Consider the following 119,023-nt stretch of genomic DNA (forward strand, 5'->3'; position numbering starts at 1 on the left):
GGGATTTTTTTTTTTGGTGGGAGAAGGGGTAGTACTTCAGAATAACTTAGGATATACTTTCCTGAAGATTCTGTAGCTACTTGTGTGAATTTAAGTGTAAGCTTACCTTTGACAATAAGGTGGTTATTTGATATTTTTGGTCTTTAATCAGGAAAGGTGGTAATAAAATCCATAATAACAGTGACAGATTGGCCAGTGACATCTCTTTGAAGCCAAATGTGACCATGATTTAAGAGGGATGTGCCTGTCATGGCCATTGGGAACCTTTCATTTGCTGTGTCCTCAGGGCTCAGGGGTCCTTGTGAACAAGGGTGTTTGCTGTGCTATTTCTGTGCTGTGGGGTTTTAGTGTTGGAAGGGAAATCCAGAATCAGTTCTCTAACCCCCTGCACAACAGTGAGGAAGCTGCAGCCCCTGACCCACATCAGGAAGGGAGCAGCAGGATTGCCCTCAGAGTGCTGTCACACTCGTGCAGATCTTACTCTTCTTATAGTCGTGAACACCTTTGAGAGTCTGATGAAAACTGTGATCCTCTCCTTAGAAAAAGGCCATGAGCACAAAATTTTGCCAAACTTTCTGAGGAATCCTGAACCCTGGTGGATACCATGTTAAGAGCCCCTTTCTAGAAGCAGCTTCTAGATGCTTTGTGGTCTTAGAGGGAAGCAGAGCCTGAAGGAGAGTTCTGCTGGCCTTTTCTGCTCTTAGTGGTTCTGACACTTTTACATACAGATCTTGGGTATAAATAGGGACATTTTTACTCTGAGCCCCAGCACAAGTCAGTGTTCTTGTTCTGTGTCAAAAAGAGCATATAGAGTCTCAGTTCAGTGAAATGGATCATTTACAGTATTCCTTCCACATGGAACTTAGGTGCAGGGTAGGAACTATAGGCTTATAATACAGACTTCATAGAAACACAGATGTGATTAAATGAATCTCTTCATTTTAAAGAAGTAGTTCTGTGCTGAGCTTTGAAATAAATTCTTGGCTTTATTTTGTCTACACACTTAGATTTCATAGAGAGTGGGAATGGATGAAGAGGTTCTCTAGTTCATACTGCCATTCAGGGTAGGAATCAACCTGAAGAGGTTATCCAGCCTCTGCTCAGATGGTTTTAGTGAAGAGAATGCTCCTCCCACTGAATTTTTTGTAGTTTTGACTGTTAGAAAGTTCTTTCTTTAACTGAACCAAAACCTGGTTCCCACAACTTCCACCCATTGGTCCCACGTCTTTCCTTCTGGTGAAATAGAGTGAGTCTGATCCACCTTTATGAGACAGGCTTTAATACATTAGTTGGAAAAGTGAGCTCCAAGACTTCCCTTCTCTAGCTTAAACTCAAAGTTCTCCCAACCCTCTTTCATATGAAAAAGCCCCCAGAGCATCACCACCTCAGTGCACCCTAAGAACATGGGCCCAGAAGTGAACGTAGTATTTCAGATGCAGCCTGAGCACACGCCCTCCAAACAAGGCCCCACTAATGAACACCGTCTCAGGTGGCCTTAGCTTTAACAGCCACATCACACTCACAGCCTGTAATCCAGCAAAATTACTGGATTTTGTGATGTTGCAGTTAATCCTGATTCTGTCATTCTTCATAAGCATTCTGTCTGCCAGCTTGTGACATCCGTCAGTTTTATGAGCATGAACAGGCCTTCTGAAAATTTATCCACAAGGTGACTAATAACCTTGAGCGGCAGGATGGAGCCTTTAGGCAGACCCAGCAGTCACAGTGACAGGAGCCATGTGGCCAGCACTTTGCCAGCCTCCTCTGTAGGGTTCTCAGCCCAATGGCTTGTCATTCAGCTCATGTGGAGTGTTACCTTGCCATGAGGTCAGGAAGAAGAATCTTAATGGACACCTCAAAGAAATCATGAAGACACTTCAGCAGGTGTCTCTGATGTACTTACTTCAAGAAAAGAAATGAGTTTGGCACCGGGCACTGGTTCTCAGAGTTCATTCTTTTATTTTCTCTTGGGAGGAGAAGGTGGTGAGCTCCATCTTCCCCTTCATGTCTACACCTTTGAGATCTTGTGGCCACTTAGAAATGCGACCAGTTGCTGTCTCAGTGTCCACAAGTGAGTGAGTGGGCAGGGGAGCAGGGTAGAAACAAGTGTTGGCCTTATTTTCTTTCCACGTGAATAAAGAAGTGATGTTTTGAAGTGCACGCAACTGTGATTCCACAAGGGGCCAAGCTGCCCTCCAGTAGCCTGTTGATTACAGAATTGTGTCCATCCAGCACAGTTTATCACCTTGAACATACCTTGCCTTTTTTCAGCTAATAGCAGTCAGGCTACTTTGTTTTTATTTTTGATTTTAATCTGGGCTAGAGTTGCATACAGAATTTCACTAATAGTTAAGTTTGTCCACCTCTCCACATTAAAGTTGATTTCTTGGGTGTTTTTAAGCAGCAAATTATCATACTAAAGATGCTATTTAAAAAAATAACTACTTGACCAGAACACTCAGCTGTACGTGTTTGTTCTCAGATATTCTCAAAGATGGCTCCCTAACGGTACTTGACAAAGGAATAGAATGCAGCAAGTGAAGGCCTGCCTCTTCCTCCCCTCACCCACCCTCCCTGCTCCCACAGGAGCTGACCCCCAGCCCCTTTCAGGAACTTCACTCCTACAATCATCTCTGTCCTGTGTCGTCACTCTCCCCACCTCTGCTCCATCACTTCCTACCTTTATGTCACCTGTGTTAAAAAGAAAACGCTGCTTAACTTGAGTTGCTCCCCTTCACAACAGAAATGAAGAGCAGTCTATACTCATTCTCTTCACCTCCTCTCATCCCATCTGCTCCCTTTTTTAAATAAAAAAAGATATCTGTGAAAACACAATCAAGAATGAGAAACTAAACACAACATATTCCCCCATCCAGAGATGACCACTTGATACTTTATTGTATATCTGTCAGATAGTTTTCTATGGACACATACATATCTAGATGATTTTTTGTTTTGCTTTTTGCCCAAATGAGGTCACACTGTACATGCATTTTATAACCTACATTTTTCAGTTAATGGTCTCCAGCTGTCCATGTCGGTAAGTTTTCATCTGGTTTAATACCCAGGGCCTTGGGATTTCCCTAGTGTCCCCAAAGTCCTTTTACTAGTGTGTCCTGCCAGGATCTAGTTGAAACTCTTGCATTCCTGGTATCTGGTTTCTGGTTGTCATGTTCTTAAGAATCTTTTAATCCTCCGTGACACCAGGATTGTCAGGCAGGTTGGCCTGCAGGATGTGTACTCTCTAGCTCTGTGTGGCTGCTTCCATGGGGTTGCATTGACCATGCTGTCCATCTCCAGTATTTCTTGGATCTGGAATGCATATCCAAAGGTTTGATAGATACACCCACATCTTTTGGTTATAATACATTTAAGTGATAGTGTGTTCTTTATATGAACTCACACCAGAAGACATTTCATATCTTTTTGACCCGCTGTCACCGATGCTAAAATTGACCTCTGGTTCGGATGATGCCAGTCCAATCCTCTGTCACACAGTCGTGTTTTTCTCATGACTAGAAAGTCATCCACGTGGGCTTACTTTGGCAGGGGCCCCATCCACCATATATCTCGTGCAGTTAACCCCAGATGATAATCCTTGCCATGAGCAGGAATTTTACAAGGGCTTAGTTCAGCCATCCCACTGACATCATTCGCTGTCACTCTGCTCTCAGGGAGAGCTTCCCAGATCAGCTCTGGCTGAAAGGCAGGCTCCACGTGTTGTTCCTTACCTTCAGCAACCATGCTCAGAGTAAGGTGTGGGTTCAATCCCTACCTCAAATGGTATCACAAGAAGGTTTATATTTCTGACTTTCTCTTTCTTTGAGTATTTCCAGTCATTCTTTTGGAGACTTAAATTGCTGTAACTGTGGCCAGGGAAGTTCCTTAAAGCTGATTCCTTCCAGTCCTTTCTACTGACTTCATTAAGTTTTTAACTTTTTATTTTGAAATAATTTCAGACTGACAGAAAAGTTGCAAAAATAGTCCAAAGGGTTCTTGTATACCTTTCCTCACCCCAGTTCCCCAAAGGTTAACATCTCACCACATGTGCTTGAACCTTCTCTGCATACATACAGCTATACATGCATGCATGCACATTTGCTTATATAGATGCATATGTTCCTGTATACACACATTTATGCTGGCATATAGTCACTAATTTCCCCCCATTGATTGTTTTTACATGCAACCAGATTTTTTTTTTTAACAAATTTATTTATTTATTTATTTATGGCTGCATTGGGTCTTTGTTGCTGTGCGTGGCCTTTCCCTAGTTGCGGTGAGTAGAGGCTACTCTTCATTGCAGTGCAGTCTGCTCACTGCGGTGGCTTCTCTTGTTGCAGAGCACGGGCTCTAGGCGCATGGGCTCAGTAGTTGTGGCTCGTGGCTCTAGAGCACATGCTCAGTAGTTGTGGCGCATGGGCTTAGTGGCTTCACAGCATGTGGGATCTTCCCAGACCAGGGCTCAAACCTGTGTGCCCTGCATTGGCAGGCAGATTCTTAACCACTGCGCCACGAGGGAAGTCCCCTAGACTTTTTTAGTGTCTGTAAACTCGTGTATAATGAGGTATATGCATGTACTTTAAAGACAAAGAAGTATACATAGACATATACATAAATACTTTATTAAATGTGGATATGTTAGTAGTGTTTATAATAGGCAGCATTCGTGTGGATAAATGTGTCCACATGACATCAGAGAAACCTACTAAAGAATCTCTGTGTGTGTGTGTGTGTGTGTGTGTGTGTGTAATGATTGACAGTACCCTGGGGAGAAATAACTTATAAAATGTAGTGGAAATTTGAATGCACTCCTCTCAGAAATTGACAGGTCAAGTAAGTGAAAAATTAGCAGAGATCTAGAAGACTGGAATGCCACAGTTATTAAACTTGGACTCATAGGGAATATTATACCCAATAGGCAAATTCCTTTTGATCACACATAGAATTTAAAGGAAATTGACTATATACCAGGCGACAGAGGACGCCTCAATAAATTCCAAAGTTAAAAATACACAACTTTTTCTGTGATAGTGCAATAAATTTCAAAATAAATTTGAAAAGATCTCACATATCTGGGAACTAAACAATACTCTAAAAGCAATCTAGGTGAAAGAGGAAATCATAAGAAAAATTATGAAATTCCTAAAAGTGCATGACCTCAGAAAAACACTGCATGCCAAATTTGACCCAGCTAAGGCTTAAATACATTTATGAAAAACAGGACAGTTTTTTTTTAATGAGTTCAATGTTCAAGTCAGGAGATTGACAAAAGAGCAACAGAGCAAGCCTAAAGACGGAAAAGGAGTAATAATAAAGATAAGGACAGGGACAAGAAACTAGAAAATAAAAATGAGAGAAAAAAATCAGCAAATCTGAAAGATTAATAAGCTAGATAAACTTCTAGAAATATGATCAAGAAATAATATGCAAGTGACAAAGTGGAAAAGGGAAGTTATTATAGACAGAAAATATACAGTATTCTAATAAATGTGATCATCTACAAGAAGTAGACAAATTTCTATAGATATATAAAGCACTGAAATTGTCTCAAGGAATGATGGTACTATGCACATCACACATACGAGCTTATTTAATCTTCTCAACAGTTCCATGAGGTCAGTATCATCTCCATCTTAAAGTCAGGGAAATGGAGGCAGGAAGAAAACATAAGCTCCCACAGCCAGAGAGCATGCAAAAATGGGGTCTGAGGCCAGAGGAGCGGGTGTGCTCTGGGTGGCCTCCAGAAAACTTGAGTGGATCAGTGGCTGTCAGAGAAAGTGAAATGGTAATCAAAGGGTACCCTCCCACCCCCAAGTACTCTCCAGAAAAAATTAATCTTACAGATCAATTTTTACTCATTTTCAAGAAACAAACTAACTTATCCAAGATTTTCAAAGCCACCCAACTCAGTTTAGGAGGCTGGATTAATCTTGATTCCAAAATTGAATAAAGACAGATCAAGATTATGCCCTTTTCATAGATGCTAACTGAATCCAAGATTGTATTGTTTATTCACGAATGCAAGGGTGTTTATTGAAACTGTTTCAATAAATAACATATTTTTGTTTTGGTTTTAGACTCTCAGAAAACTAAATAGAAAAGAGCTTCCTTTGGGTAGTGGCAGGGCTTATTCTGGGAAGAGCAGGAGGCAGCAAATTTCAAACGCATGAGGGTGAGCTAGCAGAGAAGTGCAGGGTGTGACAGCCGTGAGGGGCCACCTTGGACCCATCAGACCAGGAAAGACTAAGGCAGTGTGGTGGTGGCAGTGAGAGGACTTGGGGCTTGTGTTTGCTGTGGGCCTGTGGAATGAGGCTGAGCCCTGCTGAGCATAGGCAGACAGCCTGGCCGAGGCTCTTCCCAAACCCACTGGTCTAGAAACAGCCCAGCAGCCTAGCTGGAGGCAGAAAGCCCCACTCCCCATGGACACACTGCTGCCTCTGCACAAAATCAAAATGCATCCTTCTACAGGACTATGTCGGGACTCCTCAGCTGGGCCAGGATGCTTCCCAGGGGTCCCCACTTCCAGGACCCCTCCTGTCCCCTCTTCCCCTCATGCAACTCCTTCATTTTCAGCAAACGCCTGCTGAGAGGCTCCCGTGTCCCATTAATAAGACACAAATACTTAATCCAGCTGAGCTGACAACTAAGGACAAGAAGTTGCCTGGGTAAAGGAGGCTCCAATCCTTTTGGCTCCATCTCCAACAGATAGCTCAGCAGTGGCTGTGATGGCCTAGAGGGGCTCCTGGCTTCCACTCTTGTCCAGCCACAGCCCGGCCTTTACCCCACACTGGAGTGAGCCTGCTACAATGCAGCTGTAACCACACGTCACTGCCTCTGTGGCAGCCTCTGTGGGTCCCACTTGACCAGATGGGTGTTAAACCTGGGCTCCACTGCCACACTGCTCACACACACTTTTACATGATCAAGGTTGCCAGCGTCACATTTGGGATATTTGGATGTCCTAAAACCACCTTCTGTGCTTTTTCTGCTGATAAATTCTAAACAATTGAAGGTCGGTAAACCATTTTGATGCTGTGATGCAGATTCCTGGGCCCCACACAGATCCTCTGAGTCCAAGGTCTTGGGCATCTGTGTTGTAAATGAGCTCCCAGGGAGGGTCCATAACACATCCACTCTGCCCAGTTGTGGGCCCTTCGGCGGGCAGCAGCTTGATCCTGACCTGCCTGCCTCCCACCCCGCCCCCAGGGCAGTTAATGGGAAGCATGCAGGGTTTGGGCCCCCGCCCTGTTGTGCCACCTGCATAAGTTGCCTGCCTTCTCCATGCCTCTCTTGCGGAATGGTGTCCGAGTTTCCCCTTACCACTATTGCAAATTACCACAAACAGTGGCTCAAAACAGTGCAGGTCTATTTTCTTACGGTTCTGTAGATCAGAAGTCTCACATGGGTCTCACTGAGCTTAAAGCAGGTGTCAGAAAGGCTGGTTCCTCCTACAGGTTCTAGGGGAGAATTCGTTTCCTTGCCTTTTCCAGCCTCTAGAGGCCACCCACATTCCTTGGCTCTTGGCCCCTTGCTCCATCTTCAAAACCAGCAGAGTAGCATCTGACCCTGCTTCCATACTCACATCTTTCTCTGACTCTTCTTCTGTCTCCCTCTTCTGCCTTTAAGCACCCATTGATTATATGGGGCTCACCCTGATAATCCAAGGTAACGTCCCCATCTCAAAGTCCTAACTAAGTCACACCTGCAAAGTTCCTTTTACCGTGTAAGGTCACACATTCACTGGTTCTGGGGATTAGGACTTGGGCATCTGTGGGGGCCATTATTCTGCCCACCAAAAATGGGAGGGATCATCCTGTACCCTTTGGTTTTTTTTTTTTTTTTTTTTGCGGTACGCGGGCCTCTCACTGTTGTGGCCTCTCCCGCCGCGGAGCACAGGCTCCGGACGCGCAGGCCCAGCGGCCATGGCCCACGGGCCCAGCCGCTCCGCGGCACGTGGGATCCTCCCGGACCGGGGCACGAACCCGCGTTCCCTGCATCGGCAGGCGGACCCCCAACCACTGCGCCACCAGGGAAGCCCCATAGTAGATTTTTTAATTGAAGTATAGTTGATGTACAATATTATATAAGTTGCAGGTGTACAATATAGAGATTCACAATCAACATATGAATTTGAGTGGGACACGTTCAGTCCATAACGGTTACCCCCCACCAGTGGCTGGCCATGTGATGACTTTCCCCTGGAGATTTGCCCTCATAGTAAGTTTGCAGAGTTTTCACCAGAGCCAGCTCGGCTCAAGGAGCTGCTGGGAGGTGATGACTGCAGCACATGCTGTACCCTCAACACAGATCTGACCTCCGGGGCAGCGAGAGAGGATGAGTTTTCACCAGATCCAAGAATGGATGAGTTGTGGGTTTCACTAATAAAATGCACTGCCCAGAGGCCAAAATTGTCCTCACTGTTCTCTGATTATTGGTGCCGGTGCTTGGCAGCCCGCTTGGTGTCAGGCTCGTTCCTGAGTCACCTGCTCCAGCTGGGCCAAGAGTTGGGGCCGACATGTTGCAGAGGCCCTCACAGGCTCTGGCTACTGCCTGAGTGTCTACAGCAGCTGGGACCACAGGATCTCCTTCCTTCACCTATGAGGGCCTACCTCAGACTGCACCCACAGATCCAGCTGCCTCCAGATGTCCCCTAATAGCTCCCTGGCCCCGTAGTCTCAGCAAATCCCCCATCCACCCTGGCCAGACCCCAGCTGCCTCTGATTTCTCACACTTTCTCCTCATCTTCCCATCACCCAGTCCCCCAGCCCCCTGCCCCTGCCCCGGGTCTGTGCTTCTCAGATGTCCCCTGCCTGCCTCCCTCCCTCATGTGTACTTCAGTGCAGCAGCTCCAGCAGTGGCCTCCTCAGTGGACAAGGACCCCAGCCCCGCCATCCCAGTGTTGGGCTGGTGGGACAAATTCAGGTGGTCCCAGAGCCGTATGTGGGTGGGAGGTGCCATCTGGACCATGGGCAACCAAGGCAGTGACTGGGGCTGCTGGGAAAGGTCTCATGGGCGTCACGACCAGTACACCTCCAGCTAGAGGGGCTGCTGACAGATTTGAGGTGGAGCCCGCCCCTGGGCCACACGCAAAGAACAGAGTCCCAGCTCCTTACCCCCAGGAGGCCCCGACCTGACCCTGGCCCCTTCCGCCTGGGCTTCTGTACTCTCCCGCACCCTCTCCTACTCTCCAGGCACAACTGCCTCCTGTCTTTCTCACAAAAGAGGAGTGTAAGCTGGCCACAGGGTCTTTGCTCCTGCTATCCTCTCTGCTAAGAACAATGTTCCCACAGACCTTGTAGGGCTGACTCCTCCTTAGGGTCTCAGCCCAAACCCCATGTGTCAAGAGGGACCTTACCTGAGCCCTTCCATGTAAAGTAGCCCCGGACACACTCAAAGACCTCACCCTGTATTGGTGACTTCATGGCACTTAGGATTCTCTGAAATTATCATTTTTATTATTCTTTTGTTTGTGTGGTTAGTTTTCAGTCTCCTCTCCCTAAACTGTGGGCTCTGAAGTGGCAAGAACCCCATGTCCTGCTCGCTGTGGTATCCTAGTGTCCGGCATGGTGCAGAGCACACATAGGCCCTCAGGAAATATCCACCAGAGGTGTGTCCCAGGCGGGGCTGGGGCAGAGTAGACTGAGATGATAGCTCTCGGGATTGCTCACCCTCTGTCCCAACACCGGACACTCCGGGGACTAGTCCCTGGGCATATTCTGGAGTGGGAAGGTAGGCTGGGGCAGCACAGGCCAAAGGGACTTGATGGATGCAGGTAGGCTGGGGAGGGGCCCGGGAAAATGTGGTGCCTGCATGGGGCCAGACCTCTCCCAGGGTCTAGCCACGGCACCTGCAGCCAGTGTCCACCAAGCTGGGGACAGCTCAGAGCAGAACTCCCTGCTGGCCTCGAGGCTCGGCTGAAGGAGCTGCTGGGAGGTGGTGACTGCAGCACATTGCTGTACTCTCAACACATACCTGACCTCCGGAGCAGCGAGACAGGATGCAGGAGACCTCAGGAGACATGGCCTTCTTCCCTGTCCCAGGCATAGCCCTGCCTCACTCAGGCAGTTGGAACATGTGCTGTGGCCACAAGCAAGTTCACAGGTTTCAGTTCCTCCACCACACCAAGCACTGCCCCGACTCCAAGCAGCCCCAACCCTGCACCCAGCATGACAGCAGTGCCTCAGTGGTCCCCAAGCCTTTGCTCACAGAGAGGGGTGGGGTGGGATAGGGAGAGACTGGCCCTCCTCCTCTGAGCTACAGTCTGTGAGGGGGCCCTGAAGTGCTGCTCGGGCCTCAGCGTGTCACGGGTGAGTGGGCCAGCTCTTCTGAGTCCTCTCATGCAGCCCTCTCTCCCTAGAACCCCAGCATGTCTCTGAGGCCTGACCTGAGGGTTTGGGGCATGGGGTGAGAATCAGAGAAGACCCACTGGCCTCAGGACTGGCCTTAGCGCCTAAGCCCTGAGGTGAATCTTTGTGCTGGGAACCTCCCCCAACCTGCCTCTGTTTCTTCTTCCCCTGCACCACAGCCTGGTCATCAGCACTGGTTTCAGGCATGACCCTCACTGGGACCAGCCTCTGGCCCTAGCCTTGTCACAAGGCCCTGCTGCTTCCCTGCCCAGCCCAACCAACCCACCTGCCCTAATACATCTATGAGCCCCAGGCAGATGCCTGCTGTCTCCAGGCCTCAGTTTTGCCAACTGTGCAAGATACTGGCTGGACTCTGTTGTTTTCATTTGTCCAGTCTCCTGGAAACAGCCCTTGGGGCATGCTAGAGCAGAGCCCTGCTCCATCATCAGGCTTAGCACAAGGGCTACTTCACCCTCAGCTCCAGGGAAGCAACACCCAGGCCTGTAACCCTCATTCTTCAGGTCTTTGGAAATAGCCAGAAATGGCCTCCTCAGAGCCCGTGCGGCAGCTCTGGGCTCTCTTGGGAATATCAGGCACGTGTGCTCTTTCTGAGGGTGTCAACCCAGGGCTGCTAGGGGCCATTCTGCCATAGAAGCTCTGGGAGATGGGAGAGGTGGATTCCTATTCATAATGTTTAAGCGTCTGCATCTAACTATTCCTGAAAGCAGAATACCTGGACTTTTAATGCTTCATGAGCCAATAAATTATTTTTGCTAAAGCTAGTTGGGTTGGGTGACCTGCCACATCTCCTCAGGCAGGTCCTGACTAAAGCAGAAGACAGCTATCCTGACCTCTACACTGGGGCAAACCAGGACACATTTAATGTCCAGGTGGAGCCAGCTGAGAAAGGTCACTGGATCTTGTTCAGGCGCCCTCCTCCATTCTAAAAGTGAAATAGCACACCGTTTATCCTCTTAGTTATCCTCTTAGTAGCCCAGTGTCTTCACAGTGGTGACCCACCCTCCCAGTGGGCCAGTTCCCGGGACCACCTCCCCTACAGAAGCCGCTTGGGGGTTGATGAGCACTCTTCCCCACCCTTTGATGCCCACCCTGTGCCCACCAGACACAGGGGCACAGACAAACCACAGTTCAGTAGCCACCTCAGGAGCAGAGTCCAGAGGGGTGGCCAGAGCCTAGCCTTGAGGAAAAGAGATGAACCAGATTTTAGGGTGTCAGGGGTTTTCCAGGTGAGGGAGTCGGTGGGGGGGGCAGTTCAGGTGCAGAGTCCAGCAGGAGCCATGCTGTGGCAGAGGGGGTTGTCATCTGATGCTTGTAGTGGGTCCCCCTCCACGGGGGTGGGAGGCGAGTCACAGCTGAGGGTTCTGAATGCAAGTCTGGACGTGTTGCCTTGACCCTGAGGCCTGCAGCAGAGGAGAGGCCTGGTGAGCAGGGACACCTCGGGTATGGGAGGCCTCAGGAGGGAATGGGAATGGGACCGCCCGGCAGGGGCTCCCGCAGCCCCTCCCCTCGCCCTGCCCGCCCTGCGCTTCCCCTTGCTGCCGCGAGGGGCCGCCGCGCCGCGCTGCTACAGGGCCGGCCGCCAGCGCAAGGCGGGCTGCGCCCAGGAGCCGCGCGGGCGGCAGGCAGCGGGCAGCGGCCCGGGTGCGCAGCGCCGCGGCTGGCAGCGGGCGCGGCGGGCGCTGCCCATGGGTCGGGCTCCGGGGTTGGGCGCACCGGGAGCCGGTGAGTTGGGGCACGGCCGGGCGGGACACGGGCGCTGCGGGCAGGGGCTCTGGGAGGGGCTGCGGCGGCGGCGGGGCGCGAGTGCCTGGTAGGTCGCGACGCGGAGGTGCGGGGCTGCGAGCCTGACGGGACGGCGGGTGTCCGGGCCGCTGCGCGGGGACGCGCAGGGTTGACCTGGGGCACAAGTGGACGCGCGGGTGACAGTGCGCGTGGCCAGCCGGCCGGCCGGCCGTGAAGCCACGGCGCGCGGGAGTGTGCAGCCCTCGCGGCAGTGGTGGTGGAAGATGGGAGGGGCTGCGAGGCGCGCGGGGAGTGTGCCCCGAGGGGCGCGGGTGCGTGGGCAGGGGTGGCGACCGGGAGGGGACCGGCGGAGGGCACACCCCCAGCCGCCGTGGCTAGAGACCCGGCTGTGCCGCGCGCGCCCCTCCACTAGACTCGGCGCGAGCAGCAAGCTTCCTCAGTTGTTCGGGTGGCAGGAAAGAAAAGCCAGCCTGGACCCAAGGCCTCCCCAACACTAGACCTCAGTTTCCCGAGCTGCGAAATAGGAACAGTAAGGCTGACCTGCCGAGTGGTTGCGAAGAAGGGAAAGGGCCTTGTCTGTGGGAGAAGAGGGTGGTGGTGTCTCTGAAGCTGGGATCGGATTGAGGAAAGGATCAATGCTGCCGCCAGAGAGCCTGCAGGGACAGTGGGGTCAGCTCCGGGTTCTGGGTGTGTCCCTCACTCAGTGACGGCAGGCAGGGCCAGGGAACCCGTAGTCCACTCCTCTCTGTGTTCAGGTGGGGAAAGGGAGGCGGGGAGGGGAAGAGGCAAGGGGAGGCTCCCGACCCTGCCCCAGGCTCAGCGTGGGGAGAAATGTTGAAAAGACAGACAAGCCAGCTTGGGGTGGTGGAGAGGCTCACCCCTGCTCCCCCGCCCCTGCCTCCTGGGCCCCTGAGGCAGGTGTTCTGCTGAGCCTTAGGAGTCAGAGAAGTGTCCTGGGAAGATTTTCCTGCAGGGCAGGTGCTGTGTCCCCATCTTAGAGTTGAAGTAACCGAGGCTTAGAGAGGTGACAGGACTTATTCAAGGTCTCAGGACCATGAAGTGGCAAAGCGGGGGTTTCAACGGTGGTAGGACTGGTTCCAAAAGCCATACTCCAGCCACTGAGTCAGGGGAGTGGCTGGGGTTGTTGGCTCACTCGCCTAGAGCATCCGTGGAGCTCCTACTGTATGGTATCTGCTCCTGGCCCCAGTGAGTGCTTACAAGCAGGTGTGGGAGAAGGAAGCTGAACAAGTAATCAAGGGAAAAACCAAGGTCATGGCAGAAGGTAAGTGGTAGGAAGAAAATAAAACCGGGTAATTAGGGTAGGGACTGGGGGAGGGGGGTGGGGAGCCTTATCCTGGTCAGGGACTGTGTCTCTGAGCAGTGACCACTGACTGTGATGTGAACTCCCACAAAAAGATCTGAGGGTGCAAGGCCCCTGAAGCAGGCACAGGTGGTGGGTGGGAGGAGCTGGAACAGAGCCAGTTATGTGAGCTGTGGAGTTTGAATTTTCCTCTGGGTGCAGTGGGCAGACCCTGGAGGGTTTAGAGTTGTGAGTATTGAAAGGACTTCCCTGAGGTGGGTGGAGAGGACTGCAGGGGGCAGGAGAGGGAGCAGGGGTTTTCAAGGATGAGACAACTGGCTGCTGGATGTGGAGTCTGCCATCCTGGCAAGGCCAGGGGCATGAGAAGGGCAGGGTCTTCGGCAGGTGGTAGAGTTGTTAGCTGCGGTGGACAAGAGAGCCTGGTTTGGTCTCAAGCACTGCCCCACTTCCTGCATCCTTCTGGGCGCCAATCTCAGATCTCCCTGCACCCGGCAGGGGAAGGAGTACCTGCCTGCCCCGAATTTGTAGAGAAGAGATGCTGGCTGTTTGGGCTGGGTGTTCAGGTTGGTCTCTGCATCCTTTGACATGTTCCCATAAGTTTTTGAATATTATTCCAGCTCTCACTTGTACTTTGACTCAGACCTAGAGTCAGCCATTTCTCAAGAAGCCTTGGTGTCTTTCAGTGGGGCTTGGGAGTGGGGTTAGAAACCAGTATCTGGGCATTAGATGTGCTCATTGCTACCTTGGCGTCATTGGCTCTAGGCCTTCTCAGTGGACTGAGCCAAGAGCTCTTTTTTTAAAACTAAAAGTTAATGTTTCCATGTCCTTTCTCCCACAGTAAGAACCTGGTTCCCACAGAATATAAATATATGTAATAATTTGCTTAATCCTAGAATACACCCAGAATAGTTTCAGAATCACTACATCCAAACCACTACCAATCAGAATCTACCAGGTCAAGTTCAGGATTTCTTTGGCTGTTAAAGTCATCGCTATGTGAGTATGTTCTCAATTTGATATACCATTAGTTTCATCTGTTTGTGTTTGCACACAGTTTGGTGGGTTTTTTTCCCTTTAGTCTTTATGATATACTTTTATTTTTTGAATATGTAAAACATTTGTTTTACATGGTCCAAAGGTCAAAACTAAAAAAAAGAAAAAGAAAAGAAGAAAAGCTGTACTTAGAAGTCTCAATCCCATCCCTGTTTCTTCCTTCTTGTTCCCATACCATGGGTAATCATTTGAAATCATTTCTGGTTTATTCTTGCTGGGTCTCTTTTGCAAAATAAGCCACTCATGCATTATTACAAAAGTTAGCATGTACATCTTTTTTGTGCCTTGGTTTTTTCAGTTAAAAATATCTTTTTACCAGTTCACAGAGACTTCCCTCATTCTTTTGTAGAGCCACATAGTACTCCATTCTGAGGCTGTTCCCTACTTATTCAACTGTCTTATGGATGGGCATTTGGTTTTTTTCAGGCCTTTGCTATTAAAAATAGTGGAGTAATGGATAACCTTGCCTATAGGTTGCTTGTGTTTGTGGAAGCATATTATTAATTCCAAGAAGGAAGAGTAAATAAATATTTATTTTGTTAACTATTCTCGATTCCCCTCTTCCCAAATTTTGCACTCCTACCAGCAAGGTATCACAGTGTCTATTTCTCCCACACCCTTGTGGATCTAAGAGCCAGTAAATAGTATTTCAGTGCATCTTAATTTACATTCCTATTATTATGAGTGAAATTAGACAGCTTTTCATTTGTTTACGAGTCATCTGAGTACCTTTTTCTGCGAATTGCCTGTCCATATATTTTGTCCATTTCCTTTTGCATTTGGGGAGATTCTTTAACTTGGATTTAAAAATTTGTTCAAAATACATATTAGAGATATTTATTTAGTGCTTTATCTTTGTTATATTGCAACTATTTCTCCCAGGTTTTTTTTAACTTGTTTATGGTGGGTTTTGCCATTAAAAGCTTTCTATTTTTAGATAGTTGATTTAATCATCCTTCATTTATTGCATCTAGATTTTGAATCCTAGTTAGAAAGGCTTTTCTCACACTCAGTTGTAATGGAATTCACCTATGTTTTCCAATACTCGTTTGGTTTTGTACTTAGTTTACAGATCCAATGTAATCTTTTTCCAAATGTCTATCCCTCTATCGCAACACGATTTATTTAAAAGGCCATCTTTTCTCCAAGTGATCTGAAATACACCTGTATCATATACTAAACATCCAAATGCAGTTGGACCTATTTCTGGGCTTTCTAGTCTGTCTCACACCTCTGTCCCATCATATGCTGGTCTCACACGTAGGAATTACAGTGTGTGTGTGTGTGTGTGTGTGTGTGTGTGTGTGTGTATGAACAGCAAGGAAGACTATCTACAACTATTGCAACAGAGGAAAGAGATTGAACTCAATACCCATTATTGTGTTTTGATATCTGGTAGGGCTAATCCTCCTTCCACTGCTTTTAATTTCAGGGATTTCCTAGCTATTCCAACATGTTGCTGGTATCTCTTGTTAGGATCGTATTAAATTTATGTATAACTTCAGGATAATTGATGTTTTTATGAAGTTGAGTCATCTTATCCAAAAACAAGGAATGTCTTCCTTTGTGTTCAAGACTATTTAACCTTTTACTTGTTCAAGACCACTTTCAGGAGCATTTAGAAGTTTTCTTCACATTCTTTGTCAGGTTTATTCATGAGTATTTTACCTTGTTTGTTGCTATTATAAAAGGTTTTTTTCCATTATATCTTGTAACTTCTTATTGTCTACGTGTATATTATTTTATATCTATCTACCTCATTAAATTTATTTTGTTGTTAGACTCTGTTAGATAGTTCATATATTCTGTCATGTGAAAATTGAAATAGTTTTACTTCTTTACTGATTTTTATGCATCTAATTGCTTTCTCTTATCTAATTAAATTAGCTAAAAACCTCTAATTCAGTATTAAATATTGGATATAATAGGCACTCTTACCTTGCTCTTGACCTTAGTAAAAAGACCTCTAATACTTATTCCACTAAGAAGGATGCTGACTTTAGGGTACGAATATATATATATACACACACATATATATATATATGGAGTATCCATTAATTTCTATTTTATTGGGTGGTTTCTTAAAGTAAGGAATGGGTATAGATTTTTGTTGAAGACATCTGTGGAGACAATTATGATATTTCTCCTTAGCATAATTAATAAGATGAATGATATTAATGGATTTCCTAATATCAGGTCTGGGATGAGAGTGAGGCAAACAATAAGACACAAAATTTATTAATATGAATATTAAGCCATCTTTGCATTCATGGAATAGAAACCACTAGGCATGATATATTTTGATATGGTTGGATTAGCTATCTATTGCTCTATGGCTGTGTAATGCATTACCATAAATGTAGTGGCTTAAAACAACACACATATATCATCTCATAGTTTCTGTAGATTTGAAGTCCAGGCGTGGCTTAGCTGGGTTCCTGCTGGTGTTAGCCAGGACTGGGTTTTCATCCAGAGGCTTAACTAGGAATGGATTAGCTTTTCCACTCATATGGTTGTTAGCCAACTTCAGTTCTTTGTGGTTGCAGGACTGACAGCTTAAGTGTTTGCTGGTGGTTGGAGTCTGCTCTCAGCTTCTGGAGGCCACCCACAGTTCCTGGGGACCACCTGTGGTTCTTGCCACATGGGCTTCCCCAGCATGGCCTCTTTATCAGGCCAGCAAAGAGAGCCTCTAGAGTAAATTTGCTAGACAGAGTCCTGTGCAGGGGAATCAGGAGGTGATATCCCATCACTTTTTCTATATTCTGTTGGCTAGAGGAATGTCAAAGGTTCCATCCGCACCCAAGGCATGAATACCAGGAGATATAGGGATCATGGTCACCCTAGAGTCTGTCCACCACAATGGTGTTGGATTCTGTTTGCTAATATTTCTTTTTGCTAAAGTTTCCCCAGTCATCTCTTGGTTTGATAAAGCTTAGCTTCCAATGGGTTTTCCAGGAAGGGCTCATGAGTTCAATAGTCCCTGATTTCTTTCATGTTCAATATGTTTTCTGTAACCCTGATACTTGAAGGATAGCTTGGCTGGTTATAGGATCCTGACCTACACTTTCTTTCCTTGAGTTTGTTAAAATGCTGCTCTGGATGGTATTTCTTACATGTTGTTGAGAAGAAGTCTGCAATAAACATGCCTTCCTTCCCTTTGTGAGTGATTTGATCATTTTTCTTAGAGCTCCAAAGGATTATTTTTTTCTTTACCTTTAACGTCTAATCATTTTACTAGGAAAAGTCTTGGAGTTAAGCATTTGAGATGTTTTCTCAAGTATAAGTGGGGGCTTTGACTATGCAGAGTCAAGTCTTCTTTCATTTCCAGAAAGTTTTCTTGGATAACAATTTTAAATGTTAAAATTTTTTTCTTCCAGTAATATGTCTGTATGCTAGATCTTTTTTTTTTTTTTGCCTGTCTTCTATATCTATCACTTTCTTTATGGTTCTCTTCACTGCTGTTTTGTGGTTGTTTTCATTCATTTCCTCAATGAGCATTTAAAAAATTTTCAGTCAAACCTATTCTCCCTAAGAGAGCTTCTAATTTAGTGTTCAGTTCTGAGTTGATTTTGTCTTTCATTTTCTTTCCTGAGTTTGGGAAACTCTAGTTTCACGTTTACCTATTTTTTGGTCCGTATCAAATTTATACTTCAGATGTTATTTTTCATATATGAATCTTTTCTTAAGGCAGTTCAAGTTGGGGCATTATTAAATTGTTCCCCTGTGAATTGATTTGTGGGGAGAATGATTGTCATTCTTAAATGGTTGTCAACCTTAAATTGGTTTGTATGGGTATTGTCTGTTACCTTCTGTTAACTTAGAAATGTCTTTAGGTTAGCTGGGACTGGTAATAATAAAATGAATGTAGGCAGGAGTTGGTCATATGGATAACATCAGGTTTCTTAGTTCAAGAATTCCCTCTTCTGTTGGTTTAGAGAAGCGCAGTATCCCTACTTGGTGTCTTTAAGGCTTTGGGATGGTTATGTGTCTTCTGTGTTTACTTTTGCTTCTGTAAGTCCTTGAATTTCCATGCTACTTCTTCCTATCTACTATCACCAAACCTCCAAGGGCCTCTACTTCAGAGCCACATCTCCTAGAAGCAGGACAGTTCCAAGACAGCCGCCTCGGGTCCCACACCCTTTGTCCCCTTTCAATTCCCTAGTATTCAGTGCCTTGATCCCCCCTGGTCTCAGACCTGCTCTCAGAATTTCCCCATGCAGGTGGGACTTTCTCCTTCTGGTGTTATTTTTTCTAAGGTCTTGGACCTAGCTCCCTGCTCCTCTTTCCCACGTGGTCTCTGCCTGACCCTCAATACCAGCGGGCTCTGGAGCAGGCTCTGCAAGTTGGGTCTCTTTCATCCAATTTCAGGTAGGCAGCAGCCTGCCTCCTGATCATGTTCCAGGCCTGGGTGTGGGTGCTTTTATTTGCTCTTTTGGTTCATCTTTATGGAGAGGTTTGGATTTAGCTGATTGCTGTTAACTATGGGGGCCCAGAGATGTCCCCAAACTTTTTACTTGGAAAGCTTCATAAAGAATGATGTACTCTTCACCTAAATACCTCATTTGTTAATATCTTGGAGCATGTGCTTTATCTCATTGCTCATTACTTTTGCTGAACCGTTGAAGAGTTAGTTACTGGAATCATGCCCTTTGCCTAAAGACATCAGCATCCCCTTAGAACAAGGATGTTCTCCTACAAAACCTCTATTCAGGTATCATACTCAAGAAACTTAACATTAACACGTTTCTCGTAAACAGTCCATAGTCAGCTTTCAACAGTTGCCCCAGTGATGTTTTGTGGGTCTTATTTTTATATCCAAGATCCAATCAGTGATCAGGTATTGCCCTTGTTTGTCGTGTCTGTTAGAGTCTGTTTAATCCACAATGGTTTCTTCATATTTTTTGGTTGATATTTCCTGTGTTGTTTTGAAGGATCTACATGAATTTTCTCTGATAACCTGGGTTTATTGGACTCCTTTCTCAAAACTTGATTCAGGTTAACTGTTTTGGGTTGAAATTGCTTTAAAATTACCAACTGTGATGCATGTCACCTTCGGACTGTGTGTCCTGTGCCCTCCTGGAGGCCAGGGCATCTGCCAGGAGCATGAGGGGAGGGGTTTTGCGGGGAGAGGCTGAGGAACCTGGGGCTGAAGGCTTTCGTCAGGCATCCTCTGGAAATTTTAGGCTCTGGCCTCCATTTCCCTTCCCATCCTTCAGGCATCATTCCCAGTCTCCTTCCTGTTACTGTCAATACACCCTTGGCCTTTGGGCCTGGCCCTGTGGGCCTGGCTCTACCTCAGAGGGTTCTCTTTTTCTGCAAAGGTGCCCCACCATGCCCCTTTCATGCAGGGCCCCCAAAGATTCCCGAGGGAACCAGAGATAGCACAAGGCACCCAGGTCACAGAGACTGGGGTTTGAACCCACTGCTTCCTCACTGGGTGACTGCTCTTACACTCCGAGGATCACTTTGGATTTCAAACACCAAAATGGGGCCCATAATGCCGGTGCCTGGTGCAAAAGAGGCATCCACTCCGTGCTTATTCCCTTCCGTTCCTGGTGACCCAGCATGCATCCCTCACTTTTGGTAATGATGACGAAAAGTGGCCTGACCCTCCTTTGCCCTGCAGAGCTCCCTGGGGCCGGGGCCTGTAGAAAGGAGCCCTCTCGTGTGTGTCATGTCATCTCCGTGATTTCCTTAGGGTCATACTACCCCAGGCACCACCAGGTATACCCCAAACTGCCAAACCACATAAACTTAGCCAGGAAGAGTCTTATGGACTAACCTGTGAAAGGTCCATGAACTTGGGGTGGGGGGGTGTCACCTTCATTTTATTATTTTTGAGTAAAGCTAACACAGGCTCCAGTGTTGTCAGTTAAAGGCCTTTCAGTCCTGGCACCAGGGATCATCCTAATCCTGCCTTATAAACAAGGGATCTCGCCAAGGACTGGAAGGAATGCGGCCTCTTGGAATCAGCTAAATATTGCCCCTGCAGAGTCATTATGTACTTGGTTAATTTGGTCAGTAAATTGTTCATTTTTTGTTTTTAAATCCAGGCAACATTCAAAAGTACATGAGTCTGGCTAAAAAATAGTAATTAAATGGCTACTTCTGTCTTTGATGGTTGAAGCACCTGCACAGTGCCAGCAGCTGTGTACCTGTGGCCTCATAGCAACTTCCGTCTACTTTCCTTTCCTCTGAGGAAACAGAGGCTCAGGGATGTAAGTGGACTTTGCAGGGTAATCTAGCCAGTGTGGGCCTTGGCACTTGGTCTATGCTGTTTATGGTCTGAGATGTTTACAGCCTGGGCTATTCTTAAGCAGTGTGGCCTGCCCTCTTTTCTGTCTTTATGAGGCCTCTACTCTCTGCTCAGCCACCTGTCTGTCCATTCATTTGACCACTCACATGCTAAGCAGCTGCCCAGTTTCATGGCTGAGCTGGGCTCAACCAGGAGTGCCTCTCTGAGTGCTTACTATCTATCAGGCAAGGTGTGTCAGGTTGTTTATAAACATTCTCATTAGAATGGAAATAAGTGAAATAGAAAACTAACAGTAGAGAAAAAAACCTTTTGAAAAGGTTAATAAAATTGATAAATTCTAAGACTAACTAGGCGAAAATACAATTTATTAATATTCTACAGACATTAAAAGGATAACAAGGGATTTTTATGAAGTACTTTATATCAATACATTTGATAAAAGGAACAAATGCCTTGAAAGACAAAACCAAAATTGACACAAGAAGAAGTAGAAAATCTGAACAATTCTACTTCTGTTAAAGAAATTGAATTTATAATTAAAAACTTTCCCAGAAAGAAAATGTCACGTGGCTTTCCCAGTGAATTCTATCAAATATTTAAGAAAGAAACACTATTGCACACTCATTCAATAAGCAAATTTAATATGTGGGGTAATAAATGCTGGAGACATTGTGGATCAGTAGAAACCCTTCTGATCTATGTGTGGGAGTGTAAATTGGTATGACCAGTTTGCAAAACAGCTGAGAATTATCCAGTGAGCTTGAATATATATACTTGTAGCATATCCTGCAAAGGAGCAGTTCCACTGCTGATGTGTCCCCAAGAGAATTGTGTGTGCATGTACTCCTAGACCCCTGCTCTAAGCAGCAATAACTGGAACCAACCTATGTTCCATTGGCAGGAAAATGGAAAAAGAAATTATGGAACACTCACATATGAACAGTCAGAGAGCAGACTCTTAGAAGCATTGTATGGATGTAATCTTCATCCATCATGGTAAGTGCAAAAAATCAAGTCACTAGTACTGTGTACAGAACGACGCCGTTTTTAAAAATTTTTTTTTATTTTTTGTTGGCTGTGTTGGGTCTTCATTGCTGCCCACAGGCTTTCTCTAGTTGCAGCGAGCAGGGGCTACTGTTTTTTGCGGTGCACGGGCTTCTCAATGTGGTGGCTTCTCTTGTTGCGGAGCACGGGCTCTAGGCGCACGGGCTTCAGTAGTGGCTCGTGACTCTAGAGCACAGGCTCAGTAGTTGTGGCGCACAGGCTTAGTTGCTCTGTGGCATGTGGGATCTTCCCAGACCAGGGCTCGAACCCGTGTCCCCCTGCATTGGCAGGCGGATTCTTAACCACTGCGCCACCAGGGAAGTCCACACACCAGTTTTTTATAAAACTTAAAAGCAATTAAACCATACAGTATATTGTTTAGGGATACGTATTTCTGGGATAAATTTTTTTCTTGTAAGATATATACTCTTAGCAACTTGCAAATATACAATACAGTTTTGTTAACTATAGTCGGCATGCCGTACATTACATGCCCAGGACTTATTTATTTTATAACTGGAAGTTTGTCCCTTTGACCCCCTTCACCCATTTCACTCACCCCCACCCCCACCTTGACAACCACCAATCTGTTCTCTGTATCTATGAGCTCAACTTTTTTGTTCTGTTTTGTTTTAGATTCCACATATAAGTGAGATCATACAGTATTTGTCTTTCTCTGTCTGATTTATTTCACTTAACATAATGCCCTCAAGGTCCATCCATGTTGTCACAAATGGTAGGATTTTATTCTTTTTTTATGTCTGCATAATATTCCATTGTATATATATAAATATACCACATTTTCTTTATCCATTAACCCATTGATGGACACTTAGGTTGTTTCCATGTCTTGGCTATTGTGAATAATTCTGCAATGAACGGGAGGGGGCAGATATCTTTTTAAGTCAGTGTTTTTGTTTCCTTCGGGTGGAATTTCTGGATCATATGGTAGTTCTATTTTTAATTTTTTAGGAACGTCCATGCTGTTTTTTAAAGTGGCTGCACCAATTTAAATTCCCACCAATAGTGCACAAGGGTTCCCTTTTCTCCACCTCCTCACCAACACTTGTTATTTCTTGTCTTTTTTATAGTAGCCACCCTAACACTTGTGAGGTGATATCTCATTGTGAATTTGATTTGCATTTCCCTGATGATTAGCTATGTTGAACATCTTTTCATATAACTATTGACCATCTGTATGTCTTCTTTAGAAGAATATCTATTCAGATATTCTGCCCATTTTTAAATCAAATTGTTTAAAAAAAAATTGTTTTTTGCTGTTAAGTTATATGAGTTGATAAAAAAAAAATTCCAGATAGTGGGAATGATGAAAGTAGGGTGGGTTGGGAGGATAGCACAGGAGGGGTTGACAACATTCCACCGCCCGATTGTGTGGAGGGCCTCCAGGCATCTAACTTTGTTATTATGCTTCATAACTTATATGTTACAGATAATCTTTTTATGTAACAAACATTTCATAACAAAATCACTTTAAGTGAATGCTAAAATGTTAAAAGGAGTTCTCACATTTTCTTCCCAAGTTCCTCATGTTGGTCTTTACTCTGGGGACACACTTCCTACTTTGGAGACCACTAAGTTAATCAAACCACCAGATCACCGGAGTACTGCTCTGTAGCAGGCCCTGGTGCAGGTGCAGGGCGGCAGTGTCCCCTACCTCATGTGTGGGTGAGAGAGGGCCATAGTCAGGGTCAACTCAAGAGAGCCTTCCAGGAGGAGGCTATACCTCAGCTGCTATGGAAGCTCAAACAGCAGTTAGGCAAAATGTGGTGGTCAGGTAAGCAAGGAATAAGGAGCAAGGGTCCAGGCCCCTGGCACGAGAGACCCTGGCAGCTCAGTGCCTGCTCTCTGCATCTTGGCTGTGAGCAGCTTGAGGACAGGCACTGGGCCACTCTGTCACTGCCATCCTGCACAAGGCTGGGAGCACAGCTCAGGAGGGCTCTCTGGGCCTTCTGAACCAGCCACTGCCCAGTTTCCCTGCCAATCTTCAGCAGAACAAAAACACTAGAGAGCAAGGCACAGGAGCCAAGAGGGAGGACCCCAGGCTCCGAGGGGCAGGGCAGGTCACCCTGCACACTCACACACCTAGACACCACCTGGGCAGGCGGATTTGGATATGTGCCTGGCTCTGATCCTCAGAGTTATCCATGATCTGGAGCCCTGATCGGGAGGTGCAATCCACTTGTGACATATTTCCATGAGGATGGTTGAACTCTCCGCTTCCTTCACGTTTAATGGCAGTATCCATCAGTCATGTGGGAAGGCTCCCCAGCTCAGGAGTTCTGACAACCGGCTGCTCTGACAAACCCCTTAAGAATAAAACATTGCACACTTGGTGGTTTGTGTATACGTGTGCAAGGGGGATTGTCAAAAGGGTTAAGGAGGCTGAGACGACAGTGTGTGTGACAGCTGCTCCCCTGATGTCAATTGCAGGCCCCCAGTGGCCTATGCTTTGAGAACAGATGTTTCTGCATAAATGCAGCTAAATTCTTTTAGCACTTTGGATGAAGAAAAGGACTTTAGGTGTCTGCATGTTGCAATTCTGAAATGTTTGCCAGGGAAAATGTACTTATATTTTGCAAATAGTGTGTAAGAAGAAGGAACAAGTTAGGTTATTGCACCATATATAACCAATTTCATGAGCAGAGTCATTAACAGCACATTGCATATAATAAATATGATCAGTGGCTACTCACCTTAATGAGGAATGCCCTCATTCCTTCCTGTGGCCATTTTCACCCCTGGCTCAGACAGGGAGGGCAGCCCAAGGTCACATGGCACCCAGACCCCCTGCGACTTTCAGGGAGAAAGTCACAGACTTTTTTTTTTTTAATTTTTATTGGAGTATAGTTGGTTTACAATGTTGTGTTACTTTCAGGTGTTCAGCAAAGTGAATCAGTTATACATATACATGTGTCCATTCTTTTCCCATGTAGGCCATTAGAGTACTGAGTAGAGTTCCCTGTGCTATACAGTAGGTCAGTTATCTATTTTATACATAGTATTGAGTATATGTCAATTCCAGTCTCCCAACTTATCCCTCCCCCCCGCTTACCCTCTAGTAACCATAAGTCTGTTTTCTACATCTGTAACTCTATTTCTGTTTTGTAAATAAGTTCATTTGTACCCTTTTTTTAGATTCCACATATAAGCGATATCATATGATATTTGTCTTTCTCTGTCTGACCTCCTTCAGTCAGTATGATAATCTCTAGGTCCATCCATGTTGCTACAAATGGCATTATTTCATTCTTTTTATGGCTGAGTAATATTCCATTGTATATATGTACCACATCTTCTTTATCCATTGCTCTGTCGATGGATATCTGGGTTGCTTCCATGTCCTGGCTATTGTATAGTGCTGCAATGAACATTGGGGTTCATGTATCTTTTCAAATTATGCTTTTCTCTGGATATTTGCCCAGGATTTGGATTGCTGGATCATATGGTAGCTCTATTTTTAGTTTTTTAAGGAACCTCCGTACTATTCTCCATAGTGGCTACACCAATTTAAATTTCCACCAACAGTGTAGGAGGGTTCCTTTTCTCCACACCCTCTCCAGCATTTGTTGTTTGCAGATTTTTATGGTGATGGTCATTCTGACCGGTGTGAGGTGACCTCATTGTAGTTTTGATTTGCATTTCTCTAATAATTAGTGATGTTGAGCATCTTTTCTTGTGCTTTCTTGGCTATCTGTATGTCTTCTTTGGAGAAATGTCTGTTTAGATCTTCTGCCCATTTTTTGATTGGATTGTTTGTTTTTTTGACATAGAGCTGCATGAGCTGTTTGTATATTTTGGAGATTAATCCTTTGTCGGTTGCTTCATTTGAAAATATTTTATCCCATTCTGTGGGTTGTCTTTTCATTTTGTTTATGGTTTCCTTTGCTGTGCAAAAGCTTTTAAGTTTAACTAGGTCCTATTTATTTATTTTTGTTTTTATTTGCATTACTGTAGGAGGTGGCTCCAAAAAGATCTTGCTGCGATTTATGTCAAAGAGTGTTCTGCCTATGTTTTATTCTAAGAGTTTTATAGTATCCAGCCTTATATTTAGATGTTTAATCCATTTGGAGTTTATTATAGTGTATGGTGTTAGGGAGTGTTCTAATTTCATTCTTTTACATGTAGCTGTCTAGTGTTCCCAGCACCACTTATTGAAGAGACTGTCTTTTCTCCATTGTGTATTCTTGCTCCTTTGTCATAGATTAGGTGACCATAGGTGTGTGGGTTTATCTCTGGACTTTCTATTCTGTTCCATTGACCTATATTTCTGTTTTTGTGCCAGTACCATAATGTTTTGATTACTGTAGGTTTGTAGTAAAACTTTTTTTTTTATGGAAATTCTCAAAAACTTAAACATGTAAAGAATAGGATAAACATGAACCCCATGCATTCATCTCCCGGATCCCACACTGTTAGCTCACAGCCCATCTTCCTTTACTTGTACTCTGTCCTGTTAGGTGTTTAAAGCAAATCCAAGACACCCTATCATTTCCCCTGTCATAACTATGATATGCATCAAGGAACTGATAGGGATTTTATTTATTAGCATCATGCCATTGACACACCTAATGAAATTAATAATAATTTCTGATTATTATCTAATAGCCAGTCTATAATCAGATGCCCCAATTAATTCAGAAATATTTTTTATAGTTGGTTTGTTCAAATCAGGATCCTAGCAAGTTTCACACATTGCACTTGATTTTTATAACTCTTAAGTCTCTTTTATTCTATAAATAGTCCTCCCCCCCCACCTTTTGGGTTTTTTTAGGGGTTTTTTGGTCTTCATTCCATTGATTTCTTAGAGAAAAGGGGACATTTGTCCTGTAGAGTGTCCCATGTTCTGAATTTGGTCTCCTTCTGATGTCAGTGAACTTGTTTGCTATCCCCCGTACTTCCCTAACCAAGCAGTTTGATCTAGAGCAGCACTGTCCAGTAGAAATATCATGGAGCCCTATGGGTAATTTGAAATTTTCTTGTAGCCACATTAAAAAAGGTGAAATTAAGATTAGTAACACAACTAACAACTATGTTTATTTAACCAAACATATCCAAAGTATTATCATTCCAACATGTAATCAATATAAAAGTTACCAATGATATATTTTACATTCCTTTTTCATATGGTCTTTAAAATCAGATATGCATTTGTGCTTATAGCACACCTCAGTTTGAATATTGTGTCATCATAAATAACTAATCTGTATTTCAATTTCATAAAAATTAGTTGAAAAGTTGAAAAACATACTTAAATGTTTTCTAATAACTATTGAATATCACATTTTATAAACTTCTTTTTTAAACATGTGTATAACTGACATACAGTAGACACTCATGACACATGTAAACATGTAAACACTCATGAATCCATCACCGCAATCAAAATATCCATCTAACTACTTTCACTCATCAAAATGATTTTAAAGTATATCTATGTTGTTGTGTGTATCAACAGTTTCTTCCCTTTCATTGCTGAGCAGGATTCCTGTTGGTTGGATGTGCCACAACTTGTTTATGTGGTAGACAGCATTCTAAGATGACCCCCAGGATTCCCACTCCTTGGGGTACATGTGCTGGATAATCCCCTCCCCTCTAGTGAGAGGGACTTGTGAATATGAGATTTTAGGCTATTAGGTTACATTATATGCCAGAAGGGATTTTGCAGAAGTAATTAAGGTCACTGGCTAGTTGACTGTGAGTTAATGAAAAGGGAGATTATTCTGTGTGGACCTGACCTAATTGGGTTCTTCTGGAAGTCAGACAGGTTTAAAGCCTCTCCTTTTGGCCATGAAGGTGCAAACTGCCATGTTGTACAGAAGGTGGGTGGCCTCTTAGAGCTGAGGGCCTCAGTCCTGCAACTGCAAGGGACTGAATTCTGCCAGCCAGCAGTGAAGTAGGAAGAGGAACCTAAGGCCTAGATGAGATGGCAGCCCTGCTGGCACCCTGATTTCAACCTGGTGAGTCCTTGAGCGGAGTACCCAACCAAAATGTTCCAGGATCATGACCCAAAGAAACTGAGAGATAATTAATTTGTTTAAGTTTTCGGTAATTGTATTCTAAGTTTATGGTATTTGTTACAAAGTAATAAAAATCAAATACATGTATCCATTGCATCTGCTGATGGACATATAGGTTCTTTATGCTTTGGGACTATTATAAATAAAGCTGCTATGAACACTTACATGCAAATCTTTGTATGGATACCTGCTTTCATTTTTCTTAGATAAATACGTGGGAGTGGAATGGCTAGGTAATATGGCAAGTTCATGTTTAACTTTTAAAGAAACTGCCAAATTCTTTTCCAAAATGGTTGAACCCCATAGCAATGTATGGAAGTTCCACTTGCTCGACATCCTTGCTACACTTGGTATTGTCAGTCTTTTTCATTTTATCTGTTCTAATAGTTGTGGAGAGGGATCTCATTGTGGTTTCAATTTTCATTCCCCTAATGGCTAATTATTTGGACATCTTTTCTTATGTCTATTTGCCGTCTGTGTATCTTCTTTGATGAAATGTCTGTTCAGATATTTTGCATATTTAAAAATCAGGTTTGTTTCTTATTACTTTTTGAGAGTTCCTTACATATTCTGGATACAAGTTCTTTATAAATCTTATTATTTATTTTTATTTTTGGCTGTGTTGGGTCTTCATTGCTGTGTGCAGGCTTTCTCTAGTTGCAGCGAGTGAAGGATACTCTTCGTTGCAGAGCATGGGCTCTAGGCCCGCGGGCTTCAGTAGTTGTGGCGCGCGGGCTTAGTTGCTCTGTAGCATGTGAGATCTTCCTGGACCAGGGCTCGAACCCGTGTTCCTTGCATTGGTAGGAGGATTCTTAACCACTGCGCAACCAGGGAAGCCCTGGATACAAGTTCTTTATCAGTAAGTGATTTATAAATTTTCCCCTTATTATGTGACTGTCATTTATTCTTTTCACAGTGTCTTTTGAAGAACAGAGTGTTTAATTTTGATGAAGTCCACTTTATCAATTTTTTCTTTTCAATTATGTTTTGGTGCTTAAGGAATTTTTACCTAACCCAAGGTTACAAAGATTTTTCTCCCATATTTTCTTCTAGAAACTTTATAGGTCTTAATCTGTGATCCATTTTGAGTTAATTTTTGCTTACAATGGGAAGAAGGTATCAATATCAGTTTTTTTGCATCAGATAACCAATTGTTCAACACCATTTATTGAAATGACCATCTTTCTTAACTGAATTGCATTTACATTTTCTTAAAAAATCAATTGACCATAAACTTGTGGCTCTGTTTCTGGCCTCTCTATTGTATTCCAGTGATCGCTTGGTCTATCTTGATTTCAGCACCCCACTCTCTTGATTACTATAGCTTTAAAATAAGTCTTGAAGACAGGAAGTGTAAGTACTCCAACTTTGTTCTACTTTTCCAAAGTAGTTTTGGATGTTCTCATTCCCTTGCATTTTGAAATAAATTTGAGAATCAGCTTGCCAATTTCTACCATCTATAGATCAATTTGGGAGAATTGACAAGAATATTGAATTTTCTGATGTATTAACAGCCATTTATTTAGATCCTTAATTTCTCTCAGAAATGTTTTATACTTTTCCAGGTACTCTTGCACATCTTTTCTCAACTTTAGCCTTCAGTACTTTTTTATCTATTGTAAATCATATTTTTAAATTTCCATTTTCAATGTCTTGTTGCTGGTAAATAGAAATGCAGTTGATATTTGTATATCGATCTTGTACACAGCATCCTTGCCAAACTCATTTATTAGTTACAGTGCTTTTAAAGGAATTTCAACATAGATGATCACATCATTTACAAATAAAAATAGTTTTATTTCTTCCTTTTCAATCTGGGTGCCTTTTATTTCTTTTTCTTACCTCATTGCACTAGTGAAACCTCCAGTACAGTGTTGAATAGAAGTAATAAGAGTGGACATCCTTGCCTTTTCCTGATCTTAGGGGGAACACATTCAGTTTTTCACTATTTGGTATGATATGAGCTGTAGGTTTCTCACAGATGCACTTTATCAAGTTGGGAAACTTCCTTTCTATTCCTAGATGGCTGAGCGTTTTTAATCAGGAATGGATTTTGAACTTTGTCCAATACTTTTTGGCATCCTTGAGATGATCATATGGTTTTTCTTTTTTAGTCTGTTAATATGGTAAATTACAAAGGTTGTGTAACCACAACCTCTATCTAGTTCCAAAACATTTTTATTACCACAAAATAAAACCCCATACCCCTTAAGCAGTTGCTCCCAACTCTGCCCTCCCCCAGCCCCTAGCAGCCACTAATCTGTTTCTAGCTCTACAGATGTACCTATCCTGGATATTTCATATAAATGGAATCATATAGTATGTGACCTTTTGTGTCTGGCTTCTTTCACTTAACGTTTTTGAGGTTCATCCATGTTGTAGCATATATCAGTACTTCATTGCTTTTTATGGGTGAATAATATTCCATTGTATGTATATACCACAATTATTTATCCATTCATCTGTTGATGGACTTTTAGGATGTTTCCACCTTTTGGCTATTGTGAATAGTTCTGCTGTGATCATTCATGTACAAGTATTTGTTTGAGTACCTGTTTTCACTTCTTTTAGGTATATAACTAGGAGTAGAACTGCTGGGTCTATGATTAACTTACTGAGGAAGCACCAAACTGTTTTCCATAGCAGCTGACCATTTTACATCCCCACTAGCAATGAACAAGGGTTCCAGTTTCTTCACATCCTCACCAACACTCATTACTTTCCGTTTGTTGATTATGGCCATCCTTGTGGATGTGAAGTGGTATCTCATTGTGGTTTTGATTTGTATTTCCCTAATGACTAATGATGTTAACCACCTTTTCATGTGCTTGTTGGCCATTTGCAGATCTTCCTTGGGGAAATGTCTGTTCAAGTAATTTGCCTGTTTAGTTTTTAAATTGGGTTGTTTGTCTTTTTGTTGTTGAATTGTAGGAGTTCTTTATATATTCAGGATACTAGACCTATATCAGACACATGATTTGCAAATATTTTCTACCATTCTGTAATTTGTCTTTTTAGTATTCTTTATTTTATTATTATTATTTTTTTGGCTGCATTGGTTCTTTGTTGCTGTGTGTGGACTTTCTCTGGTTGCAGCAAGCAGGGGCTACTCTTCGTTGCAGTGTGTGGGCTTCTCATCACAGTGGCTTCTTTTGTTGTGGAGCACAGGCTCTAGGCACACAGGCTTCAGTAGTTGTGGCTCGTGGGCTCTAGAGCACAGGCTCAGTAGTTGTGGCACACAGGCTTAGTTGCTCCGCGGCATGTGGGATCTTCCCAGACCAGGCATCAAACCCGTGTCCCCTGCACTGGCAAGTGGATTCTTAACCACTGTACCACCAGGGAAGCCCTCATATTCTTTATAATGCCATTTGCTGCACACAAGTTTTTAATTTTGGTGAACTCCAGTTTTATCCATTTGTTCTTTTGTTGCTCACACTTTTGGTGTCATATTTACAAATCCACTGCCAAATCTAATGTCATGAAGCTTTCCCCTTATGTTTTCTCCTAAGAGTTTCTTACTTTTAGCTTTTATATACAGGTCTCTGATCCATTTTGAGTTAATTTTTGCATATGGTGCAAGGTAAGGGGTCCAACTTCTTTTGCATTTGGATATCCAGTTATTCCAGCACCATTTGCTGAAGAGACTGTTTTTGCCCATTGAATGATCTCAGCACCCTTTTCAAAAATCAACTGGCCATACATCTATGGGTTTATTTCTGGACCCTTGATTCTGTTTCATTGATCTGTATGTCTGTCCTTATGCCAATACTGCACTGTTTTGATTACTGTAGCTTATAGTAAGTTTTGAAATCAGGAAGTGTGAGTTCTCCAGTTTTGTTTTCACAATTCCATATGAATTTTAAGATGGGTTTTTGATATCTGCAAAAACGGCCATTGGAATTTTGGTTAGGATCGCATTAAATATATAGATCACTTTGAGTAGTATTGCCACTTTTATGATATTAAATCTTTTAATCTATGAACATAAAATATCATTCATTTTATTTAGGTTTTCTTTCATTTCTTTTCAACAATATTTTATAGTTTGCAGTGTACAAGTCTTTTACCTTCTTGGTTAAATTTATTCTCAGATATTTTCTTCTTTTGGAGGCTATTATAAATTGTATTCCCTTACCATCACATCAAAAAGAATAAAATACCTAGGAATAAACCTACCTAAGGAGACAAACACCAGTACTCTGAAAACTATAAGACGTTGATGAAAGAAATAGAAGACGACACAAACAAATGGAAAGATACACCATGTTCTTGGATTGGAAGAATCAATATGGTCAAAATGACTATAATACCCAAGGCAATCTACAGATTCAATGCAATCCCTATCAAATTACCAGTGACATTTTTCACAGAACTAGAACAAAAAGATTTTAAATCTATATGGAAACACAAAAGACCTCAAATAGCCAAAGCAATACTGAGAAAGAAAAACGGAGCTGGAGGAATCAGATTCCCTGATTTCAGACTATACTACAAAGCTACAGTAATCAAAGAGTATGGTACTGGCACAAAAACAGAAATATAGGTCAATGGAACAGAATAGAAAGTTCAGAGATAAACCCACGCACCTGTGGTCAATTAATCTACAACAAAGGAGGCAAGAATATACAATGGAGAAAAGACAGTCTCTTCAATAAGTTGTGCTGGGAACACTAGACAGCTACATGTAAAAGAATGAAATTAGAACATTCTCTAACACGATCCACAAAAATAAAATCAAAATGGAATAAAGACCTAAATATAAGACCTGATACTATAAAATTCTTAGAGGAAAACTTAGGCAAAACACTCTTTGACATAAATCACAGCAAGATCTTTTTGGAGCCACCTCCTAGAGTAATGAAAATAAAAACAAAAATAAATAAATGGGACCTAGTTAAACTTAAAAGCTTTTGCACAGCAAAGGAAACCATAAGTGAAATGAAAAGACAACCCACAGAATGCGATAAAATATTTTCAAATGAAGCAACTGACAAAGGATTAATCTCCAAAATATACAAACAGCTCATGCAGCTCTATGTCAAAAAAACAAACCACCCAATCAAAAAATGGGCAGAAGATCTAAACAGACATTTCTCCAAAGAAGACATACAGATGGCCAAAAAAGCACATGGAAAGATGCTCAACATCACTATTATTAGAGAAATGCAAATCAAAACTGCAATAAGGTATCACCACACACCGGTCAGAATGACCATCATCAAAAAAATCTGCAAACAATAAATGCTGCAGAGGGTGTGGAGAAAAGGGAACCCTCCTACACTGTCGGTGGGAATGTAAATTGGTACAACCACTATGAAGAACAGTAGGGAGATTCCTTAAAAAACTAAAAATAGAGCTACCATATGATCCAGCAATCCCACTCCTGGACCTATATCAGAGAAAACCATAATTCGAAAAGATACATGAACCCCAATGTTCATTGCAGCACTATACAATAGCCAGGACATGGAAGCAACCTCTGTCCATTGACAGGAATGGATAAAGAAGATGTCGTACATATATACAATGGAATATTACTCAGCCATAAAAAAGTATGAAATAATGCCATTTGTAGCAACATGGATGGACCTAGAGATTATCATACTGAGTAAAGTAAGTCAGACAAAGAAAGACAAATATCATAGGATACCACTCATATTTGGAATCTAATTTTTAAAAATGATACAAATGAGTTTATTTACAAAACAGAAATAGAGTTACAGATACCGAAAACAAACTTATGTATACTAAAGGGGAAACATGGTGGGGGGAGGGATAAATCAGGAGTTGGGGTGAATATACACACACTACTATATATAACATAGATAACCAACAAGGGCCTACTGTATAGCACAGGGAACTCTACTCAATATTCTGTGATAACCTATATGAGAAAAGAATCTAAAACATATATGTACATGTATAACTGAATCACTTTGCTGTACACCTGAAACAAACACAATGTTGTAAATCTACTATACTCCAAGAAAATTTTTTTTAATTTAAAAAATAAATAGGGACGTCCCTGATGGTCCAGTGGTAAAGAATCCACCTTCCAATGCAGGGGATGCAGGTTCGATCCCTGGTCGGGGAACTAGGTTCCCACATGCCGCAGGTCAGCTAAGCCTGCATACCACAACTGCTGAGCTCACATGCCTCAATGTGAGAGCCCACGTGCCGCAAACTACAGAGCCCACGCATTCTGGAACCCACGCACCACAACTACAGAGCCCACATGCCCTGGAGCCTGCACGCCACAACTAGAGAAGGGAAAACCCACACGCCACAGCTAGAGAGAAGCCCACATACTGCAACAAAGAGCCCGCGCACTGCAACGAAAGATCCCACATACCTCAACGAAGATCCCGCATGCTGCAACTAAGACCTGATGCAGCCAAAATAAATAAATAAAAATAAAAGAATAAATGTAAAAAATAAATTGTATTTTCTTAATTTCTTTTTCAGAGTGTTAATTGCTAACATATAGAAAAACAACTGATTTTTGTGTCTTGAGCTTGTATTTTTGCACCTTTACTGAAAATTTGTTTAATAGCTCTAGTAGTTTATTTGTGGATTCTTTAGGATTTTGTATATAGGGGGTCATGTCATCTCTGAATAAAGATGGTTCTACTGTTTCCTTTTAATTTAATGCCTTTTATTTCTTTCCCTTGCCTCATTGCAGTGTCTAGCATTTCCAGTACAATATTAAATAGCAATGGTGAAAGCAGACATCCTTGTCTTACGCCTGATGGGAAGGCTTTTAACAACAGTTTCAATTTCTTTGATAGATATTGGGCTATTCGGGTTATCTGTTTCTACTTTCATGAGATTTGGTAGTTTGTATATATTAAGAAAATTTTCCATGTTATCTATTGTCAATTGTCAATTGATTGGCATAAAGTTGTCCATGGTATTTCCTTATTATCCTTTTGATATCTTTAGAACTTGTATTAATGTCACCTCTCTCATTTTTGATATTGGTAATTTGCATATTCTCTCTTTTTTCCTGATTAGTCTGTCTAGAAGTTTATTAAATTTTTTTATCTTCTCAGAGAACAAGATTTTTGGTTCATTGTTTTGCTGTATTGTTTTTCTGTTGTATACCTCATTTATTTTCTGCTCTGAATAGTATCATTTCCTTTCTTCTGCTTACTTTGGGTTTCATTTGGTGTTCTTGTTTCTTAAGGTAGAAGCTGAGGTCATCAATGTGAGTATATGATTTGAGATCTACTTTTTTTCTAATATAGGCATTTACTGCTATAAAATTTCTTCTAAGTACCACTTAGGCTGCATCCCACATATTTTGATATGTTGTGTTTTCATTATGTTCAAATTAGAATATGTTTTAATTCCGTGATTATTTTTTCTTTCACCCATAAGTTATTTAGAAGTGTATTATTTAGCTTCCAAATAATTGGGGATTTTCCAGATACCTTTGTTAATTATATTTAATTCAATTCCTTTTTGGTCAAAGAATATACTTTCTGTGACTTGAGTCCTTTTAAATTTACTAAGACTTGTGTTATAGCTTAGAATATAGTCTATCTTGAATGTGCATTTGAAATGAATGTGTATTCTGCTGTTCTTGAGTGTGCATTTGAAATGAATGTGCATTCTGCTGTTCTTGTATGTTCTTCTGTAAACAGCAATCAGTTTAAGTTGCTTGGTAATGTTGTTCAAGTGTTCAATATTCTTCCTGATTTTCTGTCTACTTATTCTGTCTATTATTGAGTAGGGGGCATTAAAATCTCAGCTGCAGTTATCGATTTTCTTCTCACAGTTCTATCTGTTCTTTTTTTTTAACATCTTTATTGGAGTATAATTGCTTTACAATGTTGTGTTAGTTTCTGCTGTATAACAAAGTGAATCAGCCATATGTATACATATATCCCCATATCCACTCCCTCTTGCGTCTCCCTCCACCCTCCCTATCCCACCCCTCTAGGTTGTTACAAAGCACCAAGCTGATCTCCCTGTGCTATGTAGCTGCTTCCCACTAGCTATCTATTTTACATTTCACAGTGTATTTATGTCGCTGCTACTCTCTCTCTTTGTGCCAGCTTACCCTTCCCCTCCCCTCACCATATCATCAAATCCATTCTCTACATCTGCATCTTTATTCCTGTCCTGCCCCTAGGTTCATCAGAATCATTTTTTTTTAGATTCCATATATATGTGTTAGCATACGGTATTTGTTTCTCTCTTTCTGACTTACTTCACTCTGTATGACAGATTTTAGGTCCATCCACCTCACTACAAATAACTAAATTTCGTTTCTTTTTATGGCTGAGTAATATTCCATTGTATATATGTGCCACATCTTCTATAGCCATTCATCTGTCGATGGACACTTAGGTTGCTTCCATGTCCTGGCTATTGTAAATAGAGCTGCAATGAGCATTGTGGTACATGACTCTTTTTGAATTATGTTTTTCTCAGGGTATATGCCCAGTAGTGGGATTCCTGGGTCGTATGGTAGTTCTATTTTTAGTTTTTTCAGGAACCTCCATACTGTTCTCCATAACGGCTGTATCAATTTACATTCCCACCAACAGTGCAAAAGGGTTCCCTTTTCTACACACCCTCTCCAGCATTTATTGTTTCTAGATTTTTTGATGATGGCCATTCTGACCAGTGTGAGATGATATCTCATTGTAGTTTTGATTTGCATTTCTCTGATGATTAATGATGTTGAGCATTCTTTCATGTGTTTGTTGTCAATCTGTATATCTTCTTTAGAGAAATGTCTATTTAGGTTTTCTGCCCATTTTTGGATTGGGTTGTTTGTTTTTTTTATATTGAGCTGCATGAGCTGCTTGTAAATTTTGGAGATTAATCCTTTGTCAGTTGCTTCATTTGCAAATATTTTCTCCCATTCTGAGGGTTGTCTTTCGGTCTTGTTTATGGTTTCTTTTGCTGTGCAAAAGCTTTTAAGTTTCATTGGGTCCCATTTGTTTATTTTTGTTTTTATTTCCATTTCTCTAGGAGGTGGGTCAAAAAGGATCTTGCTGTGATTTATGTCATAGAGTGTTCTGCCTATGTTTTCCTCTAAGAGTTTGATAGTGTCTGGCTGTACATTTAGGTCTTTAATCCATTTTGAGTTTACTTTTGTGTATGGTGTTAGGGAGTGTTCTAATTTCATTCTTTTACATGTAGCTGTCCAGTTTTCCCAGCATCACTTATTGAAGAGGCTGTCTTTTCTCCACTGTATATTCCTGCCTCCTTTATCAAACATAAGGTGACCATATGTGCGTGGGACCATATGTGCTTGTCTTTCTATCCTGTTCCATTGATCTATATTTCTGTTTTTGTGCCAGTACCATACTGTCTTGATTACTGTAGCTTTGTAGTATAGTCTGAAGTCAGGGAGCCTGATTCCTCCAGCTCCGTTTTTCTTTCTTAAGATTGCTTTGGCTATTTGGGGTCTTTTATGTTTCCACACAAATTGTGAATTTTTTTGTTCTAGTTCTGTGGTAAATGCCAGTGGTATTTTGATAGGGATTGCATTGAATCTGTACATTGCTTTGGGTAGTACAGTCATTTTCACAATGTTGATTCTTCCAATCCAAGAACATGGTATATCTCTCCATCTACTTGTATCATCTTTAATTTCTTTCATCAGTGTCTTATACTTTTCTGCATACAGGTCTTTTTTCTCCTTAGGTAGGTTTATTCCTAGGTATTTTATTCTTTTTGTTGCAATGGTAAATGGGAGTGTTTTCTTAATTTCACTTTCAGATATTTCCTCATTAGTGTATAGGAATGCAAGAGATTTCTGTGCATTAATTTTGTATCCTGCTACTTTACCAAATTCATTGATTAGCTCTAGTAATTTTCTGGTAGCATCTTTAGGAGTTTCTATGTATAGTATCATTTCATCTGCAAACAGTGACAGCTTTACTTCTTGTTTTCCGATTTGGATTCTTATTTCTTTTTCTTCTCTGATTGCTGTGGCTAAAGCTTCCAAAACTTTGTTGAATAATAGTAGTGAGAGTGGGCAACCTTGTCTTGTTCCTGATCTTAGTGGAAATGGTTTCAGTTTTTCACCACTGAGGACGATGTTGGCTGTGGGTGTGTCATATATGGCGTTTATTATGTTGAGGAAAGTTCCCTCTATGCCTACTTTCTGGAGAGTTTTTAATCATAATTGGGTGTTGAATTTTGTTGAAAGCCTTTTCTGCATCTATTGAGGTGATCATATGGTTTTTCTCCTTCAATTTGTTAATATGGTCTATCACATTGATTGATTTGCATATATTGAAGAATCTCTGCATTCCTGGGCTAAACCCCACTTATCATGGTGTGTGATCCTTTTAATGTGTTGTTGGATTCTGTTTGCTAGTATTTTGTTGAGGATTTTTGCATCTATGTTCATCAGTGATACTGGTCTGTAGTTTTCTTTTTTGTGACATGTATGTCTGGTTTTGGTGTCAGGGTGATGGTGGCCTCATAGAATGAGTTTGGGAGTGTTCTTCCCTCTGCTATATTTTGAAAGAGTTTGAGAAGGACAGGTGGTAGCTCTTCTCTAAATGTTTGATAGAATTCGCCTGTGAAGCCATCTGGTCCTGGGCTTTTGTTTGTCGGAAGATTTTTAATCACAGTTTTAATTTCAGTGCTTGTGATTGGTCTGTTCATATTTTCTATTTCTTCCTGGTTCAGTCTCGGAAGGAAGGTTGTGCATTTTTAGGAATTTGTCCATTTCTTCCAGGTTGTCCATTTTATTGGCATATAGTTGCTTGTAGTAATCTCTCATGATGCTTTGTATTTCTGCAGTGTCAGTTGTTACTTATCCTTTTTTATTTCTAATTCTATTGATTTAAGTCTTCTTCCTTTTTTTCTTGATGAGGCTGTCTAATGGTTTATCAATTTTGTTTGTCTTCTCAAAGAACCAGCTTTTACTTTTATTGATGTTTGCTACTGTTTCCTTCATTTCTTTTTCATTTATTTCTGATCTGACCTTTATGATTTCTTTCCTTCTGCTAACCTTGGATGTTTTTTGTTCTTCTTTCTCTAATTGCTTTAGGTGTAAGGTTAGGTTGTTTATTTGAGATTTTTCTTGTTTCTTGAGGTAGGATTGCACTGCTATAAACTTCCCTCTTAGAACTGCTTTTGCTGCATCCCATAGGTTTTGGGTCATCGTGTTTTCATTGTCATTTGTTTCTAGGTATTTTTTGATTTCCTCTTTGATTTCTTCAGTGACTTCTTGGTTGTTAAGTAGTGTATTGTTTAGCCTCCATGTGTTTGTATTTTTTTACAGATTTTTTTTCCTGTAATTGATATCTAGTCTCATAGTGTTGTGGTCAGAAAAGATACTTGATACGATTTCAGTTTTCTTAAATTTACCAAGGGTTGATTTGTGACCCAAGATATGATCTATCCTGGAGAATGTTCCATGAGCACTTGAGAAGAAAGTGTATTCTGTTGTTTTGGGATGGAATGTCCTATAAATATCAATTAAGTCCATCTTGTTTAATGTATCATTTAAAGCTTGTGTTTCCTTATTTATTTTCATTTTGGATGATCTCTCCAATGGTGAAAGTGGGGTGTTAAATCCCCTACTATGATTGTGTTACTGTTGATTTCCCCTTTTATGGCTGTTAATATTTGCCTTATGTATTGGGGTGCTCCTATATTGGGTGCATAGATATTTACAATTGTTATATCTTCTTCTTGGATTGACTTGATCATTATGTAGTGTCCTTCCTTGTCTCTTATAACATGCTTCATTTTAAAGTCTATTTTATCTGATATGAGTATTGCTACTCCAGCTTTCTTTTGAATTGCATTTTCATGGAATATCTTTTTCCATCCCCTCACTTTCAGTCTGTATGTGTCCCTAGGTCTGAAGTGGGTCTCTTGTAGACAGCGTATATACGAGTCTTGTTTTTGTATCCATTCAGCCAGTCTGTGTCTTTTGGTTGGAGCATTTAATCCATTTACATTTAAGGTAATTATCGATATGTATGTTCCTATTACCATTTTCTTAATTGTTTTGGGTTTGTTTTTGTAGGTCTTTTCCTTTTCTTGTGTTTCCTGCCTAGAGAAGTTCCTTTAGCATTTGTTGTAAAGCTGGTTTGGTGGTGCTGAATTCTCTTAGATTTTGCTTGTCTGTAAATGTTTTAATTTCTCTGTCATATCTGAATGAGATCCTTGCTGGGTAGAGTAATCTTGGTTGTAGGTTTTTCCCTTTCATCACTTTAAATATGTCCTGCCACTCCCTTTTGGCTTGCAGAGTTTCTGCTGAAAGATCAGCTGTTAACCTTATGGGGATTCCCTTGTATGTTATTTGTTGTTTTTTCCTTTGCTGCTTTTAACATTTTTTCTTTGTATTTAATTTTTGATAGTTTGATTAATATGTGTCTTGGTGTGTTTCTCCTTGGATTTATCCTGTATGGGACTCTCTGCACTTCCTGGACTTGATTGAATATTTCCTATGTTAGGGAAGTTCTCAACTGTAATCCTTCAAATATTTTCTCCACCCCTTTCTTTTTCTCTTCTTCTTCTGGGACCCCTGTAATTTGAATGTTGGTGCATTTAGTGTTGTCCCAGAGATCTCTGAAACTGTCCTCAATTCTTTTCATTCTTTTTCTTTATTCTGCTCTGTGGTAGTTATTTCCACTATTTTATCTTCCAGGTCACTTATTCATTCTTCTGCCTCAGTCATTCTGCTATGTTCTATCTGTTCTTGCTTCATATATTTTGAAACTCTGTTATTAGGTGAGTACACATTTAGGATGTTTATGTCCTCTTAATAAATGGACCCCTTTGTCATTATGAAATGCCCCTCTTTATCTACTCTGTCTGAGAATAATGTAGACACACCATCTTTCTTTCCTTTTTTTCATCTTTTTACTTTGCCACTATTTGTGTCTTTATATTTAAATAGAGGGCTCTGTGTGGTTCTAGGTTTCTATCTAATCTGAAAATCTCTGCCTTTTCATTCGGTTGTTTAGACCATTTACACTTAATGTGATTATTGATATTTTTGGATTTATATCTACCACCTTGTTATTTACTTTTTATTTATTTCAGATGTTCTTTATCCTTTTATGTTCTTTTTCTGACTTATTTTGGATTAATTGGCTGTTTTTTAGTGATCCCGTTTTATCCCCTTTGTTGAGGTATTAGCTGTATTCCTGTTTTATGTTATTTTAGGGCTGGATTTAGGCGATTGGCTGTTTTTTAGTGATCCCATTTTATCCTCTTTGTTGATGTATTAGCTGTATTCCTGTTTTATGTTATTTTAGGGCTGGATTTAGGTGTAATAATATACATTGTATTACTTTTTTGTTGTTACCTAAAGCATTAAAACAATCTTGGTAACATAAAACAACACATATTTATTATTTTAGAGTTTCCATGAGTCAGTTTCCAGGGACAGGTTAGCTGGGTCCTTTCCTCAGAGTCTCAGAAGCCTGGGGTTGGAATCTCATCTGAACCTTAGGATCCCCTTTCAAGCTCATGTAGATGGTGGCAGAATTCATTTCCTTGCAGCTGTTGAACTCATAATGGCTTAGTTTCTCAAGGACATCAGGAGAGCTTCTGATGCGAGTCTCCGACTTCTAGACTTTTTTTTTTTAAGAGCTCACTGATTAGGTCAGGCTCACCCAGGAGCCTGACCTAATCTAGATTAGCTGTAAGCCAACTGATTAAGGTCCTTAATTAAATTTGTAAAATTCCCTTCACCTTTGCTGTGTAACATAACCTAATCATGGGAGTACCATCCATGACATTCATGGGTCTCACCCACACTCAAGGAGAAGGGATTACACAAGGCGTGTACACCAGGGGCTTGGGAATCTGAGGGGCCATCTTAGAATTCTTCCCACCACATCTTTAACTTAGCATAGTCTACCTTCAAGTGATACTATACTACTTCACATATGGTATAAGGACCTGATGCCAGTGTACTTCCATTCTCTCTCAGCCTTTGTGCTGGTATTTGTTTCTTAGAGTTGTGTAACAAAGTACTACAAACTGGGTTGGCTTAAAACAACAGAAATCTATTCTCTCATAGGGTAGAAGTCCAAAATCAAGGCATCAACAGGGCCATGCTTTCTCTGAAACCAATAGGAAAATCCTTCCTTGCCTCTTCCTAGCTTCTGGTGGTTTGCCAGAAATCTTTGACATTACTTGGCTTGAAGCTCCAATCTCCACCTTCATTGTCACATGATTTCCTCTCAGTGTGCCTGTGTCTTCAAATGGCCATCTTCTTTTAAGGATACGAGTCAAATTAGGGGCCCATCTGACTCTAGAATGACCTCATCTTAACTAATTAAATCTATAGTGACCCTATTTCCAAATAATGTTACATTCGGAGATTCTAGGGGTTAGAAATTCAACATATCTTTTTGGGAAACAGTGAAACCCATAACAGTGCTGTTGTCATACATTGTATTTCTACATATTTATAAACCCCACACTACGTTATTTTTGCTTTGAACGGTCAATTACATTTTAAAGATATTTAAAGGAAAAGAAAAAATGTCTTTATATCTACCCATATATTTCCCTTGTTTTTGCTTCTTTTATGTAGATCTGGGGTGGGACTGAGGCTGAGCAGGCTCGGTGTATCCCCAGGCAGCGGCCTCCTGACCACCAGTGACGAGAGGGGCAGAGTGGCCCCAAGCTGGGTGTGCAGCCCACCACGGCCACGCATGCAGGGCACATGGGGCCCCTCCTCATCTCCTTTCTCTGCATTTAGGAATAGCCCTCTGGGTACTGCACGTCTCAGGCATTGTCTTAACAGTGATGGTTTCCTACATGGTGATCCCTCTTCATTTTTCTTTCCAGCTGAAATTAAGGGTTAATGAGAGGAAAGGGGCCCAGGCTGGACTTCAGGGAGCTGGAAATGTGCTGTTTCTCCACCTGGGTGCTGGTTGCACAGGTGTGTTCACTTTGGGAGAACTCACCTACCTGCACACTTCAAATGTGTGTACATTTCAGGATGTATGCTATACTTCATTAAAAAGTTAAAACACAAACAAGTAACAATAACTAAGGCTGAAAAAGAAGCTAAGGGCCCCAGGGGCTCTGCTTGTGGGAGTAAACTTGGCAGTCCTTTGGGCAGGAGCTGGGTCCTGGGCTGCTTGCTAGTGGCCAGGCTGGGGCGGGGGCTTAGCTCCCTGAGTGTATATGCAGGGACCTAGGACTCAAAGGGAATGACATCTGTGAAAGGACTCTGCCAACTGTAAAGCGCTGTGCACATGCCAGTGTGAACCCCCAAATGGCAGTTTGTATTCTGAGTATTTGGATCTTGGAGCTCATCGCAAAGAGCAATGGTGGCAGCACTGGTTTTAGAAAAGAGTCGGCCTTGCAGCTGTTTGGTGTCTGAAGGCAGCAGCCGGGCCATCCCATATGCTGGCTTCTGCTTTGAGAAATGACTTGGAGTCAATCATCCCTGCTTTTTGTTAAACTCAAATGTGCCCTGCATGCTTCTGTGTGTTATTACCTCCTCAGACTAACAAGTGGCTGGAGAGAGAGGAATTGGCTGCCTTCCCCAAAGCTGCAGGCCCCAGCAAGCTGCCTCCCCCTGGCGTCTGCTGGGGGACCTGGAGCCACACTCCTCCTCCATCACCTGTCTGCTCTTTCCTTGTATTTCCTTTCTTTTTTCCCCAAAATGAAAACTCTCTGATGCTTCTTTGTAAGAGTAATACAAGCCATTGAAGGGGAAAATGTCAGAAATGCAGAAAGTGGTAAAGGAGAAACCAAAACCACTCACTAGCCTATTAAGGACAAGATAATCCCTCTCATCATTGACTGTGCTGGACTTTTTCTCTGGGTGCATGGAGGTATATTTTTCTTTTGCAAAGCTTCGCTCATTCTAAACATAGCCTGAATTATAACTGGCTTTTCTCACTCCTTAGCTGGCAGACATTCTCAGCATCTCTTGTGCTCCTCTGACTGCTGCATGGTATTCTGTTGAAGAAAGGGACCACCCTTCGCTTAACCAGTGCCTGTTGCCGGGTGCTGCACATTCTTAGCAGTGTGGTGAGCCTCCTTGCCCTTGGCAGGTGCTATTGATCGTTGCACTCTCCCTGGATAGGGTCTCAGAGTAATGGTTAAGGTCGAAGGTGAAGATCCATGCTAGCTTCTGCCTTCATGCCACCCATCAGTTGCTCTGGAGCAGGTCCTCAAAACCTTGGGGCATCGCCTCATGCTGTCCTCTGCTCTCTGTATGGTTGGCCCACTGATCAGCCCTTCCTTCCTCCACTGTTCCACTCTGGGCTTCCCCCCACCCCTCCCACCTCTTCTTCCTACAGTCTCCCTCATCTCAGTCAAGTCACCCAGGTGGCCAGGTGCCAACCTGAGTAGCTGAGTGTCCTTTTCCATCAGCCACCCCCTTGCCATCCAAACATCTGCATGGCCTGTGGGTGTCAATTTCTTGATCTGTCCAGAATGCAGCCACTTCTCTCCACCCCCTGATTCCAGCTCATCCCACAATCATGCCCATTCTTCACCCAGTAGAGACCCACCAGGGCCATCCCACAACACTTGACCAAACCTACCTCTTCCCCATCCCGTGCCCCATGGTGAGGATTCTCGTCACCCGCTCTAGCCACAGCAGCCTCGCTCTTCTTGGCTTGCTCCCTCCTCTGGGCCTTGGCACTTGCTGCCCCCTACACAGCCCTTCCCCAACTCCCAGGATGTCCTTCCCATATCTGGTCCTTCCTGCCATTGAGTTCCAGGCCAGATGTCACCTTGGCACATCAGCCTGTGAGCTGGGGTCATTAGATCCATTTTACAGAAGAGAATATGAGAGGGAAGGTGACCTCCCCAGGAACTCAGAGCTAAGGACCAAACCCACATCTGCCCTCGTCAGCCTATGTGTAAAGCCAATGCACTTCCCACAGTCCACGGTGGTGGTGTACTCCAAAAACATGCCTGTCTTGAGCGCCTGGGTCATTAAGGTTCTTTCTATTGCATGTGCAGAAACTCAGCTCAAGCAGACATAAGCACAAAAAGAGAATGTATTTGCATCTGTAAATAAAAAGCCCAGGGGTAGACTTCAGGCATGGCTAGATCTAGGACATGGTCTCAGGCTCTCTGCCTGTTGGCTCTTCTTTCTCCACATGGGCTTCTTTTATAAGACGGGTCTCAGCAACCTTGCACTTACCTCCTGTCCTTTACTTTCCCTAAGCAGAAGACAGAGTCTCTGCTCCCAAGACATTTATCTGTCTGGTGGCCCACCCAAGTGACATGCCTACCCATGAGTCTATCCCAAAGTCTGGAGGTAGAATGCACCGAGTGGCCGGGCCTGAATCGCATGCCCATCCCAAAGCACTGTAGGCCAAGCTAGTTCCTACCCCAAGTAGCCACTAGGGCCATGTGCCTTTAATACCACAGGCAAGAGAGAGAGGACAGAATGGGTTCTGTTGCCAGAAGGAGGAATAGATGCTGGGTAGGCAGAAGCCACAGAGGCCCGTGACCTTGGGCAGCTACAGCAGGGCCAAGTCTTGGTGTGGACCAGGAGGCAAGCTGGGGTCTTTCTCTTGCTTACTGCGCCCTAGCCTCACTTGGTCCATGTACTGCTGCAGCCTGGCCAGAGGGATAGTGCAGACACTCATCTGAGGGCCTTTGCTGGGGCTGCTGGAACTGAGAAGAGGTTAAAATGGAGCCAATTAACAGGCTGCTTCCTTAGGGAAACTGCTAGGTAAGCAGAGCATAAGCACTCAGTGAGTTCACCTTGAAATAAGTTACTAAGGCAGGCCAGCCCCTGCACCGAGTAGGAGGTGGGCCTGGAGAGGGAAGGGATCAGGGCTGCTGAGCCAGGGATATTATGTGCAGACAGCCCCAAAGACATCCTTTCCTAGGAGGGATATTTCTGGAAGTAACTCCAGTTGCTCTATGGCCCTTAGACTAGCATCACCCTCACTGCCCCTTACCCGGCCACTCCTTCTCTCACTGAGGGTCTCACCCCACACATCTCGGTCCCCCACATGCTGGCAAAGTCACCATCCCTGGAAGCCCCTCTTCTCTGTAGCCCCCTCCTCCAGGAGCAGATTGGGGCCAGGAGGATACTCATGTGGGACTGGCCTCTGCCAGGCCCTGACAGCTGCCATCACCAGAACAGTGATGTTTTCATAGTGTCTGTGTCTTTTTTTGAAGAAAAGTATTAGTCCCAGAAAGCCAGGGCCCCCTGTCCCCGGAGCAGCATGGCCCATCTGCACAAGCAGTGATTCCTCCCTGCCACATCCTGGCAAGTCCTGGAGGTATGATAGGTGGTGCCTGGGCTGGCCTGGCGGCCTGTACAGAACCTGGAAGTCATTGTCCTGATGACAGGATTGGCAGCCACTTAGGACAGGTCTTTGCAAGATTAAAGCAGCACTCAGCATGGCTGGACCATTCACTGCCCTCCCAGGCCCTCCATGGACTGGAGACCACAGTGAAAGTGTGCTGAGGGGAGGATGTGGCCTGCGTGACCTCTGCCTCAAGGGCCACCTGCTGCTGGAGGGTGTAGCCAGCTGAGGCCCAAAGACATGGGTCCCTGTGGGTCTCAGGCATGTCAAGGAGGCAGCTTCGTTCACCTAAGAGACCCCAAGATTTTAGAGGTCCTAAAATCCACCTCACCCGACAGCCATTGTCCTCAGGGACCAGCAATGCTGCCTCTTCAGGCTGGGCTGAGGATTGACTACAACACTTGTTCACTATTCAGTCACTGTTATGTGTTGACATGTTTATTTTAATGCATTTTAAAAAGCACACAGCCAGCACATTAGACCTGTGAGTTCATAGATATTATTGGTAAGAATGATGCTAATTTTAAAATGTGAATTGATAAAGAACATGATTAAGTGAATAGCTGTGCAGAGAGTAGTCAGACCCGGAAATATCATGAAATCGATCCTGTCATTCAACGAACGCTGAAATGAGCGGTTTCATGTTCTGAAGGTCCTGAGCCCGAGCCAGGCTCTTGGAGGGACCCAGGGGGCTGCACAGGGCAGGTGTGCATAGGGGGGCCCCACCCTTATCACCCTGCTGGTACCTGGCATATCGGTGTCCCTAGCCCTGTGAAAACTTCTCCTTCTGGTGGGTGTCCTCACTTCTCCAGCACTCCCTCTTGGGGATTCCATGCACTGACACATGTGGCCCAGGGCCCAGAATGGAGGAAGTGGGGTGAGCTGTGTTCTTGGTCACATGCCGTGCCATGGCCTGGCTCCCCCAGCTCCCCACACTGCAGCGGCAGGTCACTCAACCAGGGTCACCTCATGTGAAACAGGGAGGATGAGAGCAACGGCGTGGTGGGGGACAGAGACGATGAGGAATCCACCCAGTGGCTGAGCAGTGAGTCTGGGCTCCTGCTGTCACTGTGATCCCTCTTACTGCTTCCACCATCACTACTGCTACTAGTAGAAGGACTGGTGAATCTGTCGGAGGGAAAACTGGCTGTCCCCTTTCTGCCAGGGCATTGTTGGGCTTTCTTAATACTCATGTGTTTATTTTCAAGGATGTGTGTGTTAACCGTCTTTGGGCTGTGAGTTTGGCGCGTGGCGGCTGGTTCACACCTGTATCCTCCTGTCCACAAGTGAGGCGGTGCACTGTATCCACTTTATTAGGAAGCTCTTAGGGGGATGGGACTTGCCTGAGGGCTCCCAGATGGGTGGTGGTCTGTGGGTCCCCACATCTGGGACTTCTCTAGGTGAAGGATCTGGCTGGTTGAGCATTGGAACCACCCAGGATGTCCACAAGCTGGGGCGGGGCCCAGGCATCTGCATTTTCCAGGAGCAACTCCAGTGACTTCCAGCCTCCCCCAGATGCTGAGGGCAGGGACAGATGTCCAGTGCCCACATCTGACCAAGATGGCCCTACCCCCAGTGTGGGAGGTCTCAGCCTCAGAGGCAGAGGCTCACTGCCTTCTGCAAAGGTGGCCATGGACAAGTGGCCTCTTACACAGGACTCAAGTTCTAACACCATTACCTCCTTTACTGTCTTTTAGGACAGTGGCTGGGGAGGCACTGATCTGCCTGGGCCCCTGGGGTTGACCATGTGCACTGGGGCAGCCTCTAGTGCCTGTGATCCGAGTAGCCCACCATCCAGCCTGGGCCTTTCCCCACATGAGCTGCCTGGGGTCTCTGTGTGGAGACCCTCCCAAGTCAGAATCAGTCCCGGCTGTGGGCTACCCCAGACCCATTTCAGAAGTCAATAAAAGCCCAATATCAATTTGAATCCCTGGAAGGGGTGGGGGCCATCTTGGTCCCCCCTCAATCCAGCTGGGTGACCTAGCACAGGTCAGGCCCTTTCTCTGAGCCTCAGTTTCCCCTTCTGTGACAACCACAGAACCCCTTCTGTGTCCCCTGCAGGTGACAGTCAAACTGCTTTTCAGCAAGCCTGGAGGGAACCAGATTCACAATTGTGTTTGTGCACATGCTGCATGCTGTTGGCCGTGGACAAGGGCCCCAGTGGTCCAGAGGCTACAGCCCAGGATAGGGAGTGACTCAGAATGCCAAATGGAGCCACCAGCTACGGGGTTCAGACACACACATACATCCTCCCAGCCTCTCTGACAAGGGCCTTTTCTCTGTCTACTCGACATTCCTGAGAGAAGCCAGAGAAAAACAGTATGTTTCTTTGTTTTATTATAACACTGATGACTTCATCTTCCCTTGTCTTCCCAGAAAAGACAATGACGAATTTGTTAAAGTTCAGCTGTGAGAGCCTCTTCTTATAGCAAGAATGAGAAGTATTTAAAAGCAGCTTCTTGCTTCTCGGAGTTATTTTCAGATAAGTGGCCCTGCTGGGTGTCACTCAGGCCCTACTTCTCCAGTTCCTACCATCTGTGGGGGGAGGAGAAGAGGTGGGAAGTCCGCAGCGCCCTCCTAGTCATTCAGCTGCCCAACTCTCTGGGACCATCCCACAGGTTTTTTTTTTTTTTTTTTGTGGTAAGCGGGCCTCTCACTGTTGTGGCCTCTCCCATTGTGGAGCACAGGCTCCGGACGCGCAGGCTTAGCGGCCATGGCTCACGGGCCCAGCCACTCCGTGGCATGTGGGATCTTCCTGGACTGGAGCACGAACCCGTGTCCCCTGCATCAGCAGGCGGACTCTCAACCACTGCGCCACCAGGGAAGCCCCATCCCACAGGTTTTAACTCCTTCCTGAAGATTTCCAAATTCAGGGAGAAATGAAATGATTTCTCTGTTCATTAAGATTTTCCAGACCCTTAACAGACATCTCTAACTAGAGGGAAACAGCCCCAGGGAGTGATGTCCATGTGGCTTCCACAGGTAGAGTCAGTGTGAGGGTCTGGTCTCCAGTGTGCCCCAGGACAGCAGGACCCCTGCCCCAGGATCCCCTGAGGTGCCCAAATCCCAGGCGACCACAGAGGATTTAATCAGGCCAGGCAGAGCAGGGACAGGCAGCTGATGGGGACAGTGAGGTGGTGGCATCCCCGAGTAGAGGGACAGGTGCCAGGCGGGAACACAGGCCTGATGTGGCTGGCTCTTCTGAGCTCTTGAGCGAAGGCAGAAATGCTGATTCTTATGAAAGCCCTTGTGTAAATAAGGTCAGCAAATTCACCGTTTAAAAGGGCAGGACACCTGGGCCTCTGCTTGTCAACCTCAGGTGACTTACCTGGAGTGACCATTGAGCTTGCACTTGGCCGGTGCCCGCCAAGACCAGTACCGGGGACAGAGAGGTGAACTGCACCCTCCCTGGCCATGAACAAGTAGGTGAGAGAGCCAGACAGGGAACGCAAGCCCTGCCCAGGGACATATGTGCCCAGAGGACTGTGCAAAGGGCATGGGAGCCCAGAAAGGGAGCTCTGGCCACCAGCGGAGGGGATTGAGTCAGGCTCCCTGGAGGAAAGGACAGCGGGTTGAACTTCAGCCTCTGCCATCCAAGAAGAGGGTACAGCAAGTGCAAAGGCCTGGAGGCAGGAAGGGGCCAGAGAGGTGGGAATGGAATGTTGGTGGGCAGGTGGGAGGGCTATAGGGTGAGAGGGCACACTTGTGGGGAGGAGATCCAGGTGGGCTCCAGCTCCACGGTGGGGCCTAGCAGGGATTCTAGAGAAAGGAGGAGGTGGGCCCAGTTGTTTTCAGGCTGGGGCAGGAAGGCCCTGGCTGGGCTTGACGGGAGGGTCTGAGAGGAGCCATTGGGCAGCAGCATCTGGGAGTTGTGCACACCCCAGACCGTCCTGACTTCTGGGGATCCCTGCACCTCCATGCCCCCACTTCCTTAGCCACCTCGTGTTTCCTGGGGCCTGACCAGGATGGCATAAGGTGCACTTGGCCAGATCCTGAGGTCTGAGAGAGGCCAGGATAACACAAGTGGCAGTGGAAGGCCGGGCAGCCTGGGCCAGGGGCAGTTCCCACCTGAAGGAGGCAGGGGAGCAGGCTGGGATGGCCTCCCGGCCATCTGAGAACGATAGGATCCTGAGTGCCCCTTGTCAGAGAGTGGGCAGGACCACACCGATAGAGCACTGACTCTGCTCCTGACCCCAGTAGACCCACCTCAGGGTGGCTATTATCAGCGCACTTTATAGATGTGGAAACTGAGGCTCATACAGGGGAAGGGACTGTCCCAGTGCCAGACGGTGAGGAAGACCCCCCCCACCAGCGCGTAGCCCACAGGGCACGTCCCCAGGCCTCCCAGGCTTACCTCCCCAGACACTCTGAAACGAATCCCAGAAGCCACAGGGATAAAAAACAAAGGTTTTATTTTTGCCAACCATTTCCCATCCTTGAAAACACCTGAGAGGTGTTTGTCAGGAGGTGCGGGTGACTCATGCAGACACTTGGAGATGCAATTAGCTATTTTTGCCTCAAACTCCAAGGAGATATGGGCAGCGTCCCTGCAGGTGCGCAGGCAGCCGGGGCTGACCCACAGCGGGGAGTCAAGGCAGTGGGTGCCGAGCACAGTGGACTAGACATTCCAAATGTTTTCAGCGTTAACAAAGACAAATCCCTCAGCCCAGAATGCTGGCTCTGGGTTTGCTGGGGTGTTGTCATCTCCAGGGTTATGTTGGGTTCCAGGGCCATGCAGGGTGGGGACCGTGGTCCTTGTTGATGTCCCCTTTCTTCCAGTCTTCAGTGTCTGAACATGAGGCTCCCCCTGCCCTGCCACCTCCAGGTGAGCAGGCCCCAGGGCCCATGACCTCCTAGATGGCTCACACCTTCTATATTCACCTGAGGCCGCCTTCGGAGCTCAGCTCTGGAAGCTGAAAGTCCCAGGCTCTTGCAACTCAGAAGCCACAAAACCTGAGCTGAGAATGGTTTTCCTTCCCTGTAGCCCACTGGGTACTCCCTCCCCAAGGAGGTTAAAGAGGTGAGGATCCCACTCCTGGGCTGGAGAAGGGCCCCAGGATGCCTAGGTTGGGGGCCATGGCCTGTGTCTCAAGGTGTGGCCCCTGCACCTGGAACCAGGACCATGGCCTTCTGACCTGGGCTGTCGCCAACTCTCTGGGACTCAAGGGCCCCCATTTGGAGCGGCTCTACAGTGCTTATGAGAGCCAGTGCTTATGTCCAGCCTCTCGCTGGACAGGGGCCACAGAGGGGTGATCCTGACCCCACCCACTGGAGGGAGACACACACATCATAGCCTGAGGTGAGGCAGGGAGCCAAGAGCAGGGGGCCCAGCCTCGGGGCAGCTCCCACAGCTACCACCATGTTCAGGACTCAGCTCTGATGATGCAGGGAGCAAGAGAGGGACATGACCTAGCTGCCGGTGCAGCCCCTTTGGCTGCAGCACAGAGAGGGGCTCAGCTGAGGGCTGGGGCCACAGGAGCCATCAGGAGGTTCAACAGGAGAGAAACCTGGGGACAGCTGACTCTGGTCAGTCACAGGAGGGTGGTGAGCCTGACTGGAGTGGTGGCCTCCAAGGGGACGAGGTGGCTGGGCCTGGGCAGGGCAGGCAGGGCTGTGCCTCTCCGCTGGTGGGTAGCAGTATCTAAAAGAATCTCAGCTGAGGAACAGTTAGCGCTTTCATTCCTGGGTCCTTGATTCACACATCTCAGTGACAAATGTGTTTTTCACACAGTCTGATATTCATTGTCTGTGATAAATAAGACAGTTGTTTTCCCCTCACAAAACAAGCCACACTCCTCCCTGGCAGCTGTCGCCTGGCTGGCCAGCCCCATGAAGCAGCATGGTCACCACTGTCAGCCTCAGCCCCTGGCCAGGCACCACTAAGCACTTTCTCTGCCCTCCTCTGTCTGGTGTTGCATCCAGTCACCGCCTAGTGACGGTTGTTCGTTTGTTCATTCATTCATTCATTCATTCAGCAAGTGCTGGCTGAGCCCTGGTCCAGATGTTGGGGGTGCAGCCATGAATAGGACTAACAAAGCTGTGCCCCCAAGGAGCTCACGGTCCCATGGGGAGAACAGGAGACAAATAAGACACACGATAGCTTCATGCCACAGGAATATGAAATGATGTCCAGGGTGGAGAATGACTGGGCAGTGAATGCCATGTGGACCTGCAGTCAGGGAAGGCTCTGATGGGGGATGAGAGGGAGGCATCCGGGAGGAAGGGTGTTCCCAGTGGGGAACAGCAAGCACAGAGCCCTGAGGCAAGAATGAGTGCAGTGTGTGCAAGGAGAGAATTTAGGACGAGGTTGGAGTGGTGGGCTTGGAGCCCAGTCGGGGGGACCTCATGGGCCATGAGAAGGACTTTAGAGGAGGGCCCAGCCATAGCCGGGGATGGTTCTGACCAAGTTCCAGTGCTGTCCTGGGCGCAGTTGCTCACAACCTTTCCATGCTTATGTGGGCTTACCATCCCCATTGTTCATGGGGGGAAACTCAGGCTCAGGGAGGAGTCCACACACACCCTTGCAGCTTATGCCCACCTGCCACCCGCTCCCCCTGTCGCAGCCTACCAGCCCTTCCCAAGTCTGTCCCTATAACCCCAGCTGCTCAGAGGACCCTTTCTTTACTCTGTTCCTCTAGTGGCCGCCTCCAAATGCATTTGGCCCCAGCCCCCTATCTACTGCATTTTTTTTTTTTTTTTTGTGGTACGCAGGCCTCTCACTGTTGTGACCTCTCCTGTTGCGGAGCACAGGCTCCGGACACACAGGCTCAGCGGCCATGGCTCACGGGCCTAGCCGCTCCACGGCATGTGGGATCTTCCCGGACCGGGGCATGAACCCGTGTCTCCTGCATTGGCAGGCGGACTCTCAACCACTGCGCCACCAGGGAAGCCCTCTACTGCATTTTTGAAGGCTTCTTCCAGGAGGGAACACTGCAGCTGGACCTTCAAGAGGAACAGAAGACGGGTCCTCTAAAATGGAGGAAACAGTTGAAAACCTGACTCAGTGGTGGGAGTGTGGATGCATGTTTGGGGCACAGCAGGCAGGCAGATACTGGTGTAGTCTTGCTTACTATTTTTTATAAAATCAACTCATTTATTAAAATGAAAGTATTCTGTAGTGAAATTTTACATTCCTATCTAAATCACCAGTATCAATTGAAAGTGACCATAAAATTAATGTAATGAAAACAAACATTATTGATTTTTAAAAAGAATGAAACTACAAAATGTAATATAAGCACCAGCTTTTGGGTTCTAGGATAGTATAAGCATACTCCATCCTATCTCTCCCACTGAAGCTTAAAATCTAACAGTACACATGGAGCAGCTAGAGGACTTTGAAAACTGAATAATAGCAGGCAGATTGGGGAAGAAAATCAGAATTTGAAGTACCACCTAACTGGCAGTGAGTTTACCATTTTTCCTCCACTGGTGTTCGCTAGCCTGAACTCAGGGCAGCCTGAAACCTAAAAGGGACATCAACACTGGCACAGAGAGCTTCAGGAGACACCCACTGGTTCTGGCTCAAGGAGCAAGTGAGAGGCCTCTTATTTCTGAGAGAGCAGGAAAATCCATTTAAAAAATCTTTCCTGTGCTCTTTTATACTCTAGCTCACAAGCAATCCCACAAGACCATTTCTTGGACCCCACAAGAACCTAAAACTCTGAGGAAGGGAAACCTTTCTCTCTGAGCAGAGGAGCTGTTGCCCCACTGAAGACAGGGTGAACTTGCCACTTTTCTATCTCTCTCTGTCCTCCTACCACTTAGCCATGGATGCAGGCATAGTCATAGGAAGTGCATAGCAGAACGGGGTAAGTAAAGCCCTAGCTTTCTGCCTTGAAGACCAAAAAAAGGGAGCCCCAGGACACTGGAAAATACCATAGATTGTAGAAAGGGAGGAGGTCAGAAAAGCAACCTCATAAAGTTGTTTATGAACTCCTGGGCTCATACCCAAGCTGCACATGTGGGGATCTGACCCTAAAGAGCACATCATAGGCTTTGATAACTAAAGTACAAAATAAGACTATTGCCCACATCTCAGATTAGCCACTGCATGACATACAGATTTGAACATCAACTCAATGGCTTTGAAAATAAAACTAACAAACATTAAAATCACAACCCCATCAGAACAAGCCCAACTTTTGGAACAAGCCCAACTGGATCAATTGCCTGCTAAAACAGAAACATAAATATTCTCCATGGGATTTTTTAAAGAACAAGAATTTGTAAACATAGTATTCAAAATGTCTAGAACACCATCCAAAATTACTTGAGATGTGAAGAACTAGGAAAATCTCAACTCACATGGGAAAAGACAATGAATAGATGCCAATGCTAAGATGAATCTTAGCAAATTCAAATTATCTGACAAAGACTTTAAAGCAGCTATTATAAAAATGCTCCAACAATAAGGGCAAATACTCTTGAAACAAATGGAAAGATAGAAAATGTCAGCAAAGAAATAAGAGATGTAAAGAACCAAATGGAAATCTTAGAACTGAAAAATGCAATAACCCAAATCTAGAAACTCACTGGAAGGGCTCAGTAACAGAATGGAAATGAGAGAGAATGACCAGTGATACTGAAGGTAGTTCAATAGAAATTATCCAGTCTGAACAACAGAGAGAAATTGAAAGAAAAATTAACAGAACTTCAGGCATCTATGGAATAATAGCAAAATGTCTAACAGTTATGTCACTGGAGTCCCAAAAGGGCGGGAGAAAAAGTGTAATGCAGAAAATGTATTTGAAGAAATAATGGCTGAAAACATCTCAATTTAATCAAAGATATAAATCCACATATTCAAGAACCCCAAAACAAGGTGAATCCCAAACAAAATAAAACACAAAGAAATTCATGCCCAGACACATCATAATCAAACCACTGAAAACTAAACACAAAGAAAAAAATCTTAAAAGCAGCCAAGAGAAATGATGCTTTACTTAGAAGGGAAGAGTGAGTCAAATGACTGTGGACGTCTCATTAGAAACCATAGAGGTCAAATAATTGGAACAACATTTTTTAACGTGCTGAAAGAAAAGGACTGTCAACCCACAATTCTAGATCCATTGAAAAGATCCTTCAGGAATGAAGATGTTATAAGAAACACTCAGCTGAAAGGAAACTAAGAATTTATTGCCAACAGACCTGCTCTTTTGCATTGCTAAAGGAAGTTGCTCTGGTAGAAGGGAAATGATACCAGAAGGGCACTTATAACATCAGAAATGAAGGAATAGTAACAGAAATGATAAATACCTGTATAAATACAACAGACTATTCTCCCTTTGAATTTTTAAAATATGTTTGGTGGTTGAAAACAAAGATGATAACATTGTCAGATGTTGTTTTCAGTGTATGTAGATGTAACATATAAGATGCTTACAATATAGAGGAGAGAGGGTAAAGCACCCTAGTTGTGGCTAAGTTTTCTATATTTCACTTGAAGTGGTAAAAAATATTGATTCTAAATAGACTATGAAAAGTACCTACAAGCATACCTCATTTTATTGCACTTTGTAGTTACTGCATTTTTTATGAATTGAAGGCTTGTGGCAACTCTGTGTCAAGCAATTTTTCCAACAGCATTTGCTCACTTTGTGTCTCTGCAGTATATTTTGTTAATTCTCACAATATTCCAAACTATTTCATTATTACTATAATTGTTAGGGTGGTCTGTGATCAGTGATCTTTGACGTTACTACCGTAATTGTTTTGAGGCACCACGAACAGCACCCATAAAGACAACAAATTTAATCAATACATGTGTGTTCCGACTGCTCCACTAACAGGCCATTCCCCTGTCTCTCTCCCTCTCCTCCAGCCTCCCTATTCCCTGAAACACAACAGTATTGAAATTAGGCCAATTACAACCTTACAAGGTCCTCTAAGTGTTCAATAAAAGGAAGAATCACATGCCTCTCCCTTTAAATCAAAAGCTAGAAATGATTACGCTTAGTGAGAAAGGTATGTCAAAAGCCAAGATAGGCCGAAAGCTAGATCTCTTGTGTCAAACAGGCAAGTAGTGAATGCAAAGGGAAGGTTCCTGAAGGAAATGAAAAGTGCTACTCCAGTGAACACACGAATGATACAAAAGTGAAACAGCATTATTGCTAATATGGAGAAAGTTTTCGTGTTCTGGAGAGAAGATCAAACCAGCCACAACATTCCCTTAAGCCAAAGCCTAATCCAGAGAAAGGCCCTAACTCTCAATTATGTGAAGGCTGAGAGAGGTGAGGAAGCTGCAGAAGAAAAGTTTGAAGCTAGCAGAGGTTGGTTTATGAGGTTTAAGGAAAGACGCCGTCTCCTTAACATAAAAGTGCAAGGTAAAGCAGCAAGTGCTGAAGAAGAAGCTCCAGCAAGCTATCCAGGAGATCTAGCTAAGATAATGAATAAAGGTGGCTACACTAAGCAACAGATTTTTAATATAGCTTTATATTGGAAGAAGGTGCCATCTAGGACTTTAATAGCTGGAGAGGACAAGTCAGTGCCTAGCTTCAAAGCTTCAAAGAGTAGGAGAAATCTCTCATTAGGGGCTAACGCTAACTTTACGATAAAGCCAGTGCTCATTTACCACCCCTCAAATCCTTGGGCCCTTAAGAATTATGCAAAATCTACTACAGAACTGCAGACACAGAACTGCAGATACAGAGTGCTGACTGTAAAGTTAAATGTGGATTTTTGAGTGCATGGAGGGTCAGCACTGCTAACCCCTGCATTGTTCCAGGGTCAACTGTATAATGACATAGATAGGTTCAAAGAAAAAGAATGGGAAAGGATATACCATGAAAATACTAATCAAAAGAAACCTAGAGTAGCAATATTAATAACAGAATGAACTCCAGAAAGTCACCAAAGAGGGATGTTACATGATGATAAGAGGGTCATTTGCAAAGTGTACATAACAGTCCTAAATGTGCATGCTTCTAAAAGCAGAGCATCAAAATACATGAAGCAAAACTGACAGAACTGAAAGGCAAAATAGACAAATCCACAAATATAGTTAGGGACTTCAACACTTCTCTCTCACTAATCATGAGAACTAGTAGACAGAAATCAGCAAGGATACAGAACCAAACAACGCCATCAACCAACTGGATCTAATTGACATTTATACAACACTTTACCCAACAACAGCAGAATACACATTCTTTTCAAATGCACATGGAGTATTCACCAAGATAGACTATGTCGGATTATAAAACACACCTTAACAAATATAAAAACATTGCATTAATACAAAGTATGTCTTCTGACCATAAAGGAATTAGATTGGAAATCAAATATAGAAGAACAACAGAATAATCTCCAAACACTTAGAAATAACACAACACATTTCTAAATAATTCGTAGGTAAGAGGGGCAGTCTCAAGGGAAATTAGAAAATATTTTTAACTGATTGAGAATGAAAATACAGCATATCAAAATTTGTGGGATATGCCTCAAACAGTACTGTAAAAAGAAATTGATAGCATTAAATTCTCACATTAGAAGGGAAGAAAAGTCTTAAATAATAATTAAAACTTTCACCTTAAGACACCAGAAAAAGAAGAGCAAGATAGACCCAAAGCAGACAGAAGGAAGGAAATAATAAAGATAAATATAGAAATCAATGACATTAAAAACATACTGTGGGGCTTCCCTGGTGGTGCAGTGGTTGAGAGTCCGCCTGCCAATGCAGGGGACACGGGTTCGTGCCCCGGTCCGGGAAGATCCCACGTGCCGTGGAGCCACTGGGCCCACGAGCCATGGCCGCTGAGCCTGCGTGTCCGGAGCCTGTGCTCTGCAACAGGAGAGGCCACAACAGTGAGAGGCCTGTGTACCACACAAAAAAAAAAAAAAATACCGTGCTCATGGATTGGAACAATCAACATAGTAAAGTTACCAGTTCTCCCCAAATTAATCTACAGATTTGCTACAGTTCCAGTCAAAATCCCAGCAGGGGTTTTTGTAGATACAGACAAGGTCATTCTAAAATGTATATGGAAAGGCAAAGGAACCAGAATAGTTTAACACACCAAAATATTAGTAAAATCATAAATCTATTTAAGACAGTGCATGCCTGTAAAAAGTTCCTTAATGAGATAAGGGGAGCTGATCATCAAATGTCTCTAATGAAATGCTGTTTGGCTTTGAGTTGCTCAGGGTGACACAGAGGAGATCTAAGTCCAGAGGACAGTTCTGTTTTCGGCTCTGAGAATCTGAGACACCCACCGGGGTCTGCTCTGCATGGTGGCATGTGGACTGTGGTCCCTCCATCCACCACCCAGGACTGGGAATCCTCCAGGCTGGCAGCCAGAGCTTTGACCTGTAGTGCGAGTGTCCCCTCTCCAGTCCTCAGTTTCTCCATCTCCTGGTCCAGCTGGATTCTTGCCCAGCACTTTGAGACTCAGGGATGAATTTCCAGCCTCTGTGTGGGACCTCTGTGGCCCTGAAAGATGGAGGGATCCGGTGTCTAGAGGCATGCAAAAATCATCCTGATTTTCAGAAAGAAGGCAGGACCTGTGAGCAGGAAGCTGTTGACTTTGGACAGTGCTCTTGCCCCTGTGCAGACCAGAGCTAGACAAGGTCAGGTACCTTCCCACCCCAGTCCCCTTAGTTCAGTGAGGAAATGAGTCCCAGAGAAGGGAAGCATTCTGTCCCAGGCTATACAACAGGTCAGTGGCCAGATAGGACCAGACTCTAATAGCCATCTATCTGCTCACTCATTTCTTCGTTTAAATATGTTTTGGGGTAACTACCATGTGCCTAAGCACAGTCCAGGCACTGGGGATGCTTCAGTGGACGTGAGAGACCATGTTCCAGGGCTCCTGATCTTGTGGGGAAACAGAGGAGAAATAAGCAAACAAACAGACATGAGAATTTCAGTAGGTATCAAAGACTATGAGAAAATAGCCCTGGTGATGCAATGTCTAGGGGCCTCCAAAGGAGGTCTGCATGATGTGATCTGAGATCTGGTGTGTGTTTCTCCTTTACTCTCACTCACGACACCCCCAGCACCAGCTGGGTGTCCTACAATTCAAATTTGTTTCCTAAGCACTCTTCTCAAGAAGATACTGGAGGATGAGCTCCATTGAAATGAAAGAATAAACCAGAAAAGAAGAAGACATGAGCTGCAGAAAGAAGGAGACCCCACACAAAAGAAATGACAAGGGAATCATCCTTTGGAGGATGGTGAAAATGATTCCAGGATAGCAGCTCTGCACCACATGTGGAGGGCAACTGAGCCACACTGCATCAGGGCAACCCAAGAAACAAACTGTCATCATTAAGACCCCCTTCCATCAGGCCGTCTTCTTAACCCAAGGACAGAACACCCAGGACAACTTGGGCCAGCTTCTCATCAGTACTTGGCTTGTCTTGACCATGTGCTAATGAGGGTCTCTCCCCTCAAGCTCTGCTGAAGACATGCATATCACTCACAGAAGTTTCCAGCTTTCCGCTGAGAGTGGGAGGTAGACCACAGTGGGCTCAAATATAGAAAGGACAGAGCAGCCCACTTTCACTGACCAGACTTCTGCTGCATGTCCAGTGCCTGGTCTACACCCCAGTCTTGCCAGGCACCCGACTGTGGAGAGCCCAGTGTTTCCCAAGACTCACTCGTGACCTTGCTCATGAGTTCCCCAGAAAGGGCCTTGTCACCTCCCAGAGAAGCGGAAGTCAGACCAAGACTGCTCCACTCACCTCCTCCTGGAGCCTCTGCCCAGCAGGGACAGTGCTGCCCGCTCCTTGCATGGCTGGTGTGTGCTTGCCCTTCAATTTTAAGACTAAGAAGTATGTTTCTTGGGATAGATACACAGGTAGACCTATAAAGAAAAGCAAGGGAACAATTAGCACAAAAGTCAGAATGGTTATTGCCTAGAGGTTAGGGAGTAAGGAGTGGATTCATCAGGGAAAGTACGTAAGGGATTTTAAGGTACTGGTAATTCTCTTTTTCTTAGCCTGGGTAGCAGTTCACATATGTTCATTCATATTGTTTTAATAATAATAAAAATAATTCTTATTTAAATTATAGGTGTGTTCATAGAATCTTTTGTGTTTAGTTTTTTTTTAAGTGAAGAGAGGAAAAAGTATCAAGGGAACGTCTCTCTGTGGTGGTCGCCAAGCAAGGCCCCATATTTACTCTGATTGGATAACCTGGGTCCCTCACTCAGGGGTGAGAGGAGAGGATGCTTCATTTTCATTTGCCAGGACCCAGTTTACCACCCGCCCCAAGCCCACCTAAGCAGGATTCCAGCCAGTGGGGAGAAGTGGTTCCTGGAAGTAAGGAAGCATGGCAGTTGGAAGGGTAAAACAAAACCCCTTCACTGTGGTTTGGGGGAGCAACTGGGCAGTATAGTTTGATTCGCTTTTAAGGACTGGTGTCTTTCAGCCCAGTCTTGCTCCTTCTAAAAGTGTGTCCTCAGGAAACAATCAAGGATGTGGACCAAGAGTAAGGGACTGACTGGATGGATTATGGAGCGAGAGAGAGACCAATTTTCCCTTTGAAGAGCTCTGTATTACTTACTGACCTGTGGTGGGTCTTGGTGCTGTCAACCTGCACTCAACAGATTGCCTGCAAGCTGGGCCCTAGGATCTCAGAAACCCGAGCTTCCCAAGATATGGAAGCAGCAGGCTCTGTCAGCAGGAGCTGAGGGCCATATGGAGCACAAAAATAACACATGCCAGTCCTCCCTTCACAGCCAAGTCTGTTGGATGGCCTCCCAAAGGCAAGGCCAGGCTGCGCATGTGCCACCTCTGCGCTCAGGTCTGAGGGAGACCCTAGCACCCCCACAGTATCCCTTCAGACAGTAGGAAACAAGGAGGAGCCCTTCATTGGACCCAAACTGTGATGAGATGAGTGTCTCAGCTCCAGGCTTTGTTAGGGAGGGAGGGGAGGAGGACCACAGAGGTTTTTGGGGCTCTGAACAAATGCTGCCACTGCTCAGAGCAGCCAAGCATGAGATGGCATGGTTCACGCCCCTACCCTTGGACCCTTTCCTCCTCTGAGGCTCCAGTGAGGGTGGGGGAAGGGCTTGGCCATGGGCTGAAACCTCTTCTTCAGCTGAGTCCATTAGGGGCTGCTCAGGGGGCTTCCTGCCTCCTGGAGGCTGGGCCATGTTGGGATTCCCAGTAATCAGGCTGCCCTCCTCAAGCTCTCAGCCCCTGAGCCCAGATCCCCTGCTGAATCTCTGGGCCATGTCTGTCTTCCGTTCAGCATTTACCAGTTTCCTTCCCAGGGCCAAGGATAGGAGCTGGGTCTGGAGTCTGGGATCTGGGTAAAAGTCACCAGCTAGTAACCTTATCCACTCCACTTTACCATGTAGGACCCAGGTTTGCTCATCTATGAAGTGGGCAATCATTCCCATATGGTCGTTTTAAGGATTAAGTGACATGTGAGAACAAAAGACACATGAAACATGACACAGAATCTCTTTCTTCTTGAAATGAAACCCCTGGGGGTCAGAGCCTGTCTGGGTCAGATGGGGCAAGTACTTCATCCAGGACCCTTGGAAACAGCCCCAAGTTTAGCTCCTCTTCCCCTAAGGGCACAGAGACTGTCCCTATTCCTGCAGAAGCAGTCCCAACCAAAGATGCCCATTCAACTCTCTCAATCATGCCTTGGGCCAGCTGAGGCTCCAGATGCCCTACCTGGGGAGCAGGTCTTGCCTGGACCCTGTGAGAAAAGCTTGGAATTTAGGCCTCTTCTCAGAGCTTCTGGTGGCCCTGCACAGATAGAAGTAAAACTGAAACATGGTCTCTGAAGAGGCCATCTAGACAGGCAGCCCTGCACAGATAGACGTAAAACTGAAACATGGTCTCTGAAGAGGCCATCTAGACAGGCAGCCCTGCGCAGATAGAAGTAAAACTGAAACATGGTCTCTGAAGAGGCCATCTAGACAGGGAGCTCCTTCTCATGGCAGGGGAAGGAGGATGCCTGGGGCTTCCAGGGCACACACAGATTCAGGAACTGTGTGTGGCCCCAAACCCTCCCAAAAAGCTGCAAGGGGACTAGGAGCATCATCGTTGAAGGGCTCTCATCTCTGTCCCAGAGCATACCTGTCCCTGATCGAAGATGGAACAATTTAAGATGTTTATTCCCACTAGTATTGTTTTTGCAGGAGTTTTGTCCAATACACTATGACAAGAAAAGGGAGTGAGGTTTAACCACAAGAAAGGAAAAAATGAAATTACTATTAATTGTAGACATGATTGGTTTCTGGAAAACCCAAGACTATTAGAACTAATGAGATAAAAAAATCCATATACAAAACCCCATAGCAGGGACTTACCTGGTGGCACAGTGGTTAAGTATCCACCTGCCAATGCAGGGCACACGAGTTTGAGCCCTGGAAGATTCCACATGTCGCAGAGCAACTAAGCCCGTGCACCACAACTACTGAGCCTGTGCTCTAGAGCCTGCGAGCCACAAATACTGAGCCCGCGTGCCACTACTACTGAAGCCCTCATGCCTAGAGCCCATGCTCCACAACAAGAGAAGCCACCACAATGAGAAGAGTAGCACCACAACAAAGAGTATCCCCCACTCGCCACAACTAGAGAAAGCCTGTGTGCATCAACAAAGACCCAACACAGCCAAAAATAATAAATAAATAAAATAAATAAATTTATAAAACAAGAAACTAAACAAACAAAAACCCAATAGCAATACCCAGTTAAAGATATAATGGGGGGACATCAGGGAAGATAGTGGCATAGGAAGTACCAGGATTCCATCTCCACCTAGATGACAGTTGAACTGGCAGAATCTGTCTAATGTAATTATTTCAGCACTCTAGAGTCTATTTAAAGGCCTGCAGCTCCCAGAGGAAGGCTTAAGCAGTAAATCTCAGTTAATTTTGGTCAGTTTCAGATCTGAGCATGGTAGCAGCATCCTCCACCCTTCAGCCTCAGGGCAGGCAGCCATGCACATATTCCTGGAGCAGCTTGCACACAGTTTATGGGAGCCAAGGTGGGCAATAATGCCCTTGTTCTCTAAATATCAGGGATCTGGGTTCTTATACCTATTGCTTCTGATTATGGAGGCGCAGATACAGAAGCAGGCCACCATAGTTGCAATTCCTGCTGGCTGAATAGGCTTTAGGGGATTTAAAGGGCCAGAGCCTGGTTCCCCCTCCCTTCTTTTTTCTCTTTTTCCCCTCTTGAGAGCCAAACATTTAAGGATTAGGACTTTCAAAAATAACCACATAGGGCTCCCCTGGTGGCGCAGTGGTTGAGAATCCGCCTGCTGATGCAGGGGATGTGGGTTCGAGCCTTGGTCTGGGAAGATCCCACATGCCGCGGAGCGGCTGGGCCCGTGAGCCATGGCCGCTGAGCCTGCGCGTCCGGAGCCTGTGCTCCGCAACGGGAGAGGCCACAACAGTGAGAGGCCCGTGTACCGCAAAAAAAAAAAAAAATAACCACATATAGGGAAGAATTTCTAAAGTTACTGAACATGCCTATGGAAAGGTGCAGGCTCGTAAAAGACCCAAAAAGATCTTAATTTTACATGTTAGGCTGATCCCAGCACAAAGGCACCCTGAAGAAATTTTTTTTTTAATCCTGAGGAAATCTTATTTCCAGATTTTAGTTACTACTTTATAAGAGTCAAACGTCCAATGTTCAACAACAACAAAATATCATAAGGCATACAAAGAAACAGGAATGTATGGACCATTGAAAGGAGAAAAATATCAGCATAAACCATCCCTGAGGAAGACCAGATGATGGACTTATTAGACAAAGATGAGGTGACCAGTTGAGAAAACTATGAACAAAATAGAAATATCAATAAAGAGATGGAAAACATAAAAAAACAAAAAAGGAATTTCGGAGCAGAAAAGTACAATACCTGAAATGAAAAATTCACTAGATATATTCCAAAGCAGATTTGAGCACACAGAAGAAAGAATCAGTGAACTTAAAGCTAGGATGATTGAAATTATTGAGTCTTAAGAACATAAAGAAAAAATGCTGGAGAAAAGTGAACAGAGCCTAAGGAGCCTGTGGGACACTAATAAGAAAACAAACATACATGTTGTGAGACTCCCAGAAGGAGAGGAGAGAGAGAAAGGAGCAGAGAGATTGTTTGAAGAAATGATGGTTGAAAACTTCCCAAATTTGATGAAAAACATGAATATAAACATTCAAGAATCTCAACAAACTCCACGTAAAATAAACTCAAAGAGAACCATGATGAAACACATTGTAATCAAATATCGAAAGAAAAAGACAAAAAGAATATGGAAAGCAGCAAGAGAGAAGCAAATTGTCACATACAAGAGAACCTCAATAAGATTATTGGCATTTTTCTCATCAGAAACCTTTGAGGCCAGAAGGCAATGGGTTGATATAGTCAAAGTTCTGACAGTAAAAACATTGCCAACCAAGAATTCAATATACAGCAAAACTATCCTTCAAAAATGAGGGAGAAATTAAGATATTCCAAGATAAACAAAAGCTGAATGGTTTCATTATACCAGAACAAGAAATACTCAATGGAGTCCTTCAAGTTGAAACAAAAAGACACTAATCAGTAACTCAAAGCCATATGAAGAAATAAAGATCTCTAGTAAAGATATATACATGGGCAAGTATAAAAGTTAGTATTATTGTAACTTTGGTTTGTAACTCCACTTTTTGTTTTCTACATGATTTAAGAGACTAATGGGTTTTTTTACAAAAATAATTATTAGCCTATGACACTAACTGCATAAAGACGTGGTTTTGTGACCTCAATAACTGAAACAGTGTAGGGACAGAATGGTATAGGGACAGAGTTTTTGTATGCTATTAAAGTTAAGCTAGCATAAATTCAAACTAGAGTGTTATAACTTTAGGATGATAAATGTAATCCCCATGGTAACCACAAAGAAAATAGCTATGGAATATACACAAAAGGAAACTGGAAAATAATTTAAATGTTTCACAATAAAAAATTAACTAAATACAAAAGAAGACAGTAATACAGGAAATGAGGGACAAAAAGCTATAAGGCATATAGAAAATATAGCAAAATAGCAGAAGTAAATTCCCCTTAACAGTTATTATTTTAAATCTAAATGGATTAAACTCTCCAGTCAAAAAGAGATTGGCAGAATGGATTTTAAAAAATGATCGAACTACGTGCTGTCTACAAGAGACTCATTTTAGATTCAAAGACATAAATATGTTAAAAGTGAAAGGATGGGAAAAGATATTCCACTAACCAAAAGAGAGTGGGGTGGCTATGCTAATAGCAGAAAATAAACTTTAAATTTAAAAAGGTTACAAGAGATAAGGAAGGACATCATATATTAATAAAAGGTTCATTACAGCAAGATATAGCAATTATAAACATTTACATAACTTTAAAACAGACCATCAAAATATATGAAGAAAAAAATTACAAGAATTAGAGAGACAGATAGTTCTACAATAACAGTTGGAGACTTTAATACCCCACTCTCAATAATGGATAAAACAATCAGACAAAAAATAAGTAAAGAAATATAGGATTTGAAAAACACAATGAGCCAACTAGATCTACGAGACATATACAAAACACTCTATGCAACAACAATAGATTACACATTCTTCTCAAGTGCACAGGGGACATTTTCCAGGATAGACCATATAATGGGCCACAATCAAGTCTCAATATATTAAAAAAAGATATCTATCTTACAAAGTATCTTCTCCAACCACAATAAGGATGAGTTAGAGGTCAACAATAAAAAGAAAACTAGAAAATTCACAAATCTGTGGAAACTAAACAATGCACTCTTAACCAATGGTTCAAAGAAAAAAATCATAAAGGAAATTAGAAAATCCTTAGAGACAAATGAAAATGGAAACACAACATACTAAAACTTATGGGTTGCAGTGAAAACAATGTTAAGAGAGAAGTTTATAGCTATAAACACTGACATTAAAAAAGAAGAAAGAGGGCTTCCCTGGTGGTGCAGTGGTTGAGAGTCCGCCTGCCGATGCAGGGGACACGGGTTCGTGCCCCGGTCCGGGAGGATCCCACATGCCGCAGAGTGGCTGGGCCTGTGAGCCATGGCCGCTGAGCCTGCGCGTCTGGAGCCTGTGCTCTGCAACGGGAGAGGCCACAACAGTGAGAGGCCCGCGTACCACAAAAAAAAAAAAGAAGAAGAAAGAGGGCTTCCTTGGTGGCACAGTGGTTAAGAATCTGCCTGCCAATGAAGGGGACATGGGTTCGAACCCTGGTCTGGGAAGATCCCACATGCTGCAGAGCAACTAAGCCCATGTGCCACAACTGCTGAGCCTGCACTCTAGAGCCCACGAGCCACAACTACTGAGCCCATGTGCCACAACTACGGAAGCCCGCATGCCTGGATCCCATGCTCTGCAATAAGAGAAGCCACTGCAAGGAGAAGCCTGTGCACTGCAATGAAGAGTAGCCCCCCCCGCCAGCCACAACTAGAGAAAGCCTGCACACAGCAATGAAGACCCAACACAGGCAAAAATAAATAAATAAATAAATAATTTATTTAAAAAAACAAAAGAAGAAAGATCTCAAATCAACAAGGAACTAGAAAAAGAAGAGCAACCTAAACCCAAATCTAGCAGAATGGAGGAACTGATGAAGATTAGAGAAGAGGTAAATAAGATATAGAATAGAAAAAAATTACAGAAAATCAATGAAACCTAAAGTTAGTTCTTCAAAAAGATTAACAGAATCGACAAACTTTTAACTAGATTGACAATAAAAAAGAGAATTACTCAATTACTAAAGTTAGAAATGAAAGTGGGAACATTACTTCCAATTCTACAGAAGGATTATAAGAAAATACTATGAACAATTGTATGAGAACAAATTAGATAACCTCGATGAAATGTACAATTCCTAGAAACACAAAACCTACCAAGATTGAATCACAAAGAAATAGAAAATCTAGACCTATAACTAGTAAGGAGATTGAATCAGTAATTAAAATCCTCCTGACAAAGAAAAGCCCTGGAGCTGATGGCTTCACTGGTGAATTTCTACCAAACATTTAAAGAAGAATTAACACCAATCCTTCTCAAACTTTTCTCAAAAAGTAAAGAGAGAACACTTCCTAACTCATTCTATGAGGCCAGTATTGCCCTGATATGAAAGCCAGACAAAGACACTGCAAGAAAAGAAAACTATAGACCAATACTCCTCATGAACATCGATGCAAAGTTCCTCTACAAAATACTAGAAAACTGAATTCAGCAGCATATTAGAAGGACCAAGTGGGATTTATTCTTAGAATTCAAAAATGACTCAACCTATGAAAATCAATTAATGTAACACATCACATTAAAAAAAGAAGGAAAAAATCGTCTGATCATTTCAATTGATGCAGAAAAAGAATTTGAAAAAATTCAGTACCCTTTAATGATAAAAACTCTCAACAAACTAGGACTAGAAGGAAACTACCTCAACATAATAAAAGCTGTACATGAAAAACCCACAGCTAATATTATACTCACTGGTGAAAGACTGAAATCTTTCCCTCTAAAATCAGGGACAAGACAAGGATGCCTGTTTTGCCACTTCTATTCAACATAGTGAAAAAAGCTCTAGCCAGAGCAAGAAAAAGAAATAAAATGCAACCAAATTAGAAAAGAAGTAAAATTAGCTCTTTGCAAACAAATGACCTAATATATAGAAAACCCTAAAGATTACATACAAAAAACAAAACAAAACTGTTAGTACTAATTAACAAATTCAGCAAAGTAGCAGGCTACAAAATCAACACCAAAAAAATTAGTTGTGGGGCTTCCCTGGTGGCTCAGTGGTTGGGAGTCTGCCTGCCAATGCAGGGGACACAGTTTCATGCCCCAGTCCGGGAGGATCCCGCATGCCGCAGAGCAGCTGGGCCCGTGAGCCATGGCCGCTGAGCCTGCACGTCCGGAGCCCGTGCTCCACAGCAGGAGAGGCTGCAGTAGTAAGAGGCCCGCATACCGCAAAAAAAAAAAAAAAATTAGTTGTGTATCTGTATACTAACAATGAACAATCCAAAATGGAAATTAAGAAAACAACTCCACTTATAATAGCATCAAAAGAATAAACTTAGAAACTTACACTTAGGAATCAATTTAACCCAGGAGGCAAAACACTTATACCCTGAAAACTACAAAACATTACTGAAAGAAATGAGAGAAGACACCAATAAGTGGAGACAACCTGTGTCATGGATTGGAAGACTTAATATTGTTAAGATGTTAACACTATCCAAAGCAATCTACAGATTTAATGCAATCTCTATCAAAATTACAATTGGGTTTTTGGCCAAGGTAGAAAACTCCATCTAAACTTTATATGGAATCTCAAGGGACCCTGAATAGCCAAAACAATCTTGAAATGGAAAAACAAAGTTGTAGGATTTGCGTTGCACGTGCTGATTTCAAATTTAATACAGAGCTACAGTAATCAAAACAGTGTGGTATTGCCATAAAGACAAACATATAGACCAATGGAATAGACTAGAAAGCCCACAAATAAATGCCAGTGTATAGAATCAAATTATTTTTGACAAGCGTGCCAAGACCATTCAGTGGGGAAAGAAAAATCCTTTCCCAAATGGTGCTGGGAAAACTGGATATCCACAGGTCAAATCATGAAGTTGGACCCTTTCCTAACACCATATACAAAAATTAATGCAAAATGGATCAAAGCCCTAAACATAAGGGCTGAAACTATAAAACTCTTAGAAGAAAACATTGGAAAAAAACTTTATGACATTGCATTTGTCAATGATTTCTTACATATGACACCAAAGGCACAGGCAACAAAAGAAAAAAATAGACGAATTGGACTTTACCCAAATGAAAAACTTTGGTGCATCAAAAGACACTATCATCAGAGTAAAAAGGCAACCCATATAATAGAAGAAAATATTTACAAATCACAAAGCTAAGAGGGATTAATATCTGAAATACATAAAGAACTCCTAAAACTCAACAACAATAAAAACAGCTCAATACAAAAATGGGCCAAGGACTTGAGTAGACATTTCTCCAAAGAAGATGTATATGAATGGCCAATAAGCACATGAAAAGATGCTCAACATCACTGATCATTAGGGAAATACAAATCAAAACCACAATGAGATACCACTTCATACCCTAATGGTGGCTACCATCAAAAATAAAGAAAATCGGGGCTTCCCTGGTGGCACAGTGGTTGGGAGTCTGCCTGCCGATGCAGGGGACACGGGTTCGTACCCCGGTCGCGGCTAGGGCCGTGAGCCATGGCCGCTGAGCCTGCGCATCCAGAGCCTGTGCTCCACAACGGGAGAGGCCACAACAGTGAGAGGCCCATGTACCGCAAAAAAAAAATAAAGAAAATCAGTATTAGCATGGATGTGGAGAAATTGGAACCCTTTTACATTGCTGGTAGGAATGTAAAATGGACAACTGCTGTGGAAAGCAGTGTGACAAAGGTGGAAGCAACCCAAATGTCCACTGATGGATGAATGGATAAAGAAAATGTAGTATACATATACAGTGAAATACAGTATAAATATCCAGCCTTAAAAAGAAAGGAAATTCTGGGGCTTCCCTAGTGGCACAGTGGTTGAGAGTCCGCCTAACGATGCAGGGGACACGGGTTCGTGCCCCAGTCCGAGAAGATCCCACATGCCGCGGAGCAGCTGGGCCCGTGAGCCATGGCCGCTGGGCCTGCTTGTCCAGAGCCTGTGCTCCACAACGGGAGAGGCCACAACAGTGAGAGGCCCACGTACCGCAAAAAAAAAAAAAAAAAAGAAAAGAAAGGAAATTCTGACACATACTACAACAGGAATGAACCTTGAAGACTTTCTACTAAGTGAAATAAGCCAGTCCCAAAAGGACAAATACTGCTGTGCAGTGTTGGTGGTATAGTGGTGAACATAGCTGCCTTCCAAAAGGACAAATACTATATGATTCCACTTATACAGGTACCTAGAATTGTCAAATTCTTAAAGAAGAAAATAGAATGGTGATGACCAGGGGCTGAAGGGAGGGGAGAATGGGGAGTTATTGCTTACTGGGCATGGAGTTTTATTTGGAGAAGATGGAAAATTTCTGGAGATGGATAGTGGTGATGATTGAGCAACTAAATGGTTAATGCCACTGAAGTGTACACTTAAAAATGGTTAATATGATAAATTTTATGTTAAGCAGATATTACAACAATTTTTGAGAAAGATATAATGGGGGAGGGGGAAGAAATGATGGGATGCAAATATGTAAATGTGTAAACGTATGCTACATAGGGAGGCAAAGGCAGAAGTGGCTCTGATTTGAAGTTGTGGCCAACTACATCCTTCAAGAGTCAGTTGGCAGGGATAACCCCCAGCAGCTATTGATAGCTGGTTTCAGAAGCTCCAGCTACAAGCCTGGAGGAGCAGGGTAGAGGGCCATCAGGCCACAGCCAGCTTGGAAACCCTGGTGAAGCACAGGAGTGCTGTTCAGAATTTTGGCACAGAGCTCCATTAGCAGTTGGAATTGCTGCTCATGTTGTGTTCTAAGCCTTTGCAGGTGGTGAGCACCCGTGGGGAGGACTGGCCTTGGTGGTCCTTTCCTCTCCATGGCAGGTATTGTGCTGAGTGCTTTGTGCACTTAATCTTACCGGTTCCTCTTCATAAACTAAAGAGGAGGGATTCTTTTCCCTGTTCTCTGTGCACAAAGGCACTTTTCAGGGCCGTTTTCTAGGAGTGTCTTTCCCTCTGTCCCCTCGGTCAAGCCTGGCCCGGTGCCCACCCAGGAAAGAAGGCTGGAGAGAACATCTCCTCTCCAGTCCCCAAGACATGTTGCACTGACCAGCCACACACATTCCTTCCATAGGGTCTTTGGATTTCCATTTTTGGCAGCTTTTTTATGCCAGTCACCAGCCCTGTGGGCTGGGCCAGCAGAATGAGGGTTGTAGACTGGCCACCCAGGAGCCAGAGATGTCGTTTCTAAATGTGCTTTCGTCATACAGTGTGGTCCCCGCTGTGGCTTTTTTAAAAAAACAAATTTAATTAAAATCAAAATACAGAATGTCAGGAATTCTGGGCTCTCTTAAACCTGGAAGGTCTGAGCACGTGGACAGCCCTCAGGGAGCCCAGCGGAGCTGTGTTTTCTCGTGCCCACAGCTCTGGCCACTCTCTACCAGCCTCACCTGCAGGGTGGCTTGCTGGGGGTCCTCTCCCTGCATCTGCCAGTCTTCCTGCAGATCAGATCCATGCAATGCAGGCTCGCTGCCTACCCCTCATAACTGTCATGGGAGTCCCAGCACCTCCACATGCGGGGCCTGGAGACTTAAACACGGAGATCCATATATACGCCTGAGGGGCAGGGACTAAGCAGGGGAATAGGAGACATGGGCAGAGAAACTGAGGCAGGAGCACAAGCCTAGGTTGGGGGGAAACTGTGACTCAGAAGCCACCCCTGCCCCTCCCAGGCCTGGCCTGCAGCAGGTCAGGCCTGCTTAGGTCAGGTCCCCCCACAACAACCAAGTGCATTTTCCAGGGCAGTGCGTCTGATTGGCCCAGGCTGGGCTGGTTCCCGCCCCTTGGCCAAGTGAGGGTGGGCCTCCCTGGTAGTCCCACCAGGACTGTCAGTATTCATCAGAGGGTGTGGTTACTCCCCAAAGCAAAACTGCTGTGTTTGTAGCCAGAAGGAAAGGAGATGGAGGCCAAGAAAGCAGACCCAGCCAATGGAGGTGCCAAGAGGGGTGGATTTGGAGCTCAGGTCTGGGCTGGGAAGGAGATGTGGCACCTGGAAGAGGAGGTCCTCTGTGCACCTGGGCCCACAGGCCAAAGTTAATACCTGGAAGGGATGGCCTGTCCCCGTAGGGGCCACTGTGACCCCGGGCCAACCAGCATGGGCTTTTTCTCTCCTCGTGTTTTGGGCACTGCTGGTCACACCTCAAGTGTCTGACCGAGTCCCTCTGACACTGTGGCCTGGGGATACCAGCATCAGTGCCCAGGTGGGCTGATGGTCAGGAAGAGGGCCTGGAGTTCAGACTCACCTGTGCTCAAGTCCCAGCTCTTCCATGTACTCAGCATGAGAGCTGGGTACCTGCCTTTCCCACTCTGAGCCTCAGTTTCCTCATCGGTAAGATGGGAGGCCTAAGGGATGAGATGGGGCGTCAGGCAGGGAAGATTGGCCTTCCCAGGTCAGGACTGCAGGCTTCTCCCCAGCTTCCCTCCCACAGACTCCAATACTTGAATGCCTGGTGTGTTGGCCACACCTCATCATCCCTTTTTGCACTGTTCAATTTCAGGCTTCACTGCCTCTCACCTGCACCACTGAGTCACTTGAATGCCACGTATCTTGACCGAGCACCCACTGTGCGTGTGTGTCAGGGAGCCGGGCCCTAGAGTGCAGCAGTGGGCGAGCCAGCCTCCTCCTGGAGAGAACACAATGCCAGGAGACCAAGGCCAGTGTGAAGTCTGGGGGATTGGGGAGGCCCAGGGGTCACAGGGGTCAGGAGGCATGCCAGGCAAGCAGGTGCAGCGTGTTCGAAGGTGTGGTGTGTGGTTAGTCCTGGGGTAAAGGGGCCCTCACCTGGACACATCAGAAAGTGGACTTTGCATTCAAACCATGGCTGGGCCACTGTTGGTTGCGTCCCCTCAGGGGGTCACGGGCTGAGCATGCCCGCGATCCCACCACCCGCCATAGCCCTGGGATGTGTTCAGGTGTTCTGGGGGCCTTTCGTCTTCTCAGCTATGTTTGATGACTGAGCTCGACCTTCATTCAGCTTGAATGGATAGCACCAAGACAATAGCATACATCGGGGCAAAGGGGGCATGCACATCAATGAAGCATTTTTTCAGTGTTCCATTGTAATTTTATTCATTGGAATAATATTGCTTGTATCGTGTCATATGTGCAGTTTCCTCTCCTCCCATTTTCACTTCGTTACATCATAACCATTTCTATGTTATCACTGAGTCCTCATAACTGTCATTTCAACGGCAACAGAAACTCCACTAATGGGTATGTTCTCCTTCTGTTCATCATCTGTGGCGTTCTGCATTTTGTTCACTGCTTATAATTGACACCAAACCAAACTCCTTTCCAAAACTTTTCCTCTTTAGATTATTTTCTTGGGATAAATTTCCAAGGATTTGATTAAGGTGAAAGAACACTCTCAAACATAAGGCTCTTTGCACATCGAGTCAAATCTTGTCCAATTCAAAGGGGCTGTGACAGTGTATAGCCCTGCCCAGCAGTGTTTAAAGGGCTGTTCCAACATGCCAGACAGCACTGGTTGTTTTGTTGTCTTGTTCATTTAGTGGGTATAAAGCAGACACCTACTGGAGTCATACCATGCACTTGTCTACACACACACACACACACACACACACACACACACACACAGAGAGAGAGAGAGAGAGAGAGTCCCAGGCCCCGAGGCAAAGCAAAGAGAGATAACTTGAAACAGCTCTTTAGATGGGGCACAGACGGAGTAGCCCGCCAGCCCGCTCGGGACCTCTGTGCCGGCCCTGTACTCCCAGCTGCTGCTCATGTACACCATGCAGGCTGTGTGCTTAGAAGCACACATTGGGGAACTACTGGTGATTCCAAGGATTCTCAAGGGAAATTGTGACAATAAACAATTTTCCCAGCATCACTGGCTTCTTTTAAAATTGTGGTAAAATACACATAACATGAAATTTACGATCTTAACCATTTTTAAGTGTGCAGTTCAATTGCATTAAATACATTCACATTGTTGTGCAACCACCACCAGCATCCATCTCCAGAATTCTTTTTATCTTGCAGCACTGAAGCTCTCTGTGAATAAAAGTAACTCCCCATGCACCTCCTGCCCTGGGAGCCACCTTCTACTGTCTGTCTCTATGAACTTGACTACTCCAGGAGCTGCATGTAAGAGGAATCATACAGATTGGTCCTTTTGTGTCTGGCTTATTTCACTCAGCATTAGAGTCCTCAAGTTTCACCCACGTGGTAGCACATGTCAGAATGTCCTTCCTTTTTAAGGCTGAATGATAGCCCGTTGTGTGTATCCATCACATTTTGTTATCCATTCATCTGTTGATGGACAGTTGAGTTGGCTTTTAAAAATTACCCCGATAGCTAGTGGGAAGCAGCCGCATAGCACAGGGAGATCAGCTCCATGCTTTGTTACCACCTAGAGGGGTGGGATAGGGAGGGTGGGAGGGAGATGCAAGAGGAAGGAGATATGGGGATATATGGATATGTATAGCTTATTCACTTTGTTATAAAGCAGAAACTAACACACCATTGTAAAGCAATTATACTCCAATAAAGATGTTAAAAAAAATTACCGTTGGACATCCAAACAATGGATTACTGTGGGACAGTTAAAAAATAAAAAGCATGAACGTGCTCTGTCCTGCCATGGGAAGATTTTCAAAATGTACTGTTAGTGAAAAGAGCACAGGAGAGTGTGTGCAATACACTACTTTTTGTGTAATAAAGAAAGGGGGGAATATATATATTTATATTTTCTTGTCCTTGTATACAGAAGGACAGAAAAATAGGTAAGAAATTAATAAAAGCAGTTACTATGGGAGAGGGTGAATGGGGGCCACTTCCGCAGCCCGTCTGTGTTCCCAGTAGGCTGGAGCCCCTGCTCAAGGGAGGAGGATGACGTCTGTGCCAGCGCACCTTCGGGGAGGGGTGAGAGGAATGTCAGGGCACTACTGTGGCTCTGACCGCACCCACCCTATCTCAAAGGAATACCCAGATGCAGGAAGTCATCATTCCCTCTCCCCTTGCCTGGGCACACCCTTCAGAGCCTCAGTGGTACAGTCTCTCTGCATGCCTTGGCTTGCTTATGTCTGCCTCCCCAACCCCTTGCCAGCTCTGAGAGGTCCTGTCCGTCTGCAGCCACTCCATGCATGCACGCATGAATGCACGCATGAATCAGCAACAGCAGGAGACACCAGAGACTGCAGGAGGGGGCCAAGCCCATCCATTCACTGATAATCGGGCCAGAGCCCAGCTGGCAACAGGATGGGTGCTTGGAGGTGGGAGGGCAACATCAGCCACCCATCTGCTCTCTGGGCATCCCTGTGAGTCATAATGGTTCTGGCCCCCAGCTCCACGCAACCCCTGACCTCCAGTGGAAACTTGCTGCTTCGGAACAGAGCTGGGTCCAAGCCCTCCCCCCTTCCTCGTGTGTCCGGCCCCCCACACCCGGCCCCCAGTACCAGGCCAGACCTGAGGTGCTCTGGATGCTTCCCAGCTCACCTCTTGAAGTTGTGGCATCCTGGCTTCCCCAGAAAGGCCCCTCTGCAGACCCTCTCACATTGTCTGACGGACCACCCTGAGCTACAGAGAGGTTTTCAGAATCGCCTCCACCTCCACTACTGGCTCATCTTTGAGAAAACTGGGATCTGGGACAGGCTACAGGGAGGAGGTGCCAGGTGTCTGGCAGGAGAGAGCGGACCTTCCTGGCCTCAAGAGCTTTCTGTCTAGTGGAACTGGGCTCTGGTTCTGGGCTCTGGGTGTGCGGCAGAGGCAGCGCTCACCCCAGAGTTAACCACCATTCCCTGCAGGGCAGCCCCCGTGTGCCCTCATGTGCAGCAGCTTTCCCACTGGGATGGACAGGAGACAATTTTGTGAAATTTTAGTTTCATCAACTGAAAATTGAACACTTACAACTTTCCTGGAAAGGTGAAATAAAGCTGTGGCTGTCCCTAGGGCTGGGACTGTCCAGGCCGCTGTTCAGACTGGTTCCCGCACCCTCCCTGCACTGTAACCCAGTCGCTGCACGCCCTAGGGACAGCCCTCTGCAGGGCTGCTTCTGATCCCCAACATCAGCTTGGACTCTCCAAGTCCCTCTGTCTTTACTTTCAGGGCCAGGTCACCAGCGGGCAGGAGAAGTCAGAAACAGGCTGGGGCCAGGGTCTGCCATGGGGGCAGCAGGGGTGAGGTGAGAGGGGCAGTGGGGAGGCTGCTCCCTGTAAGGTCCCTGTGGTGAGCCTGCAGGACTCCACAGTTAAGGCTGCGGGGGCTGCTTGAATGTATGGAGAGATGGTTACGTATGGGAGCTGGTTAAACGTATGGGAGATGGTTAAACAGTCACAGGCTTGGCCAGGACTCGCTGCCACAAGTGCCCCAAAGGCTTCATTCAGGAAGAATGGCCAACAGGCATATGTGCAGAGCCCGAGGGAGGAAGCACTGTCCAGTGCACACTCGTGGATGGGTGCCTGCTGCAGGCCAGGACCTTGACTCAGTGCTGGGTCAGAAGATATGTGTGCTGTGGCCCCACCTGGAGGAGGTCTGGCTGGAGACCTTTCTCTATACCAGGCACCAGCAGCACCCCAAGCACTCCACAGTGCTAACAGGGAGAATCTGCTGATGCCCACCGGAAGTCAGGCCCAGCCTTGACGGGTTGCTGCAGGGAAACAGGGAAGGTCCCACCTAGGGGGAGTCACTTCAGCCACGTGCAGAGGGATGGAGGATTGAAGATGGTGGGAGAGCCTTCCTGCAAGGGGGGAATAGCGGGACAGGTCAGTGGGTCCTAATCACAAAGAGCCTGGACTGTCATTTGGCTGCACCTGAGAGAAACTCAAACCGACTCATGTGATGGAGCAGTCCACAGAGCAGCTTCGGGCACAGCAGGATCCAGGGCCTCACCCACGGAACTCAGGAATGTGCTCGCTTTCCTGGCTCCTTGAGGGACAGGATGGTTCCAACCGTGCCATTCCACTGCTCAGGGACCCAGGGGCAAGAGCTTTCAAGTGCCACAGAAGTTCTAGGATTGCATCTGAGCCCTCTAGTTTGGATCAGGTCCACCCCCGACTCATTCTTGTGGCCAGCAGCAGGGCAAATACGTTGATTGTCTAAGCCTGGTCAAAAACAACCTTCACTGCGAGTAGGAGTGGATACTGGAAACAGTCAGTCCCTAAATGGCTAGGAATGATAATGGAAAAGAGATGATTCCTGGGGATGCAGTGGCTATGGGGTGGGGGGATCCCTCCCTGGCAGCCCTCCCAGGAGGTGATCACTGGGCTCAGGTGGGCACAGAAGAGCCTATGGGAGGCAGGGCCTGCCCAGCCAGGATCCCAGGGGACCAGCAGGTCCAAATGCCCCTTGCCATTGCAGGTAGGCATGCCCCGGACACTGAGCACCTCCGACATGGTCACTCCAGGCAGCCTCGGCCCACCCCACCCTGAGCCCACGGATGGTGAGCAGGCCGGGCAGCCCCTCCTGGATGGAGCTCCATCCTCAGCCTCCCTGGACACCCTGATCGAGCAGCTGGTGCCCAAAGCTGACTACTACCCTGAGGTGGGTGATCCACCCAGTGGGGAGGAGGGGTAGCAGACTGGGCTCTCTTCCACCAGGCATGGGGGAGACAGCAGAGCTGGGGCTGGCTGGGCCTGGGGGTGGAGTAGGCTGGGAGGCACGTCCTTCCATGCCCTTGTGAGCACATGCTGCCTTTCTCCCGTATCCCCCCAGAAAGCCTACATCTTTACCTTCCTGCTGAGCTCCCGCCTCTTCATCGAGCCCCAGGAGCTCCTGGCCCGGGTCTGCCACTTGTGCATCGAGCAGCAGCAGCTGGACAAGCCAGTGCTGGACAAGGTGAGAGGCAGGGCAGGGCCGGGGGCCTCCGAGTGTACTGGGTCTCCCCTGACATGCACTTGTGAATCAACCTCTTGGAGAGGCAGCAATTGCTCCCGTTCTCCTGACAAGGAGCCCACAGGGGTTTCTGACTTGTCTGAAGCCCAGAGCCAGAAGGGACAGAGTCAGAACCTTTAACCCCAGTGCTGTTTTCCAATGCCCTAGGGGAGCCTTGAGCTCACACAGCCCAAACCTGGGCCCCCAGAGCCCCATGAGTAGATCCCCATCTGTGGCCTGGGATGGCCCTGCCGTGCCTGTTGGTCTCCCTGCCCCCAGCACCCTCTGTTCCACCCTTTCTTCTTCTGCGGGTCCACTGTTGGCTCAGCCTTCCCTCGGTTCCCCATATCCTTTCCTCTGTCCCTCGCCATATCCCATGGGCTACAACTGCCTATTTATACATGTGTCAGTAGGGTTCCGCTGTCCAGTGATAGAAACCCAGTTTCAACGGGCCTAAGGTAAAGGGACTTTACTGGCTCATATAACTGCAAAGTCTCAAGCTACCACTGGCTCCAGGGACTAAAGTACCATTAAAACGTGGTCTTTCTCCCTAAGACCCCTTGCTTTGTTTACCTCTGGCCAGCCTCACTCTGGCTCAGGCAGGTTCTCTGTACGGTCTGATGGCCTCCGCGGCTCCAGGGTCATGGTCTACCCTTCCCAATCCTGTGGAAAGAGGAGCCTGATAAATAAAAGCCCCGATCTCATTGGCTTAGCTTAGGCCACATGCCCCTCTGTGAGCCAATCACAGTGCATGATGGGGGTGTGCCATGCCCTGATTGGCCAGCACTGATCTGGGCACACTCCTGGAGCCCTGGGTCAGGATCAGCTGGGAAGGATGGAGAGGGAGACCCCACAGGAAAACAGATGCTGTCACCACAGAAAGGGAGATGGGACGACTGGCAGTTACAAACAAGAGATGACCCCCATTCCAAATGTGTGTCTGTCCCCCTCTGCTTTGCTGTGGTCAGCCCCCATCCCCATGTCCCGTCTCTGTCTCCTGGCACAAAGTAGGCACGAGGCCCACCCCGCCTCGGCCATTGCTGCTGCCCCTTGGACAGCCCAGACGCGCAGTGAGTGGCTGAGACAGAGGCTGCTGTGACCCCCACCTCCCAAGCAACCCTCACCAAATGCAGACGACCCTCGGATTGCCTTGCAGGCCCAGGTCCGGAAGTTTGGCCCCAAACTGCTCCAGTTGTTGGCCGAGTGGACAGAGACGTTCCCTCGGGACTTCCAGGAGGAGTCGACCATCAGTCACCTGAAGGATGTGGTGGGCCGCATCGCCCCCTGTGACGAGGTGGGCGAGGCAAGCGGGATTCTCTTCACCTTGTCTACACCCTCACACCCCAGATCTGAGCCTGTTACTGGGATGGCCTCAGGGTCCTCATCTCCCCACCAGCACACTGCAGCCCCTCTAAAATCAGCCCCTTTCCGCCCCATCAGAGAATCAGGCACTGCAGAGCTGGCAGGGAGAGCAGGCCTCTGGTTCCAGGCCTGGTCTCTTGACCTTTCTCCTGTCCTGCTCTCATCAGTGGCATCAGATGGCAAGTGAAGGGCTCTTGTGGCTGCGTGGTCGGGCCATAGGTCAATGACCCATTAGGCTGGCCTGGCAGAACCCTCTTCCCCAGTAGCTTGGGAGGCAGCCAGTGTATTGGGCATCTGGTGCCTCTGCGCCCCACACCCTGCCCTGCTCTCCCAGCTGCATTACTCTGGGGAAGGCACTTAAAGGTGAAAGAGGAACAAAACTCCCTACTCCCTACCTCCCAGGATTAGGGTGAGAACACTGAGGGGGAGTGCATGTTGCTTGCCTTGGGAGGAGACTGAATGTGGCAAGCTGACAGCTAGTGACATGCCCCACAGTGGGTCTGAACACAGAGCCAGCCAGAGCCAAAGGAGAACTGCCAAGGCAGGCTGGGCACCAGGAAGCTGTAAAGTCCAAGGCCTAACTGAGGCTCAGAAAGGGATGCCCTGCCCTGAGGTCATTTCACATAGCCAGCAAGTTAGTTGTTATGAGAGCTCAGTGAGATGAGGGTCATCTCCTCCTCCTCCTTTGCATCCCCTGATCCATCTGGGGATTATAACACTTGGCTTAGGTTGCAGCAGAAAGGAGACTCAGGGAAGGCTCAATGACTGGATGGATCAGGAGGATGAAGCAGGAAGGGGAGATGCTGACTGACCGGCTTGGTACATAGTTGGCTACTTTGATGGATGAGTCGAGGGGGAAAGAAAGATGTTTGGGAAGTTGGGTAGGCAGGGAGATTTATGGGCTAAGTGGATGTGGAGAGACTGATGGAAAGAAGTGGAGGAGAAAGGTAGAAATGATAGCTAGATGAGTGGGTAGATGGATGACTAGATGGATGGGAGGGTGAGTGAATGGGTAGGTGGATGGGTGTGTGTGGGTATGGGTGGGTGGGTGAGAACATGGAGGGGAGGGTGGGTGGGTGGATTGATGGATGGATGGATGGATGGACGGATGGTGGATGGATGGATGGGTGGGTGAGCGGATGGACGGTGGATGTATGTATGAATGGATGGATGGTGGACTGATGGTGATGGATGGATGGATGAATGGTGGATGGATGTATGAATGGATGGATGAGGGCAAATGTTAGACTGGAGGGAGGAAGGATAGATAAGTGAATTGATGGATCTGTGGGTGGGTGAATGTATAAAAGGGGAGGTGGGTGGGAAATAGATGGTTGCAGGGACGGTAGATGGATGGATGGATGGATGGATGGAGCGGAGGGCATGTAGTGAGATGAGAGCCCAGTCTCTGCTTTATCTCTCTCCCCTGCCACAGTAGGCCTTCAAGCAGGTGAGGTCTAAGCCGTTGACAAGATGGATTATCTGCCCTTATCAGGCCTGCCTCTGCCATTGGCAGAGCAATTTCAGAGGCAGACCCTGCCATTCTGGCCACCGTGGCGTGGGATGGGTGTAAGTCCTGGGCTTGTTTCCTTGAGAAGCAGTGCCTCCTCACTGAGCCCTCAAAAAATCTGTCAAGACTGTGCTGGGAAATCTTTTCTAACTACCCAGTAGATGAAAATAAGATACAGCCAAGACCTATGAATGGGCTATAGAAAGCAGTCATCCACCAGGTGTGGATTTTCAAAGCAGAAATAACTCATTCGGGGCATTTCTCATTCCTTCCCTCGGAATCCAATTAGGTGTGCTGAGTGGTGAGAACTGGACCTGGGATTCCCTAGTCTCCATGCCACCCACCCAGGCTCAGGCCAGGGGTGACCCATGTGTCTTTGTAATCCCCAAGTTTCCCTTCCCCAGAAAGCACCTGCTCCAAGGGGATGTCCTGTAGGTGCTGGTTTCCCTCCCCTGGATGCTGTGGGTGGACTGCAGGCTGCTCCCCTCCCAGCACAGGCACAGTCTCAGCTGGGAAAGGAGCTGGTGAGCCCTGAACCAAACTGATGAGGCAGGGCCCACAGGACTCAGAACATGAGGTCAGGGTCAGACCTTCTGAGCTCAGATCCCAGCTCAGAAACCACAGCTATGTGACTTTGGGCAAGGTGCTTCCCCTCTCTGAACTTCAGTTTCTTCATCAGTCAAACAGAGACGATAACTGCTCCCACCACACAGGTCTGCGGCAAAGGCCCTGAAGTCACGTGTGCTCGTATTTCAGCACTTGGTAAATGTGAGCTATGATGAGGAACAAATTCTTTCCAAAGTTCAGGCACATGGGGATTATTTTTAACTTTTTTGAAACTTTTGTTATGGAACATTTCAAACATATACAAACATAGATAATAGTAACCATGAACTCCTGTGTGCTCATAGCCTAGCTTCAACAATTATCAACATTTTGCCAAACTTGTTTCTTCTATCCCCTCACACACTTCCCCTCCCTCCAAATTATGTTTTTAAATCATAGGCATTATATCTTTTGCTCCAAAAACATTTCAGAATCATCTTGTAAAAGATTTCTTACACAGAGATAGGATCAAGATAGGATGATATAAAGTGTTGTGCATAATACAATGAGATGAACACAGTGTTTTCAGAACTGCGTGTCTTTGGGCAAGTTACTTAACCTCTCTGGACCTTAAATTAATTTCTGTAAGAGGGAAGATGATAAGCCCTCCCTCAAAGGGCTGTGAGGAGAACAATGCTGCTCAGGAACGTGGAGGAGGTGGTACAGGGCCAGGAAGGAGTGGGGCTTCCCCATCAAAGTGGCTGTGAAAGGTGACACCTTTCTCTTTCTTCCTGCCCCCCTGCCATTTCCTGGAAGCCTCATGTCCTCACTGTGCTCCCCACCACCTCTCAGTAACCGGGAACAAGGGGCTGGAGCGTCTCTGGGAAGGCCATTCTCTATGACTGTGGGTTCTGTGCTGCTCCAGTCCACCCTCGGCTCCCATCCTGGTAGGTTGGGCTCAGCAGTTACAACTCAGGAAGACCAATGCCGAGGCTGAGAGAGACTGGGGGATCACAGGAAGGCATAGAGGGTCACAGCCCTGGTGAGGGAGACAGGACAGGAGGACAGCAGTGCCTTGGCCACACCCACTGGGCTGGCCAGAGGAGGCTGACTGTATGGGCAGCCTTCCTCGCTCTGGCCTTGCTCTCCCACTCACATGGCTGTCTACTACCTCCCGCCAAGGGCAAAGGTGGTGGACAGCTGACTCAGAGAACGAGCTGGCAGTGGGTGCAGAACTCCTGCCTGTGCAGGTGGGCTAAGCCCATTGGACATCAGCCGCGGGCTGGCTCAGGTGGGAGCTTTCAGGAACTTCAGAAAACAAGGGCCCGTACTCGTCTGGATAGAAATGGATCCTAATCACGAAACGCTCAGTCCAAGAGAACTTGGAGGCACCTGGAGAGCCATGGCCACCACCCAGGCCACGCTTGGATGGCGACCTCTACACTCACACTCGGCTCCGTGCATGCAGCAGGCAGCTCTGTGAGAATGACAGAGAAAACAGCCCAGTCCCCATCCTCCCAGCTCACAGGCGAGCCACTGGGGGAGAGCTGAGCCATGCTGGGTGCACCCCGGCTCTCGAATGTGGGCTCCTGACAGTGACAAGGAACACACTGGCGTTCTCAGCGGTAGGTCCCTGGGCCTGCCCAGATTCACTGAGATCTCCCAGACGGTGTCCACAAGGTGTAGAAATCAGTGAGAGAATGAGAGGAGGTCAAAGAGAAGGTCAAATACCTTCCCCACATTCAGAGGGGGAACAGAAGATTCAGGAAAAAACACATAAGCTTGAGGTTAACGCTAAAGGAAAATTTTTAAATGAATTAGCACGCAAGCAATGGCAATTGTTTGGAGTGAATATTGGTTCAATAGAAACAAGTCCTGCTAAATTGTCTGCATATTTTTAAAGATAGGGCCAGTGCCTGGTTCTATCAAACTGTAGCCACAGATGCACTGCATCCTTGACTTCAGTAGAGCTCTGAAGTCTGCCTTGGAGAGGCTGACTGTCTAGAAGCAGGTGAAGGCCAGTTTTATCTAATCAGCAAATATGTGTGGGCCCCTCCTGTTCATGCTGGGGACCAGCAAAGAGTGACCCAGTGTTGCCTTCATGGAGCTGGTACTCCAGTGAGAGGCTTGGACAAGGGCTCTGAAGGAAGGGCATGGAGCTTGGAGGGAGAAGGCTGTACAGGTCCTGCCTGGGTCATGGGGCAGGAGGGACAAGGGGTCAAAGGGATTGGGGAGTGGTCTGTGTCTGGAGCACAGAAAAGAGGAGCAAGGGCTACATGGAGCCCATTGAGCATGCCCAGAGCTGACATCAGGGCCTCCAAGCCACGTCAGGCTTTTTGTCTTTGCAAAAGCAGGGAGGCAATTTAGGGAAGAAGCATGCAGTGGTCAAATGTGCATTTTGAACAGAACACTCTTGCTACAGGGTGGAATGGAGAGAGGCTGGCGTGAATGCATGGGGCCCACTGAGGAGGCCACTGCAGCCACCAGGGAAATGACTATGGCCTGGACCACATACACTGTGGTGGATGACAAGCATGGAAATGGAAGAAGACAAAATCAAGAGGGTTGGTGATGGCCTGGAGGGCCTGAGGGAGAAGGTGGTTTGAGGATGGCTCCACGTCCAGGTGCCTGATGCCAGTGCTCCGTTCAGCGGACAGGGATGCAGGTGGAAGAGGCAGGCCTGGGGAGGAGAGCATGACTTCTTGCATGCACCAGGTCCAGGTGGCCCCTTGCCCACATGGCTCTGGAGATCAGAGGAGAAGGTTGTCTGCACACGAATACTAAACGACACTCTGCACATGAACCAGAAAACCCAGGAATGAAGTAAAGAGGATGGTGAAGAAAGGAATAGACAGAGGCAGGAGGAACCCAGCATGCAATCACAGTGCAGACAGACAAGCCTACAAACAGCCCAAGGCAGGAGAAACTGGGGAGCTGAGGCAGATGCTGCCTGAGAAACAGCCCCTGGCTTTCATGACAGGAGGTCCTTGGTGCCAGTGAGAGTTAGTCTGGTGACAGGAGAGGAGGCAGATGGGATGGTGGAGGGTTGAGTGGGAAATGCGGGATCTCAACAGCCAGTGTAGCCACCTCTGGGCTGGGTAGCAGAGAGAGGTGGGGGGCTGGTGGAGGTGTTGGGAATCACCAGTGACTGTGTCACCGGGGCTGGCTCTGACTGGACCTAACTCACCATCTTCCTGGCACTCAAATGAAGACCTGGGAGGCAGCATGGGTGCTGACCACACTTTTGGATACAGCAAAGCTGAGACGGATTGTTCCTTCCACTGGCGACAAAGGGAAGACTTGGACCTCAGTTTACCCACACACTGCCCAGCTAACCCATGGGTGCCTTCTGGGTCTGCCCCCCACGGCTCTGGGAGTTAGGGTTAGTGTTAGGGTTTGGGCTTGGGTTCGGGTTTCCTGTGTCCTGAGGGCTCTACCACAGCTGCCCTGGCCACTCCACAGAGAAGCACTTTCATAAGGGGCTGGGATGCCACCTCCATCACCAGAGCTCTGGGCACCAACAATGCTGGACCTCAGTGCTCCTTTGAGCCCCATCAGAGACTTGAGGAAACACTGAGGTCCCCCAGGCAAGCCCTACACCCTACGCCCCACCTGCAAAATGCCTCTGGGTTTGTGTGCATGAAGAATGTGCACTTTTTCTATCTGAAATTACCTGGTAGTACTGACTATCCACAACCTTCTTCTGAGGCCTCTGGGACCAGGCCCCGCTGGGAACCTGTCTTCCTGACACCTTGTTGTTGGCAGGAGTCCAGGCCCCCAGATGCCCACTGCCACTCCCAGGCCAGGTCCTGGCTCAAGGGGGTTGAATCCACCTCTGGGGGAGCCATTTGCTGACCAGTCGGGGGCCTGTTCTGTGGGCTACTGACCAAACCTTTGGGAATGTGTGGACCACTTGCTCAGTAAACCCAGCTAGTCTGATGCACCTTCCTTGGAAATAGGGGTCTCTGAGGGGCAATAATCAGTTTCCCCATGGGGTGGGAGGGTGGTCCCTGCACCAAGCCCAGCATCTGAGCTGCATGGTGAGGGGCTCTGTCGGTACAGTAAATGCTTATCAAGTGTCCACTGCATGCCCAGAGCTATGACACAGAGAGGTTAACGCAGACTTCCCTGCCCCTGCCGAGCTGTCATTCTGCAGGGGAGTAAACAACCCCAATCGTCTCTTGCAGTGGTCCCATAAGGAAGTCACACAGGGTGAGCTGGAGACAGAGTGCCAGGGGCAGAGGATGAACAGCAAGGCTGGTCAGGGAAAGCCTCTCTAAGCTAGGCCTGGGAGACAGGAGGGGACCCCCATTGAAGCCAAGCAAAAGACTAGCACCCAGGGCAGGGTCCATTCCACATCTCCCTCCTCTATCCCTCTACCCCCTGGCAGTCCCCACCCCATGCTGCCCCTCTCCCCAGACAGCTGGGGGGGCTTGCACCCAGCCACTCTCCCTAATGTGTGTTCTTCTTGGCTCCCGCTGGTGATCCTGCAGCCTTCTCCCCAGCCAGCCTTGACTGTAGGCCCCAAACCCAGCCTGCCCTGGATTGGGTCCTATTTCAGGGTCGGGGAGGTGCAGGCACACCTAGGAGCAGCCCATCCCTGACAGCTGGGGAGCCTGCCTGCCTCAGCTATTAGATATGCGGAGACAGGTTTCCAGGCCTGAGCACCCTCTCTCTACCCTCCTCCAGGCATACCGAAAGAGGATGCATCAGCTCCTGCAGGCTCTGCACCAGAAGCTGGCAGCTCTGGGCCAGGGGCCGGAAAGCCTGCTGGGCACTGACAAGCCCATCTCCTACAGGAACAAGCCTCCAGCCTCTATCCACAGGGAGCTCCTCAGCATCTGCAGTGACCCCTACACACTGGCTCAGCAGCTGACCCACATAGAGCTGGTGAGCAGGCCCACACCGCCCTCCACTCAGACCCAGAGCCTGGAACACTGAAAATAGTGGGCCACCCCCCAACTCCCCGTCTTGTACCCCACCTGGTCTCAGCCTAACCCAGGGCCTGAGCCCATCACATCAGGGCCACCCAGGCATCTCCAGAGGACCCTGACTCTGGAGCAGTCTCTCACCACACCTGGGGCGAGGAACAGGAAGGCTGGAGGTACCAGCCCTGCCCAACTTTGACCTCTGGCCTGCCTGAGAGTCCAGGCCTGGGACAGAGGAACTAGGTTCAGATCCTGGCTCTGACACCACCTGATGTGTGATCCTCCCACATCCAAGGCCTTCCCCACCCGGGCCTCGGTTTTCCCCATCCAGGACTCACACAGTCACACTGTACCCACCCCAGCTTTCCAGAGAAGCGCAGACAGGCCTTCCTGTGTGTGAAAGGGATGCCCTGGCCTAACCTCCAGTATATTGGGCTCCTTGTAGATGCAGAGGCCAAAGGGGCCTGCCCCAGAGAGAAGGGAAGCTGGGGAGTAGGGTTCTTTTCTTTTAAACCTCCATCGTTTATGGCACCCTTACTGGTTTCCAGGCATTATATTCAAGAGTTACGTGCACTATCTCATCTTCCCACCACCTTACCAGATAGGTGCTATTATTATTGTCTTTTCACAGTTGAGGAAGCTAAAGCCAGAGTGTTTAAGTGACTTGCCAGAAGTCACACAGCAGAAGGGACAGAGCCAGGATTCAATTCTGACCCAGACCCCATGCTCTTAGCCATCAGGCCTACCCTGGAGGGAGCAGGTCATTTCAATTACCCGACTCCGAGCCTGGTTTCCTAGGTATCACACCCTACAAGCACTCCCTATGGAGACATTGACCCCTGCCCCCATGAAATACAGCAGCCCCTGAGCATGGGAAAGGAGGGGCTGCCCCTTCAAGATGGTGCTAAGCTCTGTGAAAACCCAGAACAGGGCTGTAGAGGCCCGGTGAGAAGGGCAGCTGGGCCCATGCCAGGCCCCCAGGGAGCATCCCTTCCCCATACATTTCCCATTTTCCCAACTCCTTTTCTGTCTCTGGTGCAGGAACGGCTACAACACATTGGACCTGAGGAATTTGTCCAGGCTTTTGTGAACAAGGACCCTCTGGCCAGCACAAAGGTAGAAGGCCCTTGGTCGGACTGTCCCAGCAGTGACCCCTACTCACCGGTCCCTCTGGGGGATCCCCGGAGCATCAGCTGAGCCAGCTTCGGAGGGACCAAGGGCAGATGGGCTTGGAGCGGTCGTGCCCACTCCACCCATGCCCCTAGCCCAAGGCCATCACACCCCAGCAGCCCTGAGTCCTGGGGAAGCCTGGGAGGGCGGGATGAGCCTGGCCGGGTCACCCACCCAGCGAGGGCGGAGTGGCGGTCGAGGAGCAGGAGCCCTGGGTGGGTTAGAGGGTAGAGGTTCGCACGGGGCCCGCTCCAAGACCCCATGTGCCCTCCCGGTGCTTTGCGGTGGGCGCTGATGCCCTCTAGCGGCCACCCGGGGTAACGCGGGCTGGTGCCAGCTGCCCAGGGAAGTTAAGGGCATGCTCTTCCCTCTGAAGGTGGAATTTCAGAGCCTGCCCCTCTCTCTCAGAGCCCAACCAGCAGTTAGCCTGGTGCTTATCAAGGAGTTAAATCCGAACCAGAACTGGAAATATCCTGTCTTCTGCCCTGGCACCTAATAAAAGAAGAGAAAACTGAATATGCAATTGCATTTCACCTCTCGGATAAGCAAAGATTAAACATGGGTGTGTATGTGCAGGGAAAGGGACCGTCTCATACACGGCTGGTAAGGGGTAAAATTGGCACAGCCACTTTGGAGAGCAGCATGGCAATAGCATCAACACTTGAAATATACACTCTGGACCCCAACTTTCCACACCTAACAATTTACCCTGCAGATATACACACACATGTACACAAAGATGTATGCACAAAGATATTTGGGATATCTTTCTGCGCTTTATGACCAAAGGCTGGAAGCAAACTACCTTACCATCCACAGGGACTTGATTAAACATTATAATACATCCATACATAGAATGCTATGCAACTATTAGAATAAGAGTGACTGTAAGAATGGAATAATCACCAAAGGTCCATTGTTGAGAAAAGAAAGTAAAGTGAAGAGCAGTGGCAAAGAGTATGTGACCATCTGTGTAACAACAACAGATAGGAGGGTGCATGATACATATCCCCTTGCACATGCGTGTGGACAATCTCTAGGAATACTGGTTACTCTGGGGAGCCCAGCATGGAGCTGGGAGAAGAGTGGAAAGGAGACTTTGCTACTCTTATTGAGTTGTTTGTTGTTCTGTTTTGTTTTGTTTGGGGGTTTGGCCCTTTCCAAGTATTATTTTTTATTGTGAAATACATCAAGATTGCACGTGACATTTCTTTACCCACTCTACTGTAGATGAACATTTTTGTGTTGCTTCCAGACTCTTGGCTATTGTAGATATTGCTTCTATGAACATTCTTACACATTTCTAATGTATGTGGGTACATTTTTTCTAGGGCACCAGTTCTCAAATGTTTTGGTCTCAAGATGCCTTTTTCACTCTTAAAAATTATGGAGGACCCCAAAGAACTTTTGATTATGTACTAATAATATCTACCGGTATTTATTCTATTAGCCATTAAAGCCAATAACTTTTTAAAATATTTATTTATTCAAAAATCATAACTCATTATATGTTAATGTAAGTTTTATGAACAATAACTCTATTTTCCAAAATAAAAAAAAATTAATGAGAAGAGTGATATTGTTTTACAGTATTTTTACAAATCTCTTTAATGACTGAAAATAGAAGGCAGTTGAATTCTCTTAATCTACTTCTGCATTCAATCTCTTGACCTAACATTATTTGAGTTGAAAATCCATCCTCACACAAATATGTAGTTGGAATAGAGAGGCATATATTACAGCCTTTTCAGATAATTGTGAATATTCTTCTTTGATAGTACACTAAAACTCAACAAGGGGTAATTTTTTAACATCAGCTGCAATTTGGAATCTGAAAATAAACTCTATCACTTTAAAATTCATTGGTCCATCTTGCATCTTGAATGGATCTTTTTGCCCATGCAGGATTTTGTGACATATATTGTCCATTTGGAAAATATGGGTTCACTGAATCAAGCAGACCTTCTGAATGTTGGCATGTTTCATTATATGATATTTTAAAATGATATTCATTATATATATTCACTACTGATATCACCCAAAAAGTTCTTAAGTATTGGGAAGCTGTCACGCTCCACAGGCAGATACATGTTTTATAAGTTCCCAATTTTCTCTTGAAAACTTGAATTTTATCCTTGGCAACGAATACTATCAGTTGTTTTCCTTGAAGTTACAGGCTCATTTTGTTGATTTTCAAGGAAATATCAACCAAATACTGAAGTCTGAGTAACCACAATGGGTCAGTCCTTCTTTCAGGTAAAAATAGTGCTCCATGAGTAAAGTTCAGCTCACAAGTCAGTCACACCAGTGCTTTCCCGCAAGACCACCATCAAAACTCTGTGTGCAGCAGAAGTGCCTATGTCTACAGTCCTCCCTTCGTATCTGTAGGTTCTGCAGCTGCAGATTCCACCAGCCTCAGATCAAAAATATTAGAAAAAATTAAAACTCCAGAAAGTTCTAAATAGCAATACTTGAATTTACTGCTCACCCAAGCAACTATTTACATAGTATTTACATTGTATTAGGTATTATAAGTAATCTAGAGATGATTTAAAGTACACGGGAGGATGTGCATAGGTTTATGCAAATACTACGCCATTTTACATATGGGACTTGAGCATCCTCTGATTTTGGTATCTGAGGGGGGAGGTGGAACCATTCCCACCCCAAAGATACCGAGGGACAACTGCACTCCCATTTTGTCACATAGAACATGAAAAAGACATGTACTCAAGGGTTGAGATTTAATAAAACTGAAAAGTTTTTTGTCCTCAAGGACACTCTTAGTCACACTCACTTTTTTTCTTTTACTGTGAGTGTGTGGTAGTGAAGAACACGATGGCCACTGGTGTCATTTGGTGACTCTGTCTCGATTCAGGCTAAGGTGGCAGCAATTTTACCCATCATTCTATTATGCATTGGTACAAATGTCAACATGGTGAAAGGCAATAATCTATGAATATGAAATTAGGTTTGCCCTTGTGGACCCCCTGAAACGGTCTCAGGGACCCCCAGGAGTCCATGGACAACACTTTGAGATGTTGCTCTAATATATACCTACGAAGGGAATCACTGTGTCCGTCACAGGGTTGGCATATGATTAACCTTACCAGATGATGCCAGGTGAGGCTGTATCCATTTACACTGCCAGCAGGGAGTTATTCTTGCTCCACAGCCTCACTGACGCTTGAAATTGTCAGGCTTTTTAATTTTTGTCAAACTGTTAAATGGAGCATCTTTTCATGTGTTTTGGACATTCTTGTTTTCTCGTCTATGAAATGCCTGTCCCTGATTTTTGTTCGGTTTTCTATTGGTGATTTGTCTTTTTCTTAAGGATTTTTAAGAGTTTTGAGTGAGTTTTTAAAATGTGTACTAGTTAATTATCCCTTGTCAGTTAGATGTACTGCAAATTTTCTTCTCCTAGTTGGTTGCTTTGCTTTTCATTCTCATTATTGTGTCTTTTAACGAACAAGTATTCTTAATTTCCTCCTTATAAGGAATTTACCTTTCTGGATTATTTTTGCCTCCATATTTTGAAGCTATGCTATTAGGTGCAGACAAATTTAGACTCATGACATATTCTCAATAAATCAAAACTTTTATCTTTATGCAGTTACCCTTTAAACTCTCTTAATGCTTCTTGCCTTGGAGTCCTTTTTTGCCTTAAAGTCTATTTTGTCTAATACTAATATAGCTATGTGATGATAAATATCACATAAATATTTATCACGTGTATTTTTCAATTTTTTTACTTATATCCTTGGGTTTGGGGTTTACCTCTTGAAAATAGCAGAAGGCTGGATTTTTAAAATTACAGTGACTGGTCTATATCAGGGTAATTACTGCTCTAGATGGATTTGTTTTTACTGTCTTCTGTTGTACCTTGTCTTCTTTACCTCTTGTGCTTCTTTTTTTCCTTCTTTCTTTACTTCCTTTGGATTCTCTGGAATTGTAGTACATTTATACAGTGGAATAGTCTACATCAATTTTTAAAATTATGTTTCCAAAGAATATTTTATAGCACATGAAAGGGTTCATGTAGAAAAATGTGGGAATATATATAGAATATAGAGATAGAGATAGAAACATACATACATACATAAACACATATGGTTGGTCCTCATTATTCACCTTTATATCCTATAGTCGTTGTGAACACTGAATTAGCAAATACTGAGCCATTACTCCCAGGGAAAACATAGGGTTAGGTTCCTTGCAAGCCTTTCATCACAACATTTTCATCAACCTGTCAATATATAACCTTGATTTATGTGTGTTTCTGTTTAATAAGACCTTATTTAATATATGTTGTTGATTCAATAACATTGAACTCATGGCCAACAGCACTGTGACTCACGTCTGAATGAAGCTTATCTAACACATATTTTTTTCCTTAGGGCACGTCACAACCTTCATGTGCTTAGGAACACAAGACAGCATGGCAGCGCTGTGCTTGGGACCACTTTAAACAGTGAAATCACCAAGAAAAAGCACAAAAGTGCCAAAAAAAAAAAAAGACACTAAATAGACTACAAAAAGGACACTTGTTTACAGTATGGGAGCTGAAACCAGAAGTCAGGGCATCAGCTCAACCTCAGCTGGGAACACACAGGTGCATTGGGTGACTCAAATGTTTTGCCACTCTGCACATGTCCACAAATGACCAAGAAGTGACATGAGTGTTATTTGGGGGGGGTTACAAATGAAATTTTAGGAAGTAGATTCGCAAACACAAAATCTGTGAATAATGAGGATTAATTATGTGTGTGGGTATATGATATATATATATCATATTAAGTTACGTCTTTAAGTGTATAGAAAAAAAGACTAGAAGGATACATGTCAAATCATGTATTTTTGGATGGTTTTGAGATATTTGTGGATGGTTTTGAGGTTGCGACATTTCCCAGATTGTCTATAATGATCATGGCTGACTTCAAAAAGTTATTCGTGTTCAAAAAGTTATTGACAAAAAGCCTGAGCATGGTCCTTGTGTCTTTCCTAGCCTTGTTTCAGTGACAAGACTAACAACCTGGAGGCTTACGTGAAATGGTTCAACAGATTGTGCTACCTTGTGGCTACTGAGATCTGCATGGTGCGTAGGAAGCCAGGGCCTGACCTGGCATGGCCAAAGGTGGCCAGGGCTTGAGAGGAGCCTTCTTGGGAGGGAACCAGAAGAGCATCATGAGCCTGTCTCCAAGCCCAGGGCCAGGCTGGGCACGCTCTGGGACACCGGGTGTCACCCAGCTTGCCTGTAGTGATATCTCCCCTCTGGGTAGAGCCTGGCAAACCCCCGTCTTAGCTGCCAGGTCAGTGATGCGGTGGATCCTGGCGTGCCAGTGGATCCTGCCTGGCGTGTATCCACCTGCCAGTCACAGAGGGTGTCAGAGAGATGCTTGCTGAGGGAGAGGGGGGCGGGCTCTGCTTCTTCCACCTGTTCCTGGGGCGGACTGGTCTGGCCTGCAGACAAATTCCATTTGGCTCACTCAGGACTTAGAGGTAGAAATAATCTAACCTTTAAGAAGTGGGAGATTGCACTTTAAAGTCCAGGTCTCTGGCTTCTCCTGGAAAGCAGGAAGACCAGGAAACACTGAGCTGGACATGCTCGCCACCAGGTCTCAGCCCCGCCAAGCCAGACCCTGCCCACCCTCTTCCCTTCCTATGGCAGTGGAACCCTCTCCCAAGCCCATTCTCCCACTGTCAGGTGAAGCCCAAGGTCCCCCGTCTCAGGGGAAGATTGGAGGCAGCATATGTGCCAGGGTGGGCTCTCTGGAAGCAGACACTGAGACAGAGCTTGGGGCATAAGGTGTTTATGAGGGGTCTGCGACCGAGAAAGGAGAAGCTTATCTGTGATACCTCAGCCTGAGACAGTGCTTCCTGTCAGAGTGCCCACATCCACCCTAGTAGTTGGCCCTGATCCCCCACCTTGCTCGGTCACCATCACCATCCCCGTGTGGGCTGTCCCATGAAAGGGCAGGACCTCAGGCGGGCAGCTCTCGGAAGGGGTTTTGGATGCACAGCTCCTCAGACACCACAGCAAGCTTCTTGGCAGCAGTAAGGACCACTTCTGCAATTATGGGAGGAGGGCAATCTACGTGGAAAGAACACTGTAGGGTTCCTTGGGCCTTGCCTGCTTCTGACACCGCATCACTGGCCTGGCAGCTAAGACGGGGGTTTGCCTGAGTGAAGCCTGGACAGAGCCCACCCCAGAGTCAGGCAGCGCTTCAGCCTGGGAGAGGACACAGTTTGGTTCTGACCCATCAGAGAGATCAAAGTCTCACACGCTCGACTCGAGCTGGGGTTGAAATCACAGTCAGTCGACAGAAAGCATTGGTGGGGCTGCTAGGGGACAGAGCCTCGGGGTCACCGTGGGGTCCCCGCACCCCGTGTGAAGTGGAGAAGTTTGGTGCTGGGAAGAGAGGTGAGGGAGTCATGTTTTCTGCTTCTAGGTGTAGGGGTGCTGGAGCTAGGCCTGAGAGGGCAGGAGGACATGTGGGGGCCCCCAGCACCTCCCATGCTGCAGGTGGCTCCTGTGTGGCAACAGGAGTCCCGCCAGCCCCCATCCAGCCCTCCATGGCAATGAGCTCTGTGCTAGCTCCACCCAGGGTGCACTGAGAGCCTCAGTCCCTGGGCTACAAATTGCTTTGGCATCAAGCATCTCAGCTGTGAAATGGGCTTAAAGAAGATTAATGAGGGATAGGACAGGTAAGCAGGGTGTGTGGTCAGGGCAGGGTGGGGACACCTCATCACTGAGGCTCATATGCCCTGTCCCCAGCTGTCCAAGAAGAAACAGAGGGCCCAGGTGATTGAGTTCTTCATCGACGTAGCCCGTGAGTGCTTCAACATCGGCAACTTCAACTCCCTAATGGCCATCATCTGTGAGTGGGCCTGGAGCCCCCAGTGCAAGTGCTCCCAGAGAGGGTGGAGTGGGCACACCCAGGCAGGTGGGGTGCAAGCCACCTGAGCAGGGGGTGGGTGCAGGCTGGGCCCATGTTCCCCCCACCCCACCCCAAAGGTCCTGGGGAGGTGCCCCTTTTGAGGCAAGCCCAGGACTTTCAGGGTGCTTGATGAGAGCTTGGCAGTGTGTCCCCAGACCCAGGGAAAGCAGGGGCCCAAAGCAGGCCCCTGGTCACAGTATAGGGCCAGTGTGGGACAGGGACTGGGACAGGGGCCCTGCACATACAGAAGCCAGGCCTACCTGTACACAGTGTCCATTAGCACCCACCCACCCTCCATCTGGCAGGCTGAGGCTCCACAAACATCAGCCCTGGTCAGGGTGCAGCCTGAGGGGCTAGGCCAGCTGGGGGCCTCACAGAGGGACTGTGCAGCTCAGAACAGTCCTCCCAGCCTGGCCCTGCCCCCAGCTCAGCCTTCCCTCTTTCAGCTGGCATGAACATGAGCCCTGTCTCAAGACTGAAGAAGACCTGGGCCAAAGTGAAGACAGCCAAGTTTTTCATCCTCGAGGTAAGCAAGGCTGCTGGGCTGCTGGGTGCCACCAGCCATCCCCAGGACACAGTTGCCCAAATGCCTCCCTATCTCCTTCCAGCACCAGATGGACCCAACAGGGAATTTCTGCAACTATAGAACAGCCCTGCGCGGGGCAGCCCACCGCTCCCTGACCGCCCACAGCAGCCGAGAGAAGGTAGGTCAGAGGCTTGCCCAGCCCTCAGAGCCCCTCCCTGCTCCAGACCACCTAGGCCCAGGTGGGGTGGTGACTTGAAGGTCATCTGGTCCAATCCCCTGCCCTTCTGCAGCATCTATAATAAGAGAGTCGTGTCACCTTGCTCGCATGCTTCCAGTATAGGGAACTCACCACCTCCCCAAACAGATCAACCCACCCCCCAGCAGCTCTAACTGGTAGCAAGTGCTGCCTTGTGGGGTTGTGTCAGCCACCTGGGGCTGTCCTCTCCAGAGGACCACACAGAGTAAGGCCATTCCCTCTTCCAGCCACCAGTCCTTCTGAGCCCCAGGCCCCGCCTCCCTCTCTCCTCCTGAGTCAGCAGCCCCAGGCCTGCCCTGCCATGCTGTGGTCTCCAGTTCCCTCCCTTTTTGGGTCCCTTTGTTCTCTGAACAGCTCCATTTGTCAGGGTCCCTCTGTTTCAGATCAAATTGTGGTTCCAAGTACATAGGGTCTTACACCTCCTTATCCTAAAGGCAATACCTTCATTGATGTGGCCTCAGATCACATTTATGTTTTTGGAAATGACTAAACCAAAATTCTGTGGCTTCTTGCCACAGAATTGCATTTTCACAGATCTTGTTCTTATACATTTGCATTTGGAGAGCATTTGGTCATCCTGATCAATTTTGTTTCTCCTCCAAATTCTCCTAGTGGCCTCTGATACAAGAAACCATCCCAGGTCCTGGGATTGCCATGATCCGCCAGCTTAAAACCTGTCACCAGCTTGATGATTAGAGTCGTTCATCTCCATGGAGAGAAAACAGCAAGACTTGCTGTGCCTTTTCAGTCTGGTCTCTTGCAGGAACATTGGTGGAATCAGGGCCCCACCATAGTTTGTGGAAGTTGCTTCCAGCTCACGGGATAATAGAACCAGTTGCTGTTCTTGAAATTCGAAGTGACTCTGTGATCGTATTGGATGCATATGTGGTCGGGTTTGGGGAGCAGGCTGAGATATGCATGCTCGTGCAACCCACCAGGTCTTCCCAGGCTCCTCCCCGCAGAGCACAGATTATGCGCAGACCCAGGCCACACTGTTGGCCATGTCCTGTCCAGCTGACCCTTCCTGTTCAGGCTGTCAGCACTTCAGCAATGCTGGGTCCCGGGGAGCCTGGTGCAGGGGTGCAGCACTCAGCAAGGCATGTCCTCAAGCCCCAGGGCAGGTGAGCCTGTCCCCCGGGAGCCAGGAAGCTGGAAAACCAGGGCAGCAGGGGTACTCTCGCTTCACTGAGCACCCACCGCATGAGGGCCACTTGACCACCATCTCCCAATTTAATTCTGACAACTATTCCATGGGGTAGACTTCAGCATTGCCACTTTCTGCATTAGAAGACTGATTCTCAGAGAGGAGCCCTCACTAGCCAAGTCACTCAGCAAGTAGGCAACAGAGCCAGGAATCAGACTCTAAGTCTCCCAGTCTTTTCTACCTTCCGTCCTCGGGGCACAGGTACCATGTGGCAGTCACAGGGGTACTGGTTTCTGGCCCAGGAGTTGGACTGTGGGTGGGGGTGCCTAGAGGAGGCTGCAGCCTTTGGACTGAGGTGTCAGTCACAGCACTGGTGCTCTACACTCTTTTCCTTCTACCCTGAAAGCAGAGTGAACAGACTGGGACTTTGTGCTCCCGCTCTCTGCACCCCTTCTAGCTCTGGGGTGCTGGGACGCTGTGCATTTAGGTCTGGGGCTATAGGTGGGAGACTGACAGAGCTGTGCACTTAGTTTCACTGCATTCTCCTCTAACTTCCAGGGAGTTATGGACCATGGGCTAGACCCACAGAAGCTCCTTCATGAATGGATGGAAGGTTGGAGGATGGATGGACGGATGGATGGATGGATGGAAGAATGGATGGAAGGAAGGATAGATAGATGGATGGAAGTGTGCAAGGAAGGGAGGAAGGAAAGATAGAAGAATGGAAGGCTGGAGGTTGGAAGGAAGAAAAAAGGGAGGGAGGGTGAGAGGGAAGGAAAGAGGGAGGAAATGAAGTAGGGAAGGAGGGAAAGAAGCTTGCAGATGCTCTCGCAGTCTCCCAGTGCCCCCAGCTGAAACTTTGAGGCCAGGAGGTCACTTTGTGTTTTCTTCCTGCCTATGGCTGGCTCCTGTCTGCCCCTCACTCTCCCCTAGTCTCTGTGACAAAGCATCCTCCACACAGGCTTCTCTGGGTGCCCTCCAGGTTGAGCTGGGTTCTGATGGAAATGCTCAGGTCCAGAAAACAATGGCCCAGGTTTACAGTCATGTGGACAGACAGAAGTGGTGAAAAATTCTCACACATGGGAAATGCTGCCACCCAGAGGACCACTTCAATGGCCCTGCCACCAGGAAACCTGCACCAGGCCCATGAGGAGCCGTCTCTGTCCCCAGAGTCCCACAGCCCTTAATCCCCACCCTTGCCCGTCTCAGTGGGTCTCCCCATTCCAACTCAATTCAGCCATCATGAACAAGAACTGGACCAGGGACTCAGCACCAGTGTGGGTGGTGGGAGATGGATAGAGACCACCCTCCCTCTTGGCACAGTGAGGAAGAAGACAGGACAGGGGCTCTGGAGCAGAGTCCTAGTCCTGCATCCACTACTTACTGTTGTGTGAGCTTCTATGAGTTACTTAACCTGAGTCTCAGCTTCCTCATCTGTGAGGTGGGGTCATAAAAGCCCTATTTCACAGGACAGTGATGAGGATGAAACATGATCTCATGTGTATATACCTCAGCACAGTGAAGCACTCAGGCCCACCACCAATGCCCCGGTGACAAGGGCGTAAGTGGAGACACTCTTTGAGAGCACAGCAAGGGACTAAAGCCAGCGTGGGGGAAGCCAAGATGAGGCTTCCTTGTTTTGTAGGTTGTTCCCTTGACTGTCTCCCACTATACTGGGATCAGGAATGAATGTGTGTGACACACTCTCACTGTCCCCCAAGCCCCGGCACCTAGCATAGAGAAGACATGAGCAAATGTTTGTGGAAGTGACATAAATCTAGGGTGACCAGTTCATCCCAGTTTGCCTAGGACTGCCCCAGGTTTAGTATCACAAGTCCTGCATCCCAGGAAACCCCTCAGTTGTGGACAAACCCTGCTAAACCTGGCTCTGGTCCTGGCCCTGGTGATCACTAGCTGGACCTTGTGCCAGGCCCTACCACTCTATGGACCTTGGTTTCCCCATCTGCCCCGCCCAGCTGAGCCATCCATGCTTCTATGCTGTGCCGAGTGGTCAGTGCCCAGGTCCTCACATCAAAGCCCTTGTCAGCTTGGTTGGGGAATGACCTAGGCAGTCCCTGAGCCAGAAGTGTCAGGGCCTGGTGCCCGGGCCTAAGGGTGATGGGCTGGAAGCCGGCACTAGCTGGCCTGGCCACATGTGCCCAGCTCTGGAGCCTAAGGGCAGAGCAGATGTGTTAGTTTCCTGGACTGACATAACAAAGCACATAAACTAGGTAGCTTAGAACAGCAGAAATGTATTCTCTTACAGTTCTGGAGGCCAGAGGCCAAAATCAAGGTTGGAAGGGCCATGCTCCCTCCAAAGGCTCTAGGGGAGGATTCTTCTTTGCCTCTTTCAGCTTCTGATGGCCATAGGCACTCCTTGGCTAGTGGCTGCATCATTCCCATCTATGTCTCTGTTGTCACATGACTACCTTCCCTGTGTGTGTCCAAATTTCCCTCTTTTTATAAAAATACCAGCCCACCTAATCCATGTGACCTTATCTCCATTTGATTCCATCCATAGCAAAGACTCTATCTCCAAATAAGTTCCCATTCATAGGCACTGGGGGGTTTAGGACATGAACATAACTTTTTTTCTTTCTATTTTTGGCTGCATTGAGTCTTCGTTGCTGCGCACGGGCTTCCTCTAGTTGTGGCAAGTGGGGGCTACTCTTCGTTGTGGTGCGCGGGCTTCTCTTGTGGTGGAGCATGGGCTCTAGGCCCGTGGGCTTCAGTAGTTGTAGCAGTTGGCTTCAGTAGGCTTCAGCAGTTGTGGCTTGCAGACTCTAGAGCATAGGCTCAGTAGTTTTGGCACAAGGGCTTAGTTGCTCCGTGTCATGTGGGATCTTCCCGGACCAGGGATTGAACCTGTGTCCCCTGCATTGGCAGGCGGATTCTTAACCACTGCACCACCAGGGAAGTCCTTGAACATAACTTTTTGAGGGACACAGTTCAACCCACAACACAAGGTAGACCCAGCTGGTTCCCCAAGAGTAGTCTGAGCTGTCACCAGTTGGACTCCTTTCTCTAGGGGTTAGCAGGTATGGAACAAGGAGGGAGAAACAAGACATCTGACAGTGAAACACAGAGACCCCATCCTTCTCAGGCTGAGCACATAAGCCTGTCCCTTCAGGAACCAGAGTAGGGATGCTTTCAGCCTTACCATAGTGCAGCAGCATCAGATCTTTAGCATCAAGAAAGACATAGAATGGCAAATTGTTAAATGTATATTTTTAAAAGAGGCCACAGAATTTCACAGCAGATAATTCACATTCCATTAGCATATTTTTTGATTCATAAAACCAAAACTTAAAAAAAATATTTTTCTATTTCAGTATATTTATTCTTTTCTAAAATTTTTATTTTATATTTAAGTGTGCTCGGCACACTCCATTCCTCCTGGGGCACATGAGTCAGGAGACCTAAGTCTGTGGACCCCTGGACTGTGGGGAGAAGTTCCCATTGGCCTTTCCCAACAGACGATGGGAGAAATGTTCAAAGGCCACTGAAACTATGCACCCAGCCCCAACAGGAAGGGGAATGGCATTGTATACAGTAGGAGCTCAATCAGCACTGCACTGGGGTCTGGTGGGACTTGGAAAGAAATGGTCTGGCCCTAGTTTGTGCCTCCTTTCTTTGTGGTTTCCACATTGCTCCCCATGGTACGTACTACGTAGCCTATGGCCCATGAAGCCCTGAGGCTGGCCAGCCTTGCCCAGGTGGGAAGTCTCTCCCACATTCTGCATCCTGGTGTTGTATCTGAGGTCCCTGGGGCAGGTGGCTGCTGGCAAGGCTGCCTCTCTCCTATGCAGCCACTGTGGGGAGGCCAACTGAGGGCTGACCTGCACCCTCTCCCTTCCAGATCGTCATCCCCTTCTTCAGCCTGCTCATCAAAGACATCTACTTCCTAAACGAAGGCTGTGCCAACCGCCTCCCCAATGGACACATCAACTTTGAGGTAGGGTCCAGGGGCCTTGGAGGGCCTGCCACCTAGTTAAGCAGGCTGATAAAAGCTCCCAGAGCAGGATTTCTGGCCCTGAATGGTTGGATTAAAGGAGGACTCCGAGGCAGAGTGCAGCAGTTTGCAGCCAACATCAGAGTGGGATTATTGGGGTCTCCCCACATCTTCCATAGGAAGAGACTGAGGCTCATGAAGGCATTGACCCCCACTCTGCGCAGGCCTCATGTCTAGCACAGGTGAAGTAGCATCATTTTCAGTCCTTAAGGAGCCCCAGGCTGGCAAGAAAGACAGCCCTGCAGACCCACAGTGACAATTGACATGGTGCTGTGACAGGAGCTGCACAGGGGCACAGTTCACCGTCAGGAGAGGCCTTCCAAAGTAGGAGCCCTTAGCAACAGGAGGAAGTGTCAGGCAGAGTGGGAAGGAGAGAAAGACTTCCTCTCCCTCTGCAGACACTCATCACTGTCAGCTCAAATGTTCCCTCTTCCAGGAAGTTCCCCTTGACCTCACAGGAGGAGAGAGGCCCCTTCTATAGCGGGCTATTATCCCTCAGTCACAGCACCCAAGTCCCCAAGCTCTTTAGAAGCAAGGCCAGGCTGATCCACTCCATGTCTCGACACCACATACAAGCTTACCCAGCATGTACGTCTCGAAGTAGCTGGTGGGCTAGGCATGGGGAGGGGGAGGAATGGGACCCAGGAGCCCCAAGGGCACAGGATGGTGACAGCAGATGGTCACTGAGTCAGACAGAGCATGCCATGAGCAGTGGTACCCCCCAATCCACAGGAAAGAAGGGGCTTTTCTCCTGCGAGAGGGCCAGCCCTACCCTACTGCTTGCCCCACTCAGCCTCCAACTCCAAGGGGCACCAGTCCTGGGCCAGCCCCTCGCTCTGTCCATGTCTCAGTCTCTCCTTCTGTGAAACAGGGCTGCCACCATGACCACACAGAGTGGCTAGGAGGAGTGGACATGCCACATGGCCCCCCAAAGGCTCTGCACGTGTCTCCTGCTGACAGGGCCCACAATGAATGCCTGGGCCTTTTGGCCTGGAGCTGCCTCTGCTGTGGGGCTTCACATGGACACCCCAGCAGACCTTCACATGCTGTCCACAGGTCTGGTTACCCGTAGGGTCCGGCATAGCTGGAGGAAGCCCAGTCCAGCAGGATGCCTGGGCTCTGCATCCCAGGGGGCAGTCCAGGCTGGAGGCGACATGGAAGAGGCTGGGCTTGGGAGAGACTGCAGGGGCCAAGGGGGCCTGGGAGCTCACTCTCCAGTTGGTCCCAACGCACACTCTGTCTCTTGCCTTTCTTGAATTGGTCCTCAGAATCAAGGCCTGGGCGGAATGATGGGTGGGGGAGCAGTGAGGGGCAAGAAGACAGGTACTCATATGGCCCCAGATCCTGGGGCATGGGCAGTGGGGACTGGGGGCAGACACCAAGGCTGATCAAAGAATGCCACAGAGTGGGGTTCTCACCCAGTCACAGCTTTGTATTTAAAATCCTGCTTTAAGTTAGCAGTTTTTAAAATCTTAAATAAATGTACTTAAATTTTACTCAATTAAAATTCTACTTAAATGAATTAAATTTTACTTAAATACATTTATTTAAATGTATTCGCCTCATTCTCTATGTAAACAAAGTTGCTGTAAGTAAGGATATATCTCTTGCCATTAGTTGAGATAACCACAAAAATAAACAGAATGAAACTAAAGTAATAGTCACCTCTAGCTAAATGCACTGCCTGCTGATGGCATAGCCCAAGGCTGCTCTCTCGCCATGACAAGGGGGACAGGTGAACCCTAGGTGCTGGGCATAGCAAATTCTTCAGAGAGAATGAAGAAATGTGACAAACGTCCAGATTTCCTGATGGGTGATTCCATCATTTTTCTGCCCCGTGTCCCACCTTGCCCACCCTAGAGGCAGGCCTCACTGGGGATGATGAGAGACACTGGGCCAGGGCCGGCCCCACTGTCACAGGTGACTTCCAGGCACTCAGGGTGCATCGTTTTGTGTCTCTGTGTCCCTGGCAGAAATTTCTGGAGCTGGCCAAGCAAGTAGGAGAGTTCATCACATGGAAACAAGTGGAGTGTCCCTTCGAGCAAGACCCCAGCATCACCCACTACCTGCACACTGCTCCCATCTTCAGCGAGGATGGTAAGGTGGCCCCATGGCCTCCCTGACACCCAGCCACAGAACTCGTGGGTGGTCTCTTGGTCACATCACCATTCAGGGCCCCTGCTCTGAGCAGGGATGTACCATGCCCATGTGTGCTAGGTCTGCAAGGAAGCAGGGAAGTCTGCATCCCCCAACTGAATAGTTGCTACCCCCAGAGCACAGGACAGGGCCTGAGGAGCTGCAGGTTGGGCCCCCAAGGCCAGGCTTCCCCCAGGCACAGTTTGGATGCCATTGGACATTGTAAATCTGAACGATGTCTGACCCTAATTTCCTCATCAGGAAAGTGGGCATGATGATAAAAATAGCCCTTCCAGGGCTCATGTGGGGGTGGCAAAGTACTAGGCTGACCATGGGTCTTTCCACACCTGGTGTGTGCATGCGCATGTTTGCGTGTGTGAGTGTGTACCTGTGTATGTGTGTGTGTTCATGTGTAATACACACCAGCATGAAACGAGGCATCCTTTCTCCAGAGCACTGTTGATGTCTGTCCCCTTAAATAGTCAGTATTTCCATCCGATCATTTGTCAGACACAACAGATTTGCTTATGAATTTGCTAAATGAGCATACTCCTGGAGCTCCCTCCTCCAGAAGAGAAAGTGCTGGAGAAGCAAACAGTCATCTGGCTGAGTTGATGGACCCTGTGGGGAGCAGAGTGGCCCCATGGTTAGCTGCTCTCTGGATGCAGGATGCCCTGGTACCACCCTGGGAGAACCCTGCTCAGCACACAGGAGGCCTGGCTCCTTGTCATGGCAGGCATTTTACACAGGGACCCACACCCATGCCCAGGAAAACATTTTCTGCCAAAAATAAAAAATTAGGAGGAAGGACTTTTTAATGACTTGCTTCTGAATCGTTAATACTTTCAATTTTGCCATTTTATTTTTTATATTTTGGAGCCAGTAATTTTGGGGGGGTCTCATCCATATCTGGAGTCTCCCCTACTCCACATACATGAGAAGCTCAGCAGCCTGATGGATAAACCAGCCTGGCTGCTCCCACCCCAGAAGCTGTGTTACCCTGGGCAGCTTTCTCACCCTCTCTAAGCCTCACCTACTGCATCTCTAAAGGGTAGGTAATGAGGTAATGAGAGAAACTACTTCCCAGGGCCATGGTGAGAATTAATTGACGTGACACAAGCAAAGCCCACAGGACTGCACTCAATCAATACTAGTTGTATTAGTTTCTACTGGTGCTGTGGCAAATCACCACAAATTTAGTGCCTCAGAACAACATAAATTTAGCCTCTTATGATTACAGAAGTTAGCAAGTCTGAAATCAGTTACACTGGGCTAAAATAGAGGTGTTGGCAGAGCTGGTTATTTCTGGAGGCTCTGGTGGGAGAATCCATTTCTTCGCCTTTTATGACTTCTAATGGCTGCCTGAATTCCTTGGCTTGTAGCCCCTTCTTCCATCTTCAAAGTACATTACTCCAGCCTCTGCTTCCATCATCATATTGCCTTCTGTAGTCATCTCCCCCTTTCTCTCTTATAAGGACACCTGTGATTGCATTTAGGGCCCACCCAGATAATCTCCTCATCTCCAGATCCTTAATTAAATCACATCTGCGAAGTCCCAAAAGGGCATATTCAGGGGATTAGGACCTAAATATCTCTGGGACCCATTATTCAACCTACTACACTAGTTATTATGATGACTGTTGTCATTACCCAGTGGAACTTGGGCAATAAAATGTGTCAAAGGCACATTAGGAGAGAGGTCGGGAGAGTCTAGAGGCAGGAAGGGCAGAGGTGGGGTGGGGGCATTTCATTCACTCCTTCAGTCAACAATACTTCTAGAGAGTCTGCTGTGTGCCAGTCAGACAGACAGCTATGAACTTGCAAATAAAATCCCAGCCCTTCTGGAATACCCTTAGAGAGAAGCACCTTCCCTTTTGATCTTCTCTTCTTCCTATCCTTCCCTCTACCTCCCCAAAAGAGCTGAGAAATTCAAGAGAAGGGACTTAAGATGTATTGGGCCCCAACTGGGATGGTAAAACCCTCTGACAAAAGCCTGGCCCTGCCCTCAGCTCCATCAGACCTCCCCTGACAGGGCATGCTGGCAATCCAGTCAGTCTCAGGCTCCCTGAAACAAGTGAAAATATAGAAAATCTCAGCAGAGAAACAGGAGATATAAGGAAGAACCAAATGGAAATTTTAGAACTGAAAAGTGCAATAACTAAAATAAAAAACTGAACGGATGGGTTCAACAGCATAATGGAGAGGACAGAGGAAAGAATCAGTGAGCTGGAAGATAAAACAATAGAAATTTTACAATCTGAACAACAGAGAAAAATATAGACTGTACCAGAGCCCCAGGGACCAGTGGGACTATAACAAAAGATCTAACACTCATGTCATCAGAGTCTGGGAAGGAGAGGACAAATTGGGTATGGTTGAAGAGTACTTGAAGAAGTAATGCCTGGAAATTTCCCAAATGTGGAAAAGACATAAACCTACAGATTCAAGGAACTGAGTGAATCCCAAACAGGATAAACCCAAAGAAACCCATACCAAGACTCATCATAGTCAAACTTCTGGCAACTAAAGAAAAAGAAACAAATCTTGAAAGCACTGAGAGAGAAATGATACTTTACCTATAGGAGAAAAACAATTCAAATGACATCAGGTTCCCCATCAGAAACCATAGCCAGAGGCAGTGGCACATTTTTCAAGTGCTGAAAGAAAACAACTGCCAACCCATAATTCTATATCCAGTGAAAATATCCTTTAGGAATTTACTGTAGATAAGTCAAAATGGAATTCTAAAAACTGTTCAGGTAACCCACAGAAAGAGAAGAAAAACAAAACACAGAACAAATAGAAAATAATAAATAAATAGGCAGACTTAAGCTCTAACATATCAATACTTATATTGAATGTAAGTGGTCCAAATACAACAAGTAAAGACAGAGGCTGGCAGAATAAATTAAAAATATGACCCAACTATATGCTGCCTACATGAAACTCATTTCAAATATAATGATGTAGACAGGTTAAAAAGTAAAAGGATGGGGACACATTAATCAAAAGAAAGCAGAAATGGCAATAATAATATCAGATAAAGTATACTTCAGAGGAAAGAAAATTTCCAGAGGCAGAGAGGGACATTATGTAATGACAAAATTGTCAGTCTCCCAAGAAGATATAGCAATCCTAAATGTGTATCTACCAAACAACAGAGTTGCAATATTTATGAAGCAAAACCCAATAGAACTGAAAGGAGAAATAAATAGATCCACAATTATAGTTTGGAGATTTCAACACCCTCTCTTAACAATTAATATAACAACTAGACAGAAAATCAGCAAAGACATAGCAGAACTCACCAATACCATCAAACAATAGGATCTAATAGACATTTATAGAACATTCCATACAACTACAGCAGAATACACATTTTTTTCATTTGCCCACGAACATATACCAAGATAGACCATATCCTAAGTGCAACAAAATTAAAGTAATTGAAATCATACAGCATGTGTTCACAGCATGTGATCACAGTGGAATCAAGCTAGAAATCAATAACATAAGATAACTGGAAAATGTCCAAACACTTATAATCTAAACAACGCAATTCTAAATAATCCATGAGTTAAGAAGTCTCAAGGAAATTTTTTTTAAAATTGAACTAAATGAAAATGCTATCAAAATTTGCAGGGTGCAGCTAAAGCAGGGATGAGAGGGAATTTTACAGCATGTAACGCATACATTAGAAAAAAAAGGAAACACCTCAAATCAATCATCTAAGTTCCCACCCCCAGAACCTAGAAAAAGAGGAGCAAAATAAACCAAAAGTCAGCAGAAGGAAGGAAATAAGAGCACAAGAGAACAGAAATCAATGAAACAGAAAACAGAACAATTTTTAAAAGTTAATTGAAGAGCTGGTTCTTTGAAAAGCACAATAAAATTTCCAGCCTCTAGCAAAGAACTTCTTGACAAAGAAAAAGAGAGAGAAGACAGAAACTACTAGTATCGGGAATGAAATAGGGTATCACTACAGACTCTGCCAACATCAAAAGACTTGTAAGAAAATACTATGAACAACTCTATGCATGTAAATTTAACAATTTAGATGAAATGGACCAATTCTTCAAAAAACACAAACTGCCACAACTCAACATAAAATAGATAATTTGAATAACCCTATAGCTAATAGGGAAATTGAAATTTTCATTTAAAAACATGCCAAAATGAAATGTCTGAGCCCAGATAGTTACACTAGAGAATTCTACCAAATATTTAATGAAGTAACACCAACTCTGCACAATCTCCTTCAGAAAAAAGAAGAGGAGGGAACGTCCCAGTTTATTTTATGAAGCTAGTCTTATCATGATATGAAAACTGGACAAAGACAGTACAGATAATACACTCTACCCAGATTAATCCCTCATGAATATAGATGCAAAAAATCCCTAAGAAAATATTAGCAAGTATAATTCAGCAAAATATAAAGATAATCATATATCATGACCGAGTGGCCTTATTCCAGAAATGCAAGGCTATTCAATATTTGAAAATCAGCCAGTATAATCCACCATATTAACAGGCCAAAGAACAAAAAAAAACCTAGATTTTGTCAATCAGTGGAGAAAAAGCATTTGACAAATTTCAACACCCGTGCATGGTAAAAACTCTCAGAAAAATAAGAATAGAAGGGAATTTACCAACTTGATAAATTGCATCTACAAAAACCCTTCAGCTAACATCATATTTAATGGTGAAAGATGGAATGCTTTCCCACTAAGATTGGTAACAACTCAAGGATGTCTACTCTCACAACTCCTATTCAACATTGGTGGAAGACCTAGTCAGTGCAATAAGGCAAGAAAAGGAATAAAAGACATACATATCAGAAAGGAATTAACACTGCCCCTATTTGCAGAAGATGTAAAAAATCCCAAGGGATCCATAAAAACTCCTAGAACAAAATGAGTTCAGCAGGCATCACAGAATACAAAATAAACAAGCAAAAATCATTTTATTTCCATGTACTCACAATGAATATGAGTTCACTGAAATTAAATATACAATACCATTTACAATCAATCAAAAAAGAAATGCTTAGGTATAAATCTAACACAACATGTATAGAATTTGTATGCTAAAAACTACACAATGCTGATGAAAGAAATCAAAGAAGATCTAAATAAATGGAGAGACACGAATTCATAAATTGGAAGACTCCAACATAGCAAAGATATCAGTTCTCCTTTCCAAATTTCAGGACAGATTTAATGCAATTCTTATCAAAATTCCAGGAAGATTTTTTATAGATACAGACAAGATTATTCTAAAGTTTATATGAAAATGCAAAGGGACAAAAATAGCTGAAACAATTTTGAAAAAGAAGAATGAAACAGGAGGAATCACTCTACCCAATATTAAGGCCAATATAGCTTGAATAGCTACAGTATTCAAGACAGTGTGGTGTTTGCAGGACAGACACATAGATCAATGTAACAGAATAGAGGACCCATAAAGAGACCCACAGTGATTCTTGACAAAGGTGCAAAAGCAATTCAGTGGAGGAAAGATAGTCTTTGCAACAAATGGTGCAGGTGCATTTGGACATCCATAGGGCAAAAAATGAACTTCAACCTAAGTCTCACACTTTATGCAAAAATTAAATCAAAATGGATCACAGGCTTGAATGTAAAACTATAAAACTTTTAGAAAAAAAAAGCAAGAGAAAATCTTCAGGATGTAGAACCAGACAAAGAGTTTCTTATAAAACTAAATATGCAACTACTATGTGACTCAGCAATTACACTCTTGGGCATATATTTATTCCAGAGAAATGAATTTACAAGTTTGCACAAAAACTCATACACCAATGTTTACAGAAGCTTAATTTGTCACAGCCAAACACTGGAAACCATACAGATGTCCTTCAGTGGGTGAATGGTTAAACAAAGTATGGTATGGAATACTATTCAGCAACAAAATGGAATGAACCACACTGATACACACTACAGCATGGATGAATCTCTAGAGAATTACAGTGTGAAAAGAGTCAATCCCAAAAGGTTACATACTGTGTGATTCCATTTATATCACATTCTTGAAATGACAAAATATAGACACAGGGAACAGATTAGTAGTGGCCAGGGGTTAAGAGAGGTGTGGGGATGGGAGGGAAGTGTGTGTGGCTATAAAAGGGTAGCATGAGGGATCCTTGTGGTGATGGAATGTTCTATATCTTGACTGTGTCGGCGCCAAAATCCTGGTGATGATCCTGTCCTATAGTCTAGCAAGTGGTTACCATTGGGGGAAACTGGGTAAAAGATACACGGATCTCCCTGTATTATTTCTTACAATTGCTTGTGAATCTACAGTTACCTCCCAACAACAATTTAATTTAAAAACAAAAAGCAGGTGAGACTCTGGGTGTAGAAGAGGTTATTGTCATGGCTCATAAATGCATAATATCACTTCATTTTCTGACTAGGTCTTTATTTGGCTTCTTATGAAAGCGAGAGTCCAGAGAACCAAACAGAAAAAGAGAGGTGGAAATCTCTAAGGTGAGTCTCTGTGCCAAGACAAGTGTGGGAGGCAGGTGGAGGGAGCAGGTGGGGCGCTTGGGGCCAAGACAGAGTGGAGGGACTTCATCTACACTCGGTTGTCAGCCTCCTGGGAGCCCCTCCGTGGGGAGGGGGCAGGTCAGACCAGGGTCTTAGAGGTGGAGGAGGAACTTAAGCGCTGGGGTAGGGAGAAGAGGCTGGAACCACGATCCCCCACGACTGGAGGCTGCCCCGTGGGCAGTTGAGATGTGTGCCCCAGGGCCTGGAACCCCAGTCCATACTCTTATGACAGAGAGACACACACCACCTCCTGCTTGTTCGGCCTGTTAACACAGCCGAGCGGAGGTTGGAAATGATGCGCAGTGGCGGGCTCCAAGGACTGAGCCAAGAGGATTGCACGTGCCCCTGTGGGGTGGAGGGCTGGACGGGAGTATAACCACGGGCCGGGCCAGCAGGCTCTCACCACCCTCGCTCGGCGTGTTTAAATCTGCAGGTCTTCTATTCTGGGGAAGACGTGAAAAGCACTGAGCTGGAGGAGGAGGAGAGGGGGGAGGAGGAGAGGAAGCCAGCAGAAGCCTTCTGCCGCCCTGCCCCAGCCAGCCCAGTGGAAGGAGGAGGCATTGGTGCCTCGCTGCTTTGCAAACCGTGACCCTGTGGCCTGGTGCCCATCACAGTGACCACACAGCACAGGAGACCTTTCTCCACCTTTTGTGGAGCCTCAGCCCTGGAAGGGCCCAGAGCCTCCAAACACAGGGGTGGCCCGTGCCTCAGGGGCCCTACCTTCAGGACAGTGATGCTCACATTGTTGGTCAGTCTGTCTGTCCTCGGCGATGACCCAAGGTGTTGGGTGACTGCAGTGTTGCTCTCAGTGGGTGACTCGTGCCATGGAGACAGACACCCGGTCCATCTCCAGATGGCCTGGGAGCCTCTGTATCTCCAGCAAACATCACCATGACGTGAGAAGGGCCAGAGCCCACCAGTGGCCTCTGCCATTCTACTGATGGACCTGACCCTGCCCCTTGAGATGGGCTGGTTTCTGCAGCCCCGTGCACCCCCTTTCTGCATCCTGCTGGTATCGGGATAGCTTTCTGGTGACCACTATAATGCTGGTCAGCAGGACAAATTTGAGTCACAGACTTGACAGTGTGTACAGTACATTGTAAATTTTAGAGTTGGTATAAACACATTGGTATACCCTGCGTATCCACATCCACTTCATGTCTCTCACCCGTGGGCTTCTGCCAGGATGCAGGGCAGTTTCCCAGCTCAGGCCCAGGAATGCTGTGACCACAGCTCAGGAGGGGCACTTGGTGGCTATTTCCACTCCATAAACCCCATGTCCTGCTAAAATGAGCTGGTGTGCAGTAGATGCTAGGTAAGCTCCGGTGAATGGATACTGACAGCCTTGTGTGAGGCCAGACACCTCTCTTGTTTGGGCAAGGAGTGATGAATCCAGGGAGGACCCTCAGCCCACCATGAAGCTCCTCCCCTGGGGCTCTCACCCAGCCCTTCACACACTGAGCCAAGTTTCTGGACCAGGAAGTGGAGGGGCTGTGGAGCTGCTGAGTCCCCACCTGGCAAGTGACCACGTCACCCAGCCAAGAAGTCAGGGAGCGTGATGTACACCCCCATTCCTGGTCAGGGCCCGAGGGCAGAGTGATGTGTTGAAGGTGCACTGATGCATCCTGGCCAGCTCCTGACCATGTCAGGACTCTCAGAGTCTAGGCCCCCTTCAGCTAGGACCTGACACCTCTGTCCTGGCAGTGTGGCCTTGGGTCCCACCTGAGGGACAGGCAAAGCCAGAGCAACCAGCACCCCATGGGCCTCCCCCAACTCGAGGAATTCTGCCTGATGAACCCAGGACCTCAGCAAGGCCCCAGAAGGGCCCTGCAGCCTGACAGAGGCATGGGAATGCTGCACGTTAGGGTTGAATGGGATCTGCTCTGCACCAGAGCAGCCCACCCCTTTCCATCTGAGACCCTAGAGAGGGTGAGTAGTAGAGTGGGTAGCAGAGCAGGAACTGGGCTTCAGCCAAACCCAGGCTCCCACCCTGCCTCACACCATATCTAGCTCCCACAGGGATGTGGGTAGGGCCCTGGTGCCAAACCCAAGGAGTCCTGGGGGGTTCCAGGAGCTGACTAGAAGCACCTCCTGATCCCCTCGTCCCTACCCAACACACTCCCTTGGTGTCTGGGGCAACATTAGACAAAACCCCTACAAACATCAGCAGGGACTGTCCCTGCATCCTGGTCACACTGAGCACTGCCTGTCAGGAGCAGGGGCAAGTGGCACAGAAGGGGTTAGTGGCCTTGGAGACATGTGATGGCCGGTCCAGGGCTGATGCCCATGGAGCTCTGGGATGCCTGCCCGGGAAGGAGGAGGTTATATCCTTCCCCAGCCACAGGGAGTCAGGACACTCTGGAGGGGGCTCCCAGTCTACCCATGGGCCCTGACCTTGCCGGTCACCTGGCTCCAGCTCCCTGCTCCTGAGCAACTCAGTTCAGGGACCTATGAGGAAACCCCAGAATGCTGAGCTTCAGGAAGCAGCAGGTGAGGTCAAGGGGCTGGGGGCAGCTGGCCACTGTCCCCCCTGCCTCATGCAATCCCTCACCCAGGCCCAGGATCCCAGCTCTCTCTCCAAGGCCAGATTCCAAATTCCTCAGCTCAGCCATACCCCTCGCAGTCCTCTCCATCTCATACTGGGAGATTGCGGCAGCCTCCTCCAGGCTGTGGGGAGCATGAAGAAAGGATGTTGGAGAAGCAGTACAGGGCCCGCAGCTGAAACTCTGGAGGTTAGGTGGGAGGCAAGTCAAGCATGTCACTGCTGATAGCGGCCCACCCCCAGGCTTGAGGCTATTTCCTATTTCCTAGTTCTGTGGCCTTGCAATTGCTCTTCCCGCTGCCTGGCATGCTGTTCCTGAGCATGTTGATCTAGTCGGAGCTGCAACCTCAGCTGTAAGTCCCCCCTCCTGGGCAGAGGTTCCTGACATGCAGCCCCCTCACCCACATCTGCTCCCTCTAGTCTGCAAGCCCCTCAGAGACCCAGTGCAGAATAGGTGTCAGGTGAGGATGGTGGTGTGAGGCCTGGGCTCATCCCCAGCTGGGAGAGGGTCCAGGGAAGGAGGGAAGGAGGCAGCCCATGGCCAGCCCCACAGAGATCACAGGGCCAAGGGGACTCAAGCTGAGTGTGTTTGTGTCTTAGGTTCATCCCAGGGGCCCTGCTCCCCGCCTCGCTGAGCACCCACTTGGTACCAAGCCCCAGGTGCCCAGGCCAGGAGGAGGGTCTTCTCTCAGTAACTCCGCAGGTGGGGATCTTGGTGCCCTTTCTCCAGGTGCAGCCTCGGAGCCCAGAGAGGGATGGTGCCCTGCTCACAGCCATTTGGATGGTTCCTTAGTCACATCCACGACTCCAGGCCCTTCCCTGTAGAGGCCCTTTTGTCCTCCTGCCGTCCTGGCCTCAGTCCCTATGGCCAGGTCAGATGGCCCACAGGGGATGCAGCAGTTGGAGCCTATTCCTGGGGGGCAGGTGTCAGCCACACAGGTGGTGCCCAAGAGTGAGGCCCGTGAGGCCCAGTTTGGTGCCAGGTGACACAGATCCCTGCCACACAGCAGGTTTGAGGCCGCCCAGCTGAGCCGCACAGCAGGCACTTGGGCCTCAGGGCTCCGGGACGACCACCAGCCCCACTGTGCACAGGAGGCCAGGGAAGGGCCATGGCTATGGTCTCTCTTTTTTTGTCTAGCACTTTTTCTCTGAGCCCTCCAGGGAAGGAACAGGGGGGTTAGGACAGGAAGATGTCCCTGTCTGGGGTTTGCCTCAGAGACCCCTGGGGCTGGCTGGGGTTCAGAATCAATTCATCTCATATGCGCAATCTGTGGGTCCTCTGAAGCCCCTGCCCCCTACATTGCTTCCCTACCCACCCTAGTTTCTTGGGGCGGGTGTCTCCACTGTGGCCAGTGACCAGTGACTTATCCCGGGAACTCAGCCAGGCTTCTGTGGAGGCCTGTCTATCCACCTGACAGCCCTCCAGGGCAGGACCCCAGACAACCCCAGGATGATTCTCAAACGTGTATCCAAAGTTGTCCCAGAACACCACAGACCCTAACAACTCAGAGACAGACAGCCACCAGTGTGGCCCCTCGTCCTTCAGATACCGCAGGCAGGTATCAGACCTCAGGGCACTTCATCCCCCACGCTGCAGGGCTCATATGAGGTTCCCAAGGAGGGGGCACCCCACCCACAGCATGCCCAAGCAGTGCCCTCCACAGTCTCTAACTCTTGACCACCCCATCCATGAGTCAAGGGAGCAGGGAGCCAGATAACTCAGTCAGGAGCCACAGTCAGGGTGTGCCTCAGCTGGAAGCTCCATTTCACCCCAAAACTGAAATGCTTCCATCATGGGTGCTAAGCCCCAGATCTGGCACTTTATATACAGCCTGACACATCCCACGAGATAGGTGCTATCACCATCCCCCTTGCCAAGTGACAAAACGGAGGCTCAGACAGGCAAAGCCATTGCCCAAGGACACCCAGCTTGCAGGGACAGAGCCTGGGCCTACCAGGGTCCATTGTCCAGCAAGGCTCTGCTGCTCAGGGTGCTGAGGAGCCAAGGGGAGCTCCAAATGGCCTCTGGGTCTTCCTACCAGCACAGACACAATGACACACATCTTTCCTCCACTCTTGCCCCTTCCTCTTTGGAGGGTTGCTGAGCCCCTTGTGCCCCCTGGTGCATCTACTGTCTCATTTATGCTCAAGACAACCTCCCCGCTCCCCTATTGCACACACCCCTCTGTGGGCTCTGCTGGGCACAGCTGTGCCTCTTCCCCAGCAGCAGAAGACAGCAGGCCTCACCCCACGCTCCCCATCATGCTACCCTTTGCCACCGGCATCCATGCTGTAAGGTTCACATCCCAGTACACAGCGTCTTCAGTGAAAATGGCTCCATTTTTCACTCTCAGGACTCAGATGGGAGCCCTAGATCCCTGGGGCAGGGAACAGATCCAGAGAGATCTTAAAATACACACACAAGATGCTTCTCAGCACAACCAGGCCCTTGCCCTCAGGCTGAGCAGAGAGCCTGACACTGCCTTAGATATCCAATGCTGGGCCTCCAGGCAAGACCAGAAGAGTAGGAAAATTAACTGGGAATGAACAAACCTGAGGCATAAGCTAGAACCCCCACCAATAGACCTCCACCAAGTGGGCAAGCTGGGGAAAAGATCAGCAGAGAGACGGCGGAGACAGGAATCCAGTGTGTCGGGGGCAGAGAGCAATGGCAGGAAAGACTTGCAGAGACCATATGGTGAAATACAACCCCCTCACCTGGGGAAGACCAAGGAGCTTGGAGTTTACCCTGGAGCTCTGGGTTGGGGCAGGAGGGACACTAAAGTGTTTTAAGAGGTGATGTAATTGTTAATTTTATGTGTCAACCTGACTGGGCCACAGGGTACCCAGATATTTTGTCAAACATTATTCTGGTGTGTCTGTGAGGGTGTTTCTGGATGAAATTAACATTTGAATCAGTGGACTCAGTAAATCAGATTGTCCTCCCCAATGTGAGGGGGCCTCACCCAAATTAGTTGGAGGCCTGAAAAGAACAAAAGGTGAAGTAACGGAGAATTCACTCGCTCTCTGCCTATTTTTGACCTGGGACACGGTTCTTCTGCATTTGGACTGGAATTTACACCATTGGCTGTCCTGACTCTCCAGATTGCACATGGCAGATCTTGGGACTCTCAGCCTCCATAATTACATGAGCCAATTCCTCATCATCTATCTATCATCTACCCATCATCTATATCTATCTATCTATCTATCTATCTATCTATCTATCTATCTACCTACCATCTATCTATCTCTCCTATTGGTTTCTCTGGAGAACCCAGACTAATATAAGAGTTTTAGAAAACATGGTCCGTTTTAGAAAGATTTCTTTGATACCTTTTAACCCAATAATTCTACTTTTGTAATTTATCCTAAGGAAAAAAATTTGATTAGCACAGTATTTGCATAATAAGGAAGTAACTAATGGTTACATTATTCCTGTTCCTGTGACAGCAGGTAGATTTTGCTCCCCAGCCCAACCCAGAACCTAGAGAGCCCCCACCTGCTGAAGAGGCATGCCTAAACTCCTTCTTGGAGCCCAAGTGGGAGACTGGTGCATTCTCCTGGCCTCTGCATGCACACTGGATGGGCTGACAGTGAGGAGCTAAGTCAGCAATAATATTAGTGCAGCATAGCAATGCAGAAATCTCTTCAGCCAATTTACTTACTCTTACTGCTTTTGTGGACAGTTACATCTCATTTACTTCAATAATTATTTGCCTTTTTGCATTAAAACATAAATAAAATACATCAGGGTAGAGCACAGTTTGGTTTAAATTAAGATCTCTTAACACTAATATATACAACCTCTCTGTCTAGGTCTGTCTTTATAGTTAATCACTGGATCTCACACACGCAGGCACTTAGCAAGGAGACCTGCTAGGAGGCGCTAACAGGATGCAGGCGAGAGAAGAAGGTAACCTGGGCCAGAGTGTAACAGTGGAGGTAGCAAAACGTGACCCGGTTTGGGATATATTTTGAAGGTAAAACCTTCAGAGTATTTGCTGATGGAGTCGAATGTGAGAGAAAGGGAAAGGTCAAGACAGACTCCAAGGTTTGGGGGCCTTAGCAAATAAAGGAATGGCACTGCCATTTACTGAGCTGTGGGAAACCGGGAGAGGAGTAGGATGAAAGGGGAAAATCAGGAATTTGATTTGGAGCATGCTCAGTTTGAGATGTTCATTAGGCAACCCAGTGAAGGTGTCGGGTACGAATTGGAATGACACGACTCGGGTTCTGAGGGCAGATCTGGCCTGGGTATATAAATCTGGGGGGCTTCCCTGTGCAGGCTGCTTTACAGCCAGGGGCACAGATAAAACACCTAGAGAGCAGGGCACAGAGAGAAGATAACTGAGCCCTGGGGCATTCGAATGTTTAGAGGTTGGGGAAATAAAGCAGATCCACCAAAGGACATTGAGAAGGGGTTTCTAGAAGTTAAGAGGAAAACCAAAGAAGAGACAAAACCTGATAAAGAGAGATTCAAGAAGGAAGGGATGGTCAGCTGTGTCCCGTGCTACTGAAAATTCAAATAAGACAAGAACCAAGAGCTGACCTTCACACTGGGCAGCAGAGAGGTAAACAGCAACCTCAAAGGGAGGAGTTCCGGGGAAATTTGGGGTGGGGGAAACGTATGACCGAAGACGATTCAAAAGAAAATGGAAAGATTGACTATCCAATAGAAAAATGGGCAGGAGATAAAAAACAGTTTCATAGAAGAAGAAATGCAAATGACTCAAATTATGAAGAGATGCTCAGGGATGGCAGAAATGTTCAACCTCACTCAAAAGAGGACCATATTGGTATGCTGTTTTCACCTCTTAGATTGACAGACTAATAATTGCAAAATTGTGTGGGCAAAGATGGGGAAACAGACACCCCCACATTGCTCTTTGGAGTGTAATTGATACAGTCCTATGGAAGTGAATTTGGCAGTTTTCACCAGAATTGCAAATATGTGTATGCTGTGACATAGTTATTCCATCTCTTGCAATTTATCTTACCATCATGCTTGTACACCTCCAAATGAATAAGCCTGAAGACAGCTATTCATCACAGCACTGTTTGACAGAAAAAGATTGGAAACAGCCCAAGTGTCAATAAATAGGAAACTTGTTAAATCAATCACTGCACAGCCCTACCACAGAATACTGTGCAGCTGTAATGAGGATGCTCTTTACCTACTGATATAAAAAGGTACCCACTGTATGATACAGGTATAAAAAAGCGTGTATAGTATGTTAGCATTTGTGTAAAAATGGATGGGAAGAAATATATATTTATATTTGCTTATATTACATTCAAAGTCTCTAAAATTTTTTAAACGTTTTAAAATACACAAAAATCTAATAATAGTTAACTTTGGGAGATGTGGACTGGGTGGATAGAAAAAGACTTTCTGCTTCTAAATTATGTGATGTATTACCTATCCAAAAATTAAATTGATTAAAATTTCACACACAGAGAGAGCGTGTATTTGAGAATCTGAAGAGTGAAGACTTCCAGCTTCTAGCTGTGGGAGATTTCTATGCACGTGGGATTACTGGACAGGATCTATACATTCTTAATTTCACAGAATATTGCTTTCCAGAATATTTGCCAGTCTATATCCCCACCAACAAGATTCAGGGGGCCCCCCAAATCCTTGCCAACAATTAATAACATCAGGATATGTTCCTGCTGCAAACTATGTGCACCAAATAAGGAAATAAGAAAGGTGATGAGCACCAGCAATCATAGGCTACAACGCAAGGAGAGAACAAGGGAAGACATGGGGAAATAGGGCAGACTGGAGCAAGTAGGGCAGGAACTCCTGGAAAAGCCTGCTCTGAGGGATGGCTGACAGTTGTGACCATCCTAACCATTACCCCAGAGTGCTCTTGGGGAATGGAAAAAGGAAGGGAAGGGGAGAAAAGGGATAGCTGACCTTTGTTATAAGCCCTTTAACACTATAGATTATTTTCTAGCAGTACTTTGATTTTTTAAATTAATTTTAAAAATAATTTCTAGGGGCTTCCCTGGTGGCGCAGTGGCTGAGTGTCTGCCTGCCGATGCAGGGGACACGGGTTCGTGCCCCAGTCCGGGAAGATCCCACATGCCGCAGAGCAGCTGGGCCCGTGAGCCATGGCCGCTGAGCCTGCGCTTCCAGAGCCTGTGCTCCGCAACGGGAGAGGCCACAGCAGTGAGAGGCCAGCGTACCGCAAAAATAATAATTTCTAAAGCCAAATTATAAAATTCCATTCAAGGATTATACCCAAAAAATTACAGTAAATCACTGTGGGAGGTAGAATGAGGCTCCCAAACCTGAGAGGGCTTGTGTACCCAGAATAATGAGCAGGGAAATGGGGAAGTGCAGGGACAGCAAAAGATAGGTTTATCTCTCAAAGATTATCTCCTTCCAAAGTAATATGATTCCAAACACTTGGGGCTACCAGAAGAGGAAACACCTGGGGACAGAGGACGGGAAGGGCAGGACCAGAAAAGTTTCTCAGAGCAGTGATGATGAAGAGTCTCTTTCAAGCATCAGAAGCAGAAATCTCAAAGAGCAGGTGGGAGGAGTTCCACTTCTAGAATGGTCGTGTAAGGAGCTCCAGGGACCCACTCCCCAGTAAAACAAGCATAGGTGGTGAAAATGATTTTTTTTAAGTTTCTATAAATTGTCTTAAGAGCATAGAGTAAATGAATAAAAACTTATTTAAGAAAATCTACTGAAACTCAGTAAGAACAGTGAAAGTTTATGGTGTTTGAACCCACTTCCTCACTCTTCACTCTCAGCTCAGCATGATAGATGCTCCACTCTAGGCAGGTGCAGCCAAGAACATAGGGCTCCTTCTCCCCCCAGATTCCAGTCAAGGGCTACCATATCTCCCCAAGAGGAACACACTACCAGTATTTCTCATCCCCACACCCCAGTTACATGTTGTAAAGGTTAAACCCTGAGTTAGTAAACCTGAGAGGTCAGAGGCTCCCTTCCTCCACCAGCTCCTATTCATAGAGTGGAAACTCTATCCCAGGTGCTTTAGTCAGAGAATATTGGAGCCCTGATTACCCTCACCCCAGCTCACTTGTAAGGTGAAGTTTCCACGCTGGGAGAGGCAAGCCAAGGAGACCAGATGCTACAGCCCCCACACAGTGCTCTGCCCATAAAGCAAAGATATCACTCTGAGAAAGTGGGTCACTGTCCCCATTACCCATGATGGAGCAGTGGCTCAGAGACTTTGCCCAGGGAGAGGGAGGCCATAAGAACAGAGAACTCCCAAGCTTTACCCAGAGGAAATTACTTTATTTGAAACATAATGTAGCAAATTTCAAGCCTAAGGGCACTCTCAAAAACAATAGAAATTTCCATAAGCAATTAGCTTAATTGCAATTAAGCAATTAGTAGGAGACTGGTAGCTTTATGAGAACTATAAGCTAAACCATAAAACAGCTAGGTTACCAGAAAGAACCATGGGAAAAGGCAGTGATGAAGAACCCAACTGAGTTCAGAACAAAACTCAAAATTTGACCTTTAAAACTACCGCTGAAAAGGGGGCTTGCATTTAATTGGACCAGACTGTGGAACAGTATATGTCCCAGGACATTGTCAAAAGCAATAGAAAAATCATCCAAGAATTAGTGGAGCTTAACAGATGGGTGTGATACCAACAAAGAAAGACAGATAACAGAGAGATGAGGGAAAGAGACAGTCAAAAAGAACCCTGCCAAAGCCACTGTCATCTCAGGGTGACTGTGCACATGCCCAAGACTGCACCCTCTGAGGAGCAACATTAAAGGCTTCACACTGC

The 119,023-nt window shown here is 46.3% G+C and overlaps 1 protein-coding gene across 18 annotated transcripts; it reads left to right on the forward strand.

Moving 5' to 3' along the window:
- Nucleotides 1–11,982: 11,982 nt before the first annotated feature.
- On the forward strand, nt 11,983–109,836 carry RASGEF1C (RasGEF domain family member 1C). 18 transcript variants are annotated; one of them, XM_060296712.1, is made up of 18 exons: nt 12,518–13,395; nt 14,328–14,430; nt 20,541–20,705; nt 21,645–21,739; nt 73,776–73,880; nt 77,091–77,273; nt 77,445–77,567; nt 78,760–78,897; nt 85,711–85,911; nt 86,991–87,065; nt 92,125–92,214; nt 93,895–93,997; nt 94,504–94,583; nt 94,666–94,761; nt 99,843–99,938; nt 101,969–102,092; nt 108,565–108,637; nt 109,131–109,836. In XM_060296712.1, exons 6-18 carry the CDS (start codon nt 77,097–77,099, stop codon nt 109,153–109,155), a joined length of 1,401 nt encoding a protein of 466 aa, XP_060152695.1. In that variant the 5' UTR covers nt 12,518–13,395; nt 14,328–14,430; nt 20,541–20,705; nt 21,645–21,739; nt 73,776–73,880; nt 77,091–77,096; the 3' UTR covers nt 109,156–109,836. The 18 variants fall into 18 exon arrangements, with proteins under 18 accessions (XP_060152696.1, XP_060152691.1, XP_030700612.1 ...); XM_060296709.1 differs by lacking the exons at nt 12,518–13,395; nt 73,776–73,880 and adding an exon at nt 11,989–12,092; XM_060296707.1 differs by lacking the exon at nt 73,776–73,880.
- The last annotated feature ends 9,187 nt before the right edge of the window (nt 109,837–119,023 follow it).

The sequence above is a fragment of the Globicephala melas genome, chromosome 3, assembly GCF_963455315.2.
Source record: "Globicephala melas chromosome 3, mGloMel1.2, whole genome shotgun sequence".
In the NCBI taxonomy this organism is placed as follows: domain Eukaryota; kingdom Metazoa; phylum Chordata; class Mammalia; order Artiodactyla; family Delphinidae; genus Globicephala; species Globicephala melas.

Coding starts and splice junctions, on each gene's coding strand:
- RASGEF1C (XM_060296708.1), top strand. Junction 85,912..86,990: donor AGCTGACCCACATAGAGCTG/GTGAGCAGGCCC, acceptor TCTCTGGTGCAG/GAACGGCTACAACACATTGG. Junction 102,093..108,564: donor TCCCATCTTCAGCGAGGATG/GTAAGGTGGCCC, acceptor TTTTCTGACTAG/GTCTTTATTTGGCTTCTTAT.